The sequence below is a fragment of the Drosophila rhopaloa genome, unplaced genomic scaffold, assembly GCF_018152115.1.
Source record: "Drosophila rhopaloa isolate 14029-0021.01 unplaced genomic scaffold, ASM1815211v1 contig_163, whole genome shotgun sequence".
NCBI lineage: Eukaryota > Metazoa > Arthropoda > Insecta > Diptera > Drosophilidae > Drosophila > Drosophila rhopaloa.
Genome location: NW_025335043.1, coordinates 13,725,202 through 13,846,599, shown reverse-complemented (window position 1 = coordinate 13,846,599; position 121,398 = coordinate 13,725,202). Strand labels below are relative to the sequence as shown.

The 121,398-nt window shown below is 42.6% G+C and overlaps 5 protein-coding genes across 11 annotated transcripts; 4 read left to right on the top strand and 1 right to left on the bottom strand.

The window, feature by feature from the left end:
- The first annotated feature begins 7,042 nt into the window (after positions 1–7,042).
- On the top strand, positions 7,043–87,246 carry LOC108037365 (titin). 7 transcript variants are annotated; one of them, XM_044458316.1, is made up of 41 exons: positions 7,043–7,276; positions 8,174–8,514; positions 11,189–12,773; positions 12,835–13,064; positions 13,130–14,494; positions 14,562–17,360; positions 17,443–23,001; positions 23,061–23,348; positions 23,411–23,642; positions 23,707–23,878; positions 23,938–24,124; positions 24,925–25,273; positions 25,340–26,651; positions 27,421–27,550; positions 31,771–37,215; positions 37,417–38,652; positions 39,012–39,079; positions 39,163–39,466; positions 39,784–39,858; positions 40,682–40,786; positions 40,860–41,944; positions 42,173–42,233; positions 42,438–42,479; positions 43,172–48,994; positions 49,155–58,930; positions 59,569–63,655; positions 63,852–64,076; positions 64,662–73,883; positions 74,523–79,649; positions 79,865–79,906; positions 79,971–80,222; positions 80,335–81,303; positions 81,383–83,050; positions 83,115–83,256; positions 83,736–84,751; positions 84,819–85,124; positions 85,242–85,262; positions 85,343–85,447; positions 85,512–85,706; positions 85,761–86,063; positions 86,310–87,246. In XM_044458316.1, the coding sequence occupies exons 2-41, from the start codon at positions 8,343–8,345 to the stop codon at positions 86,498–86,500; spliced, it is 62,271 nt and encodes a 20,756-aa protein (XP_044314251.1). In that variant the 5' UTR covers positions 7,043–7,276; positions 8,174–8,342; the 3' UTR covers positions 86,501–87,246. The 7 variants fall into 7 exon arrangements, with proteins under 7 accessions (XP_044314251.1, XP_044314247.1, XP_044314248.1 ...); XM_044458312.1 differs by lacking the exons at positions 43,172–48,994; positions 49,155–58,930; positions 59,569–63,655; ... (1 more) ...; positions 64,662–73,883; positions 85,242–85,262 and having other exon boundaries at positions 85,512–86,063; XM_044458313.1 differs by lacking the exons at positions 37,417–38,652; positions 43,172–48,994; positions 49,155–58,930; ... (2 more) ...; positions 64,662–73,883; positions 85,242–85,262 and having other exon boundaries at positions 85,512–86,063.
- A 1,628-nt stretch (positions 87,247–88,874) lies between these two features.
- On the top strand, positions 88,875–89,724 carry LOC108037364. Its single transcript, XM_017113916.2, is given in 4 exon segments — positions 88,875–89,235; positions 89,283–89,418; positions 89,421–89,539; positions 89,595–89,724. Coding segments are annotated over 4 exon segments (477 nt in total). The 5' UTR covers positions 88,875–89,067; the 3' UTR covers positions 89,649–89,724.
- An 11,743-nt stretch (positions 89,725–101,467) lies between these two features.
- LOC108042405 lies at positions 101,468–102,076 on the bottom strand. The gene is given in 3 exon segments (XM_044457787.1): positions 101,468–101,567; positions 101,722–101,857; positions 101,860–102,076. Coding segments are annotated over 3 exon segments (453 nt in total).
- Positions 102,077–106,426: 4,350 nt separating this feature from the next.
- LOC108037366 lies at positions 106,427–107,757 on the top strand. Its single transcript, XM_017113918.2, has 2 exons — positions 106,427–107,413; positions 107,476–107,757. The coding sequence occupies exons 1-2, from the start codon at positions 106,427–106,429 to the stop codon at positions 107,755–107,757; spliced, it is 1,269 nt and encodes a 422-aa protein (XP_016969407.2).
- Positions 107,758–107,869: 112 nt separating this feature from the next.
- On the top strand, positions 107,870–109,285 carry LOC108037363. The gene is made up of 2 exons (XM_017113915.2): positions 107,870–109,000; positions 109,070–109,285. Exons 1-2 carry the CDS (start codon positions 107,870–107,872, stop codon positions 109,283–109,285), a joined length of 1,347 nt encoding a protein of 448 aa, XP_016969404.2.
- Positions 109,286–121,398: the final 12,113 nt, after the last annotated feature.

Below are 121,398 nucleotides of genomic sequence, written 5' to 3'. Positions count from 1 at the left end.
ATGATTTATTTGCCTTTCTGCAATGTTTATTTATCTAAATTTCATGGCATTTTCTTTTTGTCGCGATAGCTTGCCAAGAATCAGCGGCGAGTAAAACGCGCAAAATGCGAAAAATGTTCAAGAAACAAAGGGGCAGCAAAGAAACTCGGACAGGCCAGACATAAACACTCTCGGCTGTCAAGGCAATGAGTACACATGGGCCCAGTATTTAGGCCTTAGAAAGTCCTTGACACTGACCCACAGCACCTGCTGTGTTGCCAACTATTACAGTATATCTCAGGAAGTAGCTGAATCGCTCGGTTAAATAGCTATAAATCAATGGGAATCATTTAAAGTAGTTATACAATTGGTAACTTGAATTTTTAAAAATATATTTTTTAATAAAAACGTAGTAATTGCTTTGGATTTTTATTGAAATATTGTATAATATTGTATAAAATATTATAATGTGGAAAATTACGACACGTCATCCTGGAAAAAATGCAAAATATTTAAGAACGAAATGAAAATATATATACAATGAAATATACATATATATACAAGTATAGGAACAAGGTTCTAAACAAATTGTAACAAATTTTAAGAACCAATAAAATTACTAGATTGCCTCAGCAAATAGCCATGCTCACCATTTACAACCCCATCTGAATTTGCCATTTACTTTGGGACATTTGACACACTTCTGCTGGTGATTAGTCGCTGGTGGGTGGGCGTTTGAAACGTTAGTTGGGTGCTTTTGGGGGTTCAAGGTCCTCGCCTGCCAATCTGCCAATTCTAATTGTGTGCTTAGTGCCTGGCCAAAGTGTTCTAGTCATTAGGCAGCGGTCCAAGAAACAAATTAGATCCCACTCACGGACCAAATGCAGGCACTCTGAGTCATTTGCAGCATCATGGCCAGTGCTTAGTGCATCGTTTACGAAAATATAATGGCGTGGTAATTTCAATTGAAATCCGATTTTGAATGCGAGCATATGGCCACATTTTGCACCTTAATGAATCATAAAATTGCTTACCCCACCGATAACACTCTTAGATATATATTAAAAAAAACTCTGTCAAAATAAAATTCGTTGCAAAATTATGAAAAACATTTCGCGTGTGGCGATTTGCAATGCGAAATTAAAATATTCGGCCGTGTCTGTGTAGCATATTTATTTTTTGTTTCGATGTTCTTTTTTATTTGGCACATTTGCAAAATTTCACTCGCTTAGTGCAAACACAATATATGTGTATCGTGTGGCAAATGTTTTGCCAGTGCGAAAAGGTAAATGTTATTTCAGCAGATTCCGATACCTAAAGCCTGAAATGCCTGGATTTTTCGGCAGAGAGTGCCAAAATATGTGCTACATATTTTGACCACCAAAGTGTCCCATCTACATTTTTTTGTGATGATTCCTTTCCGCAGCTATACAAACATTTGGCATTATGGTTTTTTCCCTGCTATCTGTGTTTTTCTAAATTAATTGGGTAATTTTCTTAAAATAGCAAATGAACTCAGCGCAACAAGTCACAAACCACACACAGCACACAATTTTTCTTTTGCCACTTTAAAAATTCGTTCATATTTTCCTAGATTTTCTTTGTTTTGTTCAGATTTGTGTGGATGAGGAAACAATTTGGTGATCCATTAGTTGGGGTCTTTCTCTGGGATCCAGTTGAGTGGTTTATTATGATAGTATATTAGATCAACATGGCAAAGGCGTGGTCGCACTTTTAATAAATGCAGAATAATTTAGGATGTTTATGATCATGAGGGAATTAATGAGCTATTTACTGAATAGTTCCTAAAGCTAACTACGTCGTACTGCAGAAATATAGATATGTGTTTTATATAATTTATACATTCTGGCAGATAATTTTGTATAGCCGGCGCACTTGCCTCATATAAATTTTAATAAAACTATTTCCGCTTTGGTTTCAGTCAAATTCTTGGGCCGCCACGACAATCTATAGGTACATTTAACCAAAATTTATATATGTTTATAAACTGGATAAGAGCCAAAGGCATTCGAATGCGATACTATAAAGTAGTTGGGAGCCTCGTAAAATTGTTTTCCTCACACCCACGGGCAGCAGAAAACTGTAATAAACCAGCAGCAGTTCAGAAACTTAAGGAATTGGCCCAGAACTGCGCAGATGTTGGCCAAAAGCATTTAGCACTTCAGTTCGCCCAGCGTTTGTGCAAACAAGAAAATATTTTAATGTCTTTATGCATAGATTTAATTTAATTGGGCGCAACAAACTGAAAGACTGGCGCCTTGAAAGACCCGCGAATTCAGTTGCATAATCCCCGATGACAGGTAGCCTCCTCTGGGGAATGGGTTATTTTGTTTTTTTGGGAACGGACTCTGAAACATCCGTGCTGCCACGCGTTGATGACCCTGCCAGCCAAGTCAGTCACTCTTTCGGGGCGAAAAGAAATGAATCTTGGCAACTTATTTATTTATACGCACGCTGTAAATTAGCAAACAAAATAGCGAACAAACTCAGACAATAGACAATTTCGTGTGTTGAAAATGTGCAACGATTCCTATACCGCTGAAAATCGGGGCCAAGTTTTTAGCATAAACACGAATTCCGCTAATTGCCAGAAAGGCGTTAGAATTTAATTGTTCCCAGCTAATTGAGTAAGAATATAAAAACGCAGCAGTGCAGCCATAAAAACCGAGGATCCCAATCATTTCCGCGTTTTTAATTTGAAAAAACTTTTAATCCTCCCTACACACAAAAAAATACTTTAAATTATATTAAAAATGCCTTAAGTTGGTGCTATAAACTACAATACATCTTTAAAGAATTTTTTGAGATTTTTTGCTAATTAACTCTTTAGAGATTTTGGCAGTGATTGTTTAGGAATCTCTTATTATCACAAAATTTCTATAGCTCCAAATATTTATAATGCTATTCTTAATTACTACTTTTTTAAATCTCACTCAGGGTATTTTAATTCTGAAATTACAGAATCATTAAGATTTTGTAGAGTAAGAGATTGCTAAATTTTTAGATGACACAACATTTATGGAATTATTCTTAGCTAAATAAAAAGGATAATATATCGTTATCGGTTGGTTTTGGGTTATTGTATTTTTTTCTTGACACTACTGCAGTTTGAACTCATTTCTTTCCCTGTACTTTTCTGCAGATCAAGGCACTCAAACGGATAGCTTGCTAATAACCGAGGAGGAACTGGCGCCGGAGGCCACGGCACAGCCTCTGGATAATGGCGTCAATAAAACGCCTTTGCGCAAATCAGCCTCGTTCTCCTCCACTTCGACCAGTTCGCCGGCCAGTTCCTCCATGGGTTCGGCCACATCGACCATGTCGCTGCGCTCCTCCACGCCGTTGAGGAACAATCATTCCCAGTCGAGTCGCGCTCTTCGGAGCGACACCATCAACACGTTCCAGAAATGGGAGACCACGATCGAGTCCATCAGCTACGTGAGCACCAAGACCGTGTCCATTTCGGATTTCAGCCAGGAGCCGCAGCTCCGTGAGCAAACAGGTAAACAAAATCCATCATTTTAATGGCATTTTCCGTTTTGTTTACATTTAAATGTTGTTTGCATAACGAATCCATAATTAATCATCGGCCAAATGCATCATCTTGATCCTCAAGCGATCTGGAAAATTGCTAACTACAAAATGGTCCGTCGCGATCTCTCAATCTCGCATCCATTTGCCATGTCACGCAATCCATACACACATATTTCGAATATCTTTGAGGTACCGCATGTAAAATCACTAAATATAGATTACAGACCACATTGCAACTTTCATTTACCAGAAAGGGAGGTTCGACAGTGGTGGCGTTGGGAGGGGGCTAAAGACTGCGACTCGTGTGTCTAATTGTATAAACAATTGATATGAAAATGCTAAAGAAAAATTAGAAACCATCCTCAGAGAGTCGAAGTTGGGATGCTCTTCCTTTTTTTTAATTCTAACTAAAAATGTATAAGAAATTTAAAATTTATAATTCATTAACTATTGAAAAGAATCAGTATAGACTTTTAATAAATATACCCCTTTTCAATATGAACAAACAATTTATTATTGGTTTTTAACAAATAAAAAATGCTTAGGAAATTTAAAATATATCATTAATTGCTATTGAAAAGAATCAGTACAGGTTCTTATTAAATATTAACGTACAATTTATTATTTGATTTAAACAAAAGTGATAGATAGAAATAAATTCCCAGTTTTTAAAGGTGTTTGTCATTGTATATTTAAGCCCACAATTATTTTAAATTTTATTGGGTAAACCATTTATTTTATCATCTTTAAATTAAAACCATTAGATAGTTATGGTACCCTTTTAGAGGGTCTAAGCCGACCACATTTGGACATTTTATACCTAAATTGCCGCTTGGCATGCAGTGCTCTTGGGGCGCAGTCGCCGCAACATGGCAGTTGTCGACGCTCCGTTTCGGTTTTATGGTTTTGCTGAATGGAGGGGGCTCAAGAGCGGGACTGGGACTTGGGATTGAGATTGAGATTGAGACGGGCTGCAATGGTCGCGAAATTTGATGCCAAAACGAGAGTCTGGCAATGCAGATCTGCTTACGCGACTCATTACATCTGGGTAAAACATAAAACACAAAGCCAAACCGTAGTGTATTTATAACTTCAAGATGGGATTGGCTTGGCTTGGGGTCGCCAGCTCAGCGGCTTCGGGGGGTTGCATTCACATACATACTCGAAATCCCAAGATTTATCCATCATTCTCGCTGCCTGTTGCATGTTGCCTGCTTCCAACACTCAAGTGTCAACTCATCCAGTATCTGTTTCTCATCCTTTCGATCTTCTCTTTTGTACGATCGTTAATTGAACTCGAATTATTCTTCTCGTTTTTACAGTAAATTGAATGCATCGCCAGAGTTCGAGAGCTGCGAGAAGCCAAACTAATATTTGAGCAAAAACTAAAATGAACTAAGCCTTAAACAGTTGCCTTATTATATGTACTAAACCATTAATAATACTAATTAAAGAGAAGTGAAATGTTTTCTTGTATAAGTCGTGTGTTTGTTGGCACATTCTCGGGCCGTGACATAATTGGGCGAATATTTTTGCACAAAGCATCTGCGATAAGATACAGATACAGCCTCAGCCTGGACAGATAGATAAGTGCTGTTAATCTTACAGACAACTGTCAAGCGGGTCTGTGCTCGCAAAAAGGGTGCACTGAACCAAAATAAGTTCAAATATTCTAACTACATCATATAGAGATATTTCAAAGTAAGCGGTCGCAACGCTTGAACCGATCGGGAATTATAGTCTTATAATGGTTGTCTATTTCTTAAATAAAACGGGGTGTAATTGCCTCTTAATATTTTATATCCCGAGTAAATATTATAATTTATTTTAAGTGCATCATATCATAATAATTATGAATTGACCATATATTTTCATTAATTTTTTTACTGTGCAATATTAATTTTCGTAGCGCATCGTTAAAAACAAACGCAAACTGTCTTTGCAATCTGCCTTGCAGAACCGGCTAACGGTTACTCCTGCTGTTGTTTTAGTGGATCTCTTGGCCAGAAGAAAGCTATGCATGATGCGTGTTCCCTGCTTCTTGGCTTATCTCTGCTCGTGGCACTCTAATAGTTGTAGATACATTTGTATCTGAACGGTGACAGTCGAAACTTTGCCGTCGCTGCGCTTGGCTGCCTAGAATTAACTTCTCCGAGTTTGTAGTTTAATGATTATGTTACTGTGCCGCTGTTACTACTACTCTGGCCATGTTAACAATTAATTTGTGCACAATAAAAAACAATATTGCATGACCATTGCAAACCGGGTTGCCGTATACAGCCATATAGTGGCTGCCTTGGGGCAACTCCTCGCCATAAATGGCCAAAACCAACTGACGTTTTAGGTGCAATTTGTTTTTGAGATTTTCTGAAGTGGCTAAAAAGAAATAGAAAGTTGCGACATTTTTGCCAATTGGTCACTGAAACACATCACTGTGCTGATGATTAAGAGACAAAATGAATAATCAACTTATATGTATCAAACGGGCGGACGAGCCAAATTTTATACATATCTATACATCTATGTGGTTTTAATTTTAGAAAAATAAAATAAATTATGTGGAAAATGTGAAAAAGACCCGAGGGCAGTGCCAACTCAAGCCTTTAATTATATTGTGCAAGGTATAATTCCAAGATTCGATTGCAACTGGTATCTTATTTATTTGTACAAGATCAACTCTGATGGATATTTCCTCCCGATTTTCGGAATAGAGGGCAAACATAAGGAACGAATCTCCGGCTGGAATCAATAGACACGATCAGTGCCGTGTGTATGCATTTGACTCTTACAGTATCTAGAATTTCGGTAGGATGGCTTCTTTTCTGTTCTTTTCGTGCACACAATGTTGAAAAATACGTGTCAAAAATAAATCGCCATATATTTTTAGCCAACTTACTCAAAACCCGAACACTTTTTGAAATCCCAACGAGAGAGCCAGAGCGGAGCAGCGGGAGATTAGACAAGACTCCCCAGAGATATCCATCTCTTTGGCGATCCAAGGCAAATTGACGAGTCTCCTGGGGCAAATGTTTATCAAACTATCGGTTGGCCGGACCAAACGACTACCAGTAATTTGACTTTAATTGGTGTGCCATTGGGAAGTGGAATTGTGGATATGATATCAGCAAGGAGATGCTCTATATTGCAATTAAAAAATACAATAATACCATAAATTTATAAAAGGAAGTAAGCTACTAATACATCGATTCAGTTGGAAATTTTATTTTAAGTAAATATAAACTTTGTATAAAGATATCTTATATATGTCTGGATCTTCGTCCTCGAAAACCCATATGCCCCGCAGTGATGTGTAGTGCATTCATCGCTCTGGGAGTGTTTTTCCACAACAACAACCACCGAGGAAAATGCAAAAATATCTCATGTGGAGCACGATAGTCCATCGCCGAGATCTCCACCTCTCTCTCGGCGGGAGATCGTATGGAATCGGGTGGAATCGGGCGAAGATCGGCTGTGCAGGCACAGCTACTTGATCGCATTCTCCGCGAGATTTTGTCATTCTTCGCTCGCACCTCACAAACGATCGACGTCTTGGTTTCAGTCTCGGGGATTATGACTTGAAACAGTTTGAAAATAGATATTTTTTAAAAGAATATACATATATCTATATCTAAACGCACCACACGGTACAGATATATGTATACGTTCGCAGCCATTTCGTTCGCCTAGAGTCCCGCACACACGCAAATATATATAGAACGTCGAAAGGATAACGCAATTTCGAGTAAGGATCAATCAAAAATGTGAAAATTAAGCGAAATCCTGAAGGAATAGTGAATGGAAGAAACAAGTGTTCATGAAAATTTTCTCTGGTTACGAAACCACTTCAAGAAAAATGCTTAAAGAATTTTTCAGTGCGCTAAATATCTAAAAATATCACCCGATCGGGTGCTTCGTTTCGGATTCCGATTCGGATCGTATCGGATCGGTGCTTCGGTGGCTCCACTTCGTGGGTCCGCACCCAATTCAACGAATGGACTGTGAAATCGTGTGCAAACAGATATCAAGCGATCTATATATATATATATAATCGAACCTGCATATATCCGTAGACTACGTGCCATGTGTGCGAATGTGCATTAGCCTGGCTGATCCTGGCAAGGATTACCCACTGGAACAGCCAAAATAGTGCCGGAAAAGTGTGAAACTTCTTTAGCAAAGATCATTGGGCCAATGCAAGGTTTTCCCATGGGAGAAACCAGAAAAATGGTTATTAATAGCCCTGTGAAAAATAAGAAGCTACCACTGACTGTTTGTGTATGTGTGTGTGTGTGTGTGTGAAAGAGTGTGTGCGAGTGCGTATCTGTGTGTCGCAGTGAAATATTCTCAAGTCTAAAAATAGTTGGAAATGCCTCACAGGCAAAGAATATGAAAATGAATATGAAGAAGGATGGCTGATACAAATCTCAGATCTCGCCTGAGTTATATCTATTCATATATCGAAAAAAGAAAATTCGAAGCCATTAAACAAAATGTGTGACAGGCAAACATAAAAGTAAATTAAAGATAGAAAAACCACGAAATGTTTGCCAAAATCGCAGTGATAAATAACCAAAGTGTCGTGATTTTTTTGTTGCCTAATCAAAGTGAAAACCCATGAAAATTTATATTTTTATTTCAGCAATTTAAAGAAGCGACCAAAGAGAGATAAATATATATAGAAGTATATCAAGTGAAGAAGCAAATCAAAGAAAGAGTGATCGCGAGGTGTTCAATTCTACAGTGCAGTTCATTCTGCAGCGATTTGGTTGTCATTTTAAATGATATATAGTGATATATAACGCAGCAAAATGCAACGACAAAATCCGAACCCGTACCAGCAGCAAAACCAGCAGCAGCAGCAGGTGCAGCAGTATTCCACCCAGGAGTACTCGCACTCCAGCCAGGAGCAGCACCAGCAGCAAAGGATTAGCCGCACCGAGCAGCATGTCCAGCGCAGCCAATTCACCACCCAGCGGCAAGGTCAGTCCTCGTCATCGTCATCGCCATCCTCCTCGTCCTTGTCACCTGTGTCCTTGTGTCCTTGGATGTCCCCCTTTGGGGCGGCCAATCGCAGGGGAAGTTTGCAGGGCTCGGTGGGATTCACACCGTGGATTTAGAATCCCCACTGTCCCTTGGCAATTTCCGCTGATTGGCCAAAGGATCTAGGATAAAGCTTTCTATCATCCTGCTTGCTTCACCGAATTGGCCTTGATATCTTTACTTGCTGTTTGAAATTGAAAAAAACTAAACCCAAAAAAATGGATAAAAACCTACACAACAAAAAAGATAATGTTCGATTAGTCCCATAATAAAATCTAATAGCTAACAACTCAAAAATAAATTTAAAAAAAAAAAAAAATTATAAATTTGTTATGTTTTGAATGTTTAGTTTGTATTTTAAAACTTATAATATAATTGTTTAACTTATATTTTACCCAAGGGTTTTTGTTTGAATGGGCTTTAGTTGAATCTGAGGTTAATAAGTAATTCGGTATAATTTTATTCCCAGCTATTGTTGTTATATTAAAAAAACATTTTAAGCCCTTTTTAAAGGAAAATGGGGCTGTTTTATTTTTTTAACTTATTATTTTGAATAGAACGAAAACAATTACTTCTAAGTTTAGGACTGGAAAAACTATAATTCGGTTAAATTAAACATCCAAGGAAAGGGATGCAGGATTCGATAGTAGGGGCAGAGATAATTTTAGTAGAAAATGTTTTAAAGTTATTCACCCCAAATTCTGATGCACCTGTGTTAACTCTGCTTTACTCCGAATATAAACTGATATCATCAAAAGATACCTTATTAGTAGGAAATCAATTGACTTTTTTCAGTCATTTGAGTGGCGTGTTTGTAAAGATTTATTAGATGGCAGTATTACAAAAGGGCTAATCACATTTCAAATTTTATTAAAATCACACGAAAAACTTCTCCAAAACTTAATACCCAGATAATTAGTCAGTGTACAAAGTGATATCGAAATATCTAATATACACTACGCTTCAAATACAAACAGGAAAAGCTTTTCAGAAGATGAATAATTTAAATATACAAAATTGAGAAGAATGAAACATTTGTTTATAGCACTTGGATCATAATTCAGAAAAATCTGTTTTATTTCTCATGATTAATCTACCTTGAGCCAGCAGATATAGACACAAGCAGGAAAATTAAAAATCAAAGGAGGATTAGACACATAATTATAGATATATATGCGCACATGTGTCACCAATAAAATTTCAAAAATCAAAAATAAATTCAGACCTCACAGTTCGTAAAAATTTCCAACTCACCTAAATATATATTTATGTGTCAACTTGTGTTTCATCATTTAAATCTTAATTGATGTACACAGCCAACATTTCGGGTTTATTTATAAGTTTATCTTTTCATCTCCCACGACTGCACTGACATACATATACCAATACTATATATAAACCGTATAAGAGTTTGTGTACCAAGCAATTTGTTTACATTTTCCGATGGTGGAGAATGCAAGGTGTTAGAGAGAATTGGGGTTTTCATATTCTCTTATACTAAAGACCCGAAGATGATTACCCGAAGATGATCACCCGAAGGTGATGAGAGAAATGGGAGAAAGAGAAATGAAAGAGGATAAGAGAAAGAGGATAAGAGAAAGAGTGGCGCCAGCTGATTTTCGCACTTGTTTACCTCACGCAATTCTTTCCACCAGCTGGCTCAAAAGTCGTCCACCTATAGCTACGTAACGTTAATGACACACTTCAAGAAATCCAATTGATAAACAAATGCATATATATATAATATATATTTATATAGAGGTAGAGATACGAATATAGATTTATATCTATAGGTGTTTACTTTTACAACTATTAATAGTTTGGTACGTGTGCCAACTAAATGTATCTAAAGTAAATAAACTTTTACTTACAGTTTAATTCAAGATCCCGAAGATTTTGATTAATCTTAAAATAACCGACTTGTTGAAATAGTTACAAGATAATGCATTCTTAATAATACTTTATGGGCTTGGACCAATAAATAATTTTTAAACATTTGATTAGCCTGGAAAATCCTGTCACTATTATTTTGGTTAGCTTATAAAATCAGTTAATTAGTGGAAAAGTGCAAATCAATAAATCCATTTATATTTTTTTAGATACATACATATGTGCTAATCTGAATAATTAACAATTATACAATTTTAATATTTTATTACAAAACACAACATTAAATCTGTTCGAAATGATAATTAATTTGACTATCAAGAGTCGGTTTGGGTCATTGTCTTTACTCTCTGATTTGTATTTTCATCATGATAGAAGTGAAGGTGAGGGAATTTTAGATTCTTAAATACAATTTGCGCTTAAACTAATTAAATTAAAAAGGTTTATAATTTATTTTACATATTTTACATATTTTTCAGAACACTAAATTTATATTTTTAATTTGAATTGGTTTTTTAATGCAATATATACAACATATAAATTTATCAAATACTTTTCTCTAAGAAAAGTAAATTTGAACCGACATGCTTAGTCCTAACTTTTAAGTTTAAGTCAATACGAAAGTTTTAGATTTTTTTTAAATATGATAAAAAGATACTGTTGCATCCGCTCTCATTCTTCACGCTCATCCCGAAATTCTTGATCCTAATAAGTGTCTATTTTGCAGTGCAACAACACCATGGTGGCAGCATCGGAGGCGCCTATGTGCCGCCCTCGCTGACCCACGTGTATGCCCAGGGCGACATCTCGCCGCCCGTTTTCGAGCAGATCTTCAAGAACGCTCGCTTCGCCCAGGGCGGCAATGCCCTGTTCGAGGGACGCCTGCGTGGCAACCCGAAGCCATTCGTGACCTGGACCCGGAAAGGCGCACCCCTTCTCGAGTCGCAGAAGTTCCGGATGAGCTACAACGAGGCCACCGGCGACGTGTCCCTGCTGATCAATCAGATCGGACCCGGGGACGAGGGCGAGTACACGTGCACGGCCCGCAACCAATACGGCGAGGCCATCTGCAGCGTCTACATCCAGCCGGAAGGAGCACCGATGCCCGCCCTGCAGCCCATCCAGAATTTGGAGAAGAACATCTTCTCGAACGGCTATTCGTACACCTCGATTGAGGAGGAGTTCCGTGTGGATACCTTCGAGTACCGGCTGTTGCGCGAGGTCTCCTTCCGCGAGGCCATCACCCGTCGATCGGGATACGAGCAGGACTCTCAGCTCTCCCAGGAGCTGGATCGCAACCAGGGTCCTGCGCAGGCGCCGCAGATCTCGCAGAAGCCGCGCAGCTCCAAGCTGATCGAGGGATCCGATGCCGTGTTCACCGCACGCGTGGGTTCCAACCCGAAGCCCCGGCTCACCTGGTTCCATAATGGCCAGCGTTTGGTGGCTTCGCAAAAGTACGAGATCTCCTACTCGAGTGGAGTGGCCACGCTGCGTGTGAAGAATGCCACGGCTCGCGATGGCGGTCATTACACTCTGCTGGCCGAGAATCTGCAGGGTTGCGTGGTTTCATCCGCCGTGTTGGCCGTGGAACCCGCCGCAGAAACCGCCTACGAACCGAAGCCCGTGGACGTGATGGCCGAGCAATTGGAGGCCGGCAAGGCCTTGCCGCCTGCATTCGTGAAGGCTTTCGGAGATCGCGAGGTCACCGAGGGCCGCATGACCAGGTTCGATTGCCGGGTCACTGGCAATCCCTATCCCGAGGTCTTCTGGCTGATCAACGGCCGCCAAGTGCGCGACGATGCCTCGCACAAGATTCTGGTCAACGAATCCGGCAGCCACTCGCTGATGATCACCAATGTGACCCGTTTGGATGCCGGAGCTGTCCAATGTCTGGCCCGCAACAAGGCCGGTGAGGTGGCCATCGAGGCGCAGTTGAATGTGCTGGAGAAGGAACAGGTTGTCGCACCACAATTTGTTCAACGCTTCAGCACGATGACTGTGCGCGAGGGTGAGCCCATCACCATGAGTGCCAATGCCATCGGAACTCCGCAGCCACGGATCACCTGGCAGAAGGACGGCGTCCAGATCTCGTCCACCGCCGAGCGCTTTGTGGGCATCGATGGTGGAGCCACCTGCCTGGAGATTCCACGCGTCAATGCAAGCGACGCCGGCTGGTACCAGTGCACCGCCCAGAACATCGCTGGATCCACGGCCAATAGGGCCAGGCTGTATGTCGAGGTTCCCAGGGAAGAACCCAACTACGAGCAGCGTCGTCTCAATCTCCCGAGACCAACGAAAGTCATCGAGCCAGAGTGAGTGTTGTGCATCATTATTTGTTCATCATGCTTAGAAATAACTTTATCTTTTCCTTAGACCCATTCCTGGCCCTGAAATCATTTACCTGCGCCATGTGGAGCGCGCCAAGCCCCATCTGCGACCTGGCGAGGAGGATCGCGTCTATCCGCCGCCGCAGTTCATCATCCCTCTGCAGAATGTGCAGCAGACCGAAGGTGGACGCGTCCACATGGAGGCCCGCATCGAACCCGTCGGCGATCCCACTATGGTCGTCGAGTGGTACCTCAACGGACGTCCGCTGGCAGCCAGTAAGTAATCATTAGTCTGGTTATCCTTTAGTATAGAAAGCTGATGTCTTATGTTTATTCTACAGGTGCCCGCGCCACATCCGTCTTCAAGTTCGGCTTCATTGCTCTGGATCTGCTGAGCATCATGGGCCATGACTCCGGGGAGTACATGTGCCGCGTGAGCAACGCCAGTGGAGTGGCCGAATCCCGGGCCATTTTGTCCGTGGTGCAGCGCCCCTCCATCGAGCAGTCGTCGCAGAACCCGAACAGCCTGCAGTACATCAACCAGCTGGAGGACTACTCACGCTACCAGCGCCAGGAGAGCACGGAGGAGCAACTGAACCAGGCTCCGCAGTTCATTCGCCCACTTCGCGATCTCGGAGAGTTCGAGGAGGGCAAGAACGTGCACTTCGAGGCCCAGGTTACACCTGTAAACGATCCCTCCATGCGAGTGGAGTGGTACAAGGATGGTCTGCCAATCACGGCCAGCTCCCGCATCACCGCCATTTTCAACTTCGGCTATGTCTCCCTTAACATCTTGCACCTGAGAGCCGAAGATGCTGGCACCTATACCGTGCGGGCGGTGAATCGTATTGGAGAGGCCATTAGTCAGTCCACGATTCGTGTCCACTCACGCTCCCAAGTCACTGCTGATCTGGGCATTCCCGAGCAGCAGCGCTATATCGAGAAAGTGGAGGAACTCGAAGACTACCGCAAGTCCCAGCAACGTCGTCATGTCCAAGAGGCCGCCGTGGCTATTGCCCCGCCTCAGTTCAAGACACCCATCCAAAACCAGTTGGATCTTCGCGAACACGCGCATGCGCACTTCGAAGCGAGACTCGAACCCATCGGAGATTCCACCATGCGCGTGGAGTGGCTGAAGGATGGACAGCCTCTGGAGGCCAGTTCCAGGATCACCACCTACCATAACTTTGGCTACGTGGCGCTGACCATCAAGCAGCTGACCATCTATGATGCCGGCACCTACACCTGCCGTGCCTACAATGCCATGGGTCAGGACACCACCGTGGCCCAGCTAACCGTGATCTCCAAGAACGAGATCGTCTCGGAGTCCCAGCACCCGGGTGGTCTGCAGAAGATCCAGCATCTGGAGGACTCATCGCGCTATGGACGTCGTGAGGAGGAGGAGACCTACGTCACCCAGGCTCCCCGTTTCCTTGGTCCCTTGAAGGGCACCACCAAAATTCTCGAGGGACAGCGCGCCCACTTTGAAGCCCGTGTGGAGCCCCAGAGCGATTTGGGTCTGGTGATCGAGTGGTACCACAACGGTCGCTCCATCACCGCTGCCAATCGCATCCAGACCTACTACGACTTCGGCTATGTTGCCCTGGATATTTCCCAGGTGCGCGCCGAAGATGCTGGTGTCTACCTCGTGGTGGCCAGGAACAAGCTAGGTGAAGCTCAGCAGCAAGCAACGATGATAGTGGAAAGTAAGTAGAGTTTTTAATTAAAGAAACATAATTTAAAAATTCATGTTAATTTTCATACCTCTCATAGCTCGTTCCAGTATCGACACATCTAGCATGCACCGTGGCCTGTACGAGAAGACCCAGAACCTGGAGAACAAGCCATTCGTGGAGCCTCAGTATGACATCGAGGAGATCTCCAAGTCCAAGCCGGTGTTCGTCACTCCCTTGAGCGATCCCAAGCCTATCCACGATGGCAAGAACATCCATCTGGAGTGTCGCCTGGAGCCGATGGGTGACCCCACCATGCGCGTCGAGTGGTTCCACAACGGTCGCCCCGTGACCGTGGGTTCCCGCTTCCGCACCTACTACGACTTCGGCTTCGTGGCTTTGGACATTATCAAGGCCACGGCCGCCGATTCTGGGGAGTACACGGTGAGGGCCACCAACCACTTGGGTTCGGCACACACTTCGGCCTGCGTTCGTGTGATTGATCACACGGATGTTGTCACTGAGACCCAGAACGAACAGTCGCTGGAGCAAATCCAACTGCTCGAGGACTCGCGTCGCCGCCATCACCAGGAGGAGGATATCACCATCATGCAGGCACCGCAGTTCACCAGGGGCCTGCACAACATCGAAACCATCGAAGGTACCAATGTGCACCTGGAGTGCCGTCTGCAACCCGTGGGCGATCCCAGCATGCGTATCGAATGGTTCGTGAATGGAAAGCCTGTGAAAACAGGACACCGTTTCCGACCCGCCTATGAGTTCGACTACGTGGCCCTGGATCTGCTGGGCTGCTACGCCATCGATTCGGGTGTCTACACCTGCCAGGCCAGAAACCAACTGGGTGAAGCCGTCACCTCCTGTTCCGTGCGCATCATCGCAAAGAACGATCTGATTTTGGAGACGCAGAACGAGTCGGGTCTGCAGAAGATTCAGTACTTGGAGGACTCGACCCGTCATCGCCGCAGCGAGTTCATTGATGAGGTGGTCAACATTCGTCCGCGATTCCTCACCCATCCCAAGAGCCTGACTAACACCCGCGAGGGTGGTCACGCTCACTTCGAGTGCAAGATCGAGCCTGTAACCGATCCCAATCTGAAGGTGGAATGGTTCAAGAACGGTCGTCCCATCACCGTGGGTCACCGCTTCCGTCCCATCCACGACTTTGGCTACGTGGCTTTGGACATTGTGCACTTGATTGCTGAGGATTCGGGTGTCTACACCTGCAGAGCCGTTAATTTGATCGGCTCTGATGAAACCCAGGTGGAACTGCAGTGCCGTAGCGGTGAGCAGATTGTAACTGTCACTCAGAACGAGGCTGGCTTAGAGCAGATCCACTACCTGGAGGATCGCTCGCGGTACACCCGTCGGGAGGAGATCGACGAGAGCACCAAGCAGGCTCCAGTGTTCACCACTTCGCTGAAGAACGTTGAGATCAAGGAGAACCAGAGGGCTCACTTCGAGTGCCGCCTGATTCCCGTTTCCGATCCGTCCATGCGCGTGGAGTGGTACCACAACAACTTGCCACTGAAGTCGGGCTCTCGTTTCACTGAGACCAACAACTTTGGTTTTGTGGCCCTGGACATCATGTCCACCCTGCCCGAAGATGCCGGCACTTACACCTGCCGTGCCTTCAATGCTGTTGGTGAGGCCATCACCTCTGCCGTGGCGGTCGTGCACACCAAGAAGTCCATCTATCTGGAGTCGCAGCACGAGACCGCTCTGCCACGTCTGCAGCATTTGGAGGATGGCTCCAAGCGCCAGCGAATTAGCGTCCAGGATGAGTTCGTGTCCCAGGCACCCGTGTTCACCATGCCGGTGAGGGATGTCCGTGTCGCTGAGAACCAGGCGGTTCACTTTGAGGCCCGCTTGATCCCAGTGGGAGATCCCAAGTTGAAGGTGGAATGGCTGCGCAATGGTCAGCCCATTGAAGCTTCGAACCGCACCACCACTATGCACGACTTCGGCTATGTTGCTCTCAACATGAAGTATGTGAATCCCGAAGACTCCGGCACCTACACCTGCCGCGCTGTCAACGAACTCGGCCAGGCGGTGACCTCCGCCTCGCTTATTGTGCAATCGAAGACATCGATTCAGCTGGAGACCCAGCACGAAGCCGCCATGCACAAGATCCACCAGCTGGAGGATCACAGCAGGTACCAGCGTAGGGAGGAGGAGGAGTACACGGTGACCACCGCCCCAGTGTTCGTTACCAAGTTGATTGGACCCAGCAATCTGGTCGAGGGTCAGAGTGCCCACTACGAGTGTCGCATTGAGCCCTATCCGGATCCCAATCTGAAGGTGGAGTGGTTCCATAACGGCAAGCCTCTGAGCACTGGCCATCGCTTCCGTACCACCTACGACTTTGGATTTGCCGCCTTGGACATTCTGACTGTCTACGCGGAGGATAGCGGCGAGTACACCTGCCGAGTGACCAACAATCTGGGCGAGGCCGTGAACTCGATTGTCCTGAACGTGACTTCGCGTTCGTCTATCATTCATGAGACCCAGCACGAAGAGGCCCTGACCAAGATCCAGCATCTGGAGGATACTTCGCGCTTCCAGAGGAAAACCGACGAGGAGCAGTTCCATGCCGAACGCCCTCAGTTCGGACGCCCATTGCGTAATGCCAAGGTCAACGAGGGAACTCCCGTCCATCTGGAGGCCACTTTGATCCCTGTGAATGATCCCACCATGAAGGTGGAGTGGTACTGCAACGGCAGGCCCATACAGACGGGTCACCGCTTCAAGACCACCTACGATTTTGGCTTCGTGGCGCTGGATATCCTTTACGCCCATGCCGAGGACACCGGCACCTACATGTGCAAGGCCAAGAACGCCATTGGAGAAGCTGTCACGACTTGTGCTGTAAACGTAACAGGTAAACTAATATAACTTAAATAAATCTTAATGTATTACACATAATGCAACTAACTAATCCCCAAACCATCTCTCACCAACAGCAAACAAGACACTCGACCTGGACACTTTGGATGCTCAGCGTTTGGAGAAGATTCGCCAGCTGGAGAGCTATGCGCCACCCACCAAGCCCGTGGTGGAGGAGAAGGGCCAGAAGCCCATCTTCCTGACTCCGCTGAGCAACCTGGAACATCTGAAGGAGGGCGAACACGGTCACTTGGAGTGCCGAGTGGAACCGATCAACGACCCCAACCTGAAGATTGAGTGGTTCTGCAATGGAAAGCAGCTGCCCACCGGTCACAGATACCGCACCACCCACGATTTTGGCTACGTTGCTTTGGACATTCTGTATGTCTATGGCGAGGATACCGGCACCTACATCTGCAAGGCCACCAATCAACTGGGTGAGGCTGTAAACACCTGCAATGTGCGCGTGTTGAACCGTCGCAGCATGATCCTGGATACCCAGCATCCCGATGCTTTGGAGAAGATCCAGAAGCTGGAGTCGAAGGTGCCCAATGCCCGTACCGAGGTTGGAGATACTCCCATCAGTCCTCCTCATTTCACCGCCGAACTGCGCGGCTCAACCGAAATCTACGAAGGTCAGACGGCTCACTTTGAGGCCCAGGTCGCTCCAGTTCACGATCCCAACTTGCGCATTGAATTCTATCACAATGGCAAGCCTCTGCCCTCGGCTTCTCGTTTCCACATAACCTTTGATTTTGGATATGTGTCTTTGGACATCACCCACGCTGTGGCCGAAGACGCCGGAGAATATTCCGTGCGTGCTGTCAACGCTTTGGGACAGGCTGTGTCCTCCACCAGTCTGCGTGTAATTCCACGCGGCACCATCATTTCGGACACTCAGCATCCCGAGGGTCTGGAGAAGATCCGCAAGCTGGAGTCGATGGCGCCCCATCAGCGCCAGGAGCCCGAGACCCCTGGCACCCGCCAGCGGCCAGTGTTCACTCAGCCACTTCAGAACATCGATAGAATCAACGAGCACCAGACGGCCCACTTCGAGGCACGCCTGATTCCCGTGGGAGACCCCAACCTGAAGGTGGAGTGGTACCGCAATGAGAAGATCATCGAGGACAGTTCCCGTATCACCAAGACTCACGACTTCGGTTTCGTTTCGTTGGATATCTCGCACATCCGGAAGGAGGATGAGGGCGTGTACATGTGCCGCGCTGTCAATCCTCTGGGTGAGGCTGTGACCACCGCCTCCATGCGTGTGGTTTCCGAGGCCAGCATCCAGATGGATACCCAGCATCCGGACAGCATCAGTCGCATCCACCAGTTGGAGAAACCTGTGGCTCCACGTCCCAGCGAGCCGGAGCGCTTGTTTGAGAAGCCCATCTTCACCCAACTGCTCACTGGACCGTCGGAGCTGTGGGAGGGTGCTCATGCCCACTTCGAGGCACGTGTTGTGCCAGTGGGTGATCCTTCGCTTAAGTTCGAGTGGTTCATCAACGGAGTTGAGCTGCAAATGGGCTCTCGTCTGCGCACCACCCACGACTTCGGCTTCGTCACCTTGGACATCACAGCTGTGGTGCCCGAGGATGCCGGTGTCTACATGTGCCGTGCTTATAATGCCGCTGGTGAGGCTGTGTCCTCCACTGCCATGAAGGTCAAGACCAAGTCCAACATCGATGGTCAGCCGTTGATCCCAGAGTCATGGGAGGCAATTCGTCTGAAGGAGGCGGCCATGAACCGTGTGCCAGAGATGTTTGTGGATTCAACTCCCCAGCAGGCTCCGGTATTCACCACCCATCTACAGAGCTACGACAAGCTGCACGAGGGTCAGCATGTCCTCCTGGAGGCTCAGGTGGAGCCTCGTGCGGATCCCAACCTCCGCATTGAGTGGTTTAAGAATGGTATTTCTCTAACCACTGGCTCTCGCATCCGCAGCACCTTCGATTTCGGACTGGTTACTCTGTCCATTAACGGACTGCGTGCGGATGACTCGGCCATTTACACCTGCAAGGCCACCAACCAGGTGGGCGAGGCCGTTTCGACTTCCTCCCTCAAGATCGAAGATCGTCACTGGCTGCAGGCCGAATCACTGCATCCGGATTCGCTGCCTCGCATTGGAGAGTTGGAGGCGCCCAAGGAGGGTCGTCCAGAGGCTCCGGAGCCCACTTACGAGACCCCAGTGTTCATTACCCATCTGAACAACATCGAGTGCAAGGAGAGCGACAACGTGCGCTTCGAGTGCAACGTGGAGCCGGCTCGTGATCCCACCATGTCCATCGAATGGTTCTACAATGGTCAGCCCCTGCAGGCTGCCGCCAAGTTCAAGTCCATTTACGACTTTGGCTACTGCGCTTTGGATCTGACCAACTCCTATGCCGAGAACAGCGGTGTTTACACCTGCAAGGCCACCAACAGCAAGGGATCCGCGACTACCTCGGGTACCCTGAAGTGCACTGGCGGAAAGACCATGTTCCTGGACACCCAGCATCCGCAGGGTGAGGCAGGTCTTGAGGCCGTTCAAGAAACCGAGGAGGAGCTGGCCAACCGCTACACCAGCAAGTCCTCCAAGCCCGAGACCCAATATCCACCACCCGTATGGACTAAGCCACTGCAGGCCGAGTTCCATCTGTCGGAGGCTCAACCCATCCATCTGGAGGCCAATGTGGAGCCCAAGGAGGATCCCAACTTGTTCATCGAGTGGTACTTCAACGGCAAGATGCTTCAGCATGGCTCTCGTTTCAAGATGACCAGCGAATTCGGCTTTGTCACCATGGACATGATCGAGGTCTATGCCCGCGATCAGGGCATCTACACCTGCAAGGCTTATAACAAGGCGGGTGAGGCCTTCACTTCGACCACCATCTTCTGTTCGAGCAAGGAGAGCATCATCGAGTCTACTCAGCACCCGAAGGGAGCCGAGGGTCTGGAACAGATCCAGGACCTGGAGGACTCTCTCCGAAAGGATGGCTCTAAGCCAGAGCAACCCGATCTGGGCATCCCACCACGCTTCACCACCGAGTTTGTCAACATCGCAGACATTGGAGAGGGTGAGCTGGCTCACTTTGAGGCCAATCTCATTCCTGTTGGAGATCAGAGCATGGTCATCGAGTGGTTCTACAACAGCAAGGTGCTGGAAGCCAGTCATCGTGTGCGTACCATCTACGCCTTTGGCACGGTTGCATTGGAGGTTCTCGGCACCAAGATCGAGGACACCGGCACCTACACTTGCCGCGCCACGAACAAGCATGGAACCGCTGAGATCAGCTGCAACCTGGAGTGCGTGGACAAGCCGAAGGGCCAGAAGCCGCGCTTCACCTCCCACATCCAGCCGTTGGAGGGCCTGAAGGACGGTCAGTCCGCTCACTTCGAGTGCACTCTGATCCCAGTCAACGATCCGGAACTGAAGGTGGAGTGGTACCACAATGGCAAGCTGATGCGTCACTCAAACCGCATCAAGACCGTATCCGACTTTGGCTATGTCGTCCTGGATATTTCCTATCTGCAGGATCATGACAGTGGAGAGTATGTGTGCAGGGCTTGGAACAAGTACGGCGAGGACTTCACCCGCACCACCCTCAATTGTGGAGGCCGTGGTGGAGTGTTCTATGACAGCTTGCAGCCGGATTCGCTGCAGAGGATCAGGGAGCTGGAGTGCCCGCAAGGACAGCAGGGCGATACTTCCGCTCCTCTGGTCGCTGAGCCACCCAAGTTCATCACCCAGATCGTGGATGTCACCAAACTTGTGGAGGGACAGTCCGCTCACTTTGAGGCACGTTTGACTCCCATAACCGATCCCGATTTGGTGGTGGAATGGTACTTCAACGGCAAGAAGCTGCCACATGGTCACCGCTTCCGTACCTTCCACGACTTTGGAATCGTCATCCTGGACATTCTGTACTGCTACGAAGAGAACTCCGGAGTATACGAGGCCAGGGCCTACAATAAGTACGGTGAGGATACGACTCGTGCCTCGCTTAAGTGCGCCTCGAAGGCCAGCCTCATTCTGGACTCCCAGCTGCCGCGAGGCATGGAGGGTGGTCTGGAGAAGATCGCCAACCTGGAGTACAGCATGGTGCGCACTCGCGAAGAGACTACCGAGGAGACCAAGGGCAAGGCCCCTGTCTTCACTGTACCGCTGGAGAACATCGACAATCTGCGCGAGGGTGAGAATGCCCACTTTGAGGCTAGGATTACCCCTGCCGATGATCCCAAGCTGAAGGTCGAGTGGTACTGGAACGGACGTCCATTGAAGGCCGGTTCCCGCTTCCGCACTTTCTGCGACTTTGGCTTTGTCATCCTGGAGATTTCCCCTGTCTATCCTGAGGATTCCGGCGAGTACTCTTGCCGTGCTATCAACGAATACGGTGAGGCAGTGACCACTGCCACCATGAAGATCCAGGGTAAGCGCAGCATCATCATGGAATCCCAGCTGCCCAAGGGCATGGAGGGAACAATCGATCGCATCGCCGAACTGGAGGGCTTGGGCTCCCGCAGCACTGAATTTGTGCCGGATGATGATACTGGCAAGCCGCCAGAGTTCATCACCACACCCTTCGACATGGTCATCGGGGAGAACGCGCTGGCGCACTTCGAGTGCCGCCTCCAGCCGATCAACGATCCTTCGATGCGTGTGGATTGGTTCCACAATGGTAAGGCCTTGTGGGCTGGCTCCCGCATCAAGACCATCAACGATTTCGGTTTCGTAATCCTTGAGATCGCCGGTTGCTATCAGCGCGACTCGGGATTGTACACTTGCAAGGCCACGAACAAGCATGGCGAGGCTACGGTCTCTTGCAAGTTGCAAGTCAAGGGTCGCCAGGGCATCGTCATGGAGCCCCAGCTGCCCTCCAACTTCCGCACTGGCACCGAAAGCCTACAGAAGCTGGAGGAGAGCATGCACAAGCGTGAGGAGATTGTGATCGACGAGGAGCAGCCCAACCCACCGAAGTTCACCGAGGACATCAAGGATAATCTGGATGTGCCAGAGGGTGGTCCAGTCCACTTTGACTGCCGTGTGGAGCCTGTGGGCGATCCCACCATGCGTATTGAGTGGTTCTATAATGGTCATGTCATGGCCACGGGATCAAGGGTCCACCAGCTCAATGACTTCGGTTTTATTGCCTTGGATGTTGACTACATCTATGCCAGGGACTCGGGAGAGTACACTTGTCGGGCTACCAACAAGTGGGGCACTGCCACCACCACCGCCAAGGTCACCTGCAAGGGCAAGCATAATATTGTGTACGAATCACAACTGCCCGAGGGAATGACCTCCGAGAAGTTGAAGGAGTTGGAGCGCGGTCGCATCCCAGAGGCCCCGAAGGTCGTTGAAGAGGAGTTCGGACCACCGAAATTCACCACGCAAATCACTTCGGTGACCGTTGATGAAGCAGAGGCCGTGCGATTTGAGTGCCAGGTGGAACCCAAGACCGATCCCAGCTTGCGCGTGGAATGGTACCGCAATGGCAAACCCCTGCCCTCTGGACATCGCTACAGGAACATCTTCGACATGGGCTTCGTTTCTCTGGACATTCTGTATGTCTATGGAGAGGACTCCGGAGAATACGTGTGCCGTGCCATTAACAACCATGGCGAAGATCGCACCAAGGCCACTGTTTCCTGCAAGAGTAAGTTTCGGTACCAATCCCTTTCACTTCATTCTTACATATTTATTCTTTTCCTTAAGAACTTCCCACCATCTTGCTGCAAAACCAAGTGCCTCGCGGCATGAAGCGCTCGGACGCACTGACCCAAATGGAGGCTACCATCAAGAAGTACACCTCCGAGGTCCACTTGACCGAGGACGATCTCTTCGATCCCGATCGCAAGCAGCCTCCTCGCTTTGTCACCCAGATCAAGGAGCAACTCACCCTAACCGAGATGGCCGTGACCAAATTCGAATGCCAGTTGGCTCCTGTAGGAGATCCCAACATGAAGGTCGAGTGGTTCTTCAATGGCAAGCCCTTGCTGCACAGTAAGTTTCAAGAAAATGTATTTATGTTCAAGAATTTCTTATGAATTTGTTTTCCTCTGCAGAGAACCGCTTCCTGCCCATCTATGATTTCGGTTATGTGGCCATGAACTTCGGCTGGGTTTATCCCGAAGACAGTGGAGAGTACGTGTGCCGTGCCACCAACTTGTATGGCAAGGACGAGACTCGTGCCTTCATTAAGGTTTCTGGCAAGCCAGGCATTGTCTACGATTCCCAACTGCCCGCTCACATGCAGAGCATTGACCGCATTCGTGAGATGGAAGCCTCATGGCAGGTGTAAGTATCAGATTCAGAATTAATTATATCATTAGTTTCATTTGAATATTGATTGCTTTTTCAGGGTGCCCGACGAGGTTGATCCCGATGCCAAGCCCAGAACCAAGCCGGTCTTTGTGAGCAAACTGGAGCCCCAGACTGTGGAGGAGGGCGACTCAGCTAGATTCTGTGTCCGTGTCACCGGACACCCACGTCCAAGGGTTATGTGGCTGATCAATGGACACACTGTTGTACATGTAAGTTCAACGAAGATTCCTCTTTAAAGATCTCCTAACTTAGGAATGGAATTTTTCAGGGTTCTCGCTACAAGCTGACCAACGATGGTATGTTCCATCTGGATGTCCCCAAGACACGTCAGTATGATACCGGCAAGGTGGAAGTGATTGCCCGTAACTCTGTGGGCGAATCGATTGCCACCACTGAACTGAAGGTTGTTGCCCGTTCGGACGATTATCGCAATGTGCTGAAGAACTCGCCACGTCGTAAGTTTAGTTTACAACACACGCCAGAACATCTGGAGAATCTACTTATATAACAGCTATTAGAATGTTAACAGTTTTCAAATGCAGTAGACTTTAGCTGACCAAACTAAATATGGACACCACATGCTATATCACAAAAAGAAACTCATTGTAAATATATACATTCCTACATACAACATGCCACAAAAGTTTACGTAGCCGTAGCACCCAAGTTAATTGCTCTCCAGCCACTTTCCAAGTAGTTTAAACAGTTTATACAACAAGCACAAATTTACCCAAAGTCCCAACAAAATATGCTTCCCAAGTCCCCCAAAAATCCCCCAAAGAACCGTTTGTTGTACTTCAATCAGCGACTTCAGACTTCAGAAGAGGAAATCGCGCAGAGGAATCCAAGGAAAGGGAGTCCCTAAGTATTGCCGGATCCGGGGTAATATGGTTATAACGTAGTTTTGCGTGTGAGCTTTCCGTCTGTTCTAAACTGTGGTTATCATCCAGCTGATCATTGACCCCCTCTTTGTCTATAATCATTTGCTATGCCCTCCAAAAAAAGGAAACGAAAAGAGCTAGTGAGCCTCTGTGAAAACCCCATTGAAATCTAAACCTTTAAATCATAATTTCCACTAAGTCGTCTACTTGTGAATAATTCTTAAGATCTTATGGCATGCCAATTTAGTTTTTTTAACGCTCAAAGATCATCTAGAAAATGCATGTGGTTGAGCTATAACTGGCTTTACGAAGAATTGCTGTTTAGAAAAATTCAGTGCAGCACTAAATAATCCCCCGATCCATTCAATGTTTAGCCTGGTATGATTACGAACTAGCCGCCTACCAAAAGGAGCGCCAGGAGAATGAACTAGAGAAGGTGTTCGACGAGCGTAAGCAGGTCCTTTCCGAGCAGAGCTCCCACACCCTGAAGGGCGTGGAGCACCTGAAGCCCAAGCAATACAAGCCACCCACGCCCGACTGGCAGCAGAATGTCAAGGCCAAGAAGAGCGAGGACTACTACAACAAGTTGCAGACCCTGGAAACGGAGCAGTTGCTGAAGGAGACCAACCTGCGTAGGGACACTCATCAGTACGCCATCCCCGGCGAGAAGGTTGTCAGCAGCTCCCAGGCTAAGGGAATGGCTCAATCTTATGAAGAAAATCTGTGAGTAGTAGAGAAATATGAATTACAAAAAGACAAACCAAATAACTATAATTTCTCTCTCTGTAGTCAAGAGAAAACAAGCACCACTCAAGTGGTGGCTGCTCCACCCAAGGGCACCGCCGATCCCTCAGAATCCTCCGTCCACGGTCGCGAGGTTCATATGAACAAGCAGCAGCAGGTGCAGAAGGAGATCCAGGGTGACCTAGAGATCACCCGCAAGATCACCGCCACCGAGACCACCGAGGTGGAGCACAAGGGCACCATTCAGGAGCGCGTCGTCCAAGGACCTGTGGCACCGGCCAAGGCTCCAGTCTTCACCAAGAAGATCCAGCCCTGCCGCGTGTTTGAAAACGAACAGGCCAAATTCGAAGTGGAATTCGATGGCGAGCCAAATCCCGCAGTTAAATGGTACCGTGAGAGCTTCCCCATTCAGAACTCGCCCGATTTGCAGATCCACACCTTCAGCGGCAAGTCGATTCTGATTATCCGCCAGGTGTTTGTCGAGGACTCGGCTGTGTTCTCGTGCGTGGCCGAGAATCGTGGAGGAACCGCCAAATGCAGTGCCAATCTGGTGGTGGAGGAACGTCGTCGTGCTGGAAAGGGTGGCATTCAGCCGCCCAGCTTTGTGACCACCATCCAGAGCACCACGGTGGCCACAGGACAACTGGCTCGCTTCGATGCCAAGGTAACTGGCACTCGTCCCCTGGATGTTTACTGGCTTAAGAACGGCATGAAGATTCAGCCGAGCATCAAGTTCAAGATGCTGGAGGAGGACAGTGTGCACACCCTGCTCATCATCGAACCTTTCGCCGAGGATTCCGGTCGCTATGAGTGTGTGGCCGTCAATGCCGCCGGAGAGGCCCGTTGCGATGGTGATTGCGTCGTGCAATCCCCCACCAAGCCGGAGAAACCAACTACTCCGGGCAGCGAGAAGGCCCCACATATTGTGGAGCAGCTGAAGAGCCAGTCGGTGGAGGAGGGCAGCAAGGTCATCTTCCGCTGCCGCGTGGACGGCAAGCCCACGCCCACCGCCCGCTGGATGCGAGGTGAGAACTTTGTGAAGCCATCGCGCTACTTCCAGATGAGCCGCCAAGGCGAGTACTACCAGCTGGTCATCTCGGAGGCCTTCCCCGAGGACGAGGGCACCTACAAGTGCGTGGCCGAGAACAAACTGGGCAGCATTCAGACCAGCGCCCAGCTGAAGGTGCGTCCCATCGAGAACCTGGACGCCCCGCCCACCATCACCGCCCTCAAGGACGTCTCTGTCACCGAGGGCATGCCCGCCCAATTCAAGACGACGGTGACCGGCAAAGTGAAGGCCACCAGCGTTCAGTGGTTCCGCGAGGGTCAGCTGATCCCCGAAACCCCAGATTTCCAGGTGGGTTTGATTACTAAATAACATTAGCCATAACGAGAAAAAACAAGAGAGAACGCTATAGTCGGGTGCCCCGACTATCAGATACCCGTTACTCAGGTAAAGGGAGTGCGAGGGAGATGGTGATAGAAACTTTGATCACGCATAACTTTTTAACGAATGGTCCGATTTGAAAAATTTCTTCTACATTTCGAAAGGTATTGATAAACACAATAAAACTGCATTTTTACTTTTCCGAAATATTTAAATTTTTAAAATCGTATATATGCGATTGTGGGCGTTAAAGGGGGCGTGGCACCTTTTTTGAAACAAACTTGCGCTGCGTAGGAACTCCTAGAATCTGCATGCAAAATGCCAATCTTCTAGCTTTTATAGTTTCCGAGATCTCAGCGTTCATACGGACAGACAGACGGACAGACAGACGGACAGACGGACAGACGGACAGACGGACAGACAGACGGACAGACGGACATGGCTATATCGACTCGGCTAGTGACCCTGATCAAGAATATATATACTTTATAGGGTCGGAAACGCTTCCTTCTAGCTGTTACATACTTTTGCACGAATACAATATACCCTTTTACTCTACGAGTAACGGGTATAAATACAAAATTCCAAATAGGCTTGAGCAGCAAGTTAATACTTTTTTTTTTTTAAACTATGTTTTGACTTTATGATTTTAATCTGAGGTCCTTAGACTTTAAAATAGATTTGCTAGGTCTTGAAATAACGAAGACCAATATCTAACAATATCCTTTCACACTTTCAGATGATCTTCGATGGCAACAGCGCTGTGCTCCTTATTGGCACCACCTACGAGGAGGATTCGGGCATCTTTACTGTACGCGTAACCTCGTCCACCGGCCAGGTCGAATCCTCAGCCAAACTGACTGTTAAAAGTAAGGATTAAACTAAAACTAAGCCAAACCCGAAACCAGAGTTCGAAACCAAGTAAAACCAAACGTAAGCGAACCGTGTTCAAACAAAAAAAAAAACCAACCAACATCAACAAACCAACTCCAAAGAATGCTCAAAAAAGTAAAACAAAAAAGAACAAAAAACAAAAACAAAACAACGAACGTGAAGAACTTTTACTATATATCCCCAAGTTACTGACGTATTACATACAGTTACTACTACCCCACAACCTACCTATATATATGATCAACTACTAGTCGTAAAAGTTTGAGTGAAGAATATTTTAAAGCGAACCTGTCGAAACTTTCAGCAAGGATTTTTTTCTAAACTATCAAACGAACGAGTTATTTTTACTAACCATTGCAAAATGTCAACAACAACAAAAAAAACGCAGCAAAAATATTTAATTTAAAGATGTCTAACACGTAAACGTAACCGAAAAAGAACCACAAAAAAAAAATTAAATCAATTTTTAATTGAAAAATAATAAAAATAATTACAAGTATTTTGCAACATAAATATTTATAGACCATTTTTCTTTTTTGGCACGGCCAAGACAGCAGAAGCAACACCAGCTATTAGGTGAATATTTTCAAATTCAGCAGCGAGTTGAGTGAAAGTGGAAATGACTCAAAGCCAAATGTAGAATATAGATCTCTAGCCCCTTGAGTTGAGTTATAAATAAGCATTTACCATCAAGCAGCAGCAGTCCACTTTAAGAATACATAATAATATTTTTCGGTACCCGTTCGGTACCGTCCATATAGATATACCCATAGATATATTATGTGCCTCATCCATGAGTAGGATAGTTTTGGGGCCGTGTGCAAAACGCACATTTGTCCCGCCTCCGCTCGAGCGTGAAAGTTTTATTTTTCATTTGAATATTAGCATAAAATATTATGGATGACACATCTAGCGCAGCGATGCCAGTGGTGCGCGTATCTTGTATCTGCCAGATACACATTTGCCCATTTCCCATTTTCCATTTCCCCCCTTTGAACGTGCGCAAAAACTAGCACAAACTGAGAAAAAAAACCTGAAAATATCGAAAGCCGTTCAGCTGTGGGCCTTCAACTGCCATAATACTCAGACATATAGAGACATATGTACGCCCAGCGGCAGTTCTATTTTCAATTTCTTTTTTGGAGAATGTTTGGCTTTCGAGAACTAATTTCCAATAGATTAGCGTTAAAAAATCCGTTCCGCTATTTTTAGTCAGGCGGTGCTGTCTGGATTTCTGGCTTTCAGCTACAATGAAAAACATTTATGTATTTTCTCAAGTAAATCTTGAAATTTATTTCAATTTTCTTTCAATAAAACAAAAACACCGAAACCGACAAAAAAATATATTTGCTTTCTTAGTGCTAGCGAAAAATAGAATGATAAATTACCTGTTGTTGTTGCTGCTGTCTATAAGGTGGATCATGCAGAGATGAGATTTATACCGATGTTAGTCCGGCGACTCATACACCTGGTCACTTGGTCATTAGAGAGGAACATGAATTGATGATTCTGTTTATGGTGCAGAAACAAATTTAATTATATTAATCAGTTACGGCTGTTCAGTCATCGAGTCTTAGGCATCTGTGATTCATGGCTGCACTTAGTTTTATATTTAGTTGCCAGGCCGAAACAGATTGTTGTCTCCAAGCGATGGTTTAGTTTTGGTAGTCCCAGTCTAAAAGAAAAATGCATATTAGAAAGGGTTCGATAGGAAGCTTTAAGATACTCTACTTCATGCTCTGACTTTTACCAAACAACTCCGAACCGAATGTCGTACGCTCCAGTCCTTCAGTCCATCGATGATGTTGATAATAGCGACGCTAAAATGACGATGAACTTATATTGTTTATTTAATTTAATTAAACTTTATTTATTTTGTAGTGATGTTGCATGAGATTTTATTATTCATTTTTTATTACCGCTTTTTACTAATTCGTTTCGTTACCATTTTGTTTGTCACACACTCTCTCGTTCACCAACAATCATCCATTTCGTGTACAAAAACCAAACGAATCTCGATAGTATTTGCCGCTTGTGCCGCCAATATTTTGACTACTTTTTGTTACATGTTTTCCTTTTGTGGCGAGAAGCTTTACTAAAAAATTAATCATAAAAACTCATGCGACCTTCGTTTTAAGTCTTATCTACTGTATCTAGAATTCCGATTATCTGCCAGTCCTTTGATTCATGTTTATGTTTACTTTACTCGATATGTTTTTTATGTTCGATCACTTTACGATGACTTTGAACTCTAATTGATTTGTTTCCATTTAAATATGCCAACACTCGCGTACTCTCTTTTGTTGTTTAATTGTATCTCTCATGTATTTAATACTTAAAACCAATACCGCGTCTATAAATAAATCCAAGCAAAATGCATAATAACTGGAAACTTGTTTTTGATAACTGCCGAATGCCACACCTTGCCACTTTGCCGCGCTATCGCTGCCATTGCACCGCTGTTGCTTGCTTCCCGTCATCCAAAATCAGGAACTGAACCACACAGGTAGGTCGATGCCGATGCAAGCGGTACATCTTGCCCCATCCGAGATCCGTCTACCTTCTGATTTGTTCTGTTCTGCGGCCGATTGTTGTCTACATCCGACTGAGATCGTTGGAGTGCGCCGCACTGCGCTCTGGCGATGGGGGCTATATGGGCCCCGAAAATATCGGAGCAGACACACCCCGCCCATAAATCTGTAGGAGCTCTGCCGAATTGCTGCTGCCTCTTCTGCTGCCGCTGTTGTTGTTCCGCAGCCCCACCTGGTGACGTAGCCGCCACTAATCAGATATCTATTTTTGGCCTTAATGTATACACAGCCATTTGAATTGTTCGCTCTCAATTGTACACTTGCCTGGCCAACATCCCCCCTCCCCCTCAGCCGCATTCAATAACCACGATGACGATGAGTTCAAGTCAAACGAATGTCACCATGTGTTAAGACTTGCCCAATTGCTGTCATGACAATGTGCCAGATTTAGGTGCAGGCTAATGCAGTTCTAATCATCCCCAATTGGATTCGTCACAAGCGATTAGTGAATCACGCAACTCAGATAAACTACGGCACTGACTATTCGCACCTATTTTTATCAATGCCAATTATCAAAAATATGTAGTGACCTAGGGCCCAATCCCATTTATGCTTCATTCACGGTCAGCGCAGATGAGCTGTCAGCTTTTCAAATTTGATTTGTGCTCCACACACGCACCCACATTTGAGATCTAGAGTGGAGGGTTTTGGGTTTCCTCGATGAGTCCGAGCTGCCTTATTTATTGCCCAAGTTCTGCTCTGATATTTGGCATCCTAATTTTAAATATTCAAGTTCATTGTTCGCATATGCCAAGGAATTATGATTTATTTTTAAGTGCCGCTCAGGCGAACCATTAAATGTAGCATGGAGAAAAACAGGTAAGTGGTAGAATTGGGAGCCCACTTAAAATCTTGATGACTTAACCTAAGTTGATAGATAAGTTAAAGCAACTGGAAGGAAGTATCGAAAAACTTTGAAAACACTTCTTGTTAAGGGGATAGTTGCAACTTATTTTTATAAACACTTAAAACTATTAAAAAAGTTATTTTTTCTTTTCATTGAACAACTAAATTTAAATAAAGAATTTTATTATTTCACGACTCAGAGAGTTCATATTAAAGATTGTTATTTATGTATGCGACAACAAGGACTAAGAATGACTAATTTTGTAAAATTGTGTTTCATAAAATTTGGCTATAAAACTGCCCTTCATACAAATACAAAGTAATAATTATAATCCTCTCACAGTTTTTTTTTTTTGCGCCTGTGGTTGTAATAAGTATATAATTACATATCAATTTATCAGGCTGTTATTTTATTAATATTTCTGATAGGGAGAACGTAAATTGGGCTATTCATTTAAAACTAGTCTTTTCGCTACGGAAATTCTATAGTTACAACTAATCCAGCTAAATTTAAAATTTAAATGAATTGTTTTAAGATATTTTTCCCATATTAACTGCATTAAATGTTTTAGCTAATAATTAACATCTATCATTTAATTGAGTACAATTTTAAATTTAAGCTTTAACTTATAGTTAAAGGTAAGCGTTTGATATTTAATAGATTTCCTTGCCCCAATCGAACTCTGGATGTCCTTTGCTAACTGTTTTACGTATTCCGATGGGTATACTAAATGGAATATCCCCTTGATCCCTTCTAGAACGACGCATCTCGGCCTTTCAATTGCGAACGATTGATTCCGCCGAGGATGAGTCCTCTTCCTCTGGTCGGGAGGACAGTGCCCCCGAGTCGCCCCACGCTTTCCAACCTGGCCAGCAACCCGGCCAGCAGTTTGGTCAATTCCTGGGCGTCAACGGGCAGGGTCAGCATCAGGGAAGGTCGCGCCAGAAGAAACCCAAGGTGCGCAGTAAGTCACTGCAGCCGGCAACCAAGGTAATTCCGTGGCGCAAGTCATCACGTCCCACTCGTGGACGATCCCTGGACAAGGGAGTCTTTCTGCCGGGCTTTAAGCCTGAGCCGGTCAAATCGTGGACCGAGGAGACCATTAGCTTGAAGGCAACTCCAATTGAAAAGAAGAAGCCCACACCCAAGTTGGAGGCAGCTACAGTTGTGCTGAAGTCCATAAAGAGTGAACGCGATCAGGGCATCATGAGTCTGGGCGCTACGCTCGAACAGATTATTGCTGGCAAGACTGAAAAGGAAGCGGTTCCTTGGATCACCATGCGGGAGAAGCTCAAGGCAGTGGAGAGTGTCCAGGAGCAGCTTAATAAATTCGATTTGGATGAGGTCTACCTGCGACCCCTTGAGGGGCAAATTGAAACAGAAGCCACAGATCTACCACAGCAGGCTCAAGTGGAACAGGTGCAGCGCACCAAGGAAATCCAGCGACTGAAGAGCATGGAGAGTGTTGAAATTATGGAAATGACCGATCAGATCGACAAGCTTATTACCCAGCAGCAAAACGCCAAGGATCTCATTCCCTGGAAGGAGATGCGTCAGCAGCTTAAGAGTGTCCAGAAGGTGACCAAGCAAATCGACAAGTTCAAGATCGAGGAAGTTGAGCTGCGACACCTGCAGGCTCAGCAGGCCATAACTGAGGAGTACCAAACGGGCACGTCCGAGGAGACTGTCGTTCTGATTGACGAGAGCTCCAAGGGTTCGATCTCAAAGGTGATGCGTCGTGATGAGCTGCAGCAATACGAAGATCAGTCCAACATCTACAAGCAGCAGTTCATCACCACCGAGGATGTGAACATTATGCATGTTTCGGAGCGCGAGAAACTGGAAGCTCAGAGATTGATACGCGAACAGCAGGCTATTAATTGGCGTCAACAGCAACAGCGCCCACAACTGCAACCTCTGACTTCAGTTGAAGATACGATCATCTCCCAGTCCACCGATAGGCAAAAGATTGTCCAACAGCAGAGCCTCATCGAGGAGGCTCAGCGCCAGCAATTTGTGCATGTGGAGGACTCGCAGATGATGAGTCTGGAGCAGTACGAGCACCAAAAGATTGTGAACCAGCGCACCCAGCAAGAGGCCTTTAGCTGGCGTCAGCCACGAGAGGCTCAAAAGTTTATCCAGGTGGAAGATTCCTCTTTGCTTCATCTGCAGGAACGTCAGGATACGCAAGAGCAGCAGTTGCTGCAGCAACAGCCTGTCATGTGGGATCGTGGTAAGCCGAAGCCGCAACAACCTCAATATGTGCAACCTCAGACGGCGCCAGTTCAAGAGGAATACGTGGAGAAGCCAAGGACGTACGAGGAAATGCATGACGAGCTGGTTGAACCGACTCCAGTTCAACAGCCTCAACCAGTGCCAGTTATGTGGGAGCGGGGCAAGAAAAAACCGCAGCCCCAGGAGAAGACCTACGAAGAGGCCCACGACGAGTTGGTGGAACCCACTCCTGTCCAGCAACCAGAACAGGTGCCAGTCCTGTGGGAACGCGGCAAGAAAAAGGTTGCTGAGCAGGAAACCATCACATCCCAGGAAGTTGTGCAAACTTCGCAAGTGGTCGAACAGCAAATCGTTGAGGAAACAAAGAAGACGGCTGTACGCCGAGTGATTCCACCAAGGGAGCCGGAAAAGAAGATGGAGCAAGTAACGTTGAAACCAACGCCGCGACCACGTCCTAAGGAAGCACAAAAGACCGAAGAGATCCAATTGAAGCCGTTTAGAAGCACCAGGCCTGTTGAACAAGCGGTGGAGCAGCCAACGCAAAAAGCTTATGAAGAAGCCACTGATGAGCTACCCGAAGAACCTACACCTCAAGTGCAGGAGGAACCGCAGCCTGTCTTGTGGGAACGCGGCAAGAAGAAGCCCCAGAAACCCGAAGAGCAAGCACCAGAGATTCCAAAGACCCTCGAGGTTGCAGTCGACACGCTGGAAGAGGAAGTGCCTAAACCCACTGAACCTCAACCGCAGCCTGTTTTGTGGGAGCGTGGTAAGAAGGTGAAGCCAGAACAGCGGGTTGTCGAGGAAGCACCCAAAACCCTGGAGGTTGCAGTCGACACTTTGGAAGAGGAGGTTATTAAGCCTGTTCAACCTGAAGCGCAACCTGTGCTGTGGGAACGCGGCAAGAAGAAGAAGCCGGAGCCACAAGAAGTTGTGGAACAGAAGGTTGATGAGGGCAAGACCTACGAAGAGGCAGTCGATGTTCTGCCCGACGAGAAAAAGGTGGAAGAAAAGCCAGAGCCTGTCTTGTGGCAGCGTGGCAAGAAGAAAGTTCCCAAGCCAGAGCCCGTTGAAGAAGTGCATCCCGATGAGGTCGATGCCCAAATACAGGCAGTGGTTGAGGAAGAGCAAGTCATTGTTGAAGAAAAGCGTCGGGTCAAGAAAACGAAGAAGCCGAAGCCCACGAAAGAAGCTCCAGAAGAGGTGTTTGAAGAGCAGCCGGATGAAGAAATTATTCCAGAAGAGAAAGAAACTGAAGAAATAGTTATTGAAGAGCTCGCTGAAATTACTGAAGAAAAACACAAGGTCAAGAAAACAAAGAAGCCTAAGCCAGAAGTGGCCGAGGAAGAACAACCCGTGGAAGAAATTATCGAAGAGCAAGAAGAGATTGTTCAAGAACAAGAAGATGTTGTCGTGGAGGAAAAACGGAAGGTCAAGAAGGTCAAGAAGGCGAAGACTACTGTCGAAGAGACTGAGGCTCCAGAAGAGCAACCCGAAGAGGAAGTCGTACAGGAAGAGATCGTAGAGGAAGAGGTTGTTGAAGAGAAGAAGAAGGTCAAAAAAGTAAAGAAACCAAAGCAACCCGTTGAAAAGACTGATGTTGAAGAACAGCTTGTAGAGGAAATTCCAGAAGAAGAGGTCATCGACGAGCAAGAAGAGATCGTAGAACAAGAAGAAATCTTGGAAGAGAAGAAAGTGGTTAAGAAGACAAAGAGGCCCAAGAAGACTGTAGAAAAGATTGAAGTGGAAGAGGATCAACCAGAAGAGGAAGCTCCTCTAGAAGAAGAAGTAATCGAAGAGCAGGAAGAGATTGTAGAGCAACAACGCAAGGTGAAAAAGGTCAAGAAGCCCAAGAAAAAGGTCACTGAAGAGGAGGCGGAAGAGCTTCCAGAAGAAACCGAAGAGCCACAAGAGGACGTAGTTGAAGAGGTTGAAGAAACCATCTCTGAGGAAGTCAAAAAACCCAAACCTGTTCCCGTTGCCCAAGAGCAAGTTGAAAAGGTTTCACTAAAGCCTGCTCCAAGAAAACAACGGCCCTTGCCCGAGAAAGAACAAATTGAGGAAGTCTCGCTGAAGCCTGTGAAAAAGACTGCAGTAGTCTCGGAAGCCACACAACCCGAAACACCTGAAACGGAATTCGAGGTAAAGGAGTTCGTAATCACCACTGAGGACCAAATAGTGGATGTGACGAAGAAGCGCGTTAAAAAGAAGAAGCCCAAGACAAAGAGTGGCACCGAAGAATCAACGGAAGAACCGGTTGAGGAAATCGAAGAGCTTGAGGAACAGGAAACTCAGCCGGAAGAGGTAGAGCCTGTTGAAAGTATTTCAGAGGAACAACCTGTTGAGGAAGTTACCCCCGAACAAAAATTGGCACCAAAGCCGAAGCCGAAAAGAGAAGAAATCGTCGAGAAGGTTGAAGAGGTTGCCCTTAAGCGGGTCACTCGGCCAAAGAAGGAGCTGCCCCAAGAAGCGGTCATCGAAGAAGTGCGCTTGAAACCAACTCAACGCAAATCCATCAAGCCCGAAGAAGTCAAGCTGGAGGAAGTTGACTTGCAGCATGTCGAACGAAAGGAGGAAGAAATCATTCAGGAGGAGAAGCGTAAGACAAAGAAGGTGAAGAAGCCAAAACACGAGGACCTTCCAGAAATTTCCGATGCAGAGCCAACCCAACTGGAAGAGGCCGAGCACATTGACCTAGAGAGGGAGCCGAAGCCTGAGGAGGAGAAGCCGCAGGTACCATGGAAGCGAGGAGAAAAGAAGAAGCCGGTCGAGGAAGTCTTGGAGGAAAAGAAAATGCCCACAGGTAAACGCCGTCCTTTGCCGGAAGAACAGCCAGAAGAAGTTACGCTCAAGCCCATTCCGTCGAAGCCAGTGGAAGTGCCGCAAAAGCCAGAAAAATCCATACCCGGTCCACAGCTTGTGCCCGAAGAAAAACCAGAAAGCGAAGAGGAGGAGCTCGAGCTTGAACCTCTTAAGCTGCCCGAGGATATTCAGCCTAAGGAGCCTAAGGTCAAGAAGGAGAAGAAGAAGAAGCCCAAGTTGAAGAAGGCCACACCTTCAGTGGACGAGGTGTCCGAAGAAGTGGCTGAACCCTTCGACGAACCCATTGCTGAGGAGGATCAAGTGGAAGAGTTGCCAGTGGACGATGTTAAGGTTGTGGCAGTTTCGGAAGACGTATTGCCTGAAGAAGAAGTCGTGCCCACAGAAGAGACGCCTGAGACGAAGCAGAAGGCGCACAAGAAGCGCACGAAACGACTTAAGGAGGCCTCCATCGAGGGTCAGCCTCAGCTACTGGAAGCCGCTATTGCTGAAATCGAGAAAGTGGACGAAATAACCCATGAGATCTCACAAAAGACTATAACCCTACTAAAGAAGACTGAAGACACAAGACCTCAATTCATCACGACTGAACAGCTCATCGAGCTGGATGTTGAAGACGTCCGACGTGATCTTGAAATGAAGGTCACCTCGAACATCATTAAGAAGGAGAAACGTCGCGTGGTGCTGGATGACAGCCAACCGCTGCCCGAGCTGGAACTGATCACGCAGAAGCGAATCCAAGAGGGCATTGACAAGGTAGCCGACGAGGAGCTTATCGAGGACCAGCAGCTTACGCAAAATCAACAGGAGACGACCACCTCAGAGGTAATCGGTCAGGAGCGCAAGCTGGTCAAGAAGAAGAAGAAGGAGATCAAGCCCCCGAGGATCACCGAGAAACTGCGTCCTCGTCAATGCGTTCCCGAGGAGCCCACGGTGCTTGAGTGCAAGGTGGAGGGCGTACCATTCCCCGAGATCAACTGGTACTTTAATGATATCCTGCTCTTTGCTTCGGAGAAGTACGAGATCACAGTCGTCGAGCAGGTGGCAAAGTTAAAGATTGCCAAGGTCACACCCAGCGACGTTGGCGTTTATACATGTGAGGCCAAGAACGAGGCTGGAGTGGCAACGAGTCGTACCAACATTATATTAGGTAAGTGTCCCCTTCAAATTCCAATAGTTCCAATCCCATGTAATACTCACGAATTTCTTGTGAGCTATTTTGAAGATTTTTTAAAGTTCAATCCTTTAAATTTATATTACCTTGATCCGAAACCTACATGTATATAATTTCCTAACATTACACCAAAAACACGCACAATATTTAAATACTACTTATTCACATTGAATACAGAAAAAGAACAAGGAGTTGCCCCACAGTTTACCAAGCCACTTAAGATTGAGTTTACTGAGGAGAAGCAGCCCGAGCAACTTAAAGTTACGGTTACCTGTCAAGTGACGGGAAAACCAAATCCCAAAGTCAAATGGTTCAGAGGTATAGAGGAGGTTATTCCCAGCGAAACCGTTCAAGTGTTTTATGATGAGAAAACCGGCGATGTGGCCCTGGAGGTTATCAACCCCACTCCCAATGAAGCTGTTATTTACTCTGTGCAGGCACAGAATCAGTTTGGACGTGCCATTGGCAATGCCAATATCATCAGTCGGGTTGATGAAGTACCCCGGGAGATACTCAAGGCACCCACCGTAACTCCATTAAACGCCGTAGTTGTACCCACTGGAGGTACTCTGTTCTTTGAGGCCAAGTACGATGGTCTGCCCAGGCCAGAGATTAAATGGATGCGCAATGGTCGGGAGGTGATTGAGAATGAGGAGATCATCATAGAAACCACCGAAACCACAACCACTATTAAGGTTATCAATATGACGCGCAAGCGCACTGGCAAATACGAGGTCTGGGCCAAGAACAAGGTAGGCGAGGCCAAGTCATCTGGATCAGTGGTGGTTTCAGACCAGAAGCCCGATGAGCAAATAAGGCCACCAAGATTTATTCAGCCCCTTGAGCCGAAATACTTTGGCGAACACGAAGTTGCCATTATTGAGGCGGTTGTGGACTCTGAGCCATTATCGTCCTTCCAGTGGTTTGTTCACAATGAAGTCATCAAAAGCTCCAACGAAGTGCGCATCGTTAGCCAGGCCAACAAGTCAACGTTGCTAATCGAGGACTTCCAGAAGCAATTCGTCGGACCCTTTACTTGCCGGGCGGAGAATGTGGGTGGTTCGGTGACGTCAACAGCCACAGTCAGTCTGATTGAGTCTCTGCCCCAAGAAGAGGCAGTGGAATTCGAGTCGCCACGTTTTGTTGAGGAACTTATTCAACCCGTAGAGGTAATGGATGGCGAGGCATTGCTGCTGACCTGCCAAGTTACGGGCAAACCCACGCCCAAAGTGGAGTGGTACCACAATGCGGAGAAGATCACTGAAAATAAGGAAACTACGATATCGCAAGACTTGCAAGGCAATTGCCAGCTGCAGATTACGGAAGTTTTCCCCGAAAACGAGGGCCAATACGAGTGCGTGGCCACAAACAAGATTGGGAAGAGCTCGAGCAAGACAAACGTTAAAATTCAAGGTACTTGTGATGGTATCTATCGGTAGTTAACTAGTTAACCAGCTGGAAGTAGTGCCACTCTACACACTACATGCATCCCACACCTAGAAAGGTTTTCCAATAACTACACTATTCCCTGACAACTGAGTTCTTTAAATCCCCTTTTCTACTAACTGGCTTGGTGAGCCTGCATGTGATTCCACTGTTTTGAAAGTCTTACTGTCTATCAAGTCCATAAAATCCTTTTCTCCTATTTTCCGGTCACTCCTGACACCTTTCTTTGTAAATAATTTTCCGTTTTTTTTTTGAGTTCGTTGCAACGAAAATCCGTGTGGAGACACGCTTATATTGATATCGCTTTCGAATGTGTATTTTTTTAGCATTTGAATATATCCCCGATTCTGAAATCACTGGACTCACAGGATCTGAGGAGGATCTACTTGATAGAGTAAGCGTAATTCTTGTACTTGAGATTTCAAACAAAGGATACCAAGCTAATGTTATAAAATTTTATAACGCAAACCATTCTAGACCCTCTCAATCGACGAACAAGCTCCGAAAATAATTAAAAAACTACCAGAGAAAATCGAGCCCAAAGAGGGCGAGCAAGCGAAGCTGGAGGTTAAGGTCATTGGTAAGCCAAAACCGAAGGTCAAATGGCTGCGTGACGACGAGCAGATATTCGCCTCCGAGGAATATCAGATCGAAAATTTCGAAGACGGCACCTCAGTGTTGGTTATCAACCACGTCTATCCCGATGATTTGGGTACAATTAGTTTCGAGGCATACAATCCACTGGGCGTGGCAGTGACCACGGCACTCTTTGCGGTCGAAGGTACTATTAAAGTTTATTCCGCATTTAGTTCACTCTATAATGAATCAACATTTGGATTTGTTAGTAAACATTTTTTTCAGGTTTCTGGAGCTGAATTTTATAAAATCCCTCCCCAACCCAATTTTCAACCCAAATTTCCCCTCACACTTAAATGTTGAACACTTGCAGAACTGTACACAAAAAATTACAAAAAGGAAACACTTTTTAGTTTAAGGATAATGTGAAAACTTTTCCAGCTCTTTGTGTAATTTTTTCAAGCAGATATAATAATGGTTTGTTATTTATTACTTTCACTATGTTCACATCTATACGAAAAGGCATCGTTGGATCGAAGGACTACCGCAAGCCGGAATGGGTATCTCAGATGGAGGAAATGCAGGTGGCTCTCAAAGGTATGTATTCTCGATTAATACCAGCTCTGTTACCACTGTTATGTGTATATGTGTTTTAATTTCGTGTTACCAACACACAAATGTCTTCTGTGCCTTCGTCTTAAACCACAAAACTACAAATATTCACAAAGTCTGTCCTCTGTCTCCTGTCTTATTCTATTTTCTGTCTCTATTTTGTATTTGTCTATGTATAATACAATGTATCGTACAAAACCAACAAATATGTGAACCTGTGAAGTGCCCTTCCCCAAGAAATTGTAGCTTTGTGATTGTCTCGGTCCCCTACAGCTCTAAGGCTTGACCCCTTCCCCAACCCACCCTACCTATTATGAATAAAATTATCCAAAAGTAAACGCCAATATAGAACTTTTAGTGTAAATTACAAATTATCTATCGTTCGTATATCAACTGTATCTTTGACAGTGACAATACAAGTATATCATCTGCAAGTAATTGGTTCATTGAATTCGCAATTATTCTAAATTTAAACTAACCCATTATTTTATGAAAAGTGTTCAATTCAATCCAAAGAAATGTTATAACATTCCCAGAACGCTGCTTGCTCAACACTTCACAACGTGTCCAATAATCCGATTATGCATGTATCTAAAACTCGTTTAAGTGTTACTCCTCACGTAATCATAGCTCTATTTTTAAAAAACAAACAGACAAACAATTTATGCACTTTAAGCCACACGAAAACCAATTTGTTGTTAGCCAAGCTGTGTAAGTACACAATGTAAACACGCACCAATCCCTCCCGCTTTTAGATTATCCGGGTAGTCACTAATCCATAGATATTATGCCATCTTTGTGCTTATAGCTGCTAAATGCTCGCCATCACTACTAAACGAAATGCGTGACTGCCGTGCTGCCATAGGCGAAACAGCCAAGTTCTTGATACAGTTTGCAGGCAACCCCATACCAGGTATTGTACTATATGTCGAAGAGTTATAGTTTCGGGGTCTGATGTAGCTTGGTTTCTAACCCTATGACTTTAGATATTCAATGGTATTTCAACAACGTTCAGCTTAGGGCATCTGAAAAGTATCGCATGGTAGTGCAGGAACAGGAGGCTACTCTAGAAATTATGAAAATAACAAATGAGGACTGCGGCTACTATAACTGCAAGCTCATCAATGAGATTGGCATGACCATGACGCGGGCCAAGTTTGACATATCATCCACGAGCACCATAGTCGAGGAGAAAACCACGGCCAAGAGTACCTTCAAAAAGAAGGCTGGAAAGAAAACCGTGATGAAGAGATCGGGGGCCTCGGAATCGCAGACCGTGCAAAAGACAGAAATTCGAATTATTCCAGCCAGCACGACAGAAACCACCATGAATGTGATTAAAGTGAGGCAACCCGTATCCATTCTGGTGGAAAAGAGCGAAGTCTCCGAGGTTTTAGATGTAAAAGATCGAAAAATTGCCGATGCCGAAAAGCGCAGCAGTCAGATAATCGAAGAGGTCGAAGAGATTGAAGAAATCGAAGAGGTGGAAGAGATCGAAGAAAAAGTGGAACAACAAGATGAGAAAGAAGAAGTTAAGGTTGAAGTAGAACAGAAAGAAACCTATACATCTAGCAAGAGAATAGAGATAACCAAAACTGTGGAGCTTATACGCACGAAAATCAGCCAGAAGATCATAACCATTGAGGATATTCAAGTCTTATCGCATCACGAGGAAGTCCAATGGTTGCTCGAGTCCATTGAGGCAGAGTCCTTTGGACAAATCGGAGAGTCAGCCCTAAGAGATTTGGCCACGATTGGACTGCTTTTGCGCTACGGCTGTGAACATTACGAGATTACGTATATGTATGAGCAAAACATTTTCATATCCCTGAAGAAACCCGAGTCCCAATCAGCTCTGGTGCAACTCGTAGAGCGAGAGGGCCACGAAGAGCTGATCTCTCAAATACTGAGCGAGTCTTCGAATGAGGACGAGACCATCCTGGCAGCTACTGTCGGCTTCAAGGCTTTCATCCGTATGATTCAGACGTACGAAATAACCATTGAAATCGTCATTCGAAAGTTTGTTAGGGAGGACTTCATATCACAGGACTGGAAGATATGTGGAAAGGAGGTTTGAATTCTGTTCAATGTGTTTTGTTCGTTTTTTGAATTTCTGTTGTCCAGACAGTTGAAATGCTAAAAAACATATATTCGAAATTTAATTTGTATTTCCTTAATTGGGGTTACTTTTTGCATTTCAACTAAAGTTTAATAAGATTGAAAAAAATAGATAATAACGGGCAGATCAATATTTACACGTATCAAACATTTTTATCTACTTTGATTCACGGAAATCTAGAGAATAGTAGAGACATCGCAAATAATTGAAAGTCACGAGGCCATCACACATGTGAAAATAGGTGAGTGTGATCACAAGAAGAGGAGTTTTATTTAAAGTTTAGCTTACCTTTATTTTTACAACGAATCTTCTGTAATTTGCATACTGAAAGAGGTTTTTATTTATTTCTTTTTTTTAATATGTAAATCTGCTTTGTAAAACTTACCTACGCTTTTCGTGCCACTCCCAAACCACGGCCAATAAAATCCCATACCATATTCGACAGAGGAAACATTTGTCGAGGAACGAACGATAATTGTCCAAGAAGGTTTGAACATAAACACAGATGTCCTGTAAAAAAATACAAACCACCAGTTAAATAAATCCCACCAGTAACGATGTACCATCCCACGAACTACTCAACTACAGTCTAATTAATATTATTAAAAAAGAATATACTGCAAAAACAATAATAAATATTGTCTTTACAAATATAACAATTAAATCTTGTTAAGTCAAACCAAACAAATCATGTGTATATTCTAAAAAGACGCCACCGAATATTAAAATTACCCATTAACCGCTAATCACCACCACTAAAAGCTATATTCACCTGATTATAAGTTCAATATCTTGCTACTATATACCATATAAGCTTTAACTTATATTTACTTTTGCACACTCTAATGCTTTTGCAATATAAATTCACTTTCAAGAGTAGAAGAGCTTTATTCCCTTGCTCGTCAAACTGGACGACTTCCCGATGACCAATGAGGTAAGATCTATCTCCAATTTCTGTCTGTTTGCATACCACTTATAGAGCGAAGAGTTATCCATCCTTTCGTTTACTGTGCAACTCATTTTGCTTTATCGCTCGCTGTATATATATTTTACCGCAGACTCTAAATGAATGATACTTGCACGGCTTTCAGCTCTTAATATCATTGTTAGTAAATTGTTTTTAACATAAACACAAAGAGAGGTCGACATTGTCATTGTTTAATTACATTACATTCACAGAAACAGCAACCACTAAAGTGGAAAAACAATTCATACAGCAACAACAAGAACATGTGCAAATACAAGAACAATCAGAACAAGTGCAGACACAAGTTAAGGCTGAACAAGTTGTTCTGAAGAAAACGCAAACCAAAAAGCATAAAAAACACATTGAACAACAACAACAAGAAGAATACGAACAAATCGAGACACTGGCTCATGAAACAAGCTCGGGATCACCGCAGGCAGAAACTCTTGAGAACATTGAAGAGCTTCTGCCCACATTCGAGACACTACCCATGCAAAATCTACCAAAAGACACGCTCGAATTCGTTGCAGCTGCAGTCACCACAGAACTTTCTACTCCGAAACCGATTCCAGCTCAAGTACAGGATGACATATTGCCCCAGAAGGTATTGGCCATCAGAGAGGAGAGTTTAACACTCGACGAGGTTGGCGTACATAAGGAATTCCCCAAGCCCGAAGAAAGTAAGCTTAGCGAAACTGTTGAAGTTAGGCAAAAGCATGCAGTAAATGTGGCCGAAACTAAGACGGATGAGTTTTCAAAGGAACTTTTGCCTTCAAAAATACCCAAATCCGTAAGGGCCCAACGTAAAATGAAGGAGTCGCGTCCTTTGCTGGTTGAAGCTCCAAGTGTGGAAGAAGCTATCGAAGATCTAAGCCCAACAAAAACCGTAACTCAACAGGCTCATGGTGACATACTATTGTCACATGAGTTAACCGCTGAACAGCAACCGACCCTGGAGAGTATTGAACAACTAACACCCATTACAACAATTGAAGAAACAGTTCAGCAGAAACTGCTGAGTCAAGAAGAGGTTATTGTTACCGAAATAATGAGCACCGAAACAGTAGGAAAGGACGTTACTCAGGTAAAGCCAATTGAAGAAAATATCGCTCCACAAGTAACCCCCAACATAAGCCTTGGCATTAGCGAGTGCCAACCGGAGGACTCTTTGGGACAACTGACACCAGCTGCCAAGGGACGTCCGGAGTCATATACGACATCAGTAGTCGAACACAAGGCAGTTAGTGAAGGGGCACTAGAAGTTTTTGAAAGTCTAGACCAACTACCATTGGAAAGTCAACCGACTAAGCGTTTGGCAGACTACACCATTAAAACCGAGGAAGTTCCAGTTCAGGTGCAAGAAATTGAACCTTTTGATAATTTGGCAGAAGCCGAAGTACCCAAAGTACGAACTGGCCAAGTAGAAGCTTTGGAATTGTTTGAGTTAGCTGAGGGACTTGTCAATATCACAGCAGATTCTCAGAGTCCGATTGATGAAACGATGCCTACATTTAAGGCAAACACGGAAGAAGCCAGTATGGATATGCAAACAAATTATCATTTTGTTACTCAGGAAACAGTTTCAAGTGAACAGACCACAATGGAATTGCCAGTGCAAGATATTGCGAAAATTGCTGAGGGAACGCCGGGGCAAACGATGCCATTGACCATTGGCGAAACTCAGGAGACTAACGTGGCAGAAATGGCAGACAAGCTTATCGAACCAATTGTGGAATCAACGAAACCTGCAAAGGCCACCTTGACCAAAGCTTATGGAACAGCAGAAAGTAAGGAAGAGTCCCTTTTCGATGCACTTGGATTGGTTCCAGATGAAGATCACAAAACTGAGAAAGGAAAATTAATTATCTCTGAAGGTGAAATCGTTGCCGAAGTTCAGGCCCCAACCGTGATTGACACAGAAGGCGAACTATTTTCTGAGGTTCCAAAAATGGTCGATGCCAAACTAGATTTCGTCGAGCAAGCTGCTTTGCAGGTCAAGCAGGACACAACTGTAGAAAAGGAGGAGATTCTGTCCTGCGATGTAGAACTGAAATCGCAGTTAGCTACAGAAAAGATTATTCCTACTGAACTTAGGGTAACAAGCGTGTTTGAGGTTCAACCAGGCGTGACATCTTCTGATATTATAGCTGACGAAACAAAATCTGAATCCGCGAAGCCAGTCTTCGAGGTGATGCCGATTGGAGTTGTCAGTAAGCCTGAACTGTTAGAGAGTACTAGCCGTATGGAACATCCGCAACAGCCTGAACTTAAAACTGGTAATATTATATTAGAAGAGGACCAACAATCTTTGGAGGTTACCAATGTACAGATAACCGAGACTAGTACAGAGCTCGATAATATTATTTTAAATCAGAAGCTTTCCAAAGCCCAAGCTGTGACCGAACCATTCAAGCATGCCGAGGGCCTAGAAATAATTGCGATGGAATCGACTATGGATAATCCGGAAGACAGCAAACCGAACTTAGTAATTGCAGATATTAGCATACCGCGTCAATTTGGAACAGATGTTAGAGAGCAGGCAGCGTTGGAAGGCACTATCCCACGAGAGGAGGAAGTAAAGCCTGAGTCCCAAACAATAGAAAGCCACTTCGGTTTGTTGCAACCCCTTGAAACCAGCTCATGTGTAACCTTAGAGGGAGAAACGATTCTGTCAACTGAAGAGCCCCACACTTTGATAAGCGCTGCTATTGGAACTTCAGCAGCCCTACAAGTAGCCAACACCATGAGACCTCAGCACATGGAGGCATTGGAAAGACTAGACGAAGAGAAGGAGCCTAAGCAGCATGCACATTTCAATATTGGGGAAATCACTTTACCCAACGTTGAGGAAATTCTCCCACTGGATGTGTTAAACGACTACAAAACACCAACGGTTGACAAGTCATCTCTTACCAGTGTAGAAATAATAGAAAGCAATACATCGGTAAAGACAACTACAGCTATTGTAAGTGAACACACGACCGACTTAAAGGACCAAGATACTCCTCAGCAAGTTCACGTTAAGCCCGACCTGAATGATTTAACCCAAAAAATCCCTCTGTCAGAGCAAACAAATATTATTGAACAGGTTGCGGACTTAAAGAACATTTTACCCACCCAGGCAACGGGTCAATCTTCAATGAATAGTTTCTTCGAGATCAATGTAAGAGAAACTCAAGCTCTTGAGAAGGAGGAGCTCCTTGAAGGTGTTGCCCAGCCAAGTGAACAACTCATTAAAATAGCTTTGGACTCCACGTCGGTTGTAGGACTAATTCGACAAGAAGATACTCTTGAGCAAGAGCAGGATCTTACAGTTCCCACAATGCAAGCGGAAAAGGGAAGACTTATTTCTACAGAGCTGCTTCGGTTGCCTGTTACGGAAAGCATCCAAGAAAACCAAAGCACCGGTGAGTTGGAGGAACTTGGCGTATCAAACCAATTCGGGGCACTCAAAATTGATCTTTTAAGTGAAACAAAGTCAACTGAAACGATTGTGTACGACTCTGTAACAAAATCACCCGCATCAGTGGTGCCAGAGAACGTAGTGCCACAAAAGTCACTAGTACCCCATGAGCACACCGTGGTTACCGGTAGCATTGCTTTTGATGCAGCTGAAAATTTCGCGAACATACCTGCCGATCAGCGAACCGCAACGAAGATCCAGGATAGCCTAAGTCATTCGATAATCGCCGAGGATCAAAAAATATTGGAGTCTGAAAAAACTCTTGAGAATGAAACTATCTCAAATCAACAAGCCAAGGTAATAGAGGGTGTTCAAAATCTTCATGCTAAGCTCGTGGACGAAGCCACAGCCTATGAAGCCATAGGGCAAGCCCACGAAGTAGATAAGTATAGTGTACAGCAAGCAAATTTCACTCTCGAGCTCGCTCAGGTTCATTCAACCGAAATGCAACAAACTATTGAAGCTGAAGAGAAACTAAACAGTGATGAACAATCTTATGCAGTAGCAACATCCGATAAGATACCGTCACGCCTCGGTTTGGCTGTAACTACAAAAACGCACCCTATGGAAGGAATGGGAGATCTATTATCTTCGACCCCAGACGCAAAAATTGCTCAGACAAATTATGAAGGAAGGCAGCAAGAAGTAAATATCAGTGAAGTCCGTGCGCTAGAGGAATCTGAAGAACTCATAAAACCAGACTTGGCTCCCGTTTCTGCTGTAAAGTCTATTGATATAATGTTTAAGGCCACACCAGAATCACAACAGCCTCGAGTTTTCCAAAAGGAGACAACTATTCCATTATTTACATCCCAGGAGGACAAAGCAAGGCAATCAGCTGTAGATCTGCTTCAGGGTACCAACATAATTGATACGCTTACTTTGGAATCTACGGCACATATTGATAATATTAAGGTTACTACGCAGGAGGCCCAAGAAGAGTTTGTCACTGTTTCAGGGTCAAATAAGGTTCAGGTTCAAATTGATAACCTAATCATGCAAAAGGAAGATGTATTAGAAAATACGCAAAGGGAGTATTTTGGAAAACCTTTCATTGAAGGCACGCAGCGGGAAACGCTTGTAACTGAGGTTGTACCAAGTGAAAATGTGAGTGGTATTGATTTACCCCAAGAGGCTAATAAAGTCCTTGCCAGTTTAACAACTAACGACAGGATCACTCAATCGCCTATGGTGGAAACACAATTGCCATTAGAACTGGAAAGTGATGTCCAAGTGGTTCACGACAAAATAGTTCAAGCTAAGGTCAAATCAGATGAAGTCAACGAACATACAACCGTATCTGAAGTCAATGCCTACGAAATAACTAAGGACATTCAAGCTGAAAATAACAAGGGTTTATTTGTAAGGGTTGTAAAGGATGTAGACGTGAGCAAGGCTCATTTGACAACAATTCAATCCACATTCCTAAAAGAGGACACCCTACCCACACTTAACATTCTTGACGATAAAGCTAAAATGTCTAATGTTGAACTAAAATCATTAGTTACCGAAGAGGTTGTCGGTATGAGCTCTATTCAAGAAACATATGAACTTCACGTACCAGCCTCGGAAAATGCCAACGTATCTCATCAAGCTCCACATGAAGCTGCAAAAGTTAGTGAACAAAATACATACGAACAAACTCCTGATATTGTGCTTGAGCCGGGCGAAAAAACCTGTACTACAACCAGCTCTGTAATAACAAGTCTTAGGCCAGCGGAAAGTTCTTCTGTAATTGTCTACGAAAATATTGAGGGTCATGGTGATTTTAGGCCAAATATTGCAAACCTCTCATCAGACGCAACTGTAACTTCAGAGTTAAAGGTTTCGGTGGTAGAAGAGTTCATGGTAATACCATCCATGGGTAGTCTTCCAAAGGACGTACCTGAGGAGCTGAAAGCAATGCCAGAAATAGTTTTACACAAAAACATTGTTTACAGCGAGGAGCTTCCTTGTGAAGGAGTAAGTCCTTTTTTGGAAAACAAGAAGCATCCATTCGAGCATGCAAAAATGCAAATATCTGGTATGAGAGTTGCACCTTTGACAAGCGAGCAAAATGAGAAGGGGACTGTTCAAAATATTATTGAGTTTCAAGATGACGAGAAAAATGCGCAACCAACAATCACCACGCAGAGTACGTATCTTAACCAACAAACAATGGCACACGAGCAGGTCGAATTATTAAAAGAGAAGGTACACAATACCCAGGAAAATGCAAACATTAACTTTGAAACAAACACTTCAGTAACAACAGAACAGCTTAACATATTTAGCACAACATCAAGTCGGACTTGTCCTGAGGATACTTTAAAGCCAACTTTAGTAGAAAGTTGCCTAAAAAATGCTTTACAAGCTACACAAGTTTTATCAGAGTCCACTTTTGACATTCCGCCACTGATATCTAAAAATGCACACTTTGAAACGACCACACATGAAGCAACAAAGTTGCAAGCACCAATACACATATCAAAAGATGATACTGATAGCAATCAGAAGAAACAGACACAGGAAATTATTGAGTTAGCGAGCTTAAAGAAGAAGAGTTTAGACAAAACGGTAAAAAATAAACCGGGTAAGTATATATATAGGTATACCTTAAGAAGTTCAACGAAAAAGGCGTATTACTTTCACTACCTCTCGACCCTCCAGTCCCTAAGCACATATTACACAAAACAAAACAATTCCACAATGTCCATACATACCAATATTCTAAATGCACATTTTTTACACAGATACAGAACAAAGCACAGACACAACACACACACAACAAATGACACCAACACAAAAACCAGAAACCCGTGAGACCGAAATCACAGAAACACCAGAAAATGTGAAAATAACTGAAAACATTCGCGTGGTTGAAACTATTACTGAAGATGGCAAACCAAAGAAGAAGAAGATCCGTACTCGCGTAATCAAGAAGGTCAAGGGTGACAAGCAAGAAGTTACCAAGATTGAAATTGTCGAGGAGGATGACAAACAACCTGAAACAACTGTCACCGTCGAGGAACTTCCTGTAGAGGAGGAGCAGCCAGAAGAAATCAAGGAACTTCCAGAGGAGGTTCGCGTGGTTGAAACTGTTACCGAAGACGGCAAGCCAAAGAAGAAGAAGATCCGTACTCGCGTAATCAAGAAGGTCAAGGGTGACAAGCAAGAAGTTACCAAGATTGAAATTGTCGAGGAGGATGACAAACAACCTGAAACAACTGTCACCGTCGAGGAACTTCCTGTAGAGGAGGAGCAGCCTGAAGAAATCAAGGAACTTCCAGAGGAGGTTCGCGTGGTTGAAACTATTACCGAAGACGGCAAGCCAAAGAAGAAGAAGATCCGCACTCGCGTAATCAAGAAGGTCAAGGGTGACAAGCAAGAAGTTACCAAGATTGAAATTGTCGAGGAGGATGACAAACAACCCGAAACAACTGTCACCGTCGAGGAACTTCCTGTAGAGGAGGAGCAGCCAGAAGAAATCAAGGAACTTCCAGAGGAGGTTCGCGTGGTTGAAACTGTTACCGAAGACGGCAAGCCAAAGAAGAAGAAGATCCGTACTCGCGTAATCAAGAAGGTCAAGGGTGACAAGCAAGAAGTTACCAAGATTGAAATTGTCGAGGAGGATGACAAACAACCTGAAACAACTGTCACCGTCGAGGAACTTCCTGTAGAGGAGGAGCAGCCTGAAGAAATCAAGGAACTTCCAGAGGAGGTTCGCGTGGTTGAAACTATTACCGAAGACGGCAAGCCAAAGAAGAAGAAGATCCGCACTCGCGTAATCAAGAAGGTCAAGGGTGACAAGCAAGAAGTTACCAAGATTGAAATTGTCGAGGAGGATGACAAACAACCCGAAACAACTGTCACCGTCGAAGAACTTCCTGTAGAGGAGGAGCAGCCTGAAGAAATCAAGGAACTTCCAGAGGAGGTTCGCGTTGTTGAAACTATTACCGAAGACGGCAAGCCAAAGAAGAAGAAGATCCGCACTCGCGTAATCAAGAAGGTCAAGGGTGACAAACAAGAAGTTACCAAGATTGAAATTGTCGAAGAGGATGACAAACAACCCGAAACAACTGTCACCGTCGAGGAACTTCCGGTAGAGGAGGAGCAGCCAGAAGAAATCAAGGAACTTCCAGAGGAGGTTCGCGTGGTTAAAACTATTACCGAAGACGGGAAGCCAAAGAAGAAGAAGATCCGCACTCGCGTAATCAAGAAGGTAAAGGGTGACAAGCAAGAAGTTACCAAGATTGAAATTGTCGAGGAGGATGATAAACAACCCGAAACAACTGTCACCGTCGAAGAACTTCCTGTAGAGGAGGAGCAGCCAGAAGAAATTAAGGAACTTCCAGAGGAGGTTCGCGTGGTTGAAACTATTACCGAAGACGGCAAGCCAAAGAAGAAGAAGATCCGCACTCGCGTAATCAAGAAGGTCAAGGGTGACAAGCAAGAAGTTACCAAGATTGAAATTGTCGAGGAGGATGACAAACAACCCGAAACAACTGTCACCGTCGAAGAACTTCCTGTAGAGGAGGAGCAGCCTGAAGAAATCAAGGAACTTCCAGAGGAGGTTCGCGTTGTTGAAACTATTACCGAAGACGGCAAGCCAAAGAAGAAGAAGATCCGCACTCGCGTAATCAAGAAGGTCAAGGGTGACAAGCAAGAAGTTACCAAGATTGAAATTGTCGAAGAGGATGACAAACAACCCGAAACAACTGTCACTGTCGAGGAACTTCCGGTAGACGAGGAGCAGCCAGAAGAAATCAAGGAACTTCCAGAGGAGGTTCGCGATGTTGAAACTATTACCGAAGACGGCAAGCCAAAGAAGAAGAAGATCCGTACTCGCGTAATCAAGAAGGTCAAGGGTGACAAGCAAGAAGTTACCAAGATTGAAATTGTCGAGGAGGATGACAAACAACCCGAAACAACTGTCACCGTCGAAGAACTTCCTGTAGAGGAGGAGCAGCCTGAAGAAATCAAGGAACTTCCAGAGGAGGTTCGCGTTATTGAAACTATTACCGAAGACGGGAAGCCAAAGAAGAAGAAGATCCGCACTCGCGTAATCAAGAAGGTCAAGGGTGACAAGCAAGAAGTTACCAAGATTGAAATTGTCGAGGAGGATGACAAACAACCCGAAACAACTGTCACCGTCGAAGAACTTCCTGTAGAGGAGGAGCAGCCAGAAGAAATCAAGGAACTTCCAGAGGAGGTTCGCGTGGTTGAAACTATTACCGAAGACGGCAAGCCAAAGAAGAAGAAGATCCGCACTCGCGTAATCAAGAAGGTCAAGGGTGACAAGCAAGAAGTTACCAAGATTGAAATTGTCGAGGAGGATGACAAACAACCTGAAACAACTGTCACCGTCGAGGAACTTCCTATAGAGGAGGAGCAGCCTGAAGAAATCAAGGAACTTCCAGAGGAGGTTCGCGTGGTTGAAACTATTACCGAAGACGGCAAGCCAAAGAAGAAGAAGATCCGCACTCGCGTAATCAAGAAGGTCAAGGGTGACAAGCAAGAAGTTACAAAGATTGAAATTGTCGAGGAGGATGACAAACAACCCGAAACAACTGTCACCGTCGAAGAACTTCCTGTAGAGGAGGAGCAGCCTGAAGAAATCAAGGAACTTCCAGAGGAGGTTCGCGTGGTGGAAACTATTACCGAAGACGGCAAGCCAAAGAAGAAGAAGATCCGCACTCGTGTAATCAAGAAGGTCAAGGGTGACAAGCAAGAAGTTACCAAGATTGAAATTGTCGAAGAGGATGACAAACAACCCGAAACAACTGTCACCGTCGAGGAACTTCCGGTAGACGAGGAGCAGCCAGAAGAAATCAAGGAACTTCCAGAGGAGGTTCGCGTGGTTGAAACTATTACCGAAGACGGCAAGCCAAAGAAGAAGAAGATCCGCACTCGCGTAATCAAGAAGGTCAAGGGTGACAAGCAAGAAGTTACCAAGATTGAAATTGTCGAGGAGGATGACAAACAACCCGAAACAACTGTCACCGTCGAAGAACTTCCTATAGAGGAGGAGCAGCCTGAAGAAATCAAGGAACTTCCAGAGGAGGTTCGCGTTGTTGAAACTATTACCGAAGACGGGAAGCCAAAGAAGAAGAAGATCCGCACTCGCGTAATCAAGAAGGTCAAGGGTGACAAGCAAGAAGTTACCAAGATTGAAATTGTCGAGGAGGATGACAAACAACCCGAAACAACTGTCACCGTCGAAGAACTTCCTGTAGAGGAGGAGCAGCCAGAAGAAATCAAGGAACTTCCAGAGGAGGTTCGCGTGGTTGAAACTATTACCGAAGACGGCAAGCCAAAGAAGAAGAAGATCCGCACTCGCGTAATCAAGAAGGTCAAGGGTGACAAGCAAGAAGTTACTAAGATTGAAATTGTCGAAGAGGATGACAAACAACCCGAAACAACTGTCACCGTCGAGGAACTTCCGGTAGACGAGGAGCAGCCAGAAGAAATCAAGGAACTTCCAGAGGAGGTTCGCGTGGTTGAAACTATTACCGAAGACGGCAAGCCAAAGAAGAAGAAGATCCGTACTCGCGTAATCAAGAAGGTCAAGGGTGACAAGCAAGAAGTTACCAAGATTGAAATTGTCGAGGAGGATGACAAACAACCCGAAACAACTGTCATCGTCGAAGAACTTCCTATAGAGGAGGAGCAGCCTGAAGAAATCAAGGAACTTCCAGAGGAGGTTCGCGTGGTTGAAACTATTACCGAAGACGGGAAGCCAAAGAAGAAGAAGATCCGCACTCGCGTAATCAAGAAGGTCAAGGGTGACAAGCAAGAAGTTACCAAGATTGAAATTGTCGAGGAGAATGATAAACAACCCGAAACAACTGTCACCGTCGAAGAACTTCCTGTAGAGGAGGAGCAGCCAGAAGAAATTAAGGAACTTCCAGAGGAGGTTCGCGTGGTTGAAACTATTACCGAAGACGGCAAGCCAAAGAAGAAGAAGATCCGCACTCGCGTAATCAAGAAGGTCAAGGGTGACAAGCAAGAAGTTACAAAGATTGAAATTGTCGAGGAGGATGACAAACAACCCGAAACAACTGTCACCGTCGAAGAACTTCCTGTAGAGGAGGAGCAGCCTGAAGAAATCAAGGAACTTCCAGAGGAGGTTCGCGTGGTTGAAACTATTACCGAAGACGGCAAGCCAAAGAAGAAGAAGATCCGCACTCGCGTAATCAAGAAGGTCAAGGGTGACAAGCAAGAAGTTACAAAGATTAAAATTGTCGAAGAGGATGACAAACAACCCGAAACAACTGTCACCGTCGAGGAACTTCTGGTGGAGGAGGAGCAGCCAGAAGAAATCAAGGAACTTCCAGAGGAGGTTCGCGTGGTTGAAACTATTACCGAAGACGGCAAGCCAAAGAAGAAGAAGATCTGCACTCGCGTAATCAAGAAGGTCAAGGGTGACAAGCAAGAAGTTACCAAGATTGAAATTGTCGAGGAGGATGACAAACAACCCGAAACAACTGTCACCGTCGAAGAACTTCCGGTAGAGGAGGAGCAGCCAGAAGAAATCAAGGAACTTCCAGAGGAGGTTCGCGTGGTGGAAACTATTACCGAAGACGGCAAGCCAAAGAAGAAGAAGATCCGCACTCGCGTAATCAAGAAGGTCAAGGGTGACAAGCAAGAAGTTACCAAGATTGAAATTGTTGAAGAGGATGACAAACAACCCGAAACAACTGTCACCGTCGAGGAACTTCCGGTAGAGGAGGAGCAGCCAGAAGAAATCAAGGAACTTCCAGAGGAGGTTCGCGTGGTTGAAACTATTACCGAAGACGGCAAGCCAAAGAAGAAGAAGATCCGCACTCGCGTAATCAAGAAGGTCAAGGGTGACAAGCAAGAAGTTACCAAGATTGAAATTGTCGAGGAGGATGACAAACAACCCGAAACAACTGTCACCGTCGAAGAACTTCCTGTAAAGGAGGAGCAGCCTGAAGAAATCAAGGAACTTCCAGAGGAGGTTCGCGTGGTTGAAACTATTACCGAAGACGACAAGCCAAAGAAGAAGAAGATCCGTACTCGCGTAATCAAGAAGGTCAAGGGTGACAAGCAAGAAGTTACCAAGATTGAAATCGTCGAGGAGGATGACAAACAACCCGAAACAACTGTCACCGTCGAAGAACTTCCTGTAGAGGAGGAGCAGCCTGAAGAAATCAAGGAACTTCCAGAGGAGGTTCGCGTTGTTGAAACTATTACCAAAGACGGCAAGCCAAAGAAGAAGAAGATCCGCACTCGCGTAATCAAGAAGGTCAAGGGTGACAAGCAAGAAGTTACCAAGATTGAAATTGTCGAGGAGGATGACAAACAACCCGAAACAACTGTCACCGTCGAAGAACTTCCGGTAGAGGAGGAGCAGCCAGAAGAAATCAAGGAACTTCCAGAGGAGGTTCGCGTGGTGGAAACTATTACCGAAGACGGCAAGCCAAAGAAGAAAAAGATCCGCACTCGCGTAATCAAGAAGGTCAAGGGTGACAAGCAAGAAGTTACCAAGATTGAAATTGTCGAGGAGGATGACAAACAACCCGAAACAACTGTCACCGTCGAAGAACTTCCTGTAGAGGAGGAGCAGCCAGAAGAAATCAAGGAACTTCCAGAGGAGGTTCGCGTAGTTGAATCTATTACCGAAGACGGCAAGCCAAAGAAGAAGAAGATCCGTACTCGCGTAATCAAGAAGGTCAAGGGTGGCAAGCAGGAAGTTACCAAGATTGAAATTGTCGAAGAGGATGACAAACAACCCGAAACAACTGTCACCGTCGAGGAACTTCCGCTAGAGGAGGAGCAGCCAGAAGAAATCAAGGAACTTCCAGAGGAGGTTCGCGTGGTTGAAACTATTACCGAAGACGGGAAGCCAAAGAAGAAGAAGATCCGCACTCGCGTAATCAAGAAGGTCAAGGGTGACAAACAGGAAGTTACCAAGATTGAAACCGTCGAGGAGGATGATAAGCAACCAGAAACGACAGTTACCGTAGAGGAGCTTCCATTCGAGGAAGAAGTACCCGAAGAGATTCAAGAACTTCCAGAGGAAGTTCGCGTGGTTGAAACTGTTACCGAAGATGGCAAGCCAAAGAAGAAGAAGATCCGCACTAGGGTAATCAAAAAGGTCAAGGGTGACAAACAGGAAGTTACCAAGATTGAAACCGTCGAGGAGGATGATAAGCAACCAGAAACGACAGTTACCGTAGAGGAGCTTCCATTCGAGGAAGAAGTACCCGAAGAGATTCAAGAACTTCCAGAGGAAGTTCGCGTGGTTGAAACTGTTACCGAAGATGGCAAGCCAAAGAAGAAGAAGATCCGCACTCGCGTAATCAAGAAGGTCAAGGGTGACAAACAGGAAGTTACCAAGATTGAAACCGTCGAGGAGGATGATAAGCAACCAGAAACGACAATTACTGTAGAGGAGCTTCCATTCGAGGAAGAAATACCCGAAGAGATTCAAGAACTTCCAGAGGAAGTTCGCGTGGTTGAAACTGTTACCGAAGATGGCAAACCAAAGAAGAGGAAGATCCGTACTCGGGTAATCAAAAAGGTCAAGGGTGACAAAAGGGAAGTTACCAAGATTGAAACCGTCGAGGAGGATGATAAGCAACCAGAAACGACTGTTACTGTAGAGGAGCTTCCATTTGAAGAAGAAAAACCGGAAGAGATTCAAGAGCTTCCAGAGGAAGTTCGCGTGGTTGAAACCATTACTGAAGATGGCAAGCCAAAGAAAAAGAAGATCCGCACTCGGGTAATCAAAAAGGTCAAGGGTGACAAACAGGAAGTTACCAAGATTGAAACTGTCGAGGAGGATGATAAGCAACCAGAAATGACAGTTACTGTAGAGGAGCTTCCATTCGAGGAAGAAGTACCCGAAGAGATTCTAGAACTTCCAGAGGAAGTTCGCGTGGTTGAAACTGTTACCGAAGATGGCAAGCCAAAGAAGAAGAAGATCCGCACTCGGGTAATCAAAAAGGTCAAGGGTGACAAACAGGAAGTTACCAAGATTGAAACCGTCGAGGAGGATGATAAGCAACCAGAAACGACAGTTACCGTAGAGGAGCTTCCATTCGAGGAAGATGTACCTGAAGAGATTCAAGAACTTCCAGAGGAAGTTCGCGTGGTTGAAACTGTTACCGAAGATGGTAAGCCAAAGAAGAAGAAGATCCGCACTCGGGTAATCAAAAAAGTCAAGGGTGACAAACAGGAAGTTACCAAGATTGAAACCGTCGAGGAGGATGATAAGCAACCAGAAACGACAGTTACCGTACAGGAGCTTCCATTCGAGGAAGAAGTACCCGAAGAGATTCAAGAACTTCCAGAGGAAGTTCGCGTGGTTGAAACTGTTACCGAAGATGGCAAGCCAAAGAAGAAGAAGATCCGCACTCGGGTAATCAAAAAGGTCAAGGGTGACAAACAGGAAGTTACCAAGATTGAAACCGTCGAGGAGGATGATAAGCAACCAGAAACGACAGTTACCGTAGAGGAGCTTCCATTCGAGGAAGATGTACCTGAAGAGATTCAAGAACTTCCAGAGGAAGTTCGCGTGGTTGAAACTGTTACCGAAGATGGCAAGCCAAAGAAGAAGAAGATCCGCACTCGGGTAATCAAAAAGGTCAAGGGTGACAAACAGGAAATTACCAAGATTGAAACCGTCGAGGAGGATGATAAGCAACCAGAAACGACAGTTTCCGTAGAGGAGCTTCCATTCGAGGAAGAAGTAACTGAAGAGATTCAAGAACTTCCAGAGGAAGTTCGCGTGGTTGAAACTGTTACCGAAGATGGTAAGCCAAAGAAGAAGAAGATCCGCACTCGGTTAATCAAAAAAGTCAAGGGTGACAAACAGGAAGTTACCAAGATTGAAACCGTCGAGGAGGATGATAAGCAACCAGAAACGACAGTTACCGTAGAGGAGCTTCCATTCGAGGAAGAAGTACCCGAAGAGATTCAAGAACTTCCAGAGGAAGTTCGCGTGGTTGAAACTGTTACCGAAGATGGCAAGCCAAAGAAGAAGAAGATCCGCACTCGGGTAATCAAAAAGGTCAAGGGTGACAAACAGGAAGTTACCAAGATTGAAACCGTCGAGGAGGATGATAAGCAACCAGAAACGACAGTTACTGTAGAGGAGCTTCCATTCGAGGAAGAAGTATCTGAAGAGATTCAAGAACTTCCAGAGGAAGTTCGCGTGGTTGAAACTGTTACCGAAGATGGCAAACCAAAGAAGAAGAAGATCCGTACTCGGGTAATCAAAAAGGTCAAGGGTGACAAACAGGAAGTTACCAAGATTGAAACCGTCGAGGAAGATGATAAGCAACCAGAAACGACAGTTACTGTAGAGGAGCTTCCATTCGAGGAAGAAGTACCCGAAGAGATTCAAGAACTTCCAGAGGAAGTTCGCGTGGTTGAAACTGTAACCGAAGATGGCAAGCCAAAGAAGAAGAAGATCCGCACTCGGGTAATCAAAAAGGTCAAGGGTGACAAACAGGAAGTTACCAAGATTGAAACCGTCGAGGAAGATGATAAGCAACCAGAAACGACAGTTACTGTAGAGGAGCTTCCATTCGAGGAAGAAGTACCCGAAGAGATTCAAGAACTTCCAGAGGAAGTTCGCGTGGTTGAAACTGTTACCGAAGATGGCAAGCCAAAGAAGAAGAAGATCCGCACTCGGGTAATCAAAAAGGTCAAGGGTGACAAACAGGAAGTTACCAAGATTGAAACCGTCGAGGAGGATGATAAGCAACCTGAAACGACAGTTACGGTAGAAGAGCTTCCATTTGAGGAAGAAGTACCCGAAGAGATTCAAGAACTTCCAGAAGAGGTTCGCGTGGTTGAAACTGTTACCGAAGATGGCAAGCCAAAGAAGAAGAAGATCCGCACTCGGGTAATCAAAAAGGTCAAGGGTGACAAACAGGAAGTTACCAAGATTGAAACCGTCGAGGAGGATGATAAGCAACCAGAAACGACAGTTACCGTTGAGGAGCTTCCATTCGAGGAAGAAGTACCTGAAGAGATTCAAGAACTTCCAGAGGAAGTTCGCGTGGTTGAAACTGTTACCGAAGATGGCAAGCCAAAGAAGAAGAAGATCCGCACTCGGGTAATCAAAAAGGTCAAGGGTGACAAACAGGAAGTTACCAAGATTGAAACCGTCGAGGAGGATGATAAGCAACCAGAAACGACAGTTACCGTAGAGGAGCTTCCATTCGAGGAAGAAGTACCTGAAGAGATTCAAGAACTTCCAGAGGAAGTTCGCGTGGTTGAAACTGTTACCGAAGATGGCAAGCCAAAGAAGAAGAAGATCCGCACTCGGGTAATCAAAAAGGTCAAGGGTGACAAACAGGAAGTTACCAAGATTGAAACCGTCGAGGAGGATGATAAGCAACCTGAAACAACAGTTACGGTAGAAGAACTTCCATTTGAGGAAGAAGTACCCGAAGAGATTCAAGAACTTCCAGAGGAAGTTCGCGTGGTTGAAACTGTTACCGAAGATGGCAAGCCAAAGAAAAAGAAGATCCGCACTCGGGTAATCAAAAAGGTCAAGGGTGACAAACAGGAAGTTACCAAGATTGAAACCGTCGAGGAGGATGATAAGCAACCAGAAACGACAGTTACCGTAGAGGAGCTTCCATTCGAGGAAGATGTACCTGAAGAGATTCAAGAGCTTCCAGAGGAAGTTCGCGTGGTTGAAACTGTTACCGAAGATGGCAAGCCAAAGAAGAAGAAGATCCGCACTCGGGTAATCAAAAAGTCAAGGGTGACAAACAGGAAGTTACCAAGATTGAAACCGTCGAGGAAGATGATAAGCAACCTGAAACGACAGTTACGGTAGAAGAGCTTCCATTTGAGGAAGAAGTACCCGAAGAGATTCAAGAACTTCCAGAGGAAGTTCGCGTGGTTGAAACTGTTAGCGAAGATGGCAAGCCAAAGAAGAAGAAGATCCGCACTCGTGTAATCAAAAAAGTCAAGGGTGACAAACAGGAAGTTACCAAGATTGAAACCGTCGAGGAAGATGATAAGCAACCAGAAACGACAGTTACTGTAGAGGAGCTTCCATTCGAGGAAGATGTACCTGAAGAGATTCAAGAACTTCCAGAAGAAGTTCGCGTGGTTGAAACTGTTACCGAAGATGGCAAGCCAAAGAAGAAGAAGATCCGCACTCGGGTAATCAAAAAGGTCAAGGGTGACAAACAGGAAGTTACCAAGATTGAAACCGTCGAGGAAGATGATAAGCAACCAGAAACGACAGTTACTGTAGAGGAGCTTCCATTCGAGGAAGATGTACCTGAAGAGATTCAAGAACTTCCAGAGGAAGTTCGCGTGGTTGAAACTGTTACCGAAGATGGCAAGCCAAAGAAGAAGAAGATCCGCACTCGGGTAATCAAAAAGGTCAAGGGTGACAAACAGGAAGTTACCAAGATTGAAACCGTCGAGGAGGATGATAAGCAACCTGAAACGACAGTTACGGTAGAAGAGCTTCCATTTGAGGAAGAAGTACCCGAAGAGATTCAAGAACTTCCAGAGGAAGTTCGCGTGGTTGAAACTGTTTCCGAAGATGGCAAGCCAAAGAAGAAGAAGATCCGCACTCGGGTAATCAAAAAAGTCAAGGGTGACAAACAGGAAGTTACCAAGATTGAAACCGTCGAGGAGGATGATAAGCAACCAGAAACGACAGTTACCGTAGAGGAGCTTCCATTCGAGGAAGAAGTACCTGAAGAGATTCAAGAACTTCCAGAGGAAGTTCGCGTGGTTGAAACTCTTACTGAAGATGGCAAGCCAAAGAAGAAGAAGATCCGCACTCGGGTAATCAAAAAGGTCAAGGGTGACAAACAGGAAGTTACCAAGATTGAAACCGTCGAGGAGGATGATAGGCAACCTGAAACGACAGTTACGGTAGAAGAGCTTCCATTCGAGGAAGAAATACCCGAAGAGATTCAAGAACTTCCAGAGGAAGTTCGCGTGGTTGAAACTGTTACCGAAGATGGCAAGCCAAAGAAGAAGAAGATCCGCACTCGGGTAATCAAAAAGGTCAAGGGTGACAAACAGGAAGTTACCAAGATTGAAACCGTCGAGGAGGATGATAAGCATCCTGAAACGACAGTTACCGTAGAGGAGCTTCCATTCGAGGAAGAAGTACCTGAAGAGATTCAAGAACTTCCAGAGGAAGTTCGCGTGGTTGAAACTGTTACCGAAGATGGCAAGCCAAAGAAGAAGAAGATCCGCACTCGGGTAATCAAAAAGGTCAAGGGTGACAAACAAGAAGTTACCAAGATTGAAACCGTCGAGGAGGATGATAAGCATCCTGAAACGACAGTTACCGTAGAGGAGCTTCCATTCGAGGAAGAAGTACCTGAAGAGATTCAAGAACTTCCAGAAGAAGTTCGCGTGGTTGAAACTGTTAGCGAAGATGGCAAGCCAAAGAAGAAGAAGATCCGCACTCGGGTAATCAAAAAGGTCAAGGGTGACAAACAGGAAGTTACCAAGATTGAAACCGTCGAAGAGGATGATAAGCAACCAGAAACGACAGTTACCGTAGAGGAGCTTCCATTCGAGGCAGAAGTACCCGAAGAGATTCAAGAACTTCCAGAGGAGGTTCGCGTGGTTGAAACTCTTACCGAAGATGGCAAGCCAAAGAAGAAGAAGATCCGCACTCGGGTAATCAAAAAGGTCAAGGGTGACAAACAGGAAGTTACCAAGATTGAAACCGTCGAGGAGGATGATAAGCAACCTGAAACGACAGTTACGGTAGAAGAGCTTCCATTCGAGGAAGAAGTACCCGAAGAGATTCAAGAACTTCCAGAGGAAGTTCGCGTGGTTGAAACTGAAACCGAAGATGGCAAGCCAAAGAAGAAGAAGATCCGCACTCGGGTAATCAAAAAGGTCAAGGGTGACAAACAGGAAGTTACCAAGATTGAAACCGTCGAGGAGGATGATAAGCATCCTGAAACGACAGTTACGGTAGAAGAGCTTCCATTCGAGGAAGAAGTACCCGAAGAGATTCAAGAACTTCCAGAAGAAGTTCGCGTGGTTGAAACTGTTACCGAAGATGGCAAGCCAAAGAAGAAGAAGATCCGCACTCGGGTAATCAAAAAGGTCAAGGGTGACAAACAGGAAGTTACCAAGATTGAAACCGTCGAAGAGGATGATAAGCAACCAGAAACGACAGTTACCGTAGAGGAGCTTCCATTCGAGGAAGAAGTACCTGAAGAGATTCAAGAACTTCCAGAGGAAGTTCGCGTGGTTGAAACTGTTACCGAAGATGGCAAGCCAAAGAAGAAGAAGATCCGCACTCGGGTAATCAAAAAGGTCAAGGGTGACAAACAGGAAGTTACCAAGATTGAAACCGTCGAGGAGGATGATAAGCAACCAGAAACGACAGTTACTGTAGAGGAGCTTCCATTCGAGGCAGAAGTACCCGAAGAGATTCAAGAACTTCCAGAAGAGGTTCGCGTGGTTGAAACTGTAACCGAAGATGGCAAGCCAAAGAAGAAGAAGATCCGCACTCGGGTAATCAAAAAGGTCAAGGGTGACAAACAGGAAGTTACCAAGATTGAAACCGTCGAGGAGGATGATAAGCAACCAGAAACGACAGTTACCGTAGAGGAGCTTCCATTCGAGGAAAATGTACTTGAAGAGATTCAAGAACTTCCAGAGGAAGTTCGCGTGGTTGAAACTGTTACCGAAGATGGTAAGCCAAAGAAGAAGAAGATCCGTACTCGGGTAATCAAAAAGGTTAAGGGTGACAAACAGGAAGTTACCAAGATTGAAACCGTCGAGGAGGATGATAAGCAACCAGAAACGACAGTTACCGTAGAGGAGCTTCCATTCGAGGAAGAAGTACCCGAAGATATTCAAGAACTTCCAGAGGAAGTTCGCGTGGTTGAAACTGTTACCGAAGATGGCAAGCCACAGAAGAAGAAGGTCCGCACACGGGTAATCAAAAAGGTCAAGGGTGACAAACAGGAAGTTACCAAGATAGAAACCATCGAAGAGGATGATAAGAAACCGGAAACAACGGTCACAGTCGAAGAATTTCCAATTGGAGAAGAACAACCGGTGGAAATTCAAGAGCTTCCAGAGGAGTTGCGTGTCATTGAAACCATTGACGAAGATGGGACTCCTAAGCAGAAAAAGATTCGTACGCGAGTTATAAAGAAGGTTAAGGGCGATAAGCAAGAAGTGACAAAGATCGAAACCGTTGAGGAAGACGACAAGAATCCGGAAACCACTGTTACTGTTCAAGAAACAGATTTAAGCACTCCTAGCAAAATTAAGCTTAAGAAGAAAGTGGTTGTGCAAAAACCTGAAGACGAAGTTACTGTATTTGAATTGCCTGAGCGGAAGTCGGTTATACTTTCAGAAAAGGAAGATGGTACTCCAACAAAAACCGTTATTAAAACAAGAATTATCAAAAAGATTCAAGGACCCAACATGGAAGTGACAAAGGTTCAAACGGTCGAGGAATATGAAAAGGCTCCACAAACTAAAGTATGGGTTGAAAAGTTTGAGCTGCCATTCCCGGAACTTCCAGAAGAAAAGATTTCTGAAGCAGTCCTTTTGCCTGATGAGGTGACCGAATCTGAAATAGTTGATGGAAAAGGTTTTCCAAAAATAATTAAAACCAAGAAGCGTGTAATTAAAAAGCCTTCGCTTGGTAATACCGAAGAAATTACTGAAATTAACATTATTGAAGAAGACAATACTGAGCCCATTTATTCAATATCAGTTAAAAATCAGCCTTCTACCGATTCAAAGCCGGACGACAGTAAGCTGGTTGAGTTGCCTGAACATGTGACAGAGTTGGAAGTTGTTTCACCCGACGGGACAAAAAAGAAGAAGACCGTTAAGTCCAGAGCTTTCAAGAAGAACATCGACGAAGATCTTGATGAAGTTACCACCGTTAATATCATAGAGGAGGAAAACAAGGAGCCACTAACTACAGTAAAAATAGAAGTTGTGCCTTCTGACGAGACCTCCATTACGCCTATACCGATTGAGGAGCTCCCTGAGGAAACTGTATTTACCGAAGAATTAGACGACAATAAGAAGCCAAAGAAGAAGACTACCAAAACGCGAACATTTAAAAAGTCAGGTCCGGAAGACGACGAATATTTCCAAATACAAACGATTGAAGAAGAGGGCCAGGAACCATACTCCCTTATACGAGTTGTGAGCGATGAAAATATTGCGGATATTATAGATATTAGTAAACTTGAAGACGAAAAAGTTCCCAAACACAAACAAAAGCCACACAAACAGAAGGGTAAGAACACAAACAAACACACTATTCAAACACACAGTCCACATAAACGTCTCAAATTAAAGTATACGCAAAAAAAATTTTTTTTTTCGGCCATTAATTTCATTAATGTTATATTTTAATAAAATAATAATATTTGATACGGGCATTTATTAACATATTTTTCTGATCAATCCACAAAACACAAACACGAATACAGTGGAGAAACCAAAGGCCGATAACACAGAAAAGGAACACCCAGTTTACATCACAACATTTAAATCTGTTCAAAACGAAGATGGAGAAACAACAATACAAACTGAAAACAAACGAGTTTCTCAGGAGGAAGGCATAGTTGTTGAGGAAGTCCTCAGTGATACAGAACTCATTCCAGAAGACACAACACAATCACACCTTGAAATTACCGAAGTCAACGAGCCAACAGGTGATTTTTTCTTACTAAACACATATATATACATAAAAATTTTACATTTTAGCAATTTTTAAAGTATTAACCAATTTAAGGTCCATACATATTAAATTCCCAATTGATAAAGTTAGGCACGGTATATCTCTATTCCAAATGTTACACATTTATATATATAAAGATTATTCATTACAAAAACTGCATACACAAAAACATGATCGATATTTTGTTGAAAATACATTTACTAACAAACTTATCTAATTCACATTTAAGTACGTGGGACCTGATTTAAAAATATACACAAGAAGCCTAATACGTACATGGGTCAATCTTTTACAAATTGAACACATTCTATTTGACAAAGTACTGAGTTTTAATTGGTCTATCATTTTTTAAAAAATTCGTTTTGCGTTGAATGGTTTTGGTTAGTAAAAGATTATCCACAATTTAAATTTAAGTCATTCCTTAACACATGCAAGTATAAACGCAAAACTTTGTGGTTCGTACAAAGTTTGTGTGTTTTAAAGCATTATAAAAAATGCAAATATAAGTGTACAAATTAGTTTAGTGCTAACACAAAACACATAATTCTTTCTTAAACAGACCAATACAACAAAGAGTACACAATCACAGAACCTGAAGAGGCAAGCGCAGACGCCATACAAAAACCGCCTAAAGACAAAAAACTAAAACAGAAAAAGACACTAGGAACTCCTATTGAGGAAGTTGACGAGACTGTTGTTGATGAAGAGGGTACAGGGGAACTGACTGACAAGACAGCTAAGAAACGAAAGCCGAAAAAGGTTGATGGTAAGGTTGAGGAGATTCTTACTGATGTAAAATCTGTTGAAACAAAGGAAAAGCCGAAGAAAAAGAAGGTAGTGAAATCGAAACGTGATGAAATGGACGACTACATCCAATTCCTCATACACCAAGAAATCCCAAAGACTGTTATCCAAGGGTACAAACGAACAGAAATGGAAGTTCCCCAAAGGGCTCGTCGTGACTCGTCTTTCAAACAACCTGCAAAGCTGACTCCTATGAAAATAGAGAAAGTTGAGTTTAAGAAGCCTAAAATGATTGAAATAAGCTCAGTGGCAGAATTCCCACAAATGCTTAAGCTTAAAGCTCCTAAGCAAAGACCTCAGGAAGAGAAAAAGAAGAAGAACGAAGCATCCTTCAAGAACAAAAAGTTGAAGAGCTGGATTAGGTTTATACCATATGCTCCATACTGCTTCCCATATGTGGTTACCGAATTGGAAACTAACCGCGAAACTGGAGAACTTTCTCGCAATGTTGAAGAAGCTGAAAAGGTTTTGAAATTGCGTCCAAGAAAGTTCAAGCCTACAAAGACCGAGAAGGCTGAACTGGAGGAAGTCGATCTAGAGGCACTCGAATCTGAAAGCGGAGAACCTTTTGATGAGGACCAACCAAAGCCAAAATACAAACGCCCCAAAAAGTTAAAGGCCGAAACTTTGGAAGAATCTAGGAAACTAAAGCTCGGAAAGGGTAAAATTCCCCAAAATGTTGAGGCGATGGAGGAGGTTTCGCTAAAGCCGGTTAAGATAGATGTCAAAGAGGAAGAGCTTGTGGAGAAGCCAGTTAAAATAGAAGAAGAGAAAGTAAGCAAAAAGAAGAAGACCAGAAAGGCCGACAAGCCTGACGAAGCACTTCAGTTTGAACCGATTGAATTTAAGGATCTTGAAAGTACCTCCGGGTTCCCAGAAGAGTCGGACTCATCGCCAGCTGAGGAGGATTCTACACAGAAAAGTAAAAAATACAAGAGGAAGAAGAAGCCGACTCCTACGCCAGAGACGCTGCAGTTCGAAATAACTCCCGGAAAACCAAAGGAACTTGATGAAATCCCAGAAGATGACCTTAAACTGCGGAAGCGCCAGGGAGAAAAACCTGATGATGAAAAGGAAGAGGTCAAGCTCAAACCATTTTACAAGTTCGAGGTTCTGGAATCTGAGACTGAAGATGTCCCAACGAAGGCCCCTACCAGTGGAAAACCTGCAAAGGAACAAAAGAAAAAGCGCAAGCTAAAGCTTAAGACTGGACAAGAAGAAAACACCGTTGAAATAATTGAAGTTTCTCCCGAAGATTCCGATGACAAAATCTATGAAGTTACAGTCACTAGCTCAGAAATTGTTCAAGATGATAGTAAGCCAAACAAAATACTTAAAAAGAAGGTCAAGCGAATGAACAAAAAGGAATTAGATGATTTTGTCACAGAGTTAAGAGAAGAGCCAGATCAAAACTTTTATGAGACCAGCATGCAAGATTTCTATGAGGTAAAATTGACCGAATTGCCGTCAGATACAGAGAAACCCAAGAAGCGAAGGATTCTGCATGAAAAGGGAGATGAGGTTGAAGTTTTGGAAATTGTCGAAACGATTGACGCTTCCGGTGAAGAGCCCCTTTATGAAGTCATTGTGACATCTTCTGAAGCTAAGGAAGAAGAAGATAGCACAAGACCAGCTGAAAAACTTAAAACGAAAACACGAAAAATGAAAAAGGATGAGCTCGATGATTATATTCAACAACTTATTAATGCGGAAATTCCCATAACAGAATTGGAAAAGTATGAGAAAATCGATGTTGATGGCAAGCCGAAAAAACTCAAGAAGAAGAAGGCCAAGCTGGAAAAACCAATTATAGATGAAGGCGAAACTCTTAATGTTGGCATCTCAGAGCATGAGCCAATCGAAAAACCAAAAGCAAAGAAACTAAAGCCAAAGAAAGAAATTAAGGAGGAAGAATCGGTTGAAACCGAGCCTGTTCCTGTTTATGATGAGTTCCTTATAAAAACGGTTGACTCGGAACGTACTCCAGAGCAATATACTGAACAAACAGAAGAAGAAATCTTGCCAGCTTTGGATGAAATCCTAGCAGACTTAGGAGAAAGCCTGCCCATTCTGGTAGTAGAGGAAGATGTTGAGAGTGTTTCGTTAGCCCCTGAAGTAATTCAAACAAGAGATGAGAAAATCATAAAGAAACGCAAGTTGAAAACTAGAAAGGGCTCAAAACATTACGAAATCGAAATAATCGAAACTGACGCTCCAGATGATCAGCCAAATGAAGCAGAGGTTATAGTTATAACTACTGAAATTTCTGAAGATACAACGGATGGACCTGCTCTGCATAAGCCGGAAGCACCAAAGAAATCCGTTAAAAAGGTGAAGAAGGAGAAGCTTAAAGAGTTCATTGTCAATATTGTCGAGGAAGCCCCATTGGAACACATCGCTGAAATATCTGAGGATATTACAACTGCTCCTGTTAGAGAAAGCTCAGTGGAAGAAGATATTGGTACCTTTACCACTACAGTAGTAGAAGAGGAAATGGATGAACCTGTTCTACCCGAACAAAAGAAACCAGAAGGAGTTCTAACCGTGCCTGATGTTAAGAAAAAGAAAACTGAAAAACAGAAGAAGGTTAAAATATCCGAATCAGCACCTACTCCGACTACTGAAGATTCGACGATCTTAGAATTTACAACGGAGGTCCTAGAATCTGATGATATTCAGAAACCGGATGAATATTCGATAGAAGTAAAAGACAGTGTGCCAAAGTCTAAAAAGAAAACGCCGAAGAAACCGAAGCAGGAATCTCCCGCCGAGCCTACCTCCCAATATACGATTCGTATTGAGGAGCTTACACCGGAAACTATTACTGAAAAAATTGAAAATGAGGAAGGTAAGGAAGTTGAACGAGTCATTAATACGCGAAAACTCAAAAAGAAACAGGGGCCAAAGGAATATCTAATTGAAGTGGTTGAAACATATGAAGAAAATAATCCTGAAGCAGATATTGTGATCATGACCACTGACATATCGCCATCCATTGACTCTAAACCTGAAGAACAGCACAAGATAAAGATTGTGAAGGAAAAGAAGCCAAAGACCAAAAGCTTGGACAATTATATTCAAGAACTAATAGATCAAGAAATTCCCAAAGAAGATCTTGAAGACTTTGAAATAACTGTCTTAGATACATCTCCCGAGGTAAAGAAGCCTAAGAAAATCAAAAAGCAACATAAGAAATATACTGATATTATTGACGGCACTCCGATTACCGTGCATGAGGTAGAAGTACAAGAGTTCGAGTTTGAGCAAGAAGACTTTAAGCCTGAAGAGGTCATCCTGCAGGAAAGTGATCGAGATGATACAGAGGAAGCACCTAAGGATCTACAAATAAGTGTCGTTGAGGATAAGCCTAAGCCAAAAACTAAAAAATCGTTTAAGGCCAAGATCGTAGATGAGGAACAGCCGAAATCAGTTATTGAAGATATTTCGGAGATTGTAGAAGTTGTGCACGTTACGGAAGAAGATGGTATACCCAAAAAGGTTGAAATTAAGAAAAAGAAGGTTTCCCGCAGGAAAGGTTCTAAGGAGCAAATCTTTGAAATCACAGAGACAAAAACTAGTGATGAACCTTTGGCTGAGGTAACTATTATTGAGGTTACAGAGGAACACCCTGAAATGGAAGTACAAGAAGTTAAAGAAAAGAAACCAATTAAAAAATCAAAGAAATTGAAGCCTGAAGATGTCAAGAGCTTTGTGATCAATGTGCTAGAAGAGTTCAATGAACCCGTACGCTTTGAGGAACTTAAAGAGAACGAGGAGGACAAGCCACAACCAGAGTTCAAAGATATCTCGAAGGTTGTGGAAGTGGTACAAGTCACGGAAGAAGATGGCACACCAAAACAGGTTGAAATTAAGAAGAAAAAGATTTCTCGTAAACAAGGTCCTATCGAAAAAATCTTTGAGATCACTGAGACAAAAGCCAGCGATGAACCTCTAGCTGAAGTAACGATCGTTGATATTACTGACGAACAGATTCAAGAAGAGGTTCCAGAGGTAAAGGAGAAGAAACCAATTAAAAAATCTAAGAAATTAAAACCTGAAGATGTCAAGAACTACGTGATCAATGTTTTAGAAGAGTTTACGGAACCTACTCGATATAAGGAGGACAAACCGCAACCATTTATTCAAGATATTTCGGAGGCTGTGGAAGTTGTACAAGTTACTAACGATGATGGTGTAACGAAGGCGGTTGAAATTAGGAAGAAAAAGATTTCCCGCAAACAAGGTCCCAAGGAACAAATCTTTGAAATCACTGAGACAAAAACTAGCGATGAACCTTTAGCTGAAGTTTCAATTGTCGAGGTTACGGACGAAGAGCTTAAAGAAGACATTCCTCTACCTAAGGAAAAGAAACCAATTAAGAAACCGAAAAAACTAAAACCTGAAGACGTCCAAAGCTATATAGTTAATATTCTGGAAGAGTTCAACGAACCGCAGAGGCTTGAAGAGACCACAGAACCAGTCATTGCTGAAATTACAGAGTCTGTGGAAACTGTAAAGATTACTGAAGAAGATGGTGTAACCAAGCAAGTTGAAGTTAAGAAGAAAAAGGTGTCCCGCAAACAAGGTCCAATGGAACAAATCTTTGAAATTACCCAGACAAAAACGAGCGATGAACCTTTAGCTGAAGTTACAATTGTCGAGGTTACAGATGAACAGCCTAAAGAAGACGTACCTAACGAAAAGAAACCAATTAAAAAACCGAAAAAACTGAAGCCTGAAGAAGTGGAAAGCTATGTAGTTAATGTTTTAGAGGAATATAGCGAGCCACAGCAGTTTGAAGAGCTTAAGCTCACCGATGAGGAAGAACCACTTGAAACAAAGATAAAAACCAAGAAGCCAAAGAAGTCGACCGAAAGTCCACTCGAAGAGACGATCCTTATTGAAGAATTGGCTCCTGAAATTATTATAGAGAATAGTGTAAACGAAAAGGGAGAGGATGTAAAACAAGTTAAGACAATAAAGAAACTTAAGAAAAAGGAAGGTCCAAAGGAGTATCTCATCGAAATAACAGAAACCTATCAAGAGAACAAGCCGGAGGCCGACATCGAATTCACTACAACAGAGTTACCAACAGGGGACTCAACAGATGTCGCTGATGATCAACCAGCCAATGTTATTAAAAAGGTTAAGAAGAAGAAGGCTGTTAAGGACGATCTTGACAAATATATACAACAGTTAATCGAACAGGAAATCACAAAAACACCTCTCGAAGAATACGAGCCTACCGAAATGGATGCCAAGCCTAAGCAAGTCAAAAAGAAAGTAAAGTCTCACCACAAAAAGATAATTCAAGATTCTGATGGGCTTCCCGTAACCATTCACGAGTTCGATGTTGAAGAAATCGTTCCCGAATCTGAGGACCTAAAAATACCAGATACTACACTACAAGAAGTCGAGGAGTTACCATCACAGCCAGACGATTCATCAAGTTACATCGTAAACATTTCTGACGAATTTGTTGAACCTGATCAGGCAATCGAAAAGACTCCTGAGGAAGAAACAAAACCCATTAAGAAGGAGAAATCATTGAAAAAGAAGAAGATCGTTGAGATTCCCGCACCATTAGAAGAAATTGAACAAACTGTCGAAGTCGTTGAGCAACCCACTGAGGAAGGAACTGTAAAAGAAGTAACTGTCAAGAAACGCAAGGTATCGCGTAGAAAGGGATCTAAGGAGCATATCTTTGAAATTACAGAAACAACAAGTGAAGATCAGCCTGTTGCCGAAGTTACTGTCGTGGAGTTAACCAGTGATGATGTCCTTGTTTCTCAAGAAAAGCCAAAGCCTGAAAGGAAAATCGTTAAGAAGCCGAAGCAATTAAAGAAGGACGAAGTTGAGGAATACGTCATTAATATTATTGAAGAATTCGTACAGCCTGTTCCATTTGACACACTTGAAAGTGAAATAGAAGAAGTTGTGGAGAAAAAACCGAAAAAGTCACAGAAACCTCAGAAAACTTACACAGTCACTGAGGAAGAACACACAGATAGCAAGGTACCTACAGATGTTGAGGAAGATTTAGAGCAACCGATTGAATCCGTTCCAGAAAAACCATTAGATTCAGTTGAATATGTCTTTGGTGTCAAGGAAGAAATTGTGGCTACCGAACAGGAACAACCCAAGCCCAAAAAGATAACCAAGCCCAAAACTAAAAAACAACCTGCATTGAATGAAAATCAAGACTATCTTGTTAGGGTAAAATCCGAAGAAAAATTAAGTGAAGAGCCGATTCCTGAACATGAAGCAGTTGTGATTGAAGATGAAGAAAATAAACCATCGGAGGAACCGGCTTTCCAGGTAGAAGAAATCGAAACCCAGACAGTGGAAAAAGAAGTAACCGACGCTGAAGGCGAAACGACAAAGCAAACTGTAACTAAACGAAAAATCAAAAAGCAGATTGGCCCCAAGGAAGAAATTATTGAAATTGTGGAAACCAAGACCGGAGACACTCCAGAGTACGAAGTCATTGTAACCACTGAGGAGGCCGAAACAGTTAGCGATGAAGTTCCTCAGGAGGAAACGCCAAAGAAGATTCGCAAAACTAAAAAGGTTCCGAAAGACGATCTTCATGACTATATTCAGAAGCTTATTGAGCAGGATATACCGAAAACCGAACTGGAAAAGTATGAAAAGATCGACATAGACGAACCTATCAAAATGAAGAAGAAACCCATCAAAAAGGTCAAGCAAATTGAAGAGCAGCCAGTAGAAGATACTGAAGAGCGGATAGAAGAAAAGCCTCTAGAGGAGATTGTGAAAGTTTCTGAAGTCGACAAGGACGAACCAAAACTTACGTTTACCCTCAAGGAATTTATTCCAGAACAGCCAGAAGAAAAACCTTTAGAAATATCAGTTCTAGAAGAAACCGTAGAAATCCAGCAGGTTCCTGACGAAGAGGGAAAAGTAAAAGAAAAGGTGGTTAAGACTAAACAGATAAAGCTAAAGAAGGGTCCTAAAGAAATAGTTCACGACATAGTCGAGGTAACTGATAAAGATACAAACGAATCTGAAATAACCATCACAACCACCACTCCAGAAGAAACTCCTGATCAGGAACAGCCTGTAATTAAACAGAAACGGACGAAAAAGATTAAGAAGGATGAAGTAGAAGACTTTATCAAGGCAGTAATTGAGGAGGAGGTACCAAAGCCGATTGAACCCGAAGGCGTTGTGGGAGTTATTGAAGATTCTACTTCTAAGCCGACCTCTGAGAAGGCAAAGAAGAAGCCAAAGAAAGAAAAGCAGCCTTCCATTGAAGAGCAAAAGCCACAAGATGAAGAAGTGTCTGTTAAAGAGACCGTTCCGGAAGATTCTCCAGTTAGTGATGATCTTATAACTGTCCAGGAATTAGTTCCAAGCGAAGACGAACCTGAACACAAAATTGACCAGGTGAAAGAGGCTAAGAAACCAGATAAAAAGAAAGCACCAAAGGCTTCAATTAAAGTTCACGAGGAACAGCCGGTAGAAGACGTTGTCGAAAAGCCTTTGGAGGTTGAAGTAAAGGAATCTAATGTAGAAAGCCCAGATGTTCAGGAATTCAGCGTGTCTATAAAGGAAGAAGAAAAAACTGCACCTAAACCTGAAAAGAAGAAATCTTCTAAAAAATTGCATGAAGATGTTGACCAATCTTCTGAGCAAAAATACGAAATTTCTATTAAGGAAAGTGTTTTGGAACCTGAAGAAGAAGAGCCGCTTACAGTTAAAGTTATTGAAAGTGAAACAAAGGTCGAAGAAACTAAAGACGACACGGGTGAAATTCATAAGCAGGTTACTACCAAACGCAAGTTAAAACGACCTGATGGTAAGGGGGAAATGGAGATTATTGAAGTTGTTAGGGATGATCAGCCTGAGGCGGAAATAACTATTTTGGAGTATGAACCAGAACCAGTCAAGCAGGACGAAAAGCCCAAAGAACCCAAAAAGAAAACCAAAAAGGTTAAGAAGGACGATATACATGACTACATTCAAAAACTAATTGACATGGAAACGCCCAAGACTGAGCTTGAAAAGTATGAGAAAATGGAATTTGAGACAGTCGTTAAAGACAAGCCATTAGATAACCTGATTGATGTCGTTGAAGAATCCCCTTCTGATAAGTCCAAAAAAGAAAAGAAGACTAAGCCCAAAGTAGTCCAGAAAGACGAAGGAACTGTTCCGGAACAATTCGCTGAGATCAAAGTGGTCGAAGAAGAAGCTCCTAAACAACCTGAAGTACCAGTTGAAGTTGTAGAAGTTCAACCTGTAGAGATACAAATCCAAGAGGTTATTACTGAAGAAGGCAAGCCAGTTCAGGAAAAGACCACTAAACGGGTTTTGAAAAAGAAGGCACCTCAAGAAGAAACGACTTTCAAAATTACAACTATTGAAAGCGAGGACAACGATTCAGTTACAGTTATCGTCGATGAAGAACCAGAGATAGCTCCAGTACAGCTTATCGAAGAACAACCAGAACAGGCTGAAGAGAAATCTAAGCCAAAGCCGAAGAAAACAATAAAGAAGGTTAAAAAGGACGACTTAGACGATTATGTAAAGAAATTAATCGAGGAAGAAATTCCGAAGGTTAAGCTTGAACAGTATGAAAAGGTAGAAATGCCAACTAAGCCTGGCAAGGAAGATTCTTCCGAAATTATTCCGGAAGAGGAAAAACATGAGACAACTGAACCCATAGAAATAGTAGAAGACTTACCCAAACCAAAGAAAACCAAGACACCAAAGCCAAAGACAATAGTCGCAGACGAACAAAAACCTGACGTACCGACAGAGACCACTTTAGACACCACTGACACAGCAGAGATCACACCAACCCAAATTGCACAACCCGAGGACACAGCCACTGCACAAATTACACCAAGCGCACAAGAAGAGAAATCTACTCAAGATGACACTAAAGATACAATTCAGAAAACAGTTAAACATAAGAAAACAAAACCAGACACACAAAAAAGCGTTGAAACAAGTAAGTTATCAGAAGAGAGTTCTTGGAGCCTAAAAAAATCCTGCCGCCCTTGCAGCACCTTCTGCTCCTTAGTCTGTGTCTTTCGCATTTGTTTATTCCCCTTGAAGCCACGTTGTTTTCCAATTGTTGCGCCTATCTCCACCTATGTTTATCTTCTTTTCTCTCGCTATTGAAATCCGGCTCACTTCATTTGAGTCAATTTTATTGCGGTCCTAATCTCTTCCAGTTCAACTTTAAAGCCTCCCAACACAGTAACTCCACAATAATATTCTATGCATGAATAACATTCCTAACCTTTAAGTAGTATAGAAATTTGTTCACACTAATCGTTAATTCTTTTCATAAACTGTTATCCACCTAAATATTCCTTCATACTTAAACCGTTTACTTAAAAAAACACCTTATTAAAAAGCTAACAATTCACCTGTTTTTATTTTAAAATATTGGAATTATTTAATTTTTAAGGTTAAGTTTATAAATGTTTTCCTTCAATCGCTACCTGTGTAAATATAGCATCAAATTATGTCTTCTGTCCAGTTCACCGATATGCTTGCTTTGCAAAAGCAATATACGGTTCACCGAGTTTATTTACAATATCAAGAACAAATTATTTAATTCTTAATGCATTTTTTGTAACAGGTGAACTACCAGAGGTTCAAAACTATCAAATACGCATAATTCACGAAGAGCCTGTCGAAGATGAGCAGCCTCAAAAGATTTTGGAGGTCCGAGTCATCGATGAAGTCGCCGAGGTCCAGGAATCACAGCCCATAGTGGAAGAGGTTGAAGAGGAGGAGGAACAGCCCGTTACAGAAGAAATTGCCGAGGACGTCACCAAGCCAAAGTCTAAGAAGAAGAAGGTTGTCAAAAAGAAGACCGATGATCATGATGAACTCATTAGAAAGATGTTGGAGCAAGAAATTGAGAAGACGGAACTGGAGAAATACGAGAAAATTGATTTCGATGTTCCTAAGAAACTTAAACCAGAATTCGCCACTCTTGAGCCAATCAAAATCGAACGGAAGGAACAGAAGCCGACCAAGGTGAACATTGTCGACGCTACTGATGTTCCCAAAACGGTCAAGCTTAAGCCCGGCAAACGTAAGGAAAAGCCTGCCGAAGAGCAAACTGTTCAACTACCTAAGTTCAGGCTGAAGGCCCGCATGGTCATGGTTGAATACCCTCCGGCTCCGCTTATTCCGAAAATAACCGATATTGGAGCCTCTAAGGAAAATGGTGAACTATCTCGCAACATCGAAGAGGCTGAAGAAGTTCTGAAGTTCAAGCCGCGAAAGACCAAAAAAATAAAGAAAATCAAGGACGATTTGGAAAAGGTGGAGCTGGAAAAGTATGAAAAATATGTCAGTAGCGAAGAAGAGCCTGAGGAAAAAGCACCGTATAAGAAACCCGAAAAGGCACCAAAGCCAGAGGATAAACAAGAAGAAGTAAAGCTTAAGCTGGGCAAGGGTAAGAAGAAACCAAAGGAGGAAGAGGAGCCCGAAAATGTTACTCTTAAAAAGATTCCACAAAAGCCACAAGAAGTTGAAGAATTGGTTGAAGTTAAATCAAAACCAAAGGAGGTTATTGTTGTTGAGGAACAACCAAAGCAGCCTAAGGAAGGAGAGTTTATTGTTGAGCCCTTCGAGCCCTCTGATTTCGATCGTCCTGAATATGTTCCCGAAGAGCTTGAGCCAATAGAACATCCAGACAAGCCTGTCAAGCCCAAGAAGCCCTCTAAGACGAAATACCAGCCCAAAGAAAAATCGAAGCCCGAACCTGAAACAATAATCTCTGAGATCGTTCCTGGAGTTCCAAAGGAAGAAGAGGAATCGCCTGAACTGGAAGTGAAGTTCCGTAAGCCCGAAAGAGAGGCTCCAGAAGAGACTGACTCAGAAATTAAGCTGCGTCCTGTCCCTAAGTCTCCTGAGACTGAAGAGCCTGTCGAGCAAGCGATAGTTAAGCCCAAGGCAGAGAAACCACAGCCCGAAGAAACTCAGATTAAATCTGACGATGAGGGTAAGAAACCAAAGAAACCAAAGGCCAAGAAGGTTCAACCAAAAGAGGAAGAGATTGCTAAGCCTAAGCCAGAAGAGTTTGAGGTCTCTGTGAAAGAAGAAGAAGCTCCAGAGGAAAAACCCGAGGAAATCGAAAAGCCAAAAGAAGTAAAGGTTAAACAAAAGAAACCCAAAGAAGCACCTGTAGCGGAAGTGTTAGTTTCCGAAGAAGTTCCGCAGCCTGAAGAAGTGCCAGAGGAAATACCTGTAGAATACAAGATAACAACTACTGTCCTGGAACCAGAGGAGATACCGAAGGAACATCAAGTCAGAGTCATTGATTTCGATGAGCGCAAAGAAACTACCGAGGAAGTAATTGAAGAAAAGGTGGTGACGCGCAAGAAGAAACCAAAGCCACAGCAGCCGGAAGAGTTCGAGGTCACATTAAAGGAGCCAAAGAAGGAAGAGATTCAAGTCGAGGAAGTTTCGGTTGAAATCGCGCTGCCAGTTGAGCAACCCGAAGAGAAGCCAGAAGAGTTTGAAGTTGAACTTAAACTGACTGAATCTATCCCAGAGGAGCCAGTTCAGCAAGAAATCACTGTCAAGGAAAAGACCAAAAAGAAACCTGTGAAAGAAGTCAAGGAGGAGAAGATCACAGTGGTGGAGGAAGAAGAGAAGGCTCAACCAGTTGAGGAGAAATATGTGGAGGTCGAAAAACAAGAAGAAAAGAAGAAGAACAAGAAGCCAAAATCCTACGAGTTTACAATGACAGAAACCGAGGCTGCCGAAAAAATACCAGCCGATGTTGTTGAAGAAATTCCTGAGGAAATTCCAGAGACTGTTGAAGAAAAGGTTGTCGAGAAGTTTGATACCTATAAAATCTCTCTTAAAGAAACTGAAGCCGAAAAGGTGACCGCAGTTGAGGAACAACCCGAGGAAGAAATTCCTCAAGAGGTTTTCTTCAAGAAAACTCCAAAGGAACCTGAGGCAGTTGAGGCCGAGTTTGTAATATCTGAACCAAAGATTACAGAAGAAACGACCGTGGAAACTGCAATCAAGCAAAAGAAGACTAAAAAGCCAAAGAAAACTGTAGAGGAAGCAGAATTAGAAATCAAGGTTGTCGACACCGAAGCCCCTGTTCCCGAGGAATTAGTTATTGAAGCTCCCAAGGCTGAGATTGTGGAGGAGAAGAAAATTATTGTCGAAGAAAAGCCAGAAGAGTACTCGATTCGCGTTTCCGAAACTGAGGCCAAGCCCGAAGAACCAAGTGAAGCGCAGTTTACTGTGAAAAAACGCAAGCCTTCTGTTACTTTTGCCGACGAACCTGCCACTGAAATCATTCTCAAGGAGAGTAAGCCCGTTGAAGAAGTTACTGAGGAAGCGCAAATCAAGACCAAGAAGCCTAAAAAGAAGGTTAAGGATGTGGAGGCTGAAGAACTAAAGATCCAAATCACCGAGGAGATTCCACAGGAAGTTCCGATAATTGAGGAAGTCGAGGAGGAAGAGGTGATCACAGAAGTCAAGGAAGAAGTGCCTGTGGTTGAAGAAAAGACGTACAGAATTGGCATCAAGGAGACCATGCCAGAAAAGCCGGCCGAAGTGATTGTCGAGGAAGAACCGGTGGTAACTGAGCCAATAGTGGAAGAGCCCCAACCTGAAATCTTCGAAGAACATAAGGTTAGAGTCATTGAGGAAACTCCCCGTGAACTGGTCGAAGAAGTCATAGAAGAAGAGGTCAAGGTTATTCGCAAAAAGAAGCCTAAGCCAGAAGTTAAGGAGGAACCAGAGGCGCAAGTGACTGTCACTGCTCCAAAGCCTGTCGAAGAAGTAGAAGCTACGACCAGCATTGCCATTGTTCCAGAACAACCGACTGAAGAAGAGGCCGCTGATCTCAAGATAACAATCATTGAGGAAGAGGCACCTCCACAAGAACTTGTCCAAGAGATTGAAGAAATCGTCGAAGAACCAGAAGCCCCCGAAGAAAAACCAGAGGACTTTAAGTTTGCTATTAAGGACGATAAAAAGGAGCCTACTGTTGAAGAGTTGCCTGAGGAACAGGTGACGATTCAGAAGAAGAAAAAGAAGGCGCCAGTTGCGGAGGTGGTTGAAGAGCCCGAAGCTGAGTTCTCGATTAAACCAAAGCAGCCAGTACAAGAAGTTTCTGAGGAAGCCAAGATTAAGAAGAAGCCTAAAAAACCTGTGGCCCAAGAAGAGGCAGCTGCAGAGCTTAAGGTAACTATTACCGAGGAAGTTCCCGCAGAACCAGAGGTTCAAGAAATCATTGAGGAAATCGAGGAAGTTCCCGAAGAAAAGCCCACTGAGTATAAGATTGCCGTTACAGAAACTCAGCCAGAAGCTCCGGAGGAACAAGAAGTCAGCTTACCGAAAAAGAAACCAATTGCTCCTCAGGTGGTCGAAGAACCAGAGGCTGAAGTTACTCTAAAACCAAAGCCAGAGGTGGAAGAAGTTCGGGAAGAGGCAAAGATAGTAAAGAAAAAGCCCAAGAAGCCTGTTGAAGAGGAGGAGCTTACGGTTAAGGTTGAAGAAGAAGTCATACCTGAGCCCATAGTTGAAGAAGAGGTGATTGAAGAAGTCAAATTTAAAAAGAAGCCCAAAAAACCGGAACCAGAGGACATTGTAGATGCTGCAGTTGTGAAACTAAAAAAACCAGAGCCCGTAGAGGCTGAAGAAGTGGTGGCTGAAGTCACTCTGAAGCCCAAGGCACCAAAGGAGGTAACTGAAGAGGAATTCGCCGTGGATGTAAAGCTGCCCATAGAAAAGAAGGTTACTGAGGAAACTTCTGACCAAACTGTACAACTTAAAAAGAAGAAGAAACCTCAGAAACCGGTGGAGGAGGCTGCGGACGAGCTAAAGCTACAGAAACCTGTTGTCGAAGAAAGGACTGTGGAAGTTGAAGAAGAAGAGATCGTCGAAGAAGCAGTCGTCATTCGCAAGAAACCAAAGAAACCCTTCGAGCCGACGGTTGAAGATCTCGAAGAAACTGAGTTCAGTCTCTCCTTCAAAAAGCCACACACTATTAATGAGGGCGTGGAGGAGGCCGCTACCGTCCTTAAAAAACGACCAGTCAAACCCACTACTCTGGACGAAGCTGCGGCTGAACTTTCTATCAAGCGCCAAGAAGAGGAATACGAAGAGGGCGACGATGTCGAAGAGTTTGTGGTCAGTCAACGACGCAAGCCAAAACCTCTGCAGATCACCGAAGAAGATGAGGAGGCTTACACGGTTAAGAAACTAAAACGCCGAAAGCAGGTAGACATTCCCGAATACGCTGACGTTGAGAACGTCACATTCCGAGCAAGAAGTACCAAGACCAAAGAAGATGTCGACCAGGAGTTCAACATTGCGTTGGACTCTTATGCGGAGGAGGAAATTTCCATGTCTGGAAAGATCAAGCTTAAGAAGCCCATCAAGAAAACCTTCTCTGAAGCTGCCGATGAGGCCAGAATTAGGATTATTCAGGACTATGACGATGGTGAAGAGCCCATCATCGAAGAAATTCGGGACGATGAGGATACCATCGATGAGGTCGAGGAACCAGAAGAATACTTTGTGGAGGAATTACCACCAGATGAAGTAGACTTCAAGCTGAAGCCCAAGAAACAGCAGAAGCCAGCCTACTCCGTTCAAGATGAGGAGGAAGAACAGTTCCTGATTGGCATTCGTCATCCGAAACGCGATTCGGTCACATACGATGAGGATTCTCTCACCTTTAAGAAGAAGCGTAAAGTTGTTCAACAACTTTTCAATGAAGGTAAGTCGACTGTTGTCACCAATAACGGTAACTTTTAAAATCAAATGCTTTACTTTTACATAAACAAATATCAGCTTATATGATATCAGAGTGGCAAGGTAAAATTACCCAACTTGAATGTCGGTTGCTAACGCTTAACCATTCATTGTTCACAACTTAAAAATGTTAAAAAAAAATTTGAGAAAAGGTATTAATAATGTTAATTTTTTGCACAGATGGAGCTTCGCTTAATATAACCAGAGAAATGAATGTTGAAGGTAAGTAACCATTAAAACAAAGAATTTTGTAATGTAACCAATTTAATATGTTTATGACTTTTAGAATCCGAAAACCCCAATGTTATGTATTCAATCTGCAATTACATTGCCGACAACGATGAAGCCATAAATCTGGTCGAGGGTGAGAAGGTAATTGTCGTTGGACGTCACAGCTCTGAGTGGTGGTATGTCAAGAAGAGCATCACAGAAGAGGAGGGATGGGTTCCAGCTCAATATCTGATGGAGCCCGACGAATATGCGCAGTATGTGCAAAACAAATTGCACGAGAAAATCGACAAGCTGCCTGTATTTGAACGTAAGTAATGTTTTTTTAGAAAAACTATTTGTCCTAACACTTTTTAAGTCGCTGTCCAAGTCTGGTTATTAACAAATTATTTAATGTTCTGTTGTGATTGTAAACTGTTAAGGTCCTGGACCGGAAGACAAGCCCATTGCGCCCAGATTCATTGAGAAACTGCAGCCAATTCACACTCCTGACGGTTACACTGTACAGTTTGAGTGCAAGGTCGAGGGCAACCCGCGACCACAGATTGCCTGGTTCCGCGAAACTGCCATTATCAAACCCTCGCAGGACTTCCAAATGTTCTACGATGACGACAATGTGGCAACTTTGATCATCCGTGAGGTGTTCCCCGAGGATGCCGGTCAGTTTACAGTTGTGGCAAAGAATGCTGCTGGATTTACTTCCAGCACAACGGAACTGATTGTGGAGAGTCCGCTTTCTGATCACGGCTCTGATGCCACAGCCCTCTCCCGCCGAAGCATGTCGCGTGAATCGTCGCTGGCTGACATTTTGGAGGGAATTCCTCCAACCTTCTCCAAAAAGCCAAAGGCTCAGTATGTGGACGAAGATACGAACGTGATTCTTGAGTGCCGACTGGTGGCCGTACCAGAACCGGACATTGTCTGGACTTTCAATGGCGTGGACATCGACGAGGAGGAAATTAAGAACGTTCGCATCGTTACGGAATCGGACATGCACATGTATTGCAGTGTGGTGCACATCACCAAGGTAAAGAAATCGCAGGAAGGTACCTACGAGGTGATAGCCACGAATCGCGAGGGCGAGGCACGTCTGCCCATTACCTTGAAGGTGCGAACCACCGACAAGGAGGCCCCGCAAATCTTGGAACCCTTACGCAACATGGTCATACGAGAAGGCGAGAGTGTGGTACTTTCTACACAAATTGTGGGCAACCCACCACCAAAGGTAACCTGGTATAAGGATGGCAAGCCCATAAAGAATGCTAAGTCCGACAAGGACTTGCATACCTTAACTCTGATCACACCCAAAAAGGCTGAGAAGGGTGAATACACAGTCAAGGCTGTCAATCCATTGGGCAGTGTGGAGACCTCTGCTAATCTAACAATTGAAGGTAAGTTCTATGTTTCATGTTTAAGTAAACAAAAATTGTACTTTGAAGAAGCCCTAACTGTTATTATTTCTGCATCTAGAAGCCACAAGCGGCAATGCGGAACCACCACTCTTCGTGGAACGTTTCGAGGAGCAGAATGTACCACAAAAGGGCGAGATTCACTTGCCAGCGAAGGTTTCCGGCAATCCGGTGCCCGAGGTTCAATGGTTGTTCAACAACACTCCATTGTTCCCCAGCGAACGCATCCAGCAGGTTTACGATGGCGAAAATATCGAGCTGATCATCAAAGATGCCAACCCAGAAACCGATTCCGGTGACTACAAGTGTATTGCTAGTAACCCAATCGGCAAAACGTCGCACGGTGCCCGTGTGATTGTCGAGGTCGATGAAGTGACCTTCACTAAAAAGCTGAAGAAGACCATTACCATTGAGGAGGTACAATCCCTTACCCTGGAGTGCGAGACCTCTCACGTGGTCACGACCAAGTGGTTCTTCAATGGAAAGGAACTCAGCGGCATGGATCATCGTGTAGTGGTTGAAGATGGCAAGACTCATAAGTTGGTAATCAGAAACACAAACCTACGTGACTCCGGTACCTACACATGCAAGGTCAAAAAGCAAGAGACTCAGTCCACTGTCGAGGTTCTGCAGCGTAAGCCCGATTTTATCAAGGTGCTGGAGGACTACGAGGTGACCGAGAAAGATACCGCCATTTTGGATGTGGAACTTACCACAGAGTCCACTGAGGTTACCTGGTACAAGGACGGCGAGAAGATTACCCCGGAAAACAAGAACGTGGAGTTCATCAAGGATGGCAAGGCACGTCGCCTAGTTATACGCGATGCCACCATCCATGATGAGGGCCAGTACACATGCAAGATCGAAGGACAAGAGTGCAGTTGTGAGCTGGTTGTCATCGAGTTGCCGCCAGAGATCGTTGAACCGCTGAAGGACGTTTCAGTGACCAAGGGTGAGAATGCCATTTTCGAGATTGAGCTCAGCAAGGGCGACGCCCTGGTCAAATGGTTCAAGAACGGCAAGGAGATTGTGTTCGACGAGCGCATTCAACTGGCCATCGATGGCAAGAAGCAATCGCTGCGCATTGTAAAGGCCAAGCCCGAAGATGTGGGTGAATACTCCGTCAAGGTGGGTGACCAGACGTCAAAGGGAAAGCTGACGGTAGAGGAGCCACTGGTGGACTTTGTCATTCGCTTGCCGGATGTCACGCTGGCCACCAAGACCACCGATGCCGAATTCACCGTGCAACTGTCACAGCCCGATGTCGAGGTGACCTGGTGCAAGAAGGGCAAACCCATCAAGCCCAACAAAAAGCATGAGGTCTTCGTCGAGGGCACTGTCAGGCGACTGGTCATCCACGATGCCAGCGACGACGATGCCGGTGAGATCAGCTGCGTGGCCGAGAACGTCACCAGCAGCACTAAGCTGTGCGTCGAGGAGCTCAAACTGCCACCCGTCATTACTTCTGACAAGGAGCAGACCATCAAGGTGAAGGAGAACGACGATGCCACCTTCACCGTCAAGTACACAGGCGTACCAACGCCTGAGGCCGTTTGGACCACGCGCAAGGTTGTCATACCCAAGTCACAGCGCACAATCCCGGCCATCGATGAGCAGTCGGCCACGCTAACCATCAAAAAGGTCGTCGACGATGACGAGGGAGAGTACACCGTCAAGCTCGTCAACCCAGTTGGCGAGGCAGAGGCCAGCCTTCACTTGGTCATAATGCGTAAGTATCCCAGCTTATATGCTTGTTAATTTTTGCGGAACTAAAACCCTTATCAAATACATAGGCAAACCGACGGCACCTGGCACTCCGCAACCCCTGGAGATAATGCACGACTCCATTACTCTGTACTGGAAGGCGCCGGAGGACGATGGCAAGTCGGAAATTATCGAGTACATTCTGGAGTATCACGATGTTAAGGAAGAAAAGTAAGTACTCGAAGCAAATCGGTTACGATTTTAATTAATTAAAATATTTAAATATTATTATTAATAATTACCTTTGGGTTGAGTTTTTTAAAAATTTAATGAACTTTTTTTGTGGTTTGCTTAACGTAAATGATTAAAACAGTTTTTATCACTCTTATTTGCACTTTATTTTAATGTTTTTCCGCCTTGAGGTCATCGGCTTAAATATATAAAATTTCAAACCAAAATTTTAAAAAATTTTGTTCCGATATATTTTGGCAGCACTTCGGAAACTGTCTTTAGTTTTACACGTTTGCACCGTGGGAAGTGGAGATTAATACTTTATATGAATGAAAATTCTTATTGTATGGTATATATGTTTATGATTTGCTGGTTAGGGTATTTAAAAAATAAATTAAGGTTTTTTGTGCCTTAAAAATTAAGGTTCAATGCAATTTGAGATATACAAAAACTATAAAACTATTATTAATTATCCGCAGATGGACTGAAATAAGGAAGATCAAGGACACAACGTACACCATAAGCAAGCTCAGGATCGACACAGAGTACGTATTCCGTTCCATCGCCGTAAACGAGGTGGGACCTTCACCGCCCTCGCCGCTGTCACCGCCCATCCGCCTGGTGCCCAAGGTCGAGACGGAGGCACCCAGTGTGCGGGAGCCACTGCAGGATGTGATCAGTGAACTGGACAAGGAGGTGACGCTGTCCTGCGTGTTCGGCGGCATTCCAGAGCCAAAGGTGATATGGAAGAAGAACGGCCAGTTGCTTGAATCGAGCAGCATTCGCTACGAGAACCGTGTGGCCAAATACACCATTGAAAAGACAACCATTGAGACTGAAGCCACCTACACGTGTGTGGCGACCAATGAGAAGGGCTCCGTGGAGACCTCGTGCCGCCTGAAACTGCAGCAGAAGCCGGTCCTCGAGGTGGAGGACAAGTATTTGACTCAGAAACTGCGCACCGGCAGCACTCTCACCATTCCAGCGACGGTCCGCGGCTATCCACAACCCACCGTGACCTGGCACAAGGAGACGGTCGAGCAGAAGACCACCAAGACAGTCACCATCGAGACCACAGAGATTACCTCCACCTATACGGTCAAGAAGGTCACCCGCGAACAGTCCGGCAAGTACAAGGTTACAGCAACCAATGAATCAGGTTCCACATATGTGGAGTGCACTGTCCAGGTGATCGACAAGCCCAGCAGACCCCAGTCTCTGGAGATCAAGGACATAAAGAAGGACTCGATTGTGCTGGAGTGGACCCCGCCCATCGATGATGGCGGTCTGGAGATTAACAAGTACACGTTGGAGAAGTGCGACATCCAAAATCAGGTCTGGATGAAGGTCTCCGACTTTGACAAAGACATCAAATCGTATGCGGTTCAAAAACTATCCATGAATGCGCAATACATGTTCCGTGTGGTGGCCGCTAATCCCATTGGCGAGTCAGAGCCAACGGAAAGTGACCCTGTGACCATAACTAAGAAATTCGGTAAGAAAAAGTCCTTTCCCATGGCAAGTGGATAGGGATTATGGTAATCCATTTATGCAATTCACAGAGAAACCATCGCCACCACGTGGACCCACCACTGTGTCGGGTATGAACGATACTTCCTTCAACCTGGCCTGGGAACCATCCGAGAACGATGGCGGCTCAAAGATCGTGGAGTACATTGTGGAGATTAGGGAAGAGACTGAAACTATCTATAGAACGGTAGGCGTAACCCTGGGCACTGTCACCAATATTCATGTCGAAAAGGTGGTCAGAAACAAGGGCTACCTGTTCCGCATCTATGCGAGAAATGAGGTTGGCACTAGCGAGGCGTTTGAGACCACGGAAAAGATTGTCGTGGGTCGCAAGATAAGTAAGTTGTCAATCCGTTTCCCTAAGATCCCAATTGCTTATTACTTTCGCTTATTGCTTTTTTTAATACGCCACTAATGCTTAAACATGCGCAATTCTAACCCCGAAACGCCAACAGCTAATGATAATGAAGTTTTAGGTACGTAAGAGCAAAAAAAACATAATTTTAAAGTTTGTTGAGTTTGAAAACTAATTGTTTTGGGATTGTTTAACATTCAGCGCCGCCATCGCCACCTCAGAACTTAAGGGCACCGGATGTCACCAGCCGAAGTGTTACTTTGGATTGGGAGGTGCCTGCCCGCAATGGTGGATCAGAAATCACAGGTAAAATATATCAAGTTTTATAAATAAATGTAAGAAGTAAATCAACTCTTTATTCTTCATACAGGCTACTGCGTGGAAAAACGTTCCTCAACATCTACTACCTGGACGAAGGTCATCACACTGGACGCCCACCAGCTGCACTACACGATTGACAACCTGAAGGAGAAGTGCGAGTACTGGTTCCGTGTGTCAGCGGAGAATGAGGTTGGACTAGGTGCACCAGCCGTCACCGAGAGCATATCGCTCAAGACACATGCCAGTGAGTCCGAGTATCTTTTAGCTATATCATTTACTGATTTCCACCTTAATATAGCCGTACCCTCACCACCGACCGCTCCACTGGAGGCGCGCGTTCTCGCCGCCAATGCCCACATATTCGAATGGGGTATCCCCGAGTCAGATGGAGGTGCGCCTCTGCTCGGCTACCACATTGCTATTAGGGACATGAAGAAGACCATGTGGATCGAGGTGGGTCGTGTGCCAGCTGGCGTCCAGAAATTCCAGATCAGAGATCTGCAGGAGAACCACGAGTACATGATTCGCATATTCGCGAAGAACGAAATTGGTCTGAGTGAACCTCTGGAATCGGAGGAGCCCTACAAGGTCATGACTGCTGGTGAGTGTTTATTCCTATTTTTCACAATATCAAATGTGTATTTTTATAAGCATTACTCTTTTAAAATGATACTGATATTATATTGATAACTACTTTCCATACTGAGAATTAAATGGCAGAGTTAGCAAGTAATTAAACAGTCACAACTCTGCTAGTTCTCAATTTCACTTTAGAAAGAGTAATTTCCGGTGGCGGAAGATGAACAATTTGTCAAACTTATGCATATTTCATTCCCATTCAATTCAGGTCATGAGAGCCTGCCCGACGAGCCACGCACGGAGATGAGTTCGTGCAACACCTCCTCGTGGCTGCGTGACCACAACATGGATGCGGATATTCATTCGTATGCCCGTGGCAGGCTGCTCCAACGCGATGAGTACTTCTTCAGGCTGTGGGCGGATCTGCCCAAGAGCAAAAAGAAGAAGGGCTCCAAATAGTCGGTGGAAACGACAACGAAATAAGAAACACTTAAGTCGTAGGTTAAGCAACACTATTTCAATTGTATTTTATATGACAAACAAATTGGGTAGCTCCCATTTTGATTTTGTAGCTTTTTGTACTTTAGTAGAGGTGACGATGTGAGGGCGGTGTAATGTTAATCGCATCCCATTGATGGCGATGCCCACGACCCCCGATCAAAGAGTGCGAGCGAAGAATAAACTTAATGCTCGGGTGCGTGGGCGTGGCCCAATGTCCTGGATGGCCATTACACTGTCCAAATAATGGACATAATTTTAGATTTTTCATTTGCATAAAGTTCCTTTTTTTGGTTTTATTGTTTTACTTTTGCCTTATTTTTGTAAGCTGTGATAAATCTATCAAAATCGAAAGTGTCAAACGAAGCAACAAAAAATGAAACAGAATTAAAATGCCACCAAGCGGCGGTCCATCGGCATCGGGCAATGGGAGCCAACGAGCCGCAGCCCTCCAACACCCAATCCCCAACCCAATCCCAATCCCAATCCTGGCCAGCGTAACTCAATATCCTCTCTCGGGAGACAAAACAACAAATGGTGCAATTCGATATGAGTTATTTCTGGGGAGTGTTGCGAGTCGCTGGCTGCCGTTGCCTTTGTCCTGAACTCGCCCTGGTTGAAATTTATGGCATAGGAATATGAGAGAGGTTATACTCGTGTGTCTTTAAAGTTACCAGAACTAAATAAATAAATAATTTAAAATATAACTATGAGTTTCTACTGAGACGGAGCTGCAAAGGGTTTTGGATTGGCGACGTCTTACTTTATTATTCAAAGGTACATACCATATACATTTATTATTTGTATTATTACAGTACTTAAAATCACATTACAACACATGTTTGACATTTATTATTGGTACTAATAAATCTAGATAATAAATAAAGGTTTATTTTTCGAGATACTTCTTTTATTTTAATTCAACAACATGAACATTTTAAAGCTAATAAGAGATGACCAGAAATTTAACAACAGAACTTGAGAACTTCAGCCGAAATGTGGTATTAAATCAACTGTGACCCCTACACAATGCCCAAAGTTATCAAAGCCAAATAAATAAACAAAATAAATTAAACGATGAATTTTCAATGAATTACAGCTTCAAGTGGTTTTTTAGGTTGGCGGAAGCTTTTTGGCTTCTTCCGAAATCCACTAATTAATTCATTAGATTTCGCCTTCCGAACTCTGCATAACTTTTGTGGAAAACTTTTCTCCGTAAAGGTTACTCTACTCCGAATTGTAAAACTTCAAGCCCCGGTCTGAAGTCGGAAAAACAAAGGCTACATGCGAGTGGAAACTTATCTGGTGACATGGCAAATGCTGCATAAACTTTTCAGCTGAGAATTGTGTGCGAATTTAATTAAAGTTTTTGCGGTTGCCACTAATCAAAAGATATTATCTCCTCGCCAACTGTATAATTCTCCGTGTGGCTAGACGCAATAATTTGAGTCAACTTCTCGGCCAAAATTGCCCATGGCTGCTGGGCTGTGAGAAGCGCAGAAATCCCATAAAGCTAAAGCATATTTCCGGCACTTCAAATTGCAGGAGCAAACAAAGCAGCCAAACACACTCAGGGCGGAGCCTTCTTAGCCTGTTATTCGGTTATTGATACACTAAACGATCGAAGCGGCACTGTTGAAAACGGAAATTTCATTTACTTGTTTGCTTTTTTTTCCATTCTGGTCCCCGTCCTACACTCAATTTTCCCCTGACGTTGTTATTGTGCAAAATTGAAAGCTGCTAAGCTGCTTTCGACGCTTTAAAGGCGTCTTCTGTCAGCATTTTGCAACGTTTTCAACACACAAGTTGATACTTCTGCTTGTGCGACCCCATTAGTTATGGTTTATTAAGGTGAAGACGAGTCGGAAAGCTCTCTCTGCCGTAGTAATACAATTGTAAACTTGTAATAGAATTTGGCAAGTTCTGTTGAATGCATATAAAAACAAATTACACATCAACTTTATGGTGTGCACGTAGAAAATTGAGGACCATTCTGGTTTTTCTTTTCCCATTTTCCCCCCCAATGTTTTTCTTCGTTGGGCATGTCAAGGCTCGTCAAACGTGATGGCCTAGGAATAAAAACAAAATCCAAAGACGTAAGAAAAGACAGTAGAAAGTTTGCTTAATTACTTCCCAAAATAATAAGGATGACTGGGAAAGAACAACAAAGTCGTTTGTTTTCCAAATAAATTTAATTATCAAATTGTTGGCCTGAGGCCTGTTACAGGAAACCGAGTTTTGGAATATTACTTCATGTAATAATATATACACCAACTGAGTAAGCAGATAAATAAGTTTGTATTCAACAAAAAAAAGGCAGGCTAGGAAAATTCATTCAATACTCAGATGAACATCGTTTTATTAAGATCAAATTGTAACGTAGTGAACAGCCCCAAATTTTTGGAAGTTTGTTAAATATTTTTCATGTTTATAGAAATCTTTATAAATAATTTGAAGTCCAAATTTATATTTTTAAAGCCAACATTTTGCAAGACATTTTTATTGTACAACTATAGTTAATCAAAGCCATGGGAGTCACTAAAGCAACGCCCTATTCTGAAGCAGAATCCAAGGCCTTTGCAAAATTTCTGAAAATCTATGGAAGCACTCGTGGCTACATGGATAAAGACGAGATCCTCAGGTCGGCTGAAAATGCCTGGGGAAAGCTATTGCCCGTTCAAAAAAAGCACTTTGAAGTGAGTTTTTTTAGTTGTATATTCTAAAATAATCGCTAGTCGTTTAGGTGAAGCCTCGAGAAATAAGAGCCAAGAAAATGGCGAACGCCGCCAGGAAAAGTCAGGCTGCCGAACAAAAAAATAAAATCTGGCACAGTAAGATGAAAGCCCTATCCAAACACAGATGATCTCCTCCAAATCCTGTGAAGAGAGCGTATTTTTATACTTTTTACGGGAGTACCAGAAGGGTAACATCAACTTGTACATGGAGGAAAATCTAAAATCAATATCTACCAAAGAACTGCAAAACCTTTTTAAAACGCTGGTAAGTGTTTATTTAATCTAATATGTATTTTGTTTACTTATTATTACATACAAAGGGAAAAGAAAGACTGCGTAGGGGCTTCTTAAATCCATTGGTAATGATTAGCTGAACGTTACGTCTTTTTTAAAATATTGATGTAAATATGATGTATTAAAATAAATTAAATAAATATATACATCTTTATATTTCGTTATTTTTATTGATGATAAGTTGATTTGCTTACAAAGATAATATGCAATTTCCAACTTAAATTTAGCTATGAAGATCCTTTGTCTGAACTATGCTGCACAATTTAACAAAGAAAACACATAAAATGTTAATTACAGAAAATGTTTATTATGCCATGGCCATAACCTCCAATGAGCCGCTTGGCCAGATATTAGCCCTGTTAAAATATCCGCACTCATTTACGATGCGCAACACGGTCCAGTTCAGTCCCCGAATAGCCAGGCCCAAGCAGCTGTATATATGTGTAATTGCCCTGGCCAAGGAGTTGGCAGCCATAAAGCCATGGCCCAGCTGACCCGGCCCATACATGCCACAAAATGCAGCGTCATAAAAGATATAAAATAAAAAACAGACAACTTCCGGTGCGATTGTGCAGGAGCATCAACCGATTTCCGTTGAGTAAAGTGAACCAACATTTAAGGAAAACATGCCATAAGCGGTAAAGAATTACAGTGCCCAGAGGAATGCGCCTCACACCAAACTAAAATTCAAAGTGGATCTATACGACCATTAAAAATTCAGCTGTCGAATTTTAACGATTTAAATAACAATACAATTTCAGCTTTTTTTTTGCCCAACTATTTGCGAACGTTCGAAAGGAATCAATATGCCCGACTTTTGCTGCAGGCTCCCAACAGAGCAGCATATTGTAAATATAAAATATTTATTGCCAGATTGCACACGCATCCCACAGCAGCAGTTGGTTTTATTCACTGGCACCTTCCTGCACATGCAAAAATTATAAGAAATGCACTTACCACAGATTTGTTAAATAAAGATTAAATTTATTAAACTACAATACAGAAAAATATTTTTAAGCAAGTAAGCAATAATTTCTATTGTTTGATTTTTACAACAAGCAAGGGCAAGTGTGAAAAAAGCTATTAAAGCGTTGTGTGTTGTGGACCTTGAAATTGGAAAGCAAACAAAATTTGATGTATGAATTATTGATAATTAAGATAATTTATTTAATCTAAAGCATTTCTTTCTGTGCACCTGATTCTTCTCACTGGCAGATATGCTGCGTACCCTGTCCATTCAGCCGCTTCCTTCCCATTGAATGCATAGCGATGAAAGCATCCGCAAGCAAGAACATGGCAATTTTTTCTACCCGTCGGTTTTTATTTTTTCGCCTTACATGCATTTACCACTTTTGGTGGCCACACTATGAGGCAATTCATAACATTTGCCAGAAAACCAATTTAAAATTTAATAGAGACATTTCTGTACAAATTAACAGCAAATTTCATTGCACTCCTTTCCTGCTTGTCGCCCGCGCTGGCCTTTTAAAAATCAAGAGTGCTGAAAATTAAATTTCACAAACTGTTTTCATTTGCAGGAAGGAGGAGGAGGTGCTGGCATGTAAAGACTTTTAGTGGCTTCTGGCATGGCAGTCGGGCAACCCAAAAACTAATGAAAGTTCCTTCCTCTATACCCCCATGTCCACCTCTTGATGTTTCCTTCACACATCTGATGACATCGTGTGCTAAGCACACACACACACTCACCCGAAAGTCTGCATGACTTTTAGGAGGCGAAGTAATTAAAGTCAATTGCCATTCTGCCAAAATGCGCTCAACGTGGCGTATACGTAATGCGATTGGGGTGTGGTTCTCTCCCCTCCATTCCTCTGTCAACAGCATTAGCTTCGTTGACTTTCCAACTATTAGCAAACACCACAAATTGTGTTATAATTAATATAATTTATTAGAAAACACTCTGTCAAAATTTAGCCCTGTGAAAACGTTATGGCTAAATCGCAGAAAACCTAAGCTTTATTTGTAATTTAGATTTCATTATTTTGCGCTGCGCTCAACGTTTTGTTTACACCCGCCAATCTAGGTGCTGGGCAAAATAAAGTCGGATGTTTTATGACTTTGAAATGCCGTCGTAAAAGTTCAGTTTGTGGCAAAAACCGAAGCCATTTGCATTTATCCGCAGACAACTTTGTTATGTTGTTGTGCTAGAGTTTGGTTGATTAGCTCATTATAGAGTGTTTTGACATTTACGAGCATATTTTTTGGTGAGTGAAGATAATGTTAGGGCACACTTTTGAATATGAATCAACTACTGAGAGGGACAAGCTATAAATTAAAGTAATTTTGAGAAAACGATAAGAAATTTATGAATAGGTCGTAAACTAGTTTGGTTTATTTATTTACATAAATATAAATCCTAGGCATGAAAGAAATGATAATGTATATTGTCATTGACATGATATCGAAGGGTTAAATGTCGTGATATCGATAAATATATATTATTAAGATATTCGTTTTATTCATATTTTGTATTTCTTGGAATAATCTTTATTGAAATTACGTACCACTCTCTTTTTATGTTAACTTAACGTGTATATTTTAAATGAAAAAGTTTTTTTCATCCCGCCCCTTAATAAATATTTAATTAACTTTTCTCTGATTGGGCTGACCTGTTTTTTATTGGTTAATATTTTCCATAATTCACGAAAAATCCCTCGAATAAAGTAAAAACAATTTTTGTATGCCCGCAAGAATTTTCCATGCAAATGCCGCAAAGTTTCTGCATCAGCTGCCATTGATATATACTTTTAACGGCGCAATTTTTTTCCCACGCTTTCAACTCCGTCATCAGTCGGATGTTTCGGCCATGGTGACTTAATTTCGCTGTAAGTTCCATTGGCCTTTGCATAAATGCATTTTGATGCAGTTGCCGTCACACGAGGGACGCTAAACAGATTTGCACCTTGCATATATAAAGTCAAATTTACAAGTTCGCAACGAAAATTGCAACGCAAAAATATGCAAATGACAATGGAGGTGCCCTGTGAGAATGTTGCTGCCGAATGAGGGTCATGGCAAGCCCCGAAAAAATTCCTTAAATTTTTGTACTTGGCCAGCTACCATCTGGCAAAGGCAGCAGCTGAAAATGAAGTTGTTTTCTGGGAGGAGGGATGATCATGATGGGGGTGTTCAGTGGGCGGTTGGGTGACTTAATGTGGATACGTGTTGGGCATTGCCAAAGATAAGTAAACGGTGAACTTAGCCCAGCTTTTCAGCTGCACAAGTGCACTGGCAATGTTTCTGTTTACGTGCTCAGCTCAGCTGCTTAAAATGCACTCCATCGATATCGGCATCGACATCGGCATACGGTGCGTATGCGTGTTGTCGTTCGCTCTGCGCCAATCGAATGTTCTAATGTTTTGCAGCACATTAAATTGCCAATATGGCTTTATTGTTCTCAGTCCCCTTTCCCCACTTCCCCTGCCCCCCAGCCAGTGGCAGCGATTTATGCTGTCACATTTAGTGGGTGAGTTCATAGGGGGCAAAAGCAAAAGCAAGGAGCCAGTGTGAGCGGCGCCTGTGGGGCCATAACAACTCTACTGATAGTCAAACATACACAGCGCAATAGTGCTGCCAAATCAGTATTTGGCTGACAGGCATTTCCAACGTTTATTGGTTTTTTTTATAGTTTTCGGTCAAATTTAAAGCTATCAATTGCTTACAGTGTTTCCTTACCTAATTTTATAAAATATTTAAAATATTTCTTAGATGTTTTGATCTAAGCTATTTATCAGTTTCACTTTTGTGTTCTATACTGTAAGGCATTTCAAACGTTTATTAGTTTTTATTTTATCGTTTTCTGTTAAATTTAAGCTAGCAATTGCTTACAATTCTTTCCTATCTCATTTTATAAAATATTTAAAATATTTTGTGTGCTCTAAGCTATTTATCAGTCTTTTATACTGGTCAGTTTTTAAAAGACTCTAATAAAACAAATCTAGGCCAGATGATAATCAAAAGTTAGTGCCTTAACTCACCATTTTTTTGGAGCTCTTAAATTCGAAGCCAATAGAAATTGTTAATATTTTACTAGCTTACAATTATTTCTGCTAAAACTAGTCGCCTCGAATATTAATAAAAAGTCTTATGTTCTTATATTTCTTTATAATTTTTTAGCGTATGCTAAAACTACTTGATTGAAATACCAAAATGAGCTAGTTTTGGCCCCTCCAAACCCAGCAGCACTGCCTGTCGGACCCACACAGTCGTTGCCAGTCAGTCACAATGGAGCGTGTGACTCGATGGAGTCGCTGCGTCTGCTCCAGGCTTCCATTGGCAAGACATAAAACGTGGCACTCGATGATGCCTATGGGCAAGTTCGCACATCGGGCTGAACGTATATAAAGTAGTGGTTGGTTGCCTGCGAGCATTGCCATCCTGGCCTAAACATCACTTCACAACTGCCAAGCCAAGCACATCCGGTTTCCGTTAGTTGTGCCGGGTCCGCCCAGTGCCACGCCCCCTCGACTGCAGCACCTGTCTGTCAGTTGGGCTGATGTTACTTCAGGTAATATCATTTAGCCTTGTCCTAGGCGCACACGAATATGTTGGAAAAATATTATCTCGTTACAATGTTAAAAAGTATGAGAGTGTGTGTATGGTGGACTTTTTGCCATAGCTTCATTTTTTTTCCCTTTTTACCATTTTAGTTCGCCACCATTTTGCTTCTCGCCTAGTTTGCCTTTGGCTTATGAGCGGAAGTACGTGTCGCTCGTCTCAAAAGAAGCCAGCATGGTGCAAAAAAAAAAAAAAATATAGAAAACAAGAAAGGAAAGCTAACTTCGGGCGGAGCCGAAGTTGATATACCCTTGCAGAATATTCCGTAAATTATATTCTCCAAAATTGTTCATATGATGCATTCTTAATACTCATAAAAAGTCCCAACTTCCTAACTTTAAAAACACCAAAGTTATGACATTTCCAATCGTTCAGTTATATGGCAGCTATAAGATATAGTCGGCCGATCCTTATGAAAGGTCGGATTGATTGGCCAAACATAAAACCCATAGAAAATCCCAACTTCCTAACTTTACAAACACCAAAGTTATGGCTTTTCCGATCGTTCAGTTATATGGCAGCTATATGATATAGTCGCCCGATCCGGCTCGTTCCGACTTATATACTACCTGCAATAGAAAGACAACTTTTGGGAAAGTTTCAAGCAGATAGCTTTAAAACTCAGGGACTAGTTTGCGTAGAAACGGACGGACGGACAGACGGACAGACGGACGGACAGACGGACAGACGGACAGACGGACGGACAGACGGACATGGCTAGATCGACTCTCCTGGTGATGCTGATCAAAAATATATATACTTTATAGGGTCGGAAATGTCTTCTTCACTGCGTTGCAAACTTTTGACTGAAATTATAATACCCTCTGCAAGGGTATAAAAATGGAGAAAAAACTACGCACATTTGCCACCATCGCCACGGGGGATAAATAAATGTGTGTGTGCGGGGTCGTGGGAGATGTTTAAATTTGATTTCAAGTGCTAGCATTTTGATGGCGAAATAAGTGAATGCGTGTTGCGGCTGCTTACGTGTCCTTGTTATGGCCAAACTTCCACTTCTGGCTGAAAGTTCGAGGCGAGTCGAGAGCATTTAAGGAAAACTTCAAGTTGAGTTTTGGAACAGGTTAAGACAAGTGAAGTTAAAGCGTAAGATAAGACCAAGGAAAAACTTCAATCAACCACTTGGGAATTTCCAGCTGAAGTTCTTTAGTGATTTTTAAAACTATATGGAAGTTTGGTATAAGTCCCAATAGCCAGAGCGATAAAGTGTGCCCTGGCTTAAGTTATGTCCATTCAATAAGTGAGCGAAGTTAAGTTGTTTAAAAAAATTTTATCCATTATTTAATTATTATTTTCATTAAAAACTGGCTTGGTAATTGATATGTGTTTGTAATAAGTTTTTTATTAATTATTAATAATTAATAAAATTATGTTAAACAATTCCTTTGCAATCCAGCTCTTCCACACTTTTTATCTGATATCTGAAATATATTTCTGATATTTTTCTTCAACTTTTTTTCATTAAAAATGTCTTTTTAATTGCTTCCAGCTTCGATTACGTATTAAAATTTTCATCTCTCCTTATTTGCTGCTGCTCGTACGTTCCCCATTTATTGTAATTTACAATTTCCTTGAACTCTGGCACATTGCTCCCCTGGTCCAGTTCACCCTTCATGAGCATGTGGCTACAGTTTGGAGCACTTGCAGGCAGAAGTCCTGCCGAAGAAGTCGTCGTCGAGAAAGGAGAATAAGAATAACAAGCGGCGAAATGAGGAGCATAAGGAGCAGCCACTTGAGGGGCGGAATGGGTGGCAGAGTGGGTGGCAGAGTGGGTTGCAGAGTGGGTGGCAGAGTGGGTGGCAAAGTCCGCTGGTGGTGCTGCTGCTTTTGATTTCTCATGCATGCAACGTTTACTCAGCCGCGTTCGGTGCCCGCGGGCGTAGCCAAAATAACACACACACATCTCGGCCGAGTTCTCCCTTGCATTCCAGAATCTTATGCTCATTTTACAGAGTAATGGGTATTTCAGAACAATAAGGTTTGCTAAGGCTTAAAAGAACCCAATGTATTTCATTTAGTTTATTGATTTAAAATCGTTTTCTTTAAATTATTGTGATAGCAGTACTTTAAAATAGTATCTAGATGTGATTTTATAATTGATTTTGAAATTTTATTGCATGTTTATAACTACTTAATATTTTTTACTACTTCATTTCACTTATATAAATGAAACTTAATAAGCGATAGTATTAAATGAGATATACTACATTAGAATTTGTTTATTGCAATGATTAATTGATATTTTGTAATAAATTGTTTTCTTGCAATGTTAATAAAAGGACAAAAGCACTTAAAAAAACAAAAAAATATATACTCCTTTTTTAATTGAAGCTGTAAACAGTCAGTAAGTAGGCTTAACTTGTAACCACCCCTTTCTTAACACCAAAAAGTAGCCAACGATGTTGCCATGTTGCCTTTTCTCTAGATGTCTACAGGGTATCTGAAAGTCGATACCCTAAAATGCAATGCTTTTGCTTGTTTTGTTTACGCATGAATTTGCAGGAGGGCTCCGGCGGTAAATGGGAAAATGAGAGCGCCGCGACGCTTCACGCTTCACTCTACTTGGCACTCACTTAATTATTGCACAAGAAACTGAAACGGGGGCACCAAGGCGTTTCGCCTGGGGGTGACACACCAACACAAGTTGCAACTGCTGCTGCTCCTGCAACTGCAACTGCTTCGGCAACTGCCGCTGCAAGTGAAATTTGCAAGTGCCGCAACACTACAACTACAACTGCAGCTGGGGCAACAAACTCCTCAGTGTGGCAATGTGCTTGACATGCATGCTTAACCGTAATGTTAAAGCCAAATCGCCCAATGGCTTTTGGTCTGGCGGGGATATAGGGTGGAGAATACTCGATCCTTTGGCCAACGGAAAGCGAAAATTTATGTGCAGAAGTGTTGAAAATGGAAAAATCTAGTAAGCCCGTTTAAAGTGCAGCCATTTTGGGATAGGTGGATTTCCCAGAAGGCATGGGAAAAACTGTTTGATTAAAAGTTTAAAAAAGTTGTGAAAAATATTTTGGGCAAGTTTTGGTTTCTAAGAAAAACTAATGAAAGTTTTAAATTGGTAAACCAAGCAGTATATGCATATTTCAGGAAAATTTGAAGAGCCAAAGTTATAAATTATTAAAATAATATATTGTATGTATCCATGTTTAAGGCTCCACCACAGGAATTCTGTAATTAATTAATGAATTACTAAATATTTAAACGGTAATTAGATTTTAATTGCATATTTAATTTATGTCCATTGGGCATCTTTAAACTTGACCATTTATCAACTCAAAAGTGTAAATAGCTAGGAGTTAATTTGCGTTTATCTTAAACAATTTACCACTAATAAATTACCCAAACAATGTCAGTGAATAAGGCCACTGGCAGGCAAACTAATTTCTGTGTAAGCCAAATAGTTTAACCTCTGCAAAATTAGCTTTACCGCAAAACATCATTCACAACTGATGCACATGTGACACCCGTTCGAAAGTTTGCATAATCTATGATGGAAATGAAACCGAATTTCAAAATGAAAATGTGTAAAACGAGAGAACGGCAATTAGTGGAGTTGCCCGCAATTGACCTCTTGCGATTCTTGAATAAATTATTTCCACGCTAATTATGCTTAATGTCCCATGGCCATGGTTTTTCGCTGGCATTTCCAGCTGTTACCTGTCCGGTGGCAAACACATAGAATATATCGCATCCGGCGACAAGTTTTGTACGCTTCCGGTTGGGCAATTAAGTCGGGTGCAATTTGTTTAAGCCACCCCGCCGATATTATTGTTATCGGTCTGCGACACACACTCTTGTGTGGGTTTTCCTTGCCATTTTTCATTTCGCTTTATCTGCACTCTCCTCTTGTAGCCCAGCATTTATGGCCTGAATGCGGTGTAAGCCCTTTTGGTTTGCTTATTGCGTTATCATTATCCTGTTATCCTGGAGCAGAGGCTGCTGCCAGGAGTGGCGCATAATTAAATTATCTCGCAATTGCCTGCTAAGTGCGCCAGACATTCGTTTATGTAGGAATTTAGCAGGGTATTAACTCCCGCTCTCTCTTATTTTTTATCTATCCTAGCTGGGTTTTTTATATTTATTAAGCGTCCCTTTTTTTGTGCTCCGTACTTTTGGCCACTTCCTGGCTTTTGTTCTTTTTTTTTAAATATTTTTTCTGGGCCCGCCTTATTATTATCTCTGATATTTTCTGAAAAATAAACTTGGTCCGCCACCCGCTCACAAAAAACGTCAATAAGTTTTGAAGAACCTTAATTATTTTGTTGTGTGCTTTCTTTATTTTCTGGTTTTGGAAAACTTTCGGTGGGCTGCCAAGTTGCTTTCGCCGTTGACCCCTTTGGCCTGGCTTCAAACTCCTCAAACTGGACTCGAAAGTTTAAGAGCATTTTCCGATAAATAGGAAAAAGTGTTTTTCCCCGCTTACTGCAAAATCATTTTGTCATCTACATCTGCATCCACACAGCACTTTGGTCCAAGGACAACATCAAAGGCTTTGCATAACAAATGCATCGTTTTGCCTTCAACTTCTCGGACTTGTAAGTATTGTTCCCAAAGCTGTTGCACAAGAACACACATGCACAGCACATCCTGTTTGCTTAAAAGCTTCCGCCAGGGATGTAATAGTGTGTCCTTGTTGTTCTTAGCAAATGTGCAATTATGACCAACCATGAGACTGCCAGCCTAACAGCCTGAATGCCTGGCCATCACACAGAGCCCAATGATTGACGCTGACTGCCATAAATCAATAAAGTGCAACTTGAGCATGGAAAAATGTCAACGATTGGACAAACAGCACATTCCTCTTGCCTTGACCTCCTCGAAGTCATCAGAATTTATTTGCAAAAATAATGCCCATCATTGTTAATCAAAGGCGGACGAGGGGAAGGATGAGGGGAGGATCAGGGGAGGAGCCCTAATGCTGACGCTGGTCAGCCATTGTTGTGTTGTCCGGTGGCCAATGGCCAATGGCCGCCAGACATTTGCTAGTCAGGAATTTAAACCGGCTCTGGCTTTTGGCCCGGCCTGCTGCTGTGTGTTCATTGGTATGTGCCCAACGCTGTCTGACATCCAAGCAATCAAGGCTAAGACACTAGAAGAGGTCTTAAAGTGGTTTCCTACCAAATATTACTTTTAATATATTTACTCCTTGTAAGATCGTTTAATTCAAGACAAACTATATATAAGTTCCATGGCACATATGTTCATAATAAATACAAAAATGATATCGAAATAATGTGTTTGTTATATTTATATTTTTACCTTTATATTTATTTTTAATATTTAAAAAATCGTTACTTATAAATATATAAGTTTTGTTATGAAGGAAAGAGTATATCGAATATTCTTAAATATTTGAATTGTATTTAATTTTTGTTTTTATATTTACAATTATTTGTGAAACACATTTTCTTGATTTAATTATGTTTTATATTTATTTTTAATATTTAAGTAGAGTTACTTAAATCTAAGTTTTGTTATTAAGAAAAGAGTACTTCAAATATTTGCAAATAATTTAATTGCAATTAACTTATGTTTTTACATTTATAATTATTTGTAATTTCTTGATTTGATTACGTTTCTATTTAGTTACCCCCGCCTGTAGACATGTGTCCGTCCAAACATACAGACAAACACATAGTCACTAGTCCACACTCATGTCCTTAACAATGGACGTTCGCAAACAACAACAATGACAATAACAACAACAACAACAACAACCCGAGTGCCACTAACAACAATGGAGCACAAAATTGCGGCTGTCATCAGTGAGGAAATTTGCATTTTGCACAAATTGCAATACGTAAGCTCTGCTTTTCTGCTCTATCCTCCATTTTTCCGCTCCTATTTTGTGGTCCTTTACTACTTTTAGGGCTTTCTGTTTTTTGTTGTTTTTTTTTCCTCGCCCAACTGCACAATTTATTGGGCCGCATATCAAATGATTTTGGGGGCTTTAATGGGGTGTTCATAGATGGACAGATAGCTGGGCCATAACATGGAATTATTTCGAACTCATTAGAGGATGCAGCTGTAGAAGCGACAAGGAAATTGCATTTACCAGCCCACCCACTCACATGCATATCAATTAAGCTCGAATTGGATGGGTGTGGGTGTGTAAGGTGTGTGTGTGTGTGGGTGTGTGTGTTTTTGTGGGCGTACGACAATGGGGCTACTAATGGGCGGGGGCGTGCCTCATTAATGTTGCAGGGCCCGCTCCGAATGCAGTTAATCGAAAGATTTTCCAGTCAACTGACCTCGCGGGACTCTGCTCGCAAAATTAGAAATCACGGAAATAGTTTCCGCCTGTGCACTGAACTGAAGTGGGCGTGGCCGGGCCATAATTCCATTGATTATGCCAGGTCCGCCGAATGGATTTTAATTCAATCATTCACAGCTGAACGATGTCAGAGGCAGTGGGACACGGCTATAGGTACACACAGGAAATAGTTGCTTAGAAAATAGAAATATAAAAATATAAAAAAATGGAAGGAAACAAAGTCGTATTAAAAATAAAACAAACAAAATGTAATTTTTATAATATAAAATATCAATATATTCCAAAAATACGAAATCCACCAAACAACATGGATTCTCAAAACCATTTTTTGGTTACATATTTCAATAAATAAATTCCATAAATCCATTCCATAATTAAAGGTAACATTTTCTTTTATAGGTAATATTTTCTTTTAAATTTTGTTAACCGTGCAGCGATGACATTCATTACTCGCGTGTTAATCATACGCCACGTTGCACAGCTATGAGCTAATTAAGGCTCGAACAACTCCTAGCCCCTCGAGTGATTTAATAGATTTCCAGTTTGACATTTTGTATGTATTCAGATAGATGGGTTAAGTGGCTGAGGCCCACTGAGTGTTTGCTGTGTAATGAATGGGTTAGCATCCTTTTTCCTTTGATTTATTGGTTTTGCTTTCAGCTCTTTTTTATTTCGGTTGTGCAACCCACACAGCAAACGTGCTTTGCATAATTATTTCTCGAGGGCTTGGCAAGTGTCCTGGCTTTTGCTGATTTTATTTTCCCACTGCTTGGCTCAGTACATACGAAATCAACGTAAAGTTTTAAAACCTAAAGGTTCCAAGTCTGAAATTTGAAAGAGGGTAAAGTTACGCCACTTTTGCACAAAACAATCATAAATACAGTCCGATTGGGATGAACTTATTTGGCAAATAACTGATCTGACAGAACTCCAATTCTAACAATACCAATCGGTTTTAATCCCAGTCAAAGTCAGCTTGAAAGCTGACAAATTTGTTGAAACTTACGGAAATGAGTCTAATCACAGATAGTACATGAAATAATGAGAAAGATAGTCACTGAAATAATGAGAGATATCTTGCTGAATCTTTTCCAGACGACCATGCATTTTGTAAAAATTGCTGAGCATTTCTCGGCATGGTTTGTTCTTCAGCTGGGTTGTAAATTCCTGATTCATAACTGCGTAGGTGGCCTACAGATGCCAGCAGAACAGGCAGGGAAATACAATCAAACTCTGGGGGTATTATTTACTTCTTTTGCTAGTAGATAAACAACTGCAATTCAATGGAAATCAGTCAGGAACAGCAAAAGGCCCGCTTTACGGACACACAAAACGTAGTTCCCATTTTTGACTGGGGCATCTCTTTCAATGGCCTTAGCAGAGATCTCTTTATCATTATATAACACAAGCGGACATGATGTGATCAACCACAAGTAAGACAAAGGAAAACCAAAGACAAATGAGGCTCTAGAAGTTGAACACCTGATGGTCAAAGCGGAACTTCTGGGTGTTCTAATCGTATTGCAGGTTGCACGAACTCAACAGAAGGCGTAATTTCTTCTGGTAATCGAAGAAGCTGACAATGTGCCACACGCAGAGCAGTTTGTGCAACGGCGATGGCAGCGGCATGTTTCCAACTAATTGGACTAACGACATCGACGGCAACAGGACGCGTAGTTGTGCAGTCAAAGGAGCAAAAATGCGAGTGGGGCGCCATAACAATTTGGTGAGTACTTAGCTCTAATGTGAGGATGGCTACACAGGGATAAAATATAACAACAGCTTAGCTGGAGTGGAATTTAAGCATTTAATTTAAAAGCAGCAGAGCGGACTGTTGAAAGACAGAAAGGCGCGAATGATTTTGGGGGAGGAATAGATTGTCCAATCTGAAAGTTTAATAAAATAAAAATCTGGCAGACCTAAGTAATATTTTAATTATGCTCAATGAGCTCCAGTCATTAACAAAGCTTTAATATATATCTTATTGTAGATATATTTATATTTTTTCTGACCGTTTTATTCAGTGTAAGTTTACCCTGGTCTTGGAACCCTGGGCAAATGCTTTTAGCATGAAAAAGCATTCTGGAGCTGCGGATAATTGATGGCATAGTCGCACACTGAAACCACTTCAATTAGCGGACTCTGTAGTCAGTCCGCAAATCGATAAGTTGCACACGCTTAAATATTTAAAAATTGTCCTGAACCGTAGAACCCGCTGTCAAACCCACTTCAGATTTGCGTCGCTCACGTAGCAAACTAATTTATTTGCAAACTGGGAATTCGCCGCAGAAGCCCACCTTCGCAAAAAGCGACAACGGAAAAACCAAAAAAAAATAAAGTGGAGAGTGTGTAAACTCGGTCAAACCTGACTTTCAGTTCAGCGCCGAATGGCGATTAATTTGTTCAGGTCTCAATCGCTGCTTACTCACTACCCACTTTCGACTTTCGACTTTCCACTTGCCACTTGCGAAGGAGATTTGCATGGCAGCATATCGGCCATGTTCATCGCAGCATAACCCAAAACTGTCAAACTCAAGCGGCTCCTTCCTTGGGCGACTTTATACGCTGCTAACCACTCTTCACTCAAAGAAATCTTAGGTTAAACTAATTCTCTTAGGAAATATATCTACTTTAAACAGATTTTTAGATCATACAATCATATTTTGAGCCTCTCAAAAAGATTTCCTAAATTATTTGTCTTAAATGTCAGGAAAATTTCAGGAAAACATTCTTAAGTTACCTCCAATAATTATAATTATTGATATTGTATAAACTGATTATTGATATTGAGTAAACATACCAAAAAATCTACAAAAAATGCAATAACCATATTTAGCAGATAAATTACTTTTCATATGCCAGTCTGTCAGTAGCCTTATTTCTTTTATTAATTAAGATCTTTTAACAACAATTTCTTTCAGGTGTATCTACTTTTCTACTCAGCTTTCATTGCTCGCCGTTTACTTTGTCATTTCAATTTTGAATTCGTGTCGTAGCGTTCAGCGCCTTTATGTGGCATTTTTAAAATCCTGTACATGTCGGCCCGAGCACGGATGCCCAAGGACTTGGGAGCCAGTAGAAGGGACCAACGACCAAGGACCCGTCCGGACGCCACGTTGGAATTCAATAAAGGAGCTTCGACTGGCCAAAGTCGGGACACTAGGCTGTTGGGTTGGAGTATAAACGGAAGGAAGAAAGGAAGGCAGCTGGGCAGGAAAAAAGGCAGACAGTTAGCCGGGCATGTTTGTCAAACAATCATTAGAGACGTCAGTCGGCAAAGGAAAAGCTGCAGGAATGTAGGCGTTGGAAAACATCACAATCAGCGTTAGCAGCTGCCGTCTGAGCCACATCACACCTAACCGAAGTAGATGCCAGATATCCGTCGACTACTTTATTAAGTGCGAATTTACGACGGCAGTTAAATAAGACGTCATTAGGAAACGGCAAAAGAGTGGGATATTACTCAGGGTTTCTTTGTGAAATTTCTGATTAAAGTAGAAAAATAGGCAGTTTTGTATTTAATATTCTATATTTTAAAGGAGTTGTTCAGAGGATTTGAATATATAAAACTTTAGAGTAACCAATTATTTCCCTTATTATATTATTTTATATATTATTCAGGGTTTCTTTGTGAAAAATAGGCAGTTTTAAAGCGATCAGATAGCTGTTTTTAATATTCTATATTTTAAAGGAGTTGTTCACAGGATTTGACAGCAAACATGTATAAAACTTTAGAGACACCAATTATTCTTAATTAATTCTTAATTCAAAATTATAAATTTTGGACTACTCTGGCTGTAAAACTTTTCACCCCCTTTCACTTCCAGCTTTTAATATCATTACTGTTTGGGTAATATTATTGTGTTTATAAAGCTTGCTTCCTCTAAACTTTTTAGTTCGTCTAATTTTCTAAGCCTCTTCATAGCTTAATTGTACAAAAATTTTCCACAATTTTTACCACCAAAGTTGCTACTCAGTTTCAACTCCACTCTTCTTTGCTCTTCAGCTTCCGAATCCACAGGATTTTTCAGTGCGCAGCTGTCCACATTCAACATTCTGACAACTGCAGCAATTTTCATTAGCTTAAAAACTTTGCCTTACCAAACTACATTTTTAATAAGTTTGTTTGTTTTATTTTTATCGCTGGCTGGTGCTATCAAAAAATGCAAAAAGGGCATGTGGAACGAGAAAGAGCGAAAGAGCATCAAAAACATGCATAAATCATCAAAAGCATCTCTGACAACTAATGAAAATATGCAAAAATTTATAGCTCAGTCAAATCGACGAAAAAAATGTTCGGATAAAGCGTCGAATCAAAAAGAAAATCCCAATAAAAAGTTAAAGCGAACAAAAAAATAAAAGTAAGGGAAGACTCTCAACAAGCCAAAGGCAAAAAGCATTTAAATTGAAAAAATGGCAGTCGAAAAATAAATTCATTTGCTTTATGCATGCCGCACGCAGCAGGCAAAAAAAATTGGAGCCCGAGTGGCAAGGACACAGACAGGATGTGCGGTAGAGTTTTATGTGGCAGTTTATTTTTGGCGACACCCAGCTTCAAACCCTTTTGTGCACCCGAAAAAGACCAATTTATCGTCATTGAGAAACTATCTCAAATATTTTTATCTATCTTGCTTAAAAAAAAAAATATAAGATCACTTTTCAGTAAACTCTTCTTTTAAATATAGAAAGCAATATTTTTTCCTCCTTATTTTATAAAAACTTTTTAATATATTTTCAGCAATATAAACAAAACTGGAAATTAAATTATTAAGCTTTGCCAAATATATAAATATTTTTTTAATCCCATTTATTTATGATTAGATTTATTTTGCGAGTGTACAGCTAGGTTCCTATTTTGTCAGATATTGAACATATTTATTAAGCTTTGCTAAATAAATTCTAAGCCCAGCCTTTATTTTGCTTACATAAAAGGCCTATTTATTTATGGTTTGCTTATTCTGCCAGTGTACTCCGAGGTTCCTACTGTTTGGCCACTCCTTTTTTCCGTAGTACGACGGCTACAGGACAAAGGTACCGGAATGTGACACGATGCGGCGACGGGAGGACAACGATGCGGCCATGTATAAAATTTTTCACAATTGCAATTTGTAATAAAAACATGCACTTTTTGCCATTGTTATATGCGGCCACACATGCTGTGCTGCACTGTGGAATGGAGATCCCCATCTCGCATTCGTATATGAATGCGGGTCTGGGGAAGTTACATGCGTGTAAAACCATTTGCCGGGCGATGAAAAAGTCGGGGAAAAAAGTTGGACCAAGATGCCACCAACCGGGGGAGAATGAGCTCCGGTGCGATTGCGATGGCCAGACAGAGATAGAGGTGAATCGGGAATTCCAGGAGAAGGACGTGGTGACCTCTTATGGCTTTATGCCCTTTTAAGTGCTCTACCCATTTCATAGCCATATCCGTGGCCACATCCACATCCACATCCACATCCTCTTCCGAGAGCCAACTGTTAAAGCGGTCCAGAGTACAACTCGGCAAATAAACAGAGCATAAAATATGATTGTCGTTATTTTTTGCAAGTAATTCTCATAGGGGTAAAAAGCACTGAGAGGTATGTTAACAATGGAATATAATTGATAGTGGCTGATGCTCTTCATATTTATGAACCAAACCGAATAAAAATAAATTAAAAACTTTTCACAAAGAAATAATGAATTTGAATATCAGTTGTGCACTTTAAAATAACAACTCCAATGTTTTCATTTTCAAAAGGCAATTGCTTCAATTTTTTCATCATAAATGAAATGTCACAAGATACAAAAAGATATTTTGGTCAACCAATTCCCAAATTGTTTTAATGAACTTGTACGATTATATCTTATCGTGCTTTACCATGTCATCACAGAATGCGTAATGGTTTCGTATTCCTCCCAATTCATGTAATGAACATTTTATGACCTTTACCGATGTAATTTTTGATATTTCAGTTACTTAGTTTATTACCAGAAATGGAGAAACACGCAACGGCCAGAGGTTTTTGTCTGTGTCATTTGATTTGTGTGTGGTATCAGACTGGAAGGATCGGACTATATTTGGGTTTTTATAATGTGGGTTATGCGGAGCAGCTGGGGAAATTCACTTGCGATGAGCAACTCTATGTGCAAGTCATGGCTGTGGTCAACTTGTTCGCCAGTTGGCTCTATATCTTCTTCAGTTATCGGTGGATCCACGATCAGTTTGTGTTCCTGCTTTACATACCTCTTTATTTATACTTTTTGATCCTGAGAAAACATCTTACGGAGCTCTTAAATGAATGTGTTGGTGTGCATAAATCAATGCAACGAATTCTTGGCAGTCGATTGTGTGTAAGGATACGCAGAGAATGCATACACACTTTACTTCTAATAGTGTTCCTTATTTTGCTTCTTATATGGCAAATGAGAATATATTCGGTATATCAAAGTGCTTTCATCTTCGGCGTGGGATTTATCTACCACTTGGAGCTCTTGTTTTTTGGAAACTATCTCATTTGGCTAAACTGTATCTATAGTTCTCTGAATAAGTTTCTCTGCCAAGACATGAGAAGTGACAGATTGTATATATTAAAAGGAGTGCTAAGACAGAAACCAATTATTTGGCGAGTTCATCGAAACGTTTCCAGATATTTTGCCCTTCATATAATAAGTTTTATGATCCAACCAGGAGTTAAAATTCGCAACATACTTCACAGTTCTGGTCAACAAGTGTACGCTCAAATGGTTTCCTTAACGATCCATTTACTCTTATTGGCATTATATTTTGAAATTGCCTGCAACCTACAAAAACAGCATCGTAAATTTCAGAAGAATTACTTAAAATTAAAAGATGATCCCAATAATTTTGTTTTGAAATCCTGGCGTCTTTTGACACACAGAACTTTGCCGAAGGCATTTGGTGTAACGTTTTTGAGAAAACATGAAAAAGTGCAGTACAAACAGGATGTGGTTACCATGATGGTGAGTTTTTAATTATATTTTTGTCATTAATATATAATATTTAACAGGAAAACTATTTTCAGTTCTCCAATAACTATTCTGCTGTTCACTTAACCAAAACAACCTTTTATTTAACAACTATTGGCTTTAAAAGTGTTAAGCTTGGAATTCCTTTATCAATGCTGACGAGTTGCCTAAAAACCCACATCCTTGAACTCCTGCTATTCCTATTTATTTGCTTACTTTTCCACAAAAACATGACAGTTCAGGACTACGAGTATGAGTCGCAGGACGATTTCAATGGCAATGTGACCCAAACAATTAGTCAAGTCTATCGCTTTTATTTCTATGATGAGTACAAGTGAATAATAAACAGCAAAATGAGTCACATTAACTTAATTAACAATTACTTAATGGTTGCGGAGAGTAATTATGGTAAGAATAGCAGTTCGTTGGAAGTTTCAGTTGTTTTTCGAAATGGCACGACTTCGCTTCATCTTTAACATTGTGAAAGTTTTGCGATTTCCCTTGCATTTCTTCGGACTTCTTCAGCTACGTTTTAGTAAATCTCGAAAACTATATCAACAAAAAGCCAACCTGTGCAGATTTTTACCAGCCATATTTATTTCCTTAATATTATTGTTGCACAGGGCTGTAAGTAGTCATTGGGAAAAAGAAAGTCAGTTAGTTAACAATCTTAATATTGAAAAAAGACCTCTAAGAAGTAAAACCGAATTGTGGAACGAAAATTTTACCAGCCTCTGTTTTTTTCTGACTTTAATTTGGTCTTTGGTTAAAAAGGATCAACTGTGGAAATTAATAAATGAGGCTCAACTGGCATATAAAAATCTAAAATCCCTTCTGGGAAAACAATTAATCCTGCAATGTTCCTGGCTCATTTTCATCTACGCAATTCTCTTGCTGCTTTTGCTAACTATTTTTGGAGTGCAAATACTTGTTTTAAATTGGCCAAAAATGAATGGTGAACCCAAAACTATAACCCTAGCCGATCTGTTTCAGATGACCAACTTTATTATGGGACTACCTCGAATAATGTTCGTGTTGATTATGGCGTTGCATGTTCTATATCATCTGATGAATGCAGGATGGCTTCAATCCCTGAGGGAGCTAAGATTGCAAAGGAATCTTAAATTATTTCAGTTCCAAATCCATAACATTTTTTCCATTCAAAAAAGAATAAATATCTTGGCTGGTCATTATTTTAGAATGTCTTATATATGCTACTTATGTATAGTGGCTTTTCGGATAGCTGAATTTCTGCAGTCCTTTCGTTTTGATTCCAATGAGTTTGTGCAACAGCAAAAGAGCCAAGAAGATCTGGAAGATGAAGCCATCTGGGATGGCCAGGAAAACTTGACAACTCCCACGAATCCGCTGATGAAATCTTTGCTTATATTATCCTGGCATTTGGCTTTGTGGATGTTGCTTCTTGCTGCAGCTTATTTACAGCAGGAGGAATACCTCAACATAATGAAAAAAAGCTGGAATTTTAAGTCGGATGAAAATGGTTGCGAAATGAGAGAATTTCTTGATGGAAATAAATGGAAAGGGGTTGCCTTCAAAGAGTTGGATATTCTGGACATAATGGTTGGTAGCATAAAATATAAACTTTATTTATTATCTTTACTTTACTAATGTAAATACTTCGTTACAAAGTTTTTTTCAGGAATCTGTATTTGCGACCGTCAACGAGATTCCATTTGTTTTATGAGTGACAGGCTACGAAAAAAGAATTCCACCTATCTTAATTTGGTCATTATTGCAGGACACCTTAAGCTCGTTTTAAATATATTAACTTTCGCTGGAATCCTCTACTTCGTGCAGCAAATGGAAGTCAGACAACTGCATAAATACCTCAAGCAAGAGTCATAAAAAAGTTAACTCACGCAACTCATCACCATGACAAATTAAATAATAATTAAATTAGTATACAAATAATTTATGCCACAGAAGAAGCCCAGATGCTTTGTGTCTACCTTTCCCTCAATTACTTAATGAATACAAAGCAGAAAAGTCGGGTGGTCAACCTTTCTGCCATTTTAATGACCTGACCTCGGGCCTTTTCAAATATCACAGACATTAAAAGGCAACCCTCAAAACTTTTGCCATTATAAACATAAAATGGAAAGCAACAAATGGCCGCCGTATTGTTGTTATTCCAATGGCCTTGGCCTCTCAAATCTTAAGGATCCGCACCTTTTTGCGTGGCGCCAAAAAAAGGTGTAATTTATGCGCCAAACTTGATTGAATTTATTCGCAGTCGAGATTTACTCCCGGACACACAACATATCGATACAGTGAAAGAAAATCAAATTAAATTCAATAAATTAACATAAATCTGAGTAAATTTCCTGGCACTCTGTTGCCCACTCCAATTGGTATGCAAATGGCAACTGCACGGGCCTGAGCTCCCTGGTTTTTTTTTTTATTTTGGGGCACCGCCGAGTCGGAGTCGCTTCGATCGATTCCAATAAACTTCTTGCCACACGATACGAGCAACTGGCAACATATGCGCTATCGATGCAGCCGCCGGCAGCCCGTCAGTGAAATTGAATCTGCGCCCGGAGAGCAGGCAAGAATTCGAAAAGCCAAAAAGGAAATGAGTCGAGCGGATTGGGGCCGGGTTTGGTTTCACTTAAGGGGTGGTGCAAATACCTTTAAAAATTTCCAAAAAACGTAAAATTTTATTGAAGTAAGAAGCCCACGTTAACCGCGTTAACTGAGTAGTATATTAACTTGCAGGCATTTCTATAAGATTTTATACTAAAGCACAAATATTTTGAAAACATTTATGTATAAAATAAAATTGGAATTATCAAACAGGATCAAAAATGTATAAACAAACAAGTACACAAAAGGTCATTATGCTTGTAAAACAAAGCAGTAATTTCTAAAAAAATATTTAGATTTTATATCAATGTCCAAATATTAAATCATTTCAACAAACACGATCAAAAATGTATTAACTTTTGAGTCTCAAGAACACAAAAGGTCATTGTACTTGTAAAACAAAGAAGTAATTTCTGAACCAAAAATTAAAATCAAAAGTTTTGTACCTGAATAAGAGTACAAAGTCTTTCAAAGTTAAGCCCAGTTTTTTGATCACCAAAAGCACTTAGTGCGGCGGATGCGCGGCACTTAAAGAGTGCACCTTGAAATGGCGTTTGGCATCGCTGACCCGCTGCCATTTCGAAAAGGAGCCGCCATTTTGTCGGCCCTTTTTTTATTTTGTAGCCCAATGTGTAGGCGCCATGTCTATGTGTCTGCGATTTCTTTTGGCACTTTTGAAAGTCTGCCAAATGGACAATGCCAGAAAGGCGGAAAAGTTTAGAGCGGCAAGAGCAAAATAGAATGTTGCCTAGCTGCAGTTTGGCGATATATAGTAATATAATAAAACGTGTGTGTGCTGTTGGCATCGGTGAAAATTATTGATTATATGTGCTTGGGGGCGGGACACGGTTGATTGTCTGCGGTGACAGCTGTCAGCTGAGCGTTTCAGCCGCCTTGACTTCTGGCATGCATAATTAATGCATGTCGTGGTGGGGATCACAAAAGTTAAAGGGTCGCCCTGGAATGGATGGATGGATGGATGGATGGCCCGACGAAGTGTGGCTAATGAAATTTTAATTAGTGCAAGACAAGCGATAAAAAGTCGGAAGTATGAAATTACCATAAATGGAAAGCCGGAGGAAAATCAATGATAAACAGGGCCACACATATGGGCAGAGTTCCGGGGCAATTACATGCATCAAAGATTCATATCTCCTAAATGCCGCACGGCGTCGTCTTTTCCCTTTTCATAATGCCATCATAATGACTTTATCTTTCAAGCAGGCAATAAATCTTGTGGGCCCCCAAAGGAGAGAGCCCTAGATAAAATCCGAAGGCAGACGTGGGAGGCCGCTGAGGTTGCCATGGCCGTATAATGAAATATTACGCATACGCACAGTAGAGCACTCATCTAACCCACTTTCTTCGGCCCACTTTTGCGAGCAGCGGGCCCATCATAAAAGTTAATTAATACGGCTTGGTTAGCTGCTAAATACAGCGCAAAATATGCCCTGACCCAGCCCGCTGACGTCATTTATCATTCTGCCTAGCCAGTGGCGAATGGGGCGTATGCGTAATATGCGCTGACAGTTAGTTGACCACAGATTTAAGCCTGCAGCATCTCATCCTCCGTGGGCAACCCGGGGTTGGTATCAGCCATCAGCTATCAGCGAATGGGAAATCATTGGAAATTGCACAAAACGAATTTGCATGTAAATTCTAATGGGCACATTGTCGACTCGGCGAGATTAAATTGTGAATTTGATCGAATTGTAAATAACCTGTGTTCAAACTTAATAAGATTATGGAGACATAATATTTAGTCATAAAAATAATTTATGAACTTTTTCTTTAAGCATTTTTGTTTTATGAAATTAAATATTTTGCATTGGGAACTTGTTCTTTGAATTGAATATTTGTCAAATAACACACTTATATTAGTTTACAGAACCACATAATAATGTTGAAAATATCTTAATTGTTTGTTATAAAAATAATCAGACTTTTTAAATCCGACAAAAAATCTTAAATGATTTTTCTGCGATGTATTTATCCCTGTGATTGTCTTAATATTCCCATGATTACCCCTCAATCAGCTGGACTAAAAAATATGCAAACGAAGTGAAGTATCTATGTAAATGTTTGTTGGTCTACAGTCTGGCGCGGGTTTTACCTGCCATTTGGCATTGTGCGGAGCCTTTTCCAGTTCCCCAATTTGCATCTGCCCCTCAGTTATTCTCCATACGTATACAATATATTTTAATCTTCGGGCTGGCAAGAAAATATGTTTCGTTTTTAAACAAATCCAAATGAAATCTGCGCATAACAACAAAGTTTTTTCCCAAAAAGTTTTCATCTGACGAAAAAAATAGAATTTTCGGCTAAAGAATGAAAAACTTTGCTTTTGCTGGGGATTTTGTTTTCTGATAAATTTATCCAGATATTGAAATCTATTTGTAATATTTCTTTCCTCCTTTTTTTTTGCTTTGATATGGAGCGGAATGCCTGATGAAATTCCGTACTGTATACACTTTTGATTGAATTTTCAGTTTGCCATTTTGCCTTTCCCATTTTTGTGCCTTCAGCCGGAGGCAAATTAGAGATTGTAAAGGGAAGCAAAATAGGTTTTGTAAGCACTTTCTGAGCAACAATCTTCAATTACAGCTGGAAAATTGCTTGGGGCGTAATTTCGGAACAGGTTGGTCAAGATTTAATCACAATTAACGTCATTCTGGCAATCGGATAAAGCCACAAAAGCCAATTAGTCGACAACAAACTTGGCGAAGTATCACAAAGTGTGGGAAAATGAAAAGTATTAAATATCGCGATAATTGCATCATAATGGCAAACAAGTGCATAAATAAAGATAAGGCTAAACTCATAAATAATGCAGAAATTATGAACAAAATCCCTGTGAAAATGAGTGAAGCAAAAAGCGCAGCTGTCAATTGAATTTATTATATAATTAAGTGCAATTTGTGTGCCGCTAATTGCAACTGTTTTTCGGGCTTCATTCGCGGCTAATTATTTAATGCCAAGTAAAAAATATGAAAATTTGTGGAACGTGCCCAACAAAATCGTTAATTCGCAGACATGATTAAAGGCTCATTAAAGTGGGAAACTCACACTTATTTAATGTTGAAAACATAAAAGCATTTTCCTGTGATTATGCTTAGTAGTTCCAAATTTTTAGCTCATTTATTCTGGATTTAAAAATGCGAACTATAATGTTGGAATGTTTAATGTTTGATACCAAAAACCATATGTTTGACCACCAGTTATAAAAAAATGCAATCAATTAAAAATGACAATTGCAAATGACAAACAATCCTCTTTAGCAAACTTTAAAAAGCTTTTATACATTTTAAAGCCTTTGTGTGATATTTTATACATTAATATTTTCAACCACAACAATAGTTTTAATCCACGAATAATCATTTTGTTAAACAGAAAATGCATTCAATATTCCCATTGAGTTTAATGAATACTTTGCACATTTCCCCATTTAGTTGCAATTTTAGGTGCTACAGATTTTTAATTAATCAATGACAAATTGTGCACGTGCGACCGCACTGTGTGCTTAATGGCTGATTAATTAAACAACAATAAACGCAGACAGCATGCGTTTGGCTGCCCCACTGATTTTTATATTAATTATTATCAAAATGTTTGCCAGCATTAATGTTATGTGCAAATTTGTTTCGCTCTTTTGCCGGCTGCTTATTTGCAGGCTCATTAAAACCGGACAATGCCTGGCTGCATTTTCCATCACTCCCTGTTTTCGTTACATTTTAAATGGCTGTTATTAAAAGGTGGCGCTGCGGAGAAATTAAATTGTTAACTTTGAGAGTTGGTTCTTGATTTTTAAAAACTTTCCGCGCTTGGACACTTTTTGTGACATTTATTAAGCTGTCCTGGAGACAGGCAGCAGCGCAGCTTGTTATGAAATGCAAGTACGCAGTACAAAAAGCGTTGCACACTTCCTGAATTATGAGTAGAACTAACGCAAGGACTTGCAGGACGTGGAGGATTCCGGGAAGGAAGAAAAGGAGCCGCACAAGACGCTGGGAAAAGTCATACTTTGAACATGCAGCGCTTATTCCGAATGCAGTCAGCTCCTGTTTCTCGGTTTGTCTTTGATGCTTTTACACTTAAATAAAAGAAGTTAAAAGAAGCGATCAGGAATCTATCAGAAAGGAGACCCAATTATGGGTGAGCTGCAAAAGTCACTAATATTTTGAAGTCACCTTTAGAGGTGTATAAAAGTTTTACCCAATATATTTTAATATAAAAGAAAATATAAGTCATACTTTAAGACAACTCTGATCCCAAAACACCAATGTTTACTGTAAGCTTTTATACATCCATCATAATTTTGTGAACCAAATAAAACAAATTTAAATAAAATTAAATATTTTTCTTAAATACAGAACTCATTCTTGGCTTTGATCTTCTACACTTATTTCAATCTGAGATGGGTTATACATAACTATATATTTTCAGTTTTAAAATGGATTATATCAACTATTTTTCGTGGTGTAATGCCACTGCACTTGTGCGGCATGCGGAAATGTTTTTGGTGTCCTTCGCATTGTGGCAAATGTTTATTTCATGTTTCTCAAGTCCGGGCACGTTGTTTGTTGTGTGGGGGGATTCCCCGTCCGATGCCTCATCTCACTCATTTCGCACAGACACTGGACTCGAGTGGCCCGCTTAATCTTATTTATTTATGGCTGCGCTCGCCGCTCCACGGATACCTGGCAGTCCTGTTGTGCTTATGCTTACACAAGTACTTACAGTACTTTTCAGAACTGCCAGGCTCTGTTTACACATGAAATGCAACGCATATCGAATGCTACTTTAAGGCTTTATACACCCTCTTCTTCTCTCTGGCCATCGAGTGTAATTGAGGGCAGTCGATTGTTAAATGCACTTACACTCTGTTTATCTAAGCAGCGAAGCGGACCAAGGTGTTAGACCCTCGCCATTGAAGTGAAAAGTTCAAGGACTTCACTTTATCTTTTGCTCCAGAACTTAAAAAAAAAACAGTAAGGATTGGCAAGTCGAAGTTTATATACCCTTGCAGCTCTTACAAAAATTAAAAAATATAGAATTTCGATTTTGATCCTTAAAAGCAATGAATCTAGGTCGATTGTCCGATAAATTAAGTCGTCAGAATCTTAAAATAAACAACATGAAAATGGGTCAAAATTTTGATCAACGTTAAAATGAAAATTTTGAATGCAGATTTTCAGAGAATCTAATCACAAGTCTTTAGAGGTATGCCACTTCGAAATCTGATTAAAATTGGTAAAGTTATGGAGTCTGGAAGTCCAGTTGTGGGTGACCTTTTTACAACTTGTCATAATCGTTGAAATAACTAACATGAAAATGGGTTAAAATTTTGATCAACGTTAAAATTAAAATTTTGAATGCAGATTTTCAGAGAATCTAATCACAAGTCTTTAGAGGTATGCCACTTTGAAATCTGATTAAAATTGGTAAAGTTATGGACTCTGGAAGGCCAGTTGTGGGTCACCTTTTTACAACTTGTCATAATCGTTGAAATAACTGACATGAAAATGGGTTAAAATTTTGATCAACGTTAAAATGAAAATTTTGAATGCAGATTTGTAGAGAATCTAATCACAAGTCTTTAGAGGTATGCCACTTCGAAATCTGAGTAAAATTGGTAAAGTTATGGACTCTGGAAGTCCAGTTGTGGGTGACCTTTTTACAACTTGTCATAACGTTGAAATAACTAACATGAAAATGGGTCAAAATTTTGATCAACGTTAAAATGAAAATTTTGAATGCAGATTTTCAGAGAATCTAATCACAAGTCCGTAGAGATATGCCACTTCGAAATCTGATTAAAATTGGTAAAGTTATGGACTCTTGAAGTCCAGTTGTGGGTGACCTTTTTACAACTTGTCATAATCGTTGAAATAACTGACATGAAAATGGGTTAAAATTTTGAACAACGTTAAAATGAAAATTTTGAATGCAGATTTTCAGAGAATCAAAACACGAGTCTTTAGAGGTATGCCACTTCGAAATCTGATTAAAATTGGTAAAGTTATGGACTCTGGAAGGCCAGTTGTGGGTCACCTTTTTACAACTTGTCATAATCGTTGAAATAACTAACATGAAAATGGGTCAAAATTTTGAAATAACTAACATGAAAATGGGTTAAAATTTTGATGAACGTCAAATTAGGATAAAAATATATATATATTTTTTTTTTATTGTATTGGTTATATATAATTGGTTATCATAATAATTTATAGCGACAAATATTTTAATGAAACATGAGTATATTGTTTTATTATATTTCTGTTCTTGTTTGGAACCAAACAATTCATAAACTAACAATCGGTTTCGGCCTGTAATGTATCATCATAACTCTGCACTAGGGAAGTAGAATTTATGTTATCTATCATAGCCACTGTTCTCTTTTCCCTCCACCATTATCGTATAGATTTCCTGATAGCCAAAATAAATTGGCGTTACAGTTGAGTAAACTTTTGGCCAGCATTTGCCATGTGCACTCTAGAGCATTTGCATACGTATTGGTTGAGGGTTCACAGTTTCGGGAGGGTTAAAGTTCTCAGGGAAGGTCGGTCTGTCGACAGTTTTAAAACTTCCCAGGCAATCAAAGTGTTAACAGCTGGGCTATAAAACTTTGCCCAAAAGAAACTTTTGTACTGCATGCAAATGTACAAGTGTGTGTGGGTGGGTATCTCTATGTATGATTGGGAATTCGTGGGGCATGCACGTAAATGACCCACATTGGACATCTATTGAGAGCTTTCCTAATGAGTTCGGCAGCTGGATAATTGCTGCATGGCATTAACACCTGAGAAGCAAATGCCAGCAGCTGAATCAATGTCATTAGAAAATCTCCCACCTGTTGAGTCACAAGTCTTGAAATTGGGGTCACCAATAACATTCCTTTCGCATCACTGCTCATAATACTCATTTGCCACAAAGGCATTGCATTATGCTTTGATTGCATGCTGGGGTAATTAGTCCTATGGCTTAAACTGATTGTATTGCACTAGCAAATATAATATATTGAGACTCTAACAAAGTGGACTTTGAAATTTATTTAAGCAAATTGCTTAACGCTGAAATGGATTAGCCTTAAATATTTTGAAAAATCACATTTGTCTCTGGCCAAATCCCAAATGACTCCCGTGGTCGGATTCAATCTGCTTAAGCCGAGGCATTAATTTGCGAGGAGTAGAGAAACCAGGGCAAGGACACACCCACGCACAAGTCAAACAAAAAGCGACTTGTTAAGCTGGTTTCTACGTGTTTAAGTTTTGTCTTTCGTTTGTGTTTACATGAGTTTGCCCAGTGATAGAAAGGGAGCCACTCCACACATACGAACAATGACCCCGAAGAACATTTATTTGGTTAACCCAACAAGGCCCAGAAACCACCCACCCCACCCATTCGAGACCGAAACCCAACGCAGATTTATTTGGCCAGGTCCGAAATGGGCGGCAGCCCGGGGCTAAATCATGTCTAGACAAGTGAGCACATATTTAGTGGCCAGAAAGGTGCCCGAAGGACTCCATCAGCTGGCGGGATAATAGCCGCCAATTAGCGTTGTTAACGCAATGCGTTGGTCAGCTTTAATTCAATTTAATTCCGGACAACAGCTATCAGGTTACGCAATTCACAAGCTCTACACGAAAATACCTCATATTTATTTAGTCCAGTTGGCAGCTGTCCAAACTATCACTCGCCAGGGGATTATCCTATATATTTTTCCAGCAATTATCGCACAATTTGCATTCCCAATCGGGTTACACATTTCAAGCAAAATATGAGCCAGATTTTATCAAATTCTTGGCCAACAGCAGAAGTAAAATATGACTCAACAAAGATATTTCTTATGGTCAATAAATCCTAACAAAAACTAATAAATTTCCAGACCAAAAAAAAAACATATCGAATAAATAAAAGCAGTTTTAGTTGCAAATAATTCAGCAATCTAAGATATTGTGTGACCATAAAAAATGTGCCACATTCAATCAGGATATCAGTTTCCTGGGCGGAGGAAAATCTTTGAAAAATGTTAGTTTCGGATTAGATGGTAGAATGCTGGCCACTTGGCTAACTGATTTACTCTGCCTTAAGTTGGCTCAACTTTTCAGCGAGGTAAGCGAGTGACGAAGGCAAAATGTAAACTTCATTAAAAACTTGCACAAAGTGGAGACAAGGAAAAACAAGGGGGGGGAAGGGGGAAAAGCGGCGAAGAGACACGAAATTATTAATGAAAGGCTGCTCGCAATTAAGCTCGTTACGACTCTTAACTGCTGCTCATTAAAAGCACTCGTAATTAGCAGACGTCGCTCATAAATAAACTCGGCACATAAATTAAATGCAACACGGCCAAAAATCACACACAACATAGAGACAAATTTCGGAAATTGTGTAGCTTAAATAAATATGGGCAAAATCGTTATTCGCTATTCGTTATTAAAAAAGTTCTTTTCGCACAAGGTCGTCCGCTTCACTTTGCTGATCCAGCAAACAAATAACGGAAATAGGCAAATGGCCAGCAAGAAATAAGTAGAAAAAAGTAGGATGGGCCATCGGCATGTGTGAGTACATTTATTAAACAACTTTCAGGGTCAACGACAGCTGGAGTGGTCCGAAATCAGCATGGAAATGGGCGAAGGATGTTCCGTATGCTAATTCACCATTGTTTTCCGGGGCGGAATGATAAAGTCCAGGAAACAGCCGAAGGAAGTACACATTTCTTGGGTTGTTAATCAAGTTCAGGGTCACTAATAAATTAACGTGGATAAATACACAGAAAGAACTAGGTTATAGAATCATGGAAATAAGTTATGAATATTTGCTGGAATAATCTCAATAAAGAGAAAACCTAATTAGTCAAGGTATAATATTTATTTTAAACCTCCAAAATATTTTAGTTTGAATGTGTTAATTATATAATATATAAAGTTATTTATTATTCTTGTTCGTGCTGTGTTTTAACTAAACAGATTTCGCTTCTTGATAGTTACCTTCATTCAAAGTGCATAGAGTTTTCCAAGCCCCATTTTTCTTCATTGTCTGAGGCCGAGTGATAAATGCCAGGAAGCAGCTGGAGGAAACACAAATTTCACCAGTTTTTATCTGGTTTAGCACAGTCGAAATAAATTCCCAGAACACAACGGCATCTGTTGGCCAATTTCACAGCATGTCCTTCGCCTACAACACTGTGTTAAGTGGCCCGGCCTAAAAGCATGGTAAACTTTTTGCGGAAATGACACTAGTTCCGATTCGGAGCATGGAAAACGCGCTCAACTGACCTAGGCTCGTGGAAAAGTCCGGTCAGGGCCATAATCATAGAGCGTTGCAATAAAAGCCGGGGGCCAGCTGAAAACACGGACAATAACCGAGAGTGCTGAAAACACGGACAAACAGTGGACTTCCTTCTTCCTTTGCAGCTGGCAAATCGATCCGGATTTGTGCCATATCATTTGACTTGAATGACCGGCTGCATATTCAACAAACATGCTGCACAAACATAACATAAATTGGTTTCTTTTTTTTTCAATTAAAGCCATTCAAAATGCCTCTTACCGATTCAGCTCAGAGTCATCATGTAAAATATTCAGCAAATAAATTACATTTAAATCGGCAAATACAAAGAGACACAAACTCTTGCTGCAGATGACGTTTCATTTGATTCATTTAAATATATAATGCCTCCTTTTGTCTTCACAGCTGCACAATTTAGAAAGACAAATGCCAAGTGCAGATGGCCGAAAGGAGAAAATTGCGTCAGAGCGAAGACAATCCAAACAAATGTCTTGTTAAATTTGTCTGTTTATGGTGAGGAAAGTTATGCAATCAATAAATAAAGCCGACAAAAGATGTGAAAGGATGATAAACGATTAGGAACAATGCGATTTTTGAAAGATTCGAATGCAAAATAAGAGGACCACATCTCTTTGACGTATAAATTTTTATTTTTATTTAAGTATTACAAAGAGTGACGAGAGATTTTTAGTAATTTTCTTCCCATTGTTTGGAATCTTGGCTGGCACATCTTGAAGTTGACCCACATAGTATTGTACTCAAAACCCCTTGACACAAAATCGCACACCCTTCTGGTTTTTTTTGTAGCCTTTTCCAATCTGTTTCCGCTGCTGTTGTTTCCATTATGCCCGACATTTCAGCAATTCCGTTGACAAGAAAACAAAGAAAACGGATTTCATATTTTTGCTGCAATTAAATGCACATCAAAAAGTATGTGAAAAGTGTCAAAATGAGTGCGTGTACAACATGGCGTATGACAGATATGGCAACATGAGTTACACCCAAAATGTGGCTTCAGCTTCAACTTCATATTGGCCCTTGAAAAAACAGAAAGTCTACTTGTGTGTGCTGCCAAAACTGTATGTGTACGTATAATTAAAAAAGTTTTATAATTTCGCACAGTGACACACGGATTAAACAACAAACAGACACACATTTTACACCTGAGTTAAGAGAGTTTTATGCAAATTATAATTGTAGCAAAGTTACGGCCACGTTTCAAATTATGTTTGCCCAACGTCGTGGCAATAATCAACTGAAATAACATCAAGCAAAAATGTTGTAAAAGGAGACAAAAGCTATAATTATGGTTAGAACAAAAGAAAAAGCCTTGATGTAAGAGATGAGTATATAGTGAATTTAATCCTGAAATGAGTTAATGAAACAATCAAAAATTTTACAATATAATTGGCTGAGTATTTTAACATTTTAAATATTTAAAATTTTATTGAAAAACTATTACGGTTTTTACACGTCTTAAGAGTCTTTTTAACAATTCCCAGGTTTACTTTTAAAACCTATTATATTTCCCTTATAAAAAGAACCTGAACAGCCTTTCCAAACCAAACACAAAGTGAAGTTTCCCTAGCTCTAAGTTTATTTCAGCTAGGTGCGATCTTATTCCCTTGAAATGACACCAGCAGCGTCTTAATCCTTTTGCCAGGACATGGCAGCGAGGTCCAGAGGACAATGCCCAGCCACGCATTTTAATTAAATTCTTTTGTCGCATACAGGCGGCGAACATGCAAAAATCCAACACTCGAACGGAGAAAAAAGAGGGAACCGGAAAAGGGGAAAATGGGAAAAGGGCAAAGGCGAAAGGAAAGCGGCAGAATCAGTGGCAGCTGGCTGGGAAAGCGGAAAATGAATAAAAATGCAGAGGAAGCTCGCTTCAGCAATGCCAAAATGGGCAGCCAATCATATGTGGGCGTGGCTGCAGAATGTAATAAGCGCCGCGTTGCGTATTGTTAGATGAATTTCTATGAACCCTGTGGCATTGATTGCAATCCATTCAGTCGCAGACAATCTCTTATTGAATCTATATCTCCACTCTCCGCTCAACTGCTGTTCAATTTGCCATAGACTAA

What these genes read in the sequence shown, in the direction of transcription:
- LOC108037365 (XM_044458316.1), top strand. Translation starts at nt 8,343, where the DNA reads ATGCAACGACAAAATCCGAACCCGTACCAGCAGCAAAACCAGCAGCAG. An exon ending in GGAAGATATGTGGAAAGGAG is followed by an intron (nt 41,945 to 42,172) that starts GTTTGAATTCTG and finishes ACGGAAATCTAG; the next exon opens with AGAATAGTAGAGACATCGCA. An exon ending in TGCTAATCTAACAATTGAAG is followed by an intron (nt 81,304 to 81,382) that starts GTAAGTTCTATG and finishes TTCTGCATCTAG; the next exon opens with AAGCCACAAGCGGCAATGCG.
- LOC108037366 (XM_017113918.2), top strand. Translation starts at nt 106,427, where the DNA reads ATGGAGAAACACGCAACGGCCAGAGGTTTTTGTCTGTGTCATTTGATT. An exon ending in AGGATGTGGTTACCATGATG is followed by an intron (nt 107,414 to 107,475) that starts GTGAGTTTTTAA and finishes AACTATTTTCAG; the next exon opens with TTCTCCAATAACTATTCTGC.
- LOC108037363 (XM_017113915.2), top strand. Translation starts at nt 107,870, where the DNA reads ATGGCACGACTTCGCTTCATCTTTAACATTGTGAAAGTTTTGCGATTT. An exon ending in TGGATATTCTGGACATAATG is followed by an intron (nt 109,001 to 109,069) that starts GTTGGTAGCATA and finishes TTCGTTACAAAG; the next exon opens with TTTTTTTCAGGAATCTGTAT.